Raw genomic sequence first — 143,478 nt, forward strand, 5'->3', positions numbered from 1 at the left:
GGACTGTCATTGCACATTGAAAGTGCGGTCATATGGATAGAAATCAGATAAATATCGCATTTTATTAATATCAGCAGAACTGACTTAAATGAGGCCTGCGTGTTGCGTAGTCTTGCCTTTGTATTCATGACCGTCAGTGTGAAAGAAGCTATTTGCATATATTTGCATGCATATGCAACCACACTTATGTTGCAGCCCTCAGCATGTGCTGTGAGTATCATTGTGGCCCCCGGGGCTTCCAAAGTTGAGTAGCCCTGATCTAGAGGAATCCATGTAATTGTATAGACATCAAAGAAAGAAGCTGCTTTCTAGTCCTGAACTGAACTTGTGGAAATTCCAGCTACCAGGTATCCGCCCCTTCAGTATTTAAGCTTCTGCAGCTGAAATGTGACACTTTGAGAATGTTAGAATGCAAAAGCTTTTCCACCCAACCAGCCTTTGCTTTTAATTTCCTCAATGCACCAAGCTCCATCCTTTTCATCTCTGATGTAGTCTTTACCATGAATATAGTTATGCCCCCACCTTTTTCCTTTAGATATTTGCTCATATCTTCCAATCCTTTCATATCACCAAATTCTTGTTCCATCTTTCTGTTTATTTCCTCCTAAATGTCCCCATTTCTCCCCTCTAAACATGTACACACACACACACTCACACACTCACTCCCCACCACGTTTCTCTTCTCTGAAGAGTCCTGGATCCAGAAGAGTGTTGTGGAATTAAATCATTAGAAAGCATTCAGCTATTTTCTTGAACTCTGAATCCTGGTCTAGCACTCTATACATAGGATATGGAGGCAGTCACCCTCATGTTTGAATCTTCACTGTCACAATGATTCGTGGCTCCAACAGCAATTCATTTAGGCCCCAATCCATAAAGGTACTTGGTACCAAAACCCCAGACATAGCTATAAAACAAACCAACAAACTCACCCCAAGGATCATGTAGCCTCTCCTCCTCCACCTAGAGAATGCCCTCACAAAATCCCATTTGCTGCTCCTGTTTCTATGCTTATAACAACTGGTGCCATGGGACCAATCACCACCACCTGCTTCTGGTCCTCTCCAATATTGCTCCATCTGCATCAGTGAACAAGTTACCTTGCATAATCTGCTCATGGTTCAAAATATGTCACATCAATCTGTTTAAAGATGCGTCTAATCCACAGATCTCAACACAACTCATTTGGCCAATTCCTCTAAAGAACCTCAATATCATTTCCAGATGGCATACCAAGTGTCAAAACAAGTTTCAAACACAGACAATGCCTATCTCTTGACAGATCCAACAGTCCAGTCCTTGGTTTTGATGTGCCACACTCTGTGGCCAAAGAACTGCAACAGCCACTGTAAAAAACTACAGCTGTAAGATAGAATTCACAAGCACTACTGAGAAGACAACCAGGCCCATGGATATAGTGTCTAATACTGACACAGTTAGGATGTCCCCAATCATGGAGAGTCAGCACTTTGCATATTGTATTCTAAATCATTCTTCAGGGTAAATTTTGATGTGACTATAATAACCATCATGGGTCAGACCAGTGGTTCACTAATCCCAGTATCCTGTCTTCCAACAGCAGCTGGTGCCAGGCGCTTCAGATGGAGTAGAAAGAACTGAGTAGTCATTCCGTCCCAGCTTCTGGTAGTCAGATTTAGCAATACATACAGCATGGGTTGTAAAGCTGACCACCTTCAGATGGAAATATCCTCCATGAACTTACCCAATTTTTTTAACCTAGTTATACTTTTGGCTCTTAACAACCCTGGGGAGTGTGTTGTGTGAAGTACTTCCTTAATTTTAAATCTGCTGCCTATTCATTTCATTGAGTGACCCCCAATTCCTGTATGTTATCTAAAGGGATAAAAAAACCTTTTCTTTTTCTTTCACACCATTCTGATTTTATAGACATCTGTTAGATTGCCCCTGCAATCATATTTTTTCAAAGGTGAACAGCTCCTCTTTATTACTCCTTTCAAATGTACATTATTTTGCACTTACCAATGCTGAAATTCATCTGCCATGTCGTCACCCAGTTTTGTAAGATCCCTTTAACTCTTCTCAGTCTGCTTTGGACTTCACTATCTTATTTTGTAACATCTGCAAATGTTGCCACTTCACTGTTGGCCTGTTTCTCCAAACTGTTTACGAATATGTTGGACAGCATTGGTCCCAGTACAGATCCCTGGGGGACACCACACTTTACCTCTCTGTCTGAAACCGGACCATTTATTCCTACCTTTTGTTTCCCATCCATGAGAGGACCTTCCCTCCTAGGACTCCTTACTTTGGTTAAGAGCCTTTGCTGAGGAACCTTGTAAAAGGCTTTCTGAAAGTCCAAGTACACTATATCCATTGGATCACCTTTGTCCACATATTTGTTGGCAAAGTCTTGGCTGCCATGAAAGATGTGACCAGAAGTCTTCTCTATAGCCTTTATACCTGTCCTTTCAATGGGCAGTCTTAACATGGCAAAGCCGAAACACCAGGTAAGTGCGGAGAAGACATCAGGGATGCAATTACATATATGTTGCCAGATTTGGCTAACGCCAAGTGCATTTGTCATCAACAAGTATTAGATTTTTAGAACATTCTCCCAATTTCCTCTCCCATAGGCTCCCCTTCAAAACAATTAAGACAAGCATCAGGAAATTAGATACAAACTCTGAGCTCTGCTCCCACCACTGCACAAACACTCCATTTCTGTTAGTGTTTTTAAAAGTGAAATAAGAGGGAGCTCATGAGATGGCAATGAATTAAGAGTAATTGGACCCTCTCACTGGCCAGTCTATTGGAGTCTTGGTTATCAGTGACCAAATGTATTAGCGTGAGATGGTCACCAGATTGGCCAGAGCTGGTTCACCAGCAGGCAGTTTTTATAAACCTTGGGGGAAAAAAGAATAAAAATACTTTTGGGGAATCTTATTTAAACCTCAGGAAATTTGGGAAGGAAGTATTTGATTGATTTTTTTTGATATCCTTATGTCAACAAACCCATCACGATTCAGACCAGAAGCATGGAAAAAGCTACTTTGCTTTTGACAAGGGGAAACAAAGAGGAAAAATACTGGCACACAGGCTTGACTAAAAGACAAAAATCAGGGTGTACTATTATTACTGTGGAGGCTCTTAATGACAGTTGTTCAGTTATCCTCTCCATAATTTTTTTTTAAGTCCTGGAAGGATTATATTTAATAACAAAAGCTAATATAGTGTGTAAAGCTACTAGTGATTTATAGATTTTTTTTGTGATTATACGTATGACCTTGATAAGCACCACTAATGAAAATTGCTACTTTTATTTTAATAGAAAAATCTAATTTAACCTTTTGGAGCAGCTCAGATGGGAATTCACATTGTGACAATACTGAATAGAATGTCTCTGCTTGCTGAAGGTTGCTAAGATCACACATGAAGTCAAATAATTCAGAAAACTCATCTATGATGAATTATTTTCAAGTGAAAAGACAGTAAGCAAATGATTCTAATACTCTCAAGATGCAGAAGATCATGAATGATCATTCGTACTCAGTCTTTAAAAGTCTTGAGGCAGATTTCTGAGACATAATTTTTGAAAAATATTATATTGTTCCCAATACAGATCAATAGATTTATACATTAGTAGGTTATCTGAACTCCTCTGAAGCCTTTAAAAATTAAGTAATTGTCAAATTAAAAATCCTCTTAATGGTAGAGAACATCTCTGAGTCTCTTAGTAGGTTCACAGACATGGAGATACAAACCAGCATAGATACTATTACATACAAAACCCTTTGATGTTACAATGTTACATTTGCAAAGTCAAGCCTTCCAAAGTTTGTAAATGCATGCATAAAGAATGCCCACACAACCTTAATTCAGCCTCCTGGGGCATACATGCTATAATACAATCTATAATTATATGGATTACTCCATTTAAAACAGAAATGGAAACAAAAACCAGCTCCAACATGTGGAACCACATTTACCTCCACAAGGCTGCCCCACAGCCCCTTTGGCATCTCATCCCTCAGAAGTGCAATCAAGTCACTTCCTCTTCACCACCTAGGCAGAAAGTTCACAAGGCACACAGAAAGGTCTCTGACCTCAGTTCCTGTGCCCAGCACCATAGCCCCAGATGCCATGGCTCACTATGTCTACACTACACTTCTTTTTCAGAAAAAGGTACGCAAATTGCAATATGCAATTTGCGTAGCTTTTTCCGATTGTTTTTTTCGGAAGAGGCTTTTCCGAAATTTGGCCCATTACACCGGGCCAAATATCAGAAAAGCCTCCTCTTTCGGAAAAGCCCTTCTTCCTCATGAAACAAGGTTTACAGGGCTTCTGAAAGAGCGCATCTGCTCTTCAAAAAAACGGAAAAGCAGACACATTCCCTGGATGTGTCAGAGTTTTGGTATTCCAGAAAAACTCCATAGTATAGACATAGCTTGGGAGAAGAAACTGCAGAGTCCTACAGAATCCTGGGAGAGGACTATACTCAGTCACTTTGTGGTGATGGTCTTGTGCAGCCTGATCAAATGCAGGAGCTAAGAGGATAGAGCATACCTAGTGCAGACGCAATCCTCTGAGAATACAGCTGCCAAACTGACATGCTTTTATGTGCAAAATCTGATGTTTGGAGGCTCTTAATCAAATTTGGGCAGATTTTCATGGGAACAGCAAAAGACACATCCCTGAGACACATCCCTCTGCTACATTTCAAATCCCTGCTTCAAAATATGGCTGTGCTAGATCTTCTCAATAAAACGGTTTTAAGCCTTTTATTAAAAAAATACAAGCAAAACCTCGTGCTCAGTAATGGCTAAACCATTTCTGCTAAAACTTTCAAATACATTCACTCTGGGACAGACACTTGGCGTGATACATTCAAACTGAAAAGGTTCAAAGTTAAGGAAAGTTACAAGTCAATTAAAAACAGGACCTTAATAGGAAGCATTAGGTAAGCTTTAACAAACTATAAGCTATGTTTAGATAAGTTCAGCATAATTTTAAGTCAGTTCGCTGTATAACCAGCCACTAAGTATCAGTTTCAACATAAAGTGACAGTATCCACAATGTACAATGACTGAAAAAAGATGCAATGGTTCCCTCTAATTTGTATGTCCATGTGCAGAATGAACTTTGTTATGTGCTCCAATATGAGACCCATCACTTCCATACTGGTGCAAACAACATATCTCATTCTGTACATGGACAATCTGTGGTGGGGATAGGGCTGTGGAATTCAGAATATGGGGGGAGGGCTCAGGGTTAAGGGGAATGAGGGTACTGGGTCAGGCTTAGGGATGAGTGTTTAGGGTATAGGAGGGGGCTTCCAGGTTGGGGCCAAGAGGTATGGAGTGTGGTAGCAGGCCCAGGGCAGGAGGCTGGAGCGGGGGTATGGTGTCAGGGCAGGAGTTAGGGTTCAAAATGGGGCTCAGGGATGAGGTGTGCGATCTAGGAGAGAGCTAGGGTGTGGGGTCTAGAGAGAAAGGGCTTGGGATATAGGGTGCTTATGGGGGCAACTCCCATTTGATGGTGGTGGAGAAACAGGTGGCTCGATGCTACCCCCCACAGCTCCTACTGGCCACAATTCCTGGCCAATGGAAGCTGCAGAGAGAGTTTTCCAGTGCTCAGTGACACTGCTTCAGCTGGGGAGGAAGGAATGGCAAGCACATGGAGCCTTCTCCCACTTCCCCTCACACACACTTACCATTGAGGGCTGGCCCAGAACACAGGTGTTTATGGTCTACAGCCCAGGACCTTGGCCAAATGGGCAGGGCTTAGTTCTGGGCCCTGGGCTGCAGCTCCTAAAGCTCCTTTCTTTAATCTGGTCCTGCTACGGTGGCCGGAGGAGCATGGCTCTCCTCCAGCCCAAACAGGGAGCTGCCATGGCTACGGAAGAGGCAAGCTCATCCAGCCTCAGCAGGGAGGTGCCATGGCCAGAAATAGATGTGCTCCTCCGGCCCCAGCAATGCCAGCAGGGAGCTGCCGGATCAGAGAGAGTGGTGAACAGCTCTGGCTCCAGCAAGGACAGGCAGCTGTCTGGGGAGAGGTCCTTCTCCCCAGGCCATGACAGCTCTGTGCGCATCAACCCTGAGCCCATGCAGGGTTTATTAGGAGGCCGCACAGCTTAGAGTAAACCAAGCACTTGGCTTTAACAACAGTCAAGAACTGATTTGGGACAATTTGAATTTCAGCTTGCATTTTTTAAAATTTGTTTTCCCCAAGTGATTTAGCCCGTTTTCAAAACCAGCAAATTAAACCAGGAACATCAGAGAAATAAGTGCAATTATAGGGTGAAGACATCCACAATTAACAACCTGGTAAAACTTAATGTGACAGTGTAGGATAGCTGAATAGCAAACTAATCAAAATAATTGTTTTAGCAAAGACTCCCTGTTGAGCTGAGAATAAGCAGATCTGCCACATTAAAAAAAAAGTTGTGCAATGTTACTTCTTTATTTAGTAGGGAATCAATTATATAGTAAAACTATAAGCCGCTCTAAGGTAAGTCTTCAATCCTTATTTTTTTCAAGACATAATAATCCTCATGAATATCTTTCTAAGAGCTACATTCCAACACATTAATCTTCCCTCTGACAATATGAGCTGTGAAGAAATTGGAAAAGAGTCTTCGGTTAAACCACAATATAATCCCAGACTTTTATTATTTGACTTCACCAGCTAAATTATCAAAGGCAAAACAATGGGTATGGAAAGAAAAAGGAAACTGGTGCTCATTTCCCCCTTCATTAACTATTTCTGTTTGTAGTGTCTCAAGCATAGGTAAAGGTAGCTTTCAAAATCATTCCCCAAATCCCCACCAATCTTGTAAACAAGTATGACATTAGTAATTTACAAGATTGTTTGGCCCAAACTACTTTTTAGTTTTAATAAATTTTTGGGCTTCTTTCAACAGTGTTTCAACATCTTCAGGATTTGGCTCCCAATCAGAATCTTCATCCGTAGGGTCGTACTCCTCCTCTTTCTCCTCGTCATCTAGAAAGCTGTCATTCAGGTCATATTCATTTGGTTCGCCATCATTATCACTGTCCTCCTCCAAAATACTTTTTCCTGTACAGGCCAAAATGTAGAGAGTTTAAAGTATGTGTGTCAAGTGCTGTGGAAAAATTTAAATTCGTGGGGCACTTCTTATAATGTTGTTAGCTCAAGAATTACAAATAATTTTACTTTTTTAAACCAGAAATTACAACTATTATAAAACTATGGGATTATTTAGCTGTTCTATTAACATAATAGTTTGCACTTAAGTAATGTTTATAGCACTTTTCATCCCAGGATCCCAAAACCTTTATAAATATTCAGTAAGCTTCTCATCACTATGACACATTATGCCTCACTGACATCCTGTACCCCATGTTCACCACTTTTATACAATGATATATTTTTTACCAAGTATGCCTTAGGAGGTATTTGAAACATTCTACTGAACACAACTCGCATGTTAAAACATGCAAATCAACACCGCACATGGACCTACAAGATCTTGCTATATGATTGTTTTTGAAATATGCTGTAGTTCTGGGTAATGCCTTCAGACCATTATCTCAAAGACAAAGGCACGTTTGTCAGGTCCGCTAGGTACAAAAAGACAGTTACCTGATTAACTGGAGTGTCACATGCAGGGGAGGTGCAAACAAGAAATTTACAACTCATCTGAAGGACAGCTGGTAACTCACATGGGTCATGGAACTGCCTGATCCCAAGACCCAGGAAAGACTTTTCCAGAATAAAGGGTTATGTTGTAAGAAGTGGGAAAAAATGTCTCTAGATACCTCTCCTCCCAACAGCTCTACTTGCACTTTCTAAGTGAGATTGCTTGAAAGAAAGGCAAAGGCGCATCACTGAATGGCAGAGAGTGGTTCTGGCCTGGGAGGTTTTTCCAACCAGTACAATCTACTAATGCTTTTGGGCGAGCAACTTTTTTGCTTTTAAATTTACTGCCATTAGTAAACGTTTAGGAATTAACCTGCTTGTTTATTTTTTATTTCTTGTGCAACCCTCATACCTTTACCTCTTCTGACTGTCATACCTTATCACTTATAACCTATTAAAATCTCTCTCTCCTTAATAAACTTGTTTTATTGTTTTATCTAAACCAGCATGTTTGAATGTTTGGAAAATCTCTACTCTGTTCAAGAGGGCTGGTGCATATTCGTTATCTTTTGTTGGAACGATGGGCTAATTTAAGTGTGTACGCAGTTCAGTATACTGAATGATACAACACACACATTTCTGAGTGAGGGAGGAGAAGCTTGGATTAAGAGATACGTGGATGTCACCCTGTATCTATTCATGGAAAGCTGGGCATGGCATTCATGTAGTAATCGGGGAGTGTCTTTACATGCTGGTGGCTGTAGTGAACAGAGCCTAAAGGGACTTGCTGTTCTTTAGCCAAGCAGTGTAAAAGAAATCCCAGTCTAGAGAGACGGGGACACAACACTTCAGGTTGCACTTTGAGAAGAATGTCAAATGGCCACTATAAAATATTATTTCCATTTTTCTGATAGGTGAACTGTGGCACAGAGAAATCAAAAGACTGCTGGAAGGCACACAGCAATCCGTGGAGGAGACAAGAGCACAATCTAAGAAAACCGAGTCCTGAGCCCTCAGAATCCTAACTAAGGAGTGGACAAGACAGCCTCTGGGGGCCAGATCCAGCCTGCCAAGCTGGTGGACACAGTCTGAAGCTTCCCTGCCGCTTCCCCATCCCCAGGCCAATCGAGACGTGGGGATGGGGGAGCATGTGAAGTCTCCCCCCCACCAGAGGGAGCCGTCGGCTGTTTTAAAACAGCCAGCCAGTCTCTTTAACTATTGCATACCCCTGGCAGGGTGGGGGCATAGAGCAAGCGACTTTGCACACTCTCCCCGCCCCCAGTCCCTGATTGGACTGGGGGAAGAGGGAGCTCATGAAGTCTCCTTCCACTGTGGCACCTAGAGGGAACCGCCAGCCGTTTTAAAACAGCTGGCAATTCTCTGGGGGTGGGAGCAAAGACTTCACATGGTCCCCCACCCCCAAGCCAGTCAGGGTCTGTGGGCCGGGGAGCAAAAGAAGTCTTCTTCCCCCATCCCTTCCACCCAAGGTCCTGTCTCTTCCAGGGGGCCCAGGGCCACTTCAGAAATTTATTAAGAGGCCCCTTTTTAAAAACTATTGCCCATCCCAACCTAGCATCAGTTCAAAAAAAGAACAACTAAATCATTTCTATCCAACACCACTAACTTCACTGCTGAAAATGGAATCGATTGTTACAAAAGTCACTGATGGCTTACGGAGCAGCTGATTCATTAGGGTCCACAGAGAAGTGGAAGGTGTCTTAAATACAGTACAAACAAAATCGCTACCATTTCACACAAAACAATTAGAGGAATGAAAATACAGTAAAGCTGCCAAAGGAAGGAAAAACTGGAAATAAGCAGACATGCCAGACTGAACAAAGGGGAGGATGGAGAAGAAAAATAGAGAGCTGCAGCAGAAAACTGGAAAAGAAAAAAAAAAAAATCTATTGATTCCACTGTGCCCCTCTCTTTAAAAGGGCTGAGTCGTCTCATATGAGAGTGATTTTCAGAAGCACTTGCAGTTCCAGGGATTTTTATAAGGGCTGCAGGTGTTCAAGCTTTTCTGAAAAGTCTCCCATAATTGTCCATTAACCCCCCCCCCCCCCCACATCCCTGCCCGGTTAAGAAAACTGCCTGCTTCAAGAGTGTTTGGCAAGAATGATACTGAGCCTATTATAGGTCACACTCTGCACCTCTTACACCTGTTGAATATACTCATCAAGTAGTTTCAATGAAAGATATGGTGGGATCTTTGCAGAGTAGTTTACTGCTCAGTGTGAGTAATGATGGCAGATTGATCCTTTTGGATATAAGTAACCTAGAGATTTGAAAAAAATCCCCTTCACATTCAGAGCACTACTTGTAGCACCTTTATTTTAAGTGAACTGTTGTGAGGAGCCGCTGCCTGCTTTCAGCAGCCTGTTGATAATGTGCCACTGTCCTACAAATAGTTAAAATGGTTTTAAAAAGATCATCTTGTCATTTTGCTTGGTTTTCAGACTCCAGCAGAGAACAGCGTAGGTGTTTCCCCCTCCCTAGGAAGTTTACTCAATCCCCTGGCTTTTAAGGAAGCTCATTAAGCATTCAGTCTGACACAACAGCCTCTTGTATTGGCACCACATTTATCCTGATGACCTCGAGGCTTTTTTCATTAAAGGTGTATTTACACAAAAGCAACTGCAAGAGGATGCAGCATATAAAACACTATTCTTGGGAGGTAGGTGATTTGCAAAAGTTGTTTGTAAGAATATTCCCTATAGCTGACAGCCTGAACAGATCACTCATCTGGGTAGAGGAAGAATAGACAGGCAAAAATTTGCAAAAAAAAAAAAAGAACAGAGTCAATGGCTACTTCTAGTCTTACTGATCCCCTTCTGCTCTTGTCCTTGCAGCACTACCCTTAGATATGGTTTCAAACCCTGGCCTCTTAGTCTCTAGATCAGGGCCAGGCAAAATATAGCCTGAAGGCCAAATCCAGCCTGCCAAGCGCACTGCAGGAGTCTGTCAGGCTCCCTGACCTCCCTGCTCCTGCTCCCTCAGAAAAGCCGGCTGTGGGGCCTTGTCGGAAGAGCTGTGAGCCCGGGGGAGGAAGGGAGAGGCTTTGTGAGTTATTCCTGCCCCAAGCACAATTTTGCAGCTCCCACTAGTTGTTCAGACACACATGGTCCCAAAACCAGCCCATTTGAGAGGTGTGCCAGGTCACGGAAGACAGGGAGGCTGGCAGCAGAACCTGTCAGGCTGCTGCCTGGGAGTCACAAAGGTAAGCGTCTCACAGCCAGGGCCTGCCTCTGGCACTCCAGCCCCTTCTCCCCCCCCCACCAACCCTTTGCCCCCTTCACAGACCCTGTACATCAATTCCCTACCCCAGGTCACAAACCCATCTTGCCCTAGGTTACAACCCAAACCCCTTCATCTCCTCCTGCACCCCTGTTCCCTGCCCCAGGTCACAACCCCTCTCTTCACCCAAACACTCTCCCAGATCCCACACCCTCTCCTGTACCCCAATCCCTTACCCCAACCCACAGTTCTTCCATTAATATCATAGAAGAGTACGACCACTTACCAAATTCTTAGAGTGGTCTCCATCAAAAATTATTGCCCATCCCTGCTCCAGGCTCTAAACAGTTAGCAGTCCCTTTGGTGGCAATTAGGATAATGACTGAGAACTAAAAATGTCAAATGTCATCTAATCAGTACCCGTCTCCTCTTGCTTGCTAGCGTTTAAATGTGTTTATATGGAAATGTCAGCGCTACTCTGCTTAACATTGCAGCTGTGCCACACAGCATGTATTAAAGGTTAAAGGAACCCTATCTACCAGATAGTCCTAGTAAGCTGCGTGTCCTGTGTCTCAGATGTGACCTCACTGATCCTAGCCTTTTACAAGCTTTGGGAGCAGCCACCGGAACCAGGAGAGGGGGCATTTTTAGAAGGTTAGCAAACGTGAACCATTGCGGGTTTGTAGTTATTGCAGCTGTGTTGGTCTCAGGGTATAAGACACATGAAGGAATATCTTTTATTGAACTAATGAGCAGGGCCAAGACACCAGCTTTTGAGCTTCACAGCAATACTAGGTTGATCTAATAAAATATATTCTCACCCACGTCTAGCAATGATTAACAGCATTTTAATTAAGTTACCCAAAATATCAGGAAGAAGGAGACATGAGCATAAAGACACAGAATGTGAGTTTACAAACACTGAAAGGCCTTGCCTCTAATATGCAGAACACTGAGGGACAACCTAAGCTATTGAGTGGGCCACATGAGTGACCCTCCTTCATATCAATGGGCCACAAGATTGTCAGAACCAAGAGGGTCTCCCACCATAGGGCAATTTTTGGTAACTGCACTTGTGTACTAGAATTTGCAAAGCGAGCCGATTAAACCATAGCAGTACTTCGATTGGATGCAGAGGGAGCACGTGGCTCTGACAATGCATGTGGTCAGCATGCACCTCACTTCATGTGCCCTTCATTAAAGTGTGTGTCACTTTAGTAATCACCACAGGAAAAAAAAAAAAACTACCTGGATGGAAACCAGCAGACTCATGGACTACACATAAAACACCAATGGGCCACATGTGGTCCTCAGGCTACAGCTCCTCCCCCCCCCCCCCCCCCCCCGATGTAGAATTGCTAAAATATCAGAGTTATTCCAACATTGTCTTATAGCTTTTCATGGTTAGCTAGCCATCTGCCTGGGTTCTCTCTCTCCCACCCCACTACAATGGACAAGCTACAAGTTACTGAATTGTTTTTTTTTGTAGCTGTCCATGCCATCAAAAAACCCTCAATTTTTTTTAATGCAAGAGGGACTTAAGGCATTACACAACAGGATAACACTATGCAGAATGACTCAAACAGGACTGGATCACAATGTCATGAGCTACCTGTGATACTGCAATTCCCACAATGCCACAATAAATGGTTCACAGGGAAGCAGCATTGCCACAGTGTGATGACATCAAAAATCAGCTGCTGTGGAACTAGATACTATATGCAAACATCTTCAATTAAAGCTTTTCCAAGCTACTCATGGCCTCTAAGGCAACTAGGATTTCCATCCATTCTGAAAAAGGTCCAACACTCCCACTTTAACTAGCCTGTAAACTGAGCTGTCGAAGAACCTTGCATTTGTTTTGCATTTCATGCTGTAGAGTCATCTCAGTGTCATACAGTTCATCTCATTCACACACGAGACGCATTTTATTGTGAGCCAACTCAGAACCTGCAGTCAGATGGGAAAGTTGGGCCTAATTCCTTCAGACACACATATGTACCCCTGCTAACATCGTAATAGGAATTGTATGTGCATGTCCTCCAGGCAGATTTGGCTCTAAGTAGAGCTGATTTTAGTATTTTTGTAGAGGCCAGGGAAGCAACTGTTTGCCTGATGCTTCAAACAAAATTCATGTTTACTATTGTCACAGCAGCACATACAGGACCTCTGGGATGGTGTGTGATGGGTTGGACCACAGAAGTCCCCTAGGGTATGTCTACACTACCCCCCTAGTTCGAACTAGGGGGGGAATGTATGCATACCGAACTTGCTAATGAAGCCCGGGATTTGAATTTCCCGGGCTTCATTAGCATAAAACCGGCTCCGCCATTTTTAAAAGCTGGCTTGTTCGAACCCCGTGCTGCGCAGCTACACGCGGCACGGGCTAGATAGTTCGAACTATGTAGCCATTCCGATCTATCTGTACACCTCGTTCCAGTCAGAGCTTATCTTTTCTCTGGCCTGGGTCTAACCCAGGAGTGGGGAACAAGAGGCTTGCCTAGATCTGGCCCGAGGCTCAGGGCTCCTTCTCCCGCAGTACGGAGCTGGCACTCCAGCCCTATCACCCGCAGTTACTGCCCAGACCTCACACCTGCCCTCCGCTTCTGCGCCCTACCTCCTGCCCAGCCCGCTCCTGCACTCTCCAACTCTCTCAGAACCACCAATCCCAATCCACTTCTGCACCCTACCTCCTGCCCAGACCCTACACCCCAAGCCTGCTTCCTGGCAGCACACTCCCATACATCAACCCTCATTTTTGGCTCCTCCCTGGAGCGTAGGGAGCCCCACAAAAATCTACTAACCTGGCCCCCTCCGGCTCTGGTGTGCGAGGGGAATGAGGGTTTTGTTTTGGGAGGTTTTTGCTTCTAACTTCTATGCTGCCCTTGACTGATTTTTCTGTGGGTCAGCCCAACCCCGGAACAGCTTCTCCCACTGTTAGGCTTCGGCTACACTGGCAGCTTCTTGCGCAAGAATTGTTTTGTGGAAGAGTTCTTGCGTAAAAAGTCTTCCACAAGAGCACGTCTACACTGACATGTGCTTTTGCGCAAGAGCGTCTATAGCAGCGTGGACGCTCTCTTGCACAAGAAAGCTCTGATGACCATTTTAGCCATAGTGGTTTCTTGCACAAGAAATTCGTGTTGCCTGTCTATACTGCCCTCTTGCGCGGGCTTATTCCTCATGAGGCGAGAATAACTCTTCTGGAAGAAGCCCTGTTTTCCGATGCTAGACTGTAAATTTACTTGCGCAAGAACGGGCGTGCAGTGTAGACACCCAGTAAGTTTTTGTGCAAGAACAGCTGTTCTTGTGCAAGAAGCCGCTAGTGTAGACATAGCCTTAGTGTTTTTTGTTTTCAGGTCTCTCCTCTTAGGGTAGGGAAGCAGTTTCATAAGCCAGCTGAAGACCATCCTTGTTTGCTCCCTTACATCCCTTGTTTTCTCCCTAGGGCAGGAATCCTTTCCTCAAGTCTCCACTGCTCCCACCCCAGAAAAACACCAGATTCTAGATCAGGGCAGGCAACCTATGGCTCAGTAGGGCACCAAATATGTGGAGGGAAAGAGGAGATGTGCGGGAGAGAAGGCTGGGGGGAGACTGTGGAAGCAGCCTGGCTGGGAAAGGGGGAGACAGGGGCAGAGGTTGTACAGAAGGAGATGGGGAAGATTCATTGGCAGCTTCCCCCACCCCAGGGGGAAGGAGTATGGGGCAGAGGTGACTCGTGGCACCAGCTCCTATGCCCCTGACAAAATTTCAGTTGCTAAACAGGGTGCCCCACATGCCTCCTCTGTGGATGTCCCTCCCTGTGCAGGCTCCAATCGCCCCTGAGGGAAGGGCTGCCCCACCCAGCAGATAGAGGGGATTTTTTTTAAGTGTTGTAGGTATTTGTAAACACTGATCCATTACAACATGTATTGTGTGGGTGTACAGATGCGATGTAAAAAAACCTGACCTCTTAAAATGATTTACAATCATGAATACGCAAATATGCAAATAAAATGTTACCAGTCCGCCAAAAGTTTGTGAATGGGTTTGCCAGTCCACAGTATAAAAGAAGATTGGGAACTACTGCATTATTTGAATATACCAGTAGTTCTCCAAGTGCGGTCCATGGGCCACTAGTGGTCTGTGACTATCTTGCAGTTGGGACTCTGGCTGAGGGCTCACTTGTGAGTCTGCACTGACACTCTAGCCCCATGCCTCCCCCACAACAAGGTTTAAGTGCCAGGTTCCTGCTTTGTGGGGAGCAGGGAGTCTCACAGGCCAGATCCTGCTTGCTGGGGGAGGAAGTGGTTGCATGCCCTACCAATTCCCCTCCCCCTGGCTGGGGGAATGGCAACACAGGAAACCTCTCACTTGGAGGCTTTCCCTGCTGCTCCCCTTGGAGCACAACCAATGGGAGCAGTGGGGAGAGGTGTCTGGGAGCAGCGAGGGACATAGAGCCAGGTAAGGGCTCCCCCAACCCTCTCATACCAAGATCCCTACCTCCATACTCCTTACACACATCCTTCCCAGCCAGACACCACCCACCTGGCACCATCCCTCAAATTTTGTCATCATGGATGGTTGGCTGGTGGTCTACGGACAGGCCTGCATTGAACCGAGTGGCCACAGGCCAAAAAGTTTGAGAATAACTGGAAGAGACTCTTTGCAGGAGAGGAACCTCTTGAAGCACAGGAGAACTGGACATACATGGGAGGAAGGGCGGAGGGGATGGAGGAAGGTTGGTATGACCCTCTAGTAGTGAAGAATATGGAAGAGATGTTCTTTCCACTTCTTCCTCTTTCTTTTTATTTTTAAACTCAACTCAAAGAAGTTAGAATGTCTTCTAAACACTACTGAGCTACCCGCCCCTAAAAGGGGAAACCCTAAACTGAAGCTTTTTCTTTTTTTATCCAACACAGTAATTAAACACTAAGAACAACAAAAGCACAGAAACAACTACCACTTATGCGAATGATACAGATAAGAATCAAATTGAAATCGAATAATTTCCATCTTTGATTAGTTGATAAGGGCGCTTCCACTTTGAAATGTAGGAAGAGCATGCCCAGCTGTTGCTACATTTCAAAGGCACAAGTGCCACATGATGTTCTGCGTTTGAAACTTACAAGCCCAGCAGGGGCTCTTGTGCAATTAAAAGATTGAAACATAGCATGGAGCCCGGGGCAGTGAGGGACTCCAAGTCCCTTACTGGCCCCAGGCTTCATGCAGCGCTTCTGCTTGGAAATGTACACGAGTCCCAGTAGGGACTCGTCTACATTTCAAAGGTGGAACGCCATCGCTGTGCTCCTGCCCCCTCCCACAGAGCTGGAGCTGGAGAGGGAGAACCAGCTTTTACCTGCTCCTCTTCTCCCCGCTCTACTGCCTCTTTCTGATAGAGGCAGCAAGGAGGGGCGGAAGGGACTAGTCGCTTACATCCCTAATCAATATTTCAGATACAAAATTAAACTTGAGACAAGGACATTGGCACACGTGTACATGAACACAATGCAAATTACCTTCATGTTATTTAGAACATAGCTTAATGCAAAAAGGACTACATCAGTGTTTGGGACCATCAGCCTTTGCTGGGCAAACTAAGCAGCTGTAAGTGAAATACTGATTCCTTTTATCTTATTGACTTTTACCTTGAAGAAATATTACAGGACCAATTGTTTAAGCCACTCAATGTTCATCTTTAGAGCTTAAAAAAAACTTTGCAGTTTCCAGAGAAAAACTAGGTGTGCTTATCTGAACCATATCTGTGTAGATCACCCAACTTTAAGAGATTCAATGAATATCCCATTTTTTATTGTTCATGAAAGAAAAGAATGCACTCCCCCCAACTAGAGACCTAGCCTTCAGGGTAAAGTGGTCCAATATTACACCTTTGCTGAGTGAAACTAACACATCTAACCTGCTTTGTCTTTCATGTGCATGATTTAAAAAAAAATCATAACATTAACTCAGGTTCATTTAGAAAATTAGAATATTCGAACCTCTTTTAGTAGTTTTCTGTCTGGTGGTTCTTGCTTCCGTTTCTAAATGAAAAAATGCTATAATCAGAAACAACAATCTAGCAGAACTCTTTAACTTGTCAGTAACAGAGATGGCAAAAAGTACATTCCCATATTTTAACTGAGTGCTGCGGTGACTGTATTTAGTGTGTACATTTATGTATATATGAGGTCTTTTTCAGATTTCTGGTCACTTCCCTAGATGGCAACACTTTCATAAACACCTTTTCCAGGTTTGATCCCATACTTTTTCTGTGACCACTCACCAGGCTGCTGTTTTGGGGTCCGACTTCACTGAGTCATGTGAGCTTTAAGCTTCCCGAGTCTAGGCATTGGCCATGTACCACTTCTGGCTGGGGATTTCCGAGCACATCCTCAGGTTACAGACCCTCTGTCTAAAAGTCAGCCATTCTGAGATCTAACACCCAGCAATCCAACTGCCTAGACTCCCAAGGCTAATGCCAGCTCCCCATAATTCTTCAGTTACTTAAGTACACTCTTTTCCAGGGCTACAACCCTGTGGGCACGCTGGTTTACTGTTCAGGAACATATAATAGCTAAAGTTATTACAGAAGGGGAAAGGATAGCTCAGTGGTTTGAGCATTGGCCTGCTAAACCCAGGGTTATGAGCTCAATCCTTGAGGGAGACATTTAGGGATCTGGGGCAAATCTGTCAGGGATGGTAATTGGTCCTACTGTGAGGGCAGGGGACTGGACTTGATGACCTCTCAAGGTCCCTTCCAGCTCTATGAGATGGTATCTCTCTCTCTATATATATATATATAAATAAAAAGATTTTTAAAAGTTTTAAATATAGCAATAGATTTGTATGTTTGCATTACTTTTTTACGTGATTGTGTTATTCAAAAACAGACAGGGTAGGTGAGGTAGTATCTTTTATTGGTCCAGCTTCTATTGGTCACAAGCTTTTGTGTTACGCAGAGCTATTCTTCAAGTATGGGTTATTGGAATATCTCTTGCAGAGATAACACTACCATAATTCCTAACTCGGGAAACTCTGCACAGTGGTATTACATGTGAATAATTGTATTAAATTTAAAATCTTGTATTGTTTGTGAGATTGATAGGGGGGATTTATGTTTTTTTCTTTAAAAAACATTCAAAAAGAAAATTTGATATTCTTTAAAAAGTAACGAATTGCAATATTTTTCAATGTTAAGTTTTCAATAAATATAATGATTTCAACTTGAAATAGTAGAAAAGTTACTTTTTAATGAACGCTTAGATTCAGTCCTGATTAAATTGTCCAACACCTAAAGAGGAACTAAGAAAATACAATTGGAACATAGTTCTTCAATAATATTATAATATAGTCAGAACTTTTATATACATAATATTCATTTGAATGTGTAATAAATACGGTGATAAGGTCAACAGCATAATACATAATTTGTTTCCTTTTACTGACAGTGCCCTATTTAAAAAATCCAAGTCTCTCAGATTATAGAATTATGGAAACATTAAGTTTTCAGAACAAAATCCACCAACTGATTCAAATATCTATTACTTTTTGGTGTTTCCATCTGCATCATGTACACATCACATTGTTGGCATTTGAGCCAACTAGTGATATTACTCAGATCAAATACATTGAAAATAGCAATGAGAGAAATCTTAAGTGAAGTAGAAAAGCAATCATCTTTACTGTGGACAACTGCAGGGAAGGAACTGAAGCATTAGTACAGTAAAACTCCATTGGTCCGGCATCCAATGTTCTGGCACTCCTGGTGGTCCGGCACCATCAGGAACCCGGAAGTGCTTGGGGCAGCCGGACAATTGGAGCTGCTCTGTGCCCGGCTTCCTCGATTCAGCCGCTGCTGAAACTGACCAGCAGCTGAATCGGGGAAGCTGGGGGCAGAGCAGCTGAGGTGCTGCCGGGTTGGTCCCCCAGTGCTGCCCCTCGGGGCTGCGGGACCAACCCGGCAGTACCCCAGCGGCTTTTGGGGACGCCTGGGGCAGAGCAGCTGGAGTGCGGCCGGGTTGGTCCCGCAGCGCCGAGGGGCGGCGCTACAGGACCAACCCGGCAGCACCCCAGCTGCTCTGCCCCAGGTGCCCTGATTCAGCCGCTGCTGAAACTGACCAGCGGCTGATTCTGGGAAGCCCAAGGCAGAGTAGCTCTGCCCTGGGCTTCCTGGAGTAAGCCGCTGATCTTTTTCAGCAGCGGCTGACTTGGGGATGCCTGGGGCAGAGCAGCTGGGATGGTCCTGTAACACTGCCCCTTGGCACTGCGGGACCAACCCGGCAGCACCCCAGCTGCTCTGTCCCAGGCATCCCCAAGAGCAGCTGGGGTGCTGCCGGGTGGGTCTCACAGCACTGAGGGGTGGCGCTACCAGACCAACCCAGCAGCACTCCAGCTGCTCTGCCGCAGGCATCCCCGATTCAGCCGCTGCTGGTCAGTTTCAGCAGCGGCTGAATTGGGGACGCCAGAGGCAGAGCCAGACTATCAGAAGGGGGGGGCTATGAGGGGTCTAGAGTGGCATCCGCCCCACCCCACCCCAGACCCTTCATAGCCCCCCCTTCTGATAGTCCAGCATATCTGATAATCCTGCACCCCCTGGGTACTAAAGGTGCCAGATTATCAGAAGTTTACTGTAATAACATTGCGAAGTTATATAGTAAGTTTCAAACACATACAAGTAATGCACAACAGAAGCATAAACCATTTAATATTGCCTTTTAAGTGTGTGTCACAGTTTTTATTTTTTAAAGTTTTTAACAACTTCACCTGGCGTTGCAGTGTGTTTGTATTCAAGCTTGTGCTGTGGATTCTTCCTGCAAAAAATTAAAAAACAATGCAATACGATCATTTCCTGCCTTTGCATTCCACATGTCATCATTCAAGAATTATTCATTGCACAATGGAAGTAATCATCAAACTTCTGGGAATGTGAATGAAATCAAAATGCATCACTACGTAGTTTCAAATTACTTATTTGCTGCTCTTTTAATATAATTATAAAAAGAAACAGCTCCTCCAAACCTTTTCTTTTGAAATAAACATAACTGATGATAGCTTTCTAAAATTAGTCTTGTATGTATTTATCTACAGCACATAGAACGCATCTACATAGTGGTGCTAGCTGAAAATAAACTATACAATCTGAGCTACTCAAATTGTGTAGCTTATTTCAATATCGTCTATTTTTAAATTTGGCACCTTTACAACCTTTAACTTGAAAGAAAAAGGGGCCAGACAGCTTGTATGATCCATCGAGACCCATTTCACTATCCAGGAGCAGTGTTTCACAATTTTATTTGGCCTAGGAACCCTTTTCAGTCTTTCAGAATTTCAAGGAACCATCTATAAACCTGCCCCGCCTCTCTCCTCTGGTGCTGGTCCCTCCCCTGCAGGTGTCTGCCCTTCTGCTTCATCCCCAGAATCCCCTGGCACTTGCACCTTCTCTTACTCCTGCACCCTCCTGTTGCCTCCCCCTTCCCTCACTGCCCCTACCTCCTTTGCCCTCTTTCTCTGATGCCCACCCCCTCACCACCCGTTCCCCTCATGCCCCTGTGCCCTCACATATGACTTGCTCCATCCCAGCCTTCCTTATGCCCACCCCTTCTTTCAAGCCTTCTCCCAGCACCTCCATCCTCTAGCCCTCAATGCCCTTACCCTCTCCCCCTCCCAGCATCACCCTATCCCCCCTCCCACTGACACCTCCCCTCCTGTCTTTTTCCTCATTGTCTGCATTTGGCCCCCTGGCATTTGTCTCTCCTCTACCCTGTCCCTTTGGCGCCTTCTCCTCTCTTCCCCCTCTGCACAAGCCCCTTCCTCTCCCAGCTTCCTCTTCCTTCCCCTTCCCCTACCTTCTGCCTTCCACTTTGTGGGGCTGGAGTCTGTGCTCCATCCCCAGACTCGGAACCTGCAACTCAGCTGTGCGGTGCAACGCAGCGTCCAGCAGTTTTAAAATCCCGAGCCATAACGTTACGTCACGCCCGGACGTCTCCCCGCCCACCGGTTTGAGCACGCCACACAGGGCAGCAGCAGCTGGCAAGGGGGAGCTCAGTGAAGGTTGTGCACAGCAGGGATGGGACAGGACAGGGGTTGGGGATGAGGGAGACACGCTCTGGGGCCTGGGTGGGAGGACACTCGGGGGGCCGGGGCCCGCTCCAGCTCCAAATATTGGTGGAGCATGGACACCATAAGCCCATATAACTCGCTGCCCATGCCTCTGCTGGCTAGCCAGCTCTCTCTCTCTCTCTCTCTTTCAGAAGGGGTGGGGGAGTGCCGGCTCCTCGCGGAACCCCTCATTTTGCTTCACGGAACCCCAGGGTTCCCCGGAGCACCAATTGGGAAACACTGCCCCAGAGGCTTCTTAGAGAAGGCATGAATGCCATGGGAGCAGAATAGCCCTTGTCACAATAAGCATCCTAGCAGGAGGAAAAAAGTATAAAAGAGGGGCAGTGACATCAATAGGCTTCTTTCCCACCCATCTCAACACCTGGAAAAATATCTGGAAGACAAAGACTTTGAACTGGGGAAGATTGGTCCAATCTGCATTGAGGAACTAAGACACACTGCTTGATTCAAATCTTGTTTAATCTGCTTTTGTTAGAAACAAAAATAAATTTGCAGTCTGAATTCTTAGATAAACTGCTCTCTGGGCCTGCTACTTACAGTGATTTGAAATCTATTTTACCTAAAATATCATGTTCTTGGTTGAAGTTCTTGGGAAATCTCAGTTCCGATTACAAAGAGGATTATGTCCATTTCCACACCAAGGGAGTGGTGAACCAATTACTGAATTTGCGCTGCCCGAAGGAGCAGTACAAGACAGCCTAGTTCTGGGGTTTATGGCTGGAGCTGGCAGAAAATTGACTGGAGCCTCTCCTCTATTGGTGGTTCAGGAACAGCTGGGTAATCAGTCATGTAACTCAGTTTGGTGCACCTTCAGGAAGTGCATTCAAAAATCCCCCATAAGGTGGATTTGAACTCTGAAAACTGACTCTAAAAACTATCACAGGCTTTATGTTTATGATCTGTCAGATGTCTATGTAATATGCTCCATTTACAAGTAATAATAATTTTTGTCTCAAGAATCAGCCAAGCAAGCACCCAAGATAGGTTTGTATATGTTTGTTTTTTCTAATCACCAGCAATATACCTCTTGAAGTCAATGGGACCCCTCATGTTTGTGTACTATGCTGGATCAGAGCTAGAGTACTTTGCTAATTAAGGATCATTCCTGCATGAGGCTAACAAACCCTAAGAATTATATTTTGTTCAGAATTTAATTTCACAGCAGTGCTCTCAACTTTCTCTTGAGGTTGTTTTCAAATCCCATTAACATCAATAAGAAATAATTTAGAGAGTTAATAACAGAGATCAATGAAAAGGAGGAAGAAAATGGTTCGTTAGTTCTATGTAGAAATATGGTCGTAGTTAAAAAACACCACCTGCCACTTCAAGAAAAAAAAATGAAGATTAATTTTCTTCCCTTCCATTTTAAATCTTTGGCTAACCTTAGTGGTCTTTATAGTAGCTGTGACAAAGGCCAATTATTTGCTCCACATGCACACCGAGAAACAAGAAAAATAAAGAGTGGCAATCTCATGCAATTGACTGGAATTTTTAATACAAGTTCCACAAAGCTTTTTCATAACCCATAAAAATTCTGCCACCAAAAAAACCCAAACACACGCACACAAAAAATGCAAAGAGCAGGCAGATCCTGAAAGCCTGCACCATAAATCAGAAGGGATCTTGTACTTAGACAACAGTGTTTACCTTTAATAACAAAATTAAAACAGTGTGAAGCTACGAAGTATGCAATAAATTATATCTAGCCTATAGCAAAAATGAGACACACACAACTAGCATACAGTTTAAAACAGCATATTCTCTAAGTACATTTTTGAAAACAGCAACTTTTCATTAAGTCTATTTAATACAGTACATTTGATTTACAGTCTATAATTATAGTTTCTAAAGTTCTTTCATCAGTATCCCTAAACCAACAACGTAACCCTGACCACCTCACTGAATTTATTGGCAAGAGACACTTTTCAGTGATTTTAATGGCCTTTGGATCAGGTCTATAATTCTGACAGCTAAACTGTTGACTTCCATGGTAGAGACCTCAGAACTCTCATGAGATTCAGCATGTGGGGTTTGCAGGGAATGCTTCCCGCTGGAGGAAGGGATTACAAGGACCTCCAGAACCAGAGGATTGGAAGAGCAAAAAGGTCTAAACCCCGAGATCTTGGGGTCTCCTTGAGCTTTACTCATTTGTTCTGCTCCCGCAAAACACCCTCTTATAGGAACTATATTGTACTGTCAGCCAATGCAGTGGATCCTAGTCATTAACAGAGCCTGCCTTTGGGAAAAAGACTAACGGCCTAAGGACAATAGACCATTTGTGTGAAATTATGGGAAAGGAGGGTTAATTTTGCTAACTAGAAACCTGTTAAGAGAATAAGTCGATTTTGACTTGTTTTGGCAACTTGGATTTCTATGGATAGTCTGTGAACCTATTTACAGACGACATTGCCTGGACTACATACATGCATACATTCTCCAGATAAGACAAAGTCCTGAGGCGTATGAGGGTTTTGGAGGCAGGGCTCCTGGATTGCATGATAACCATGGAAAGTGCCATGACAAAGAAACTCTGGGTGTGGGGGCTTTTCTCCCCTCCCGTTTGTTGGTGTCTGCACCTTTTCTTATTTTCTGCTTAACGCTGCAGATCCAGTGTGTGAAAAGAAGTTACTCACACTGTGCAGTAACAATGTTTCTTCAACATGTGTCCCTGTGAGTGCTCCACTGTTGGTATCGGGCTCGTACTGGTGCTGCGGGTCGGAGATTTTCCATAGTCGTAGTCAGCCAGAACGCGCCTGCATGATTAGCGTCTCGCGCCGTTTGCGCCCTTCGATCATATGCGGTCCGGCTCCCGCCAGTTCCTTTCACTGCTTGGATATCTGCAATGAAAAAAAGACAGAGCTCCGGAGCGGGGAGAAGGGCGGGACATGGAGCACCCACGGGGACACATCTCGAAAAAACATCATTACTGCATGGAGTAACTTCTTCAAGTTGTCCCTGTGGGTGCTCCACTGTTGGTGACTACACAGCAGTACTCAGATGCACTCTGGAGCTAGGTTTGACACTAACGGATAGCGCTGCTGAAGCCACCGTAGAATCTGTGGCCAAACATTGTGCAATTGCATAATGCTGCATGAATGTTGCATTGGATGACCAGGTGGCTGCTCTATAAATATCACTCAACAGGACTCCTCTGACAAATGCTGCTGAAGTAGCCACTGCTCTCGTAGAGTGGGCTTTTGGAAGAGATTGGAGAGGTCTGTTGCGGATGTTGTGACAAGTGGTAATGCATGTCACTATAAGCTGTGAGATGCACTGGCTGGAACACCCTTGGAACACCCTGAGGTTGTTATTATCAGTCATCCATTTTACGGCAGTCTCGGGTTCTATGAATATAGAAAGAGTGCTCACTGCACATCGAGTGTGTGGAGTAGAGCTTCTCGTGAGGAAGATTGAGACTTCAGGTAGAAGGAGGGAAGTACTATCGGTTCGTTGATGTGAAATTTCGAACAAACTTTAGGGGATAAAGGCCAGGTGTAGATGTAATACAATTGAGTCTCTGGTGAACGATGTAAATGGTGGTGTTGCCAACATAGCAGCCAGCTCGCTAACTCTACGTGCCGATGTGATTGCCAGGAGAAAGAGGACCTTCATCGTGATCATCCTGAAAGAAGTCATAGCTAACGGCTTAAAATGAGGATATCCAGTACAAGGTCTAGGTTCCAAGGGCGGGGGGGGAGGTCTGTGCGGGGGATTGAGGTTTGTTAACCCTTTCATGAACCTTTTTGTGATCAGGTGAGAAAAGATCGATGCACCCTCTATGGGATGATGGAATGCACTAATGGAAGCTAAATGTACTTTCAGGGATGAAAGCAAGAGTCCCGCCTGCTGGAGGTAAAGGACATATTCGAGGATTTGGTGAAGGAGCGATGTGATGGAGTCAATTCAATTGTCAGAGCACCATAGTGTAAATCGATGCCATTTCGCAAGGTAGGTAGTGCGGGTAGATTGTCTTCTGCTATGCATTAGAACATCTTTAACTTGCTGCGAGCAGAGATGTTCAGATGCCTTGAACCAGTCAGAAGCCACGTCGTTAAATGTAATCTCTCTAGTCTGGGATGGAGAAGCTGACTGTGGTTCTGAAAGAGCAGATCTGGTTGGAGGGGGAGGGGATAAGGAGGCTGCAGGGACATTAGACGAAGAAATGGGTACCAGGGTTGCCTTGCCCATGCTGGGGCTATGAAGATCACTCGTGTGGAGTCCGTGTTGATTTTCTCTAGTACTCAAGGTATGAGCACTGCCGGGGGAAACACATAAAGCAGTGGTCCTCTACAATTGATTAGGAGCATGTTCCCTATGGATCTTTCTCCAATGCCCACTCTGGAACAGAAATGACGACACTTGGTGTTGTCTTTTGTAGCGAACCAATCTATTCGGGGAGTTCCTCACTGATGGAAAATGCCTTGAAGAATGTCTGCACGCATCTCCCACTCGTGGTCATGAGGAAAGTGTCTGCTCAAGTCGTCTGCAATCTTATTGCTGGTGCCTGGTAAGTAGGATGCTACTAGGTCAATGTTGTTTCTGATGCACCAATTCCACAATCGTATCGCCTTGGCACAGAGGGATTGAGATCTTGCTCCCCCTTGCTGGTGGATATAAAACATTGTGGCGACACTGTTGGTTAGCACCCTGACATTCGAGCCTGAGATATAATTGCGGAAATGCCTGCATGCAAGGAACACTGCCCCTGAGCTTCAGAAGATTTATGTGCAACGCCCTTTCTGCAGGTGACCATCTGCCGTTCATGTGCTCGCCCCAGCCTATGAAGGATGCATCTGTGGTTAGTTGAAAAGTAGGTTGTGGACGATGAAAGGGTACCTCTGCCATCAGATTTTGCGGGTTGGTCCACCACAACAGAGAAGTGCAGATGTAAGGTGGAGGCGCTACTGTCTTTTGAATGTCGTGTTTGGTTGGAATGTAAACCAAAGCCAACCAATGCTGCAGGCATTGGAAATGGAGTCGGGCATGTTGCATCACAAACATGGTCGCAGCCATATGACCCATCAACTGCAGGCAAGTAAGCACTGATACTGTCGGGGCCTGTAACAATGTTTACAAGATCTTGTATGGCCTGAAATTGCTCTGTTGGTAAGTATGCCCATGCATTGATCGAGTAGAGTCTGGTGCCTATAAAGTTTATGATCCGAGTTGGTTCCACCGTGGATTTTTGCTCGTTGATTATGAGTCTGAGGGATTCGAAGGTTTGTTTGACCAGGTTGAGCATACAAGATGTCTCCTGTAATAACCTTCCTTTAATGAGACAGTTATCCAGGTAAGGAAATATAATGACATCTCTGTGACATAAATGTGCTGCTACCATCAATGAGAGTGTTTTGGAGAACTCCAGGGACAGATGCGAGGCCAAATGGTAGTATGCAATACTGGAAATGTGTGTTGCCAACTACGAAACGAAGGAATTGTTGGTGTGCTCGATGAATGGTGATGTGGAAGTAGGCGTCCAGTAAGTCGAGGGCTGCAAACCAGCCTCCGTTGTTGAGTGATGGTATTATAGTCATGAGTGTCACCATTTTAAAACGTTGTTTTCGAAGGTGACTGTTCAGCTTCCACAGATCTAGACTGGGCCTCCACCCCCATTTTCTTCTACATTAAGTAGTAATGGGAGTAAAAGCCCCTTCCTTTGAACTGCTGAGGGACTGTCTCCACTGCCCCTATCAATAATAAACGATGGACCTCCTGTCTCAAGAGTTCCTCATGAGATGGGTCCCTGAAGAGGGACGGGGTTGGTGCGGAGGGAAAAGGGATAGAAGAGAATGGAATCTCGTAAGCCCAAATTTCACGACTTCCAGGACCCATCGGTCCGTTGTTACCTTGGCTCAGTGCTGATAAAAGGGCCGAAGGTGATGGCGGAATAAGAGATAGGCCCAGAGGTTTGCACTGACAACGTGTTCTGTGAGCATGCCCTTGACCGATGAGTCAAACCTGCTGTTTTGGCCCTGGTTGCTTGGTCGCTCGGGATGGCTCAGGACGTCTGCGCTGTACTCGTTACTTCTGCCTAGAATGGTCATAAGGGCGGTGTTGTTGCTTCTGGTATTGAAAGTCATACCTCCTTTGATATGGGTAGTAACTTCTCCTCTTATATGGTGGAGCATACATACCCAGGGTACATAATGTTGTGCGAGAATCCTTGCCCGAATGTAAGACTTGAGCAGTTTTGTCTGCGAAGAGCTTGCACTTTTCAAAACGGAGGTCCTCTACCTTTGTCTGTAGTCCCTTAGGAACCACAGCCGAGGTGAGCCATAAAGATAGTCTCATAGCGATTGCCGTCGCTGTAAATCGGGAGGCTGTATCAGCAACATCTAGGGTAATCTGTAACCCTGCTCTCGCTGCTGTTTAACCCTCTTGTACCACAGATTTAAGTATTGTGGTTTTTGAATCAGGGAGGTGTTGAAGGAATTCTGTTAACTTTGAATTGTCGTCAAATTTGTGGTTTGACAGCAAATCCGCGTAATTTGCTATACGTTGAAGCAAGGTACCTGATGAGTACACCTTCCTTACAAAAATATCCAGCTTCTTGCGGTACTTATCCGCCGCCGTGTTTCTGTACTTGGGTGTCTTTGCTCTGTGCTGAGCTGTGTCCACCGCCAGAGAATTTGGTTGGGGATGGTTAAAGAGAAATTCAAGGCCTCTGGAAGGGACAAAATATTTCTTGTCCGCCCGTTTACTTGTTGGCACCACTGAGGCTGGGGTTTGCAAGCTTTCCTCTGCAGCCTCCACGATTGTTTCATCGATTGAAAGCACAAATTGTGACCTCTGCTGGGGATGTAAATTTTTGAGCAGACAGTAATGCTCTGTCTGTACCTTTGCTAGCTGCACCTGCTGTGAATCTGCCACGTGCCTGAACAGTTCCTGAAATTACTTCAGGTCGTCCGGGTGGACATGTCTCCTGGGAACACCGCCTCGTCAGGAGATGAGGAGGTTTGGTCTGTCGGCAATGTTTCTGGTTCAGGGTCTTCAGGTTCCGATAATTGTCCCTCCTCCGGTTCCGACTGTTGGGGCTGTGAAGCATGGCTCTGTTCAGAAGATGTCAGAGGTCGCTGAGTTGGCTGAGGTTGCACTGAAGCTTATGTTGGTACCTTGGTATGTGACAACAGCATGGGGATCGTCTGTAGGAGTATGATCTATAATAGTGACAAGACAAATAATGCAGCCAGTGGTAATACATGTAATCACAGTCAGAGCTAGCCGGTGACGAATGCCTCGAAGATATGACACTGATATGACGGTGGTAATAAGACAGATGAGGAGACCACCTTGGAGAATGAGGCAAGTGTAGGGACATCCTCGAAGAAGATCAGGATGTTCGCCTATCCCAATGCCCCAAGTACTCCCTAAATGCCTCTCTGCGTGGAGATCTTGTGGCATGCCTAGAGGATTCGGCAGTGCAATGGTGATAGCTGTGTCTCGTAGGAGAAAGCTGCACCGGCGGGGATGGAGAGGGAGTGGGGGAGAATGTCGGGGATGGTGAGATGGATATGCATCGAGTGTGCAACTTCTGTGCCGCTTTTGTCGGTACCGGTCTCTGAGCCCTTTCTGGTGTCTGCTCAGTATGCAGTTCACATCTTATGGAAGCTGATATGCACGGCACTGTGGCCAGCACCGAGGTGCACGGCACAGTGGCTGGTGCCAAGGTGTATGGCACTGCTGTCAGGGTTGGAGATTGTGACACTATGGTCGGTGCCGAAGCACAAGACACCGAAGACGGCACCGAGGCGCATGGTTCTGCTGGCAACGGTGAGTGCCCTGGTGTTAATGGTGGCGAGAGTGAAGATGGTGCCGACAACTGCAGTACCGCGGTTTCTTCGGGTTGTTCCCTCAGCACCAGTGAGGGTCTCGGTGCCGACGGTCTTGGTGCCAACGAGGTGGACCTCTTGGATTTTGACGCAATAGAGGTCTTTGCCGTCATTGGGGGAATGCCACTCATGCCGGGCTTGTCCCCTTTGCTGACCCTGCTTACAGGCACGGCAGGTAGTCATCTTGAGGGTGACACCCTGATTTTCTTCATGGCCGTAGCCCCAGAAGAAGCCCTGCGCTTCTGCACCATAACGGACTCTGAGCTGGCTGGTAGGGTGAGGTCCATGGGTGAAGGGTTTTATCAAAGAGGATCATTTTAAGGCGCATCTCTGTCCCTTCACACTCGAACAGTAAGCTTCAAGCACTGTGCACACTTCTGAGGGACGTGCGCCTCGCCCAGACAGTGAACGCAGCCCGCGTGGCCGTTGGATGAGGGCATGGCTTTGTGGCACGGCTTTGTGGCACATTGAACACTTTTTGAAACCTGGAGAACCAGGCATAGCTTTAGTTTTTAGATTGTCCTATTACAACTAAGTAACACCGAACAATAAACTATGAACTCTAAAGGTTTGGGTTTTTTTTTTTAAAAGGAAAAACAGATAACTATACTAATGACTAAAAAAAAAACTATGAACAGACTATGAACTAACTAACTATTTCTGACAAAGGCAAACCAGTTGAGACTAACTATGCTCTGACTGCAAGTGAGGACGGCTGAGAGGAACTGATGGGTGCTGGACTATGCGCAATCGAAGGGCGTGAACAGTGAGAGATGCTAATCGTGCATACGCAGTCAGGCTGACTATGGCTATAGAAAATCTCCAACCTGCGGCGCTGGGAGAAGCCCGACAACAACAATTGAGCACCCATGGGGACCATTCGAAGAACCACCAACTGATATAAGTAATATTCCATACAAGACATTACCTTTTGTTGTTAGATGTTCTCTCATGGTTTTCCATCCTCCGCCTACCCTCCTCTCCCCCAGCAGCCTTTTAATAGCTACTCCATGTTTAATCTTACTTGTGTTATTTCAAAAAGACTAATGTTCTGTTGGAGCAAGCTAATTGTTTTCAGTTTCCTTTTAACAATGTTTTTACAAGGGTTCACGGTGAAGCAGTTTACAATACAGGTTGAACCTCTCTAGTCCAGCACTCTCTGGTCTGACAATATCCAGGGCCCGGCATGAATTTAATTAGCCTGATGACCACTTATCATGGGTATGGCCAAGTTTCTCACAGTCCCATAGTTTCTTTACAGCCACCGTCCTGCCTCATTTTTCTGTGCTGTTATTTAGCTCTAATTTACCCCTAAACGTCTTCTAAGAGCCCAGTGAGCAATAGAAGTGTTGGTAATGGTGCTAGACAATAATGACCTCCAGTGATTCAGCAAATTCTCTGCTTCAGCTTCAGTTAGTTCCTGAGGGTGCCAGACTAGGCAGGTTCAATCTCTAACAGTTTATACAGTTTAATATTTCAGAACTTCACACCACATTTTAGCAGCATATGAAAATAAATTTAAGTTTAGCTATTTTCACTTGAATGTGCTTTCAATCACACATGCGGATTTGCAGAAAAACATGCATTAGTCCAATTTTATAATAAACAGTTGCTTTTAAAACACTAAAGTCTCACTTGTGTGTCATACTGAAGAATGTATTCTGCCAATTATCTTTTTTGTGATTTGTTCTACAATTTAGCATCAGAGACAGACAATATCACTATTTCTCAGGAGACAGAAAATCAGAATATTTCCAGTTGCATGTAATATTTTCCATTTTACTAAATATTTAAACAGCATTCCAATACAAAACATTTTTCAGAGCAACCTATAATGAACTGGGGCCTGATTTTCAGAGATGTCAAGCATCCACAGCTGTGGATGGCTCCCAGGAATAAAGCTGTGAAGGCTCCCAGGAATAAATAGCAAGTTGAATGCTCACATGATAATTCAAGAATACATTACAAAGAGACATTAATGCAACGAGGATGCTCAATTTTGTGGAGGCTTCAAATTTTGTATTAGATAAGTATAATGTAAATTAGGGATGTTAACTAATGTGTATTTGTATAAATGTGTAACCGCTAGATTTTTTTTTTAGCAGTTACACATTTACACGCCTGGGGAGGGAGGCGGGGGGGCAGGGGCTGGTGCACACGGGGAGCTGGCTTTTAAGCTGGCTCCCACCTGCTCCCACCCCTGATAAAGAGACAGCAGCACAAGAGGTAGGCAGCTCTGCGGGCACCAGCTCCCATCTCCCCCCACCCCTTGCTGCCTCTGATACCATTATGATTAATCAATGAGCCCAAACTTATCGGTTAATCATGTAAATGGCTACATACTAACATCTCTACTGTAAATGGGTGCAGAAAGCATTTTGGGAGTTCCAATTCATTTTATATCCATACTTCATTAGAGAAGGCAGAGATCTTCAACCTTTTTATGCCCAAGATCACTTTCTGAATTTAAGGGCAACCCAAGATCTACCCTATCCCTTCCCTGAGTCCTCACCCTTTCCCAAAAGCCCCGTACTCCTTATTCCACCCACCCACACCCCTACACCCCCATTGCTTGCTCTCCTCCATCCCCACTCACTTTTACCAGGCTGGGACAGGGGATTGGGGTTAGCAGCAATTCACTGCAAGAAAAAAAATAAATCAGCTACCAAAGTTATATCTATTTACAAATGTAAACTAATGAGCTAATGTAGCCAAGACTCATATAATATAAAGCTTAAGAGGAGGAAACATTCTGATGTATTGTAAAATCAATCACTCCAATAAGAAAAAACACTCTAGTTCCTTAAAGCATATGCATGAAACAATACCCACAAGAGTTGTTTTTACAACACCATGTATTTTTTATGGAATTAATTTTGTCCATAACCAGTGTGAGAGTGCTGGGCTACAGCAGCTGAGCAAGGACTCAGGTCACTGCAGCTCTAATTAAACACTTCACAACAGACTTTGTTAACAAGAGCTGTGCCTCACTGGTGTGTGGAGGACAGCTAGAAGGCTAATTAAGGCATTAGGCAGAGAATACAAAAGGACACAGGAATGAAGTAGGAAAGGGAAGCAGGCAGTGAGGAGGGTTCCGTAAAATTGAGGGTTCCCTAAAATTGTAGGGTAAGACTGCATAATGTTCAAGGGTACTAGAAACCAACATTATAAACAAACTGTACTGGGCATTTTACCAGCATAAAGGTCTCTGAACTCCACTCCCCATGGCCATTGTTCTACCTGGCTCCGGGAGCTAACCCTGCTGCAGCTCTGCCTTTTAAATGTAGTAAGGGCCATCCAGCTCTTACAACATTTAAAAGTCAGAGACGCTGTATCTGAGACCGGGCGTGCCTGAGCCCCTGCTGCGCTTCTGCCTCCCCTGCCCCCCACGGAGACGGTGCTGGAGGGAACCAGCTGTTAAGCCGGCTCCCCCCAGCACCAGCTGCTGTTCTACTACTCAACTAGTTGCTTATATCCCTATTTCACACCTTGAGCGACATAGCGATGCGATGTGTGTCTCTAGTGTAGAACTCTTCTCAGTCATCAGCTACCTTTCCATCATTGCAACTGCTTCTTTGGAACTTTATGAAAAGCTAATTGTTTAGTAGTCCTTGATAACCAGATGATGCCACTGACAGAATTGAATTTATGTGATTTATGTGCATGTTATTCAATGCTATCCAAGTGCTGAATATTTATATTTGTCACGATTAGGTAGATGTAAAAAGGTGTGTATAAGAAGTCAGGACACTAAAATTGTCAGCCCACAAAGAATGTGTACTTTTTTCTTGAAATCTGAGGAGCTCTGCAAGTTTGACTCTCTCACCAACAGAACTCAAACCAATAAAAGATGTCACCTCATCCAACTTTTCTAATATCCTGAGACCAACATGACTGCAATGACATGGCATTCAAAAAAGGGATATAAAGGGTAAATAGATCTTCAGCTTCATAACTTTGGAAGCATATTCAGTGACATTCCCAATGTGGATGAAAGGTTTATCCTTTTGACATTCCTGTTAGATCAGGTCACTATCAGAGGTACCTTTGCAACAATCAACATTAGTGACAAAAATACAATAGGGCTGTTCAAGCCAAGCTTCATATGGCAATAAAGCATAACCCTGTCAAAAGAATGCCACAACAGTAAGCTATAACCAAGATTTAACTTCAAGAACTACTCACTGCTATATCACCTTGCATGAATAGCTCCTAGTCAAAGTATGTCTTGCTTTACAAATACAGACAGATAATTGTATTTGATCATGTTTCTTACCTATAACAAGTAGTTCCATATGGACATTCAGGTCTGTCATCATCATCTTGGCTTACAACCTCCATATTCTGATAATCGCTGTCACCAGGGTGACTGAACTCCTGAAAATGAACTGGATTCTTCCTGTGAAATTAAAGAATATATATGTAAGTAAAAGTAAATATGACATTCAACACTCATGTGCATATTGGGATGGGGAATTTTGTGCAGCTAATTCAAACAGATTCATATTCAACAATGCATAGTTATTCATCTGTTGGAGACATAGGGTCTGTGTCTAGACTACAAGGTTTTTTCGAAAAAAGGAGCCTTTTTTCAAAAAAACTGTACCTGTCTAGACGACAGCCACGTTCTGTTGACAGTAAATCAAAAGAACACGGCGGTTTTTCCGATGGCAGTAAACCTCATTCTACAAGGAATAACACCTTTTTTCGAAAGTCATCTTTCGAAAAAAAGGCGCTACTGCATGAAAACAGGGCTTTTTTGAAAGAGAGCGTCTAGACTCTTTCGAAAAAGCAAGCCGCTTTTTCCAAAAATCTTCTTGTTCTCTAGACACTCTTTTTCGAAACAGTATCTTTTGAAAAAGCCTCTTTCAAAAGAGGCTTGAAGTCTAGACATAGCCATAGAGTTTAACCAGTCAACCAGGATTGCATGCTGCAGGGCTGCTCCGACCACGCTGGGCCTACCACACGTTGCCCCAGGTGGGGAAGCTGCTTGGGCCACGCCACCAGTTAACCCTTTACTCCCCTAGTCTGACTCAGTCCTAGCTGTCCAGAGATGTGGATGTGGATATCCAGGGCTCATTTCTACTGACACAGAAAGATAAATTTTCCATCAAAAACCCTGCAAATTTGTGGATATCCACAGATTTTCCCTGGGTGTGGATGTGGATATCTATGGGTAACTTTTGCAGATGAAAATGTAGATACAAATTCTGTATATATGCAGGGCTCTAGTGAAAGCAAATTCTATGCCACAGATAAGCCAATATTTCCCTTGTCAATGTAAGAACAACATACTAATTCTCTCCATTTTTTTTTTTTAACAACAATTAAGTTTCTACTTTTTGAAAGCACAGGAAATTCAGAAAAAAGTAAAGATACACCATATCTAATACAGTGTTGAAATGGCTGAATTCTATAATAAACTCTGGGACAGTGGGGAACGCTAATGTTCAGTTAAGAGAAAAAACATGTTGTTCTGGTCAAGTGTAATATATTACTTACAAGAATATTTTATGCATCTAAAAAGACTCACAAGCTATGGCACTTTGCAAAATAAAAGCTTTAAATTACACTTAATATAAATGAGTTACTTAGTACCTGCAGCTTTAATCATTTATAGAAAACTTTAGTTATTACAGATCCATTTGCTGCTAAACAAAACCAACACATGAACAAAAAATGACAGTTACTTTAAAAAAAGATCAATGGAATTAACCACCAACAAAAGTCTTCCTGCTGTGACAATAAGCTATTTACTACATATTTTTAAATTCCTGTGTAGCTAAAGGATCTTTAATCAAACCAGTTACAAACTGAATTTAGAGGATTTGCATCAATAGATTGGATATTCATCATAATTTATTTCCTAGAAGGCACAAGCAACAAGCTCATTTGGAATGCTTTTTTTAAAAAAAAATACGGTGACTTTGCTGCTACACAATAGCCACCAACCAAGTCCCATTAACAAAAACGTGGGCACAAGCCATTGCTACTGCAGCTATTAGAATACTGATTGAATGGTTTAAGTCTAAAATTCTGATCTACTAGAGTTAATTATAACATCTCTCAACATTATGTTTACTGGGAGAGCTCCAAGAACACATGCAAGAAATGTAACATCATCAAATGCTGGGCTAAATTTCATTTTAAAGAAAACTGAAAATACTTCATTTTCAAAAGGGAATACAATGTAAAATATTTAGAAAGATGTGTATGTGAAACCAACTGTTCCTATGGGTCCTGTTCTGCCAGATCAGACAGTATGTTCTATATCAGTCCTTCCTAAGCGAAGTCACTTTGTGATTAGTATCCCTTGCCTTACAGAGTTAATGGCTTCTGACAGAATTATTGACAAAAACAGCAATCTTATTTTAGTATCAGCAAACTGAAAAGACTAAAATACACAAGTTTCCAATGAAGAGAATATGAATTAATAGGAATTGCAACAAAATGGATTTACCAATAAAGATTTTAAAACTTGGTATTAATGATTATGGTATTAATGATTCTCTCATTTGTTAATTCAACAAAAATCATATTACAACTTTGTATCTTAACCCTCATTTTCTTATGAATGACCTCAGGGAAAACAGAAACATGGTACAGTAATAAGTTATTACTGATCATGCAAGTGGAGTCAAGATACTCCTCCACTGTTCTTTCAATGTGATCACCCACCATTCTGTAAAACCCTGTCTCAACTTCCTTGGCAATAGTTTTTCCTTACTATAGGCTATAGACAGTATGGCCAGATTGTTCTCCAAAGTCTAACCTATAACTAATATTTTAAAAGACTTCTTTACACCAGTCAACCTTATTGTCTGGCTTAGCAATACTCATGGCTTGACAAGCCTTTTGTTATTGTAAAAGTCTATGGAGGGCAAAGGGAAGTAGAGGAGAAAAAGGAACTACAGAACAATTCGTAAGGCACTGTGAGGCAGGTGGCACAGTAGATGAAGGAAAACATAGAACTCTGCATCTCAGCTGGACAAGGAGAGAAGGGGAGGCTAAAGGAAGCACTCTGTACAGCTAATAAAAGCTTCTCAGGCCATTAACAACAGGAAGCATTCCAACTTTTGCACAGATCATACACTATAAGACTGAACAAGTCTTGGAAAGATCTTGAAGTCTTCCTTGGATCAGTATTGCAAAAGAGATAAGGGGAACCCGAGGAAGTATAGAGTTTCTGAATTGCTCCATTTTATTCTCCAAGCAAGAATTAACATATAAAAAACCTTCAAATTTAAATTAAGGTAGCTACTAACAAATAGACACCAAGTTATATTATGGTAAAACAAAAGCATGTTCAAGTATGAAGAGACCTGTACAGTAACCATGGTTCTTTGAAACGTGTCTCCCTCTCCCCCCCACCTCCCATAGGTGCTTCACTAGGTATCTACTGAGCAGTTCCCTTGAGGTAGATGGGGCTTCAGAGAAGAGTACAACATGGAAAAAAGTACAGCCAAGGCAAACACGGTACCAGAAGCAGTACTAAGTTATAGTATAGTATTCAGTGAACATATGAATATACGTCCAAGTAGCAGCTTTACATAATTCAATAAAGGGCAGGTTTTTGAGAAATGCCATAGAGGTGGAAATGAATGTTATAGATTGAGTTTGTATGTCTGAAGGTGCTTGAATAGAAGACTCACAGCATGAATTAGTCCGGTCAGATATCCCCTGGAAAGTATTTGATTAGAGACCGCAAGCCCTTTTGATAGATCTGTGAGTAAGAAACAATTAGAGAGTCTTGCTCAATGGTTTAGTCCTATTCAGATAGAAGGGAAGAGCGCTCTTGACATAAAGGGTGCACAAGTGCCTCTATTTTATTTAAATGAACTTTAGGGTGGAAAAATGGCAGGTGAACAGGGTTGGTTGATACAGAACTCAGAGACTTTAGGTAAAAATACGGTGAAAGGGGTAGGGATGTTAAATATAGGTCACTTAATGCAACATTGGTAGAAAGTGATTGTTAAACCCCCTGAAGGACTTCACTGTTGAGTGGGCAAAAACAACTACTCACTATTTGAGAATGGAAAGCAATGATAGCTGCCAGGTGGACTCAAACAGAGTTTAGCAATAGCAGTGAACTTTTTAGTGTTGGGTTATATTCTAATGAGGTCATCAATGGAATATGTTTGAGGTCACAGCAATGGACAAATTTTGTCCCTTTTTCAAAAAGTGTAGTGAATAGATTATTTTCTGCTGGGTAATAGTACTTTTTTACCTTTTTTGATTAGGTTGTGTCTAATCCCATGAACCATCAACCAACCATGTTTTGAGACAAAGCACTCAGAATGAGGTGAAAGATCTTCCTATTAGAGGAGATGAAAATGGCCTGGAGAGCAATCAGTGAGCAAATGACCAGCTATATTAGGTAAGGAAACTGTTTGAGCCAGGTCAGAACCATTAGGATAACTCTGGTTTTGTTCTTTTTCCTTTTAAATAGAACATTGGCTAGCTGAGAAGTGGGTAGGAATACATACAAATAGATACAATGAAAGTGAAAGACATATTCCAGGGATCTGTGACCCAGACTGCTTCTGGAGCAGAGCACATCTCTTGCTTTCTACTGTAATAAACAAGTCTCTCTGGGAGGTGTCCCATTGCCAGACTATGTGGTGGATCTCCAATGGCCATTTTTTTTTATGCTAGGGCACGGATGAAGCTAGTAAGGATAGAACTAGAAAGGATGAAGATGGCAATTCAGACACTTGACCAGCCCATCAAAATTACTACCTGAAAGTGAAAGGGTGATAAGCCAGAGACAAAACAGTAAATGGCTTCCTTCTTGGGTGTATCTTTTCATGTGGTTCATTCAGTCAGAGATTGGGAATTGGACAGAATGGGACCTCTCAGCTGTCTGGGACGTACCAAACATTCTCTTGTATAAATCCCAAGAGAATTCAAAGTAGACCTAGAGTTCTTTATGATGCACAGAGAATCATCTGTGTTGCTTGCAGACAGTTTGGACCTATCAAAAAGAAGGTCTTCTACTGTATTGAGGATTTCTTTCTGAAATCTGGAGACCTGAAACCAAGAAGCCCTTTTCACAACTGCCACTGTAGAAATCAAAACAGGTGACAATATCAACAGAGATGCTTGTAATGTTCTCTCAAACAGCTGGCCTTACCCAATAATTGCCTGGAATTGCTTTCTATGCTCCACCAGAAAGCGGTCAACAAGAGAGAGAGTTCAGTTTGGTGTAATTTATATTATATTTCACCATTAACACCTTGTAGTTCACAACTCTAAATTGAAAGGAGGCTAAGGAAAAAGATTTTCCACCAGCTAGCCCTAAACGCTTATGATTTTTATCATGAGCAATTATTTTGTATGGTGCTGCCTTCCATGTTTGTAATCTGCGGTAACCAGTCTCAAGCATATGCACACAGAACCTCCTTTCTTCAAGGACATAGGAATCAGAACTCAGTCTTAAAAAGGTGAAGTTATCAGTAAAACAAAGACAACATATTTGGTAAAGCACACTTGGTTGCTACGTGTTACAAAGCAACTGGGAAAAAAAAGATTAAAGCACAGAGAATTGGTTCCCTGGGATCCAGTTTTAAAGTTACAGTATATGGGTGAGGGGTACAGGGGTTCAACAGAGAGGAGTTCACTAGCTAAATAGATAAAATAACCTGATCGCATCTAACTAAACATCCCCTGTTCATTTACATATCTGCTGTTCCAAGGTTTGGTCTTTCCTAGGCATGGAATGTTGCTGGAAATTCTATGCCTTGTTCCTGGCTCAGTCTCTCTCCCAGCTCTCCTCTGCTCACACAAAAACTGAAGCAGTGAGCTGCATGCTGCAATTCAAATGTCAAGCTCTCTTCCCATTGGCTCTCCTGGCTCCCTGCCAACACTTCCTGGAGATGCTCAGGGACCCTACTGTACCTGGGTTTACCCCTTACAGGCAGTTTTCTTAACTGAATGGCTGAGACACTTGAAAAGGGAGTATCTCTCCCATTCATCACAGATGCACACTGAGCTGACTACCCAAATGGACACCGCTATGAGAAATCTCTCCTCAGATGTTCAGTGTGCACAAGTGTACCTAGAGTGGAGCTCCCACAAGACATTGCCAAAAGAATTAACTGTTAGGGGAAAGCAGAACATTCACTTGCTTCTATAAAGGCATACACAAAATATTACACTTAAAAAAAAATCTTTGTTAATAAAATACACAAGAGTTTTTCCTCTCCAATCCAATTAATTTCACCTACTGATCTTGTAACTGCCTGGTGCAAACTGTTCTATTGCTTATTGAACTGTAGCTTCTAATTTGCTGAACTACTTCACCCCTGCTGAGATTGTATTGATCAGTCAGTAAAATTTCCTGAATATCGCTTTTTCTGCTTCTAAAAAGATTGCAACTCTACCTGATCTTTTCTAATCCTTTACTTTTACAATTTTTTTAAAAGGAGACTAACGATTTTACAATTATCTCCCACTTGGGAGAAGCAGTCACTTGCTAGCAGCCATTTAAATCTATCCGATTTACAATTCTGCTTTACCTGTAACAACCTGTCCCATACATACAGGGTGTCCTCTTCTGCTTCACGTATTTAGAACTCTGTAGAGCATCTGTGCTTCTGGCTGAGTTAAAATCGTCAGCTTTAGGATCCTGATTTAAATCACGCTTTTGAGTCTCAGCAAAGGAAATATTAGAGTGGGATGTCTTGTCCTGGTGAGTCTGTTGGCTTGCTGAATGGATCATCTCATCTTTCTTATCCTTTTCATCTACTTCCTTTACTTCAGTAGAGAGCTTGTTTTCTGAATCTAGCCTGTGTTCTGAATCTAACCTCTTGCTGTGGAGCGGACAATCTCTTTTCTCCACAGAACTCTCAATCCCTTGTGATGCTGATTTGTTTTCATTCTCTTCCACTTCCCTCATAGCCGTGGTAAGAGGTATTCCAGATGCATCCTGTGAAACAGAAATTAAAAGATCACAACGATCTTTAGAGTGTCTTATTGTGCAAACAGTATTACAGCTCACTCATGGATTACTGTACTTCTAACTGTAAGCAGGTTTCAGACTCGGTCATCATCAACACTCAGGACATATGTTCCTAAAGAGGAGATGATGCATTCAAGTATGATTTTTTTAAGCTGTATTTATAATAAAAATTTAAATCAGATTTGAGTAGATTGACAAATTGTTTCAGGTGGGAAATAGAGATACGAATGTTTAACCTGTTAAGATTAACTGATGGGAGTTGGAGTAGCTCCACATCTGCCGTAGGTTAGGCAGGGGGCTGCTCTAGCCCCACGCAGGGCTCACCTCAGACAGAGGCTATCTGGAGCAGCCCGTCTGCACCAGGCCTGAGCAACTCCTGTGTCTATATTATGTCTAAATAAACCACAAACATTTAATCCCAAGCACAGTAGTCTCAACAAAGAAAAGAACAATTAAAAACCATTGTCCATAACTTTTTGCTTGTTATGCTCGTGGCAATCTGGTCAGATGCATGCTTTCTGGTGGCTGACAGCAGCTAAGAGTGAATCAGAGGAAATTCTATATGTAAACCAAATAAATGATTTCTTCCCCTTAGTTAAGTATAGTAATAGAGGAATAATGTTTACAGGCTGATGCACCAGAGTTTTATGGCTCATCTGGTAATTAGCGTTTCCTTGTTTGAACGAAGCATGTTAGATACAGTGTAATTGAATAGTCATGTAACTGCATGAAACCTCAGTTACACAACTATTCGATAGTCCCCAGGGACAAGGGACTATCAGGCAGCAGCACGGAGTGGCAGGTGGAGATGGTCCACAAGGGGAGCCAGTTTAAAAATGAGGTTAAAGACCAAATTTTAAACGCAGAGCATGCAGGGGCAGAGGAGGAAGAGGAGAGGAAAGTAGGTGTTGCAGTTAACCAGGAGCGTTAACTGACAAGCAATTGTGTATTGGTTAAATGGTTAGCCAACTAGCTGCTAACATCCCTAGTGCTTACTAATATATTAAGTTACTCAAATTGCACAGCAATGGATTCAGCATGAGCAATAATGGAGAAATTTGATAGAGGAGGCAGGATGTGATCTCCGTTATGAGCTAAAGATTGTACAACACTGGTAAGGCAAGTTTTATCTGGAATAAATGTTTTATCCTGAGATAAAGAGCTGAAGAGTGTTATACATTATCTGAACCACTTGTAAAGCTCTCATGCTGATAACCACACTTCAATAATACTTGAAATAATGGGGCTCAGCAACATATAACAAAATTACCCTTGCTTCGGGGACAGTGGTTTCCTCTTCAGTAGTTTTGCTCTTCTTTACCTGATCTTGTTCCATCTCTTTGAAATCCCCTAAACACTCTTCAGAAGCTAACCGTTTTCTCCCATGCATATCTGCTCTCGACTTTGATGGTTTCATACTGCTTATTCCTCTCCCTCTGCCTTTTGTTACTCCACCACCTTAAAGAAAAGAATAATATTTATGGGATCCAACCTTGAATGCTACATTTGGCTGAGTATCCTGGCCAAGTCAGGTAGTAACATACTATCGATACCTCTGCTACAGTTTCAGCTGAATACAGTAGGTCTTTACTTGCTGTTCTCCCCGTTCAATTTAAAATATACAAAATTAACTTCTATTAAAAGATTATTTGAATAGGAGATTTCATAAGAATGATTAAGGAAGAGATTAAATGTATGGCAACACACACTGAACTCTTATTTGGCTGATGTTATAGCTTAACAACAATATAGTGGCAAAATAGTCAAGTAAATTACTTGTACAATGTGCCTTATGTAGTGTCTTACAAGAGTATCATGAAACACTGCAGGACATTCAAGTTTACCCAAGTTACTGACTCTGCTATATTGCTTTAAGTTATTTGAGAGATACTTTGAGTGTGTCTACACATCAACATTATTTTGAAATAACCAACGTTATTTCAAAACAACAAAATGCACATCTACATGGCAAGCCATTATTTTGAAATAATGACGAGATGGAGGACTTCTTACTCCAACTCCTGTAACCCTCATTTCACGAAGAGTAAGAGAAGTAAGGAAATTTGAAGGAAGAGTGACATATCTGAAGTTACATAGCTTAATTCAATTTTGGCCCTTCTGTGCAGACATGCCCTCAGTGGCCATTACACCAGGCAGCAGTGAGTGGGAAAGTGAATAGAGGACTCCCTGCTCCTCAAACAGCCTACACAAAACTGACAAAATCTGTAGTCCCACCCACCGCATGTTTACTTCTTCTGAAACATACAGTGTCCTAAAAGAAGGGAGGAAACCAGGGCTGTAGTCCCACTCCTATTTCACCAGCTCACACAGAGGGAACATAGCAGCAGGCAAAGAAAGATTGGGGGGGGAGGGAGAGAAGGGGAAGGAAGTAAATGGGAGAAAGGGAAAAATGGATAATAGGAAGGTAAATGAAACATTTCAAGTTCATTTTACATTGAATCTGCTCCTTGAAAATAATCTACATTTTTTTTCAAAAATTAACAAAAAAAATATTCAAAAAATTTCATGGAAATAAAATGGGATTTTTTTCAACTGGTTCTAGGGCAAAATCATAAAGTCTAATATTTTGGAACACACGAGATCCAGGAACAAGAGCTAGCCCCTCTTGAGTAGCTTACGATCATCTCTTACAAATGGCATAGAACTGTGGCATCAACTTGTGTAGTGCTCCAGATTATCAGGATTCACAGGTGCAATATTTGTATTTAAATCTCAATGATGCAGGACTGAATCCAGCTGGTTGCCGTGCTTCAGGGCAGCTGTTTTTTGTGATGCAGGGGAGATGGGCAGGGGAATTCTATATTTGGAGAAGAAAATTGAACATTTCTCTCATTTGCAATAAGATCTAATGATGAAGAATTAGTGAGGAAGGACAGTCAAAGATGCTTGATAAATGTGTTTGCAACAATGCTCTATAGTTTACTGCATAGCTCTGCAATTTTAGATGCATGCCTGCCTGTCATTTTATATTTATTCATATACACATCAAAACTCCCCTACATTTATCATTGTCACTTTACCTTCTAGTTGTGAAAGAGTTGCTGTTTATTTAAAGAGCATACAATCTTCACTACTGCTTGCCTAAGAAAGCTTAGTATAAACTGAACTAGATAGGGGCTCTAATATTTACCATGAGACAGAGATATTCCTTTTATTGCAACAGACATTTAAAAAAAAACTACAAACATAGGGTTCAATAGTTCATTTGAACATAGACATTTTTGTACTCGAAAAGCTCAAAATAAACCACAGGTAGGAGATAAATAATAAAAATAAATACTGAGCTGTCAACTATTTGTGCAAATCAATGCTTAAGAAGTGTATACATTGTCTTTCAGATCGAGCAAATTCCAATTTTTTTGGCAGTAGATTATCAACATTCGAGATTCAAATCACAATACGGAATTTTAATATGAAAAACAGGAAAATAAAAAACAGGTTTGCAAACTGTTTTTCAGATTAGTGTAGATGTGACATGAACTTGAATACAATTATAAGTGCATGCAGAACAACAATTTTACAGTATTAGAGCTAGAAATAGTTTTGAACCCTCTTTTCCCTAACAAAAAAATGTTTTTTCCTCTCTCCTGCCCTTCTGGGAGGCATTTAAAAACATCTGAGGAATCTCTCAGAAGGAAGGCAGGTATGGATAGTGATACAACTGCTGTTGTTACCTGCACAGCATGTGCCATGCTTGTCTTCCTCCCAGAAGAAAGGATTTCATCTGCACTAAGTGCAAGCTGATTGCCATTTTGGAAGAAAAAATTAGAGGACTTAAGGCCCAAGTATCAACCCTACGTTCCGTCAGAGAGGATGAAGACTTAGATAGAAAGTAGCATTTAATCCTGCAGGCACAGCAGGAGGAAGACCCAGTGAAAGCAGTACAGGACAAGGAAGAGAACTGGCAGTATGTAACCTCGAGAAGAAGAAGAAGGCCAACTCAAGTATCCCCCATCCCTGCAGAGGTAAGTAACTGCTTTCAGGCTCTCTCCACAGGCACTGTGGTGGAGAACGCTTTGGCAGGGACTTCTCAGGGAAGACATCAGAAGGGAACACCATCTACCAGAAGGCATGGGATATGTAGTCCTAGGGATGGGGGTTCCACGACCACTACCCACAAAGGAAGAAGATGGGTGGTGGTGGTGGGTCTGGGATTCCCTCCTAAGAGGGACTGAGTCATTCATCTGCCATCCAAACCTGGAATCTCGAGAAGTGTGCTGCTTACCAGGAGCTCACATTCAGGATGTGACCGAGAGTCTTCCAAAACTGATCAAACCTTCGGATCGCTACCCCGTCCTGCTTCTCCATGTCGGAACTAACGATATGGCCGAGAATGACCTTGAGCGGGTCAAAGCTGATTATGTAGCATTGGGAAGAAGGATAAAAGAATTTGAAGTGCAAGTGGTCCATCCCTCCCTGTTGAAGGAAAAGGTCCAGGGAGGGATCGTCAAATTGAATAAGTAAATGCGTGGCTGTGCAGGTGGTGTCGGAGAGAGGACTTTGGTTTCTTCAACCATGAGACTCTTCTGGGCACAAGGATTGTTAGGAAGAGATGGGATCCACCTAACCAAGAGAGGAAAGAGCATCGTCGCAGGCAAGCTTGCAAACCTAGTGAGGACGGCTTTAAACTAGGTTCATTGGGGGCGGTGACCAAAGCCCTGAGGTAAGTGGGGAAGTTGGATACCAGGAAGAAACACAAGGAGGAACAAGCAACAAAGGAGGACCTCTGATTCGACTAGAGAAGGTAGGGCGAACAACTGGCTATCTAAGGTGTTTGTACATGAATGCAAGAAGCCTGGGAAACAAACAGGAAGAATGAGAAGCCCTGGCACAGTCAAAGAAGTATGATTTGATTGGAATAATGGAAACTTGGTGGGAAGAATCGCATGACTGGAGCACTGTCCTGGAAGGGTATAAACGGTTCAGGAAGAACAGGCTGGGGAAGAAAAGGCTCTTCATTCTATGTAAGAGAGCAGTATGATTTCAGAGATCCAGTATATAGAGGGAGAAAAGCCTGTTGAGAATCCATGGGTTAAGTTTATAGGTGGAAGCAATAGGGGTGATGTTGCAGTTGGTGTCTGCTATAGACCACCGGATCAAGTGGATGAGGTAGCTGAGGCTTTCTTCAGACAACTGAGAGAAGCTTCCAGATCGCAGGCCCTGGTTCTCATGGGGGACTTCAATCACCCTGACATCTGTTGGGAGACCAATACAGAAGTACACTGATAATCCAGGAAGTTTTTGGAGACTGTTGGGGATAACTTCTTGGTATAGTGCTGAAGGAACCGACCAGGGACCACACGCAGCTTGACCTGCTGCTCACAAACAGGGAGGAACTAGCAGGGGAAGCAGAGGTGGGTGACAACATGGGAAGCAGTGATCATGAGATGGTAGATTTCAGGATCCTGACCAAAGGAAAAAAGAAGAGAAGCAAAATACACATCCTGGACTTCAGAAAAGCAGACTTTGACTCCCTCAGAGAACTGATGGGCAGGATTCCCTGGGATGCTTACATGAAGTGGAAAGGAATCCATGAGAGCTGGCAATATTTTAAAGAAGCAGGAAGAAACCATCCCGAGGCACAGCAAGAAAAGCAAACATGGTAGGCGACCAGATTGGCTTACCAGGGAAATCCTTGGTGAGCTTAAACACAAAAAGGAAGCTTACAAGAAGTGGAAACTTGGACAGATGACTACGCAGGAGTATAAATATATTGCTCGAGAATGCAGGGGAGTTATCAGGAAGGCGAAAGCGCAATTGGAATTGCAGCTAGAAAGGGATGTGAAGGATAACAAGAAAGGTTTCTACAGTCATGTTAGCAATAAGAGGGTGATCAGAGAGGGTGTGGGGCCCTTACTGGGTGAGGAAGGTAACCTAGTGATAGATGATGTGGGAAAAGTTTTCTTTACCTCTGTCTTCACGGACAAAGGTCAGCTCCCAGACGAATGCACTACACAACACAGTATGGAAAGGAGGCGGACAGCCCTTGGTAGGGAAAGAACAAGTTAGGAACTATTTAGAAAAGCTAAACATACACAAATCCATGGGTCTGGATTTAATGCATCTGAAGGTCCTGAGGGACTTAGAAAATGTCATTGCGGAGCCTTTGGCCATTATCTTTGAAAACTCGTGGAGATAGGGGAAGATCCCAGATGATTGAAAAAAGGCAAATGTAGCGCCCATTTTAAAAAAAAAGAAACAATCCAGGGAAATACTACCTCAGTCTCTGGAAAAATTATGAAGGGTATGCTCAAGGAATCCATTTTGAAGCATTTGAAAGAGGGGAAAGTGATCAGGATTAGTCAACATTGATTCACAAAGGGAAAGTCGTGCCTGACCAATCTGATTAGCTTCTATGATGAAGTAACTGGCTCTATGGATATGGGAAAGTCAGTGGATGTGATATAGCTTGACTTTAGCAAAGCTTTTGATAGTCTCCCACAATATTCTCATCAGCAAGTTAAGGGAGTATGGATTGGATACATGGACTGCAAGATGGACAGCAAGCTGGCTAGACTGTCGCGCCCAATGGGGAGTGATCAACGGCTCGACGTCAGGTTGGCGGTCAGTTTCTAGCGGAGTGCCTAAGGATCCATTTTAGGAACGGTTTTGTTCAACATCTTTATTAATGGCCTGGATGAGGGGATGGATTGCACCCTCAACAAGTATGCAGATGACACTAAGCTAGGGGGAAGAGGTAGACACGCTGGAGGGCAGGGATAAGGTCCAGAGTGAGCTAGACAGATTGGGCCAAAAGAAAATCTGATGAGGTTCAACAAGGACAAATATAGAGTCCTGCACTTGGGACGGAAGAATCCCAAACATTGTTACAGGCTGGGGACCAACTAGCTAAGTAGTAGTTCTGCAGAAAAGGATTTGGGGATTACAATGGATGAGAAGCTGGGTATGAGTCAACAGTGCGTCCTTGTAGCCAAGAAGGCTATTAGCATATTAGATTGCATTAGGAAGAGCATTGCCAGCAGATCTAGAGAAGTGATTATTCCCCTTTATTCGGCTCTGGTGAGGCCACATCTGGAGTAGTGTGTCCAATTCTGGGTCCCCCACTATAGAAAGGATGTGGACGCATTGGAGAGGCTCTGGCAGAGGGTGACCAAAATGATTAGGGGGCTGGAGCGCATGACCTATGAGGAGAGACTGAGGGATTTGGGTTTGTTTAGTCTGCAGAAGAGAAAAGTGAGGGGGGATTTGACAGCAGCCTTCAACTTCCTGAAGGGAGGTTCCAAAGAGGATGGAGAGAGGCTGTTCACAGTAGTGATGGATGGCAGAACAAGGAGCAATCATCTCAAGTTACAGAGGAAGATGTCTAGGTTGGATATTAGAAAAAACTATTTCCCTCGGAGGGTGGTGAAGCACTGAAATGGGTTACCTACAGAGGTGGTGGAATCTCCATCCCTAGAGGATTTTAAGTCTCAGCTTCACAAAGCCCTGGCTGGGTTGATTTAGTTGGGATTGGTGCTGCTTTGGGCAGGAGGCTGAACTTGATGACCTCCTGTGGTCTCTTCCATCTCTATGATTCTATGAGGAGGAAGGCTCTGCGAGGGAGTTTGGGTGTGGGACAGAGTTCCTGACTGTGGCAGAGCATTGGGGTGAAGAATGAGTGAAAACTCTGGGAGGGAGTTTGCTGCAGCATGGAGCACCCTCCTGCATCCAATCTCGCTTCCCGAGCCCACGCCCCTCCCTCCTGCCTGCATTCCAATAGTTTGGGAAGGAGTTCAGGTGCAGTAGGAGGCTCCAGGCTGAGAATCCATTGGGTACAGGACTCTGGGCCTGGGAGAAATACATTCAGATTGCTGCAGCAAATAAAAGTGGGAGTGGTAACACAACGTCTCAGCTGACACATCAACACCAAAGTTTAGATACTGTTGGCTGTGATGGTGATTGTAGAGCAGCTGGTTTCCCTTTTTGTCAGTGTCAGGGCTATTTCCCACTCTAGCACTGAGTGCAGAAGGTGGTGGGGCCCACAAAAGACCTTAAATACCTTGCCTCTATAGGCTCTGCTTATTAAAAAAAAACTCCCCAGAGTCAGAGATGCACTGGCTCTGGAAGATAGGCTGCCACCATCAAGTGATTTTAAAGAACCATGAAATATCAGGACGGAACACTTGGGGCACGCCTAGATTGCCTGCGGCTTTCGGAAGATATGCAAATTTGCACCAAATTTGCATATCTTTTCGAAAGCCATGGGCATAGACATGCCCTTCAATTCCTTCCCTGGGGGTACCCCAAGCTCTTTCACCACAAGAGAGCTTGAAAAAAGAAAGAACACACACAAAACAAACTGCGTCTGTGATAGCTGACCTCTCAAGCTAGGCAGACACACACACACAGACCTTCCTGTAACCTCCCAGGACACACAAAAAAAATATCAAATGATCACCTTCAAAACGTGATTTTATTAACAAAACAAAAAGATATATTTGATAAAGCATACTTAATTGTTAGGTGTTACAGAGCAACTAAGAAAAGAACAGATCAAAACACAAAGAACCGTAGCCCTTTGGCTGTAGCTTGAATAATGTGGGTGGGGGGAGGGAAGGCATAGATTCACACACAAAAAGTGTAACTAGACAGCAAATAAAGAAAATATACATTTTCCCTCTACTCACGATGCATACTGATCCGTACCTCAAGGTCCAGATCAGAATCATGCCAATATTTTTTGGGCATGGTAATTCTGATTGATTATTTCATCCTGTTCCTACAGCTGCTAACTTAGAATCAACACACAAAGAGTGCAGGCAAGGTATCTATATACAATTCAAATTTCAACAGTCTTCCCATTGGCTTTCCACCAACACCCCTTTTGCTATCTGAGTTTAACACTTTAGTCACCATCTGCTGGCCAGCACTCCTCCTATCCATCACAGCCATTTTTCATCATTTTGCCTTTGGGGTGCATAATGTCTTTGGGGTGGAGGAAATTGAACAGGCAGAATCTCTGGCCATCTAAGACTTATTGCATCTCCTTATTTGTGAAGATGAGTAAATTCCCAGGGAACACAACATTCTTCCAGAATTTTAACATGTGATATTTGTTAGTTCTCCCTGCAAATACTCTGGTTCCCTCGAATGGAAGGTCTTCTGCTGTGGGGTTGTACCTGCTTTGACAAGAGAAAGGTGAAGCCAGGCAGCTCTCCGCGTAGCCTTTGTTGCTGAGATAGAGCAAGAAGCAGCTGTATAAGCAGGGTCTAGAAAGGCCTTCAACTACGTATTCATGAGGAACTGACCCTTTGCAAGGATTTCTCAAAACTGTTCTCTGATCAGCTGGGAGATGTTTGATGAAGGCATTTAACCTATAGTAGTCGGTGTAATTGTATTTTGCCATAAGGGCGTGGTAATTAGCAATCCTAAATTGCAGTGTCACTGATGAATATGACTTTTGCCCAAATAAACGCAGTTGTTTCCATCCCTTGTCAAATGGTGTCAATTTAGCAAGGTGCTGTCTTCACATTTATTTATAAGGTAGACAAAAACAGGATTCAGGAATGGGTGAGAAAATAAAAAGTCAATGTCCTTAAAGGGAACATAATATGCTCTCTTGCATGTAGGAGATGTTGTGGCTGGTGTCTCCCATATAGTCTTTCCTTGGTCAAGCAGGGCCTTGTTGACAAGGAAGGCAATGCAATCTGATGAAGTATGGAAGATGTCTAGTAGCTTGTGTTTTGACTCCATCACTTCAAGCAGTATTTGTAGCACATCCACTACTCTCTTTGTTACAGATGTTAAAAATGTTCATAATTAAGTAACTGTGTAACAGCTGAAAAATTTCAGCAGTTACACGCAGGGCAGGAGTTGGTTCTCCAGGAGTGGGTGCACATAGGGATATGTAACAACTCCTGCATGGCCTCCCACACTGCTGCCTCAGAGTGAGAGGCAGCAGCATGGGGCAGCACACAGCTCCATGGGAGCCAATGCACACGGGAAACCTACATGTACCCCTGAATATTAACCAATAAGCCCAGGCTCATCAGTTAACGGTTTACTCAGGGCTACTCAACTCTGGAAGCCCTGGAGGCCAGTGATACTCACAGCACATGCAGAGGGCTGCAACTTAAGTGTGGTTGCTATGACAGAGCAGGTTAAAGGACTTGGGGGAAGGGGAGAGAGGCTGCTCTAGCAGAGGAAAGAGCAGCAATCCTGGCTAATTAGGGGCAGCTGAGAAAGGACAGCTGCAAATCAATTAAGGGCCAGGTGAAGCTGATTGGGGCTACCATGAGGCCTCTTTAAAAACCCTCCCTGAGGGAGAGGAGGGAGAGAGAGGAGGAGCGTGGAGACAGGAAAACAACCCAGTGTTAAGGAGACTCAGAATGGAGGAGCAGGAGGAACCACCAGCCCTGCTAAAGGCTACAGGGGGAAGTGAGTTGAGCAGGAGGTGTTGGAGGGCCCCCTCCCCCCCTCCCCGCTTCGGGGCAAGAAGAGGACTTTCTGGTCAGCCGTGACTGGCCCAGGGCTTCAGCCCAATATAACATCCTTTATGCTAAGGGCCAGGAAGGCCCAGGGACAAAAACTCTGCAGGTGAAGGTTCTGCTGCAGCCCTGAAAGTGTAGGAAAGTGGACAGAACAGTGGTCAGGGTCTCAGGAGGGAGACTGACCCTGCCACATTGCATATACATGCAAATATATATGAAAATAGCTTATTTCATACTGATGTGAATAAAATGCACTTCCCAGAATGCCCCAGTGCTCCCAGCACCTTCTCCCTGGGGCCTAGAAACACCAACACCTTGTACCCATCCGCTCCAGCCAGCCTGTCCGCTTGCATCTTCCAGTGCTCACTCAGCCTGGGAGACACCTCGCCATTGTGGAGTGTGTTCCCAGTGGAGGCCATGTTCAAAGGATCACACCAGCGGGCCACATGTTGAGTTCCATATAAACCCACATCGCACCATGGGCCGCAAACAAATGGGCCACATCTTAAGTAGCCCTGGCTTACACGCTTACACTTTCCCATCTCTACTGTTAATAAGATCTTGAAACTGAAGCTGTCTGCCAGAATTGGTGGGGGAGGCATAACAGCTTCATCAAGAGAGGATGAGGAGTTGTTGGTCATCATGAGTAGCCTCCTTGTCTAGTCTCTCTTCCTGTTCCTCAAATAACTCCTCTTGAGAATCAAAGGATCCAGATAACTAAGCTAAGGTAGACTTTGGTCCTCTATCCTTTTGGGCGACACTGTAGGTCTTTGAGATTTAGTGACTACAGGTTGCCCGTATGTCCCAGTACTGTCACTGAGCTGGTGCAAGGTTGTCCACACCAAGCGGGTGGACTATGTCTCTCATGATGGTAAACTGGAGCCGTAACTGTTTCAAGGTAACAGTTCTGTGATATTGTAATGAGAAGTCTTCCACAGACACAACGTAAATCATGATCTGCTTTCTCTTCATCACCGTTTGTTCAGTCATGTATGCATCATTATCTTCAATCAAGGCAATCTCCGCCAGTGTCCTTGACTGCTCCACCTTTGTCAATCTGCTTGAACTGATTAGTGAACTCATTTTTGTACCATTCTAATGCTAGTTTTACTACGCTGGTAAATTGCAGAGTTGTAGTAATCATGTTGGTCCCAGGATATTAGGAAGACAATGTGTGTAGCCCTGAAATTGGTTCAATCAAAGATTACTTCACACACCTTGTCTTTCTTTACTAGAGAAGGATAAAAGTAGTTAAACTAAAGGGTAATGTAGAAGATGCGCTAAATACACTGAAACCTAACTCCATAGTCTTGAACAAATTGCAAAAAGATTGCTGTAGCATTGCTGATGCTGTTGAAATTTGGAATAAAAACTTCGAGACACTTTTCTTGGAATTAAAGGCACTAGAAAACTGACAAGTGTTGTTACATAAGTAAACTCATCAAGGCATAATCAAGGGGAAAAAAAGTGAAAAAACTGAACATGTAAAGGAAAAACTGTCTACAAGTTTTTAGGATGACAAGCGGGCGGTCTTCGTCAGGCGTGCAGGTCAGAATAAAAGTGCTAAAACATCCTGTAATTGTCAGCACAGCCTCTCTTTGGATGCATGCTGCAAATTCCAGACCATAATGTGTGAAACAAAGGCGGCAATAGAAGCAAATATGTTCAGTCACCTGACAAACTATAAAGAGGAGATGTACAGAGGATTTCATGGACGGAAAAGTAATTAGTTTATATGCCAACTTTATAATACTGATGTCAGAAGAGATCAAAATAGAGAATATGTATATTGACATAAAGAAAGTAACATACCTTTATTAGTGACTGGAGTTGAAAGACTTTTTACCATGAGTTCTCCTTGCAACATCCAAGATGGAAGTATCCTTTTCCTCCATTCAGGCTCTCTCTCCTCACTTTCATTATAATTAGCAGAAAAAAGCTGAAATAATGTTAATTGATTAGTAGCACAATACTTTTTTCTAGAATTAGGATACAGAAACTAGAAAATTAAATAGTCTGTTCAAAAGACATTATAAGCAACTTTAGCTCTGAGAATAACCTGGATGGATTTTCTTAACTGAAACAAAAGTCAGTCATCATGCTGAATATTTTGACACCTCCTACTCTCTCAGGGTATGTCTACCCTTGCACCCTCTTTCGAGAGAGGGATGCAAATGCAGCTGAGCAAAATTGCAAATGAAGCACACATCTGAATTTCCCGCGCTTCATTTGCATATTCTCATTATGCGCTATTTCAAAATAGCGCTATTTTGAAATAATAAACGCTGTTAAGATGTGATATTTCGAGAGAAAACCCTTCTCTTGAAATAACTGATAAACCTCATTGTATGAGGAATAAGGGTTATTTCGATAGAAGGGTTTTCTCTCTAAATAACTGCGTCTTAACAGCATCTGTTATTTTGAAATAGCGCTATTTTGAAGTAGCGCCATCAGGCAAATATGCAAATGAAGCACGGGATATTTAAATCCCCGCTTCATTTGCAATTTCGAATGTCTTCATTTGCATCCCTCTCTCGAAAGAGGGTGCAAGTATAGACATACCCCCAGCCAACCAGTATTTAAAGAAACCTATCTTTACTCCCACTTATAACCAACTCTAACTTTCAAAAGAAAGCTAAAGTTCATTTACAGATCAAAAGGTTCATAAAAATCTCACGGAAAATTGAAGCTACATGGCTTGTGTCCACTGAAACATCAGAAAGGCTGGAGGCAATGAGTAAGGAATACTGAATTACTAGGTAGAATGGGAAATGCAAAGAAAAAAAAGTTCATTTTTCAAGTGGACCTCTCACTCCCTGTTAAGTTATTCTCAGAAAATAATCAGAGAATCAGATGGGGCTAGAGAAACAGGAAAAAAAATACAAACCCTGATTAGGACATGATGATCATTAACTGGCTCTGGAATATATATTTTGGAATTCTTGTTAGCATGACGAAGGCTAACATTTCAACTGCACTTATAAAGAAAAATATTAGCTATAGTATGTTTTCAAAGAGCAGTTACTATACATGTTTGCCTTTGCATAATATTAGTTGATCTACCAATGGAAAAACAATAGCAAAACAAAGTACAATAAAATTGGCCTCACAATAGCATTTACACTATCTGAAAGCCATTTTACTTAACCTCAGTAAGACAAAACATCAGCTTTTTGAAAATTCTGTTCTGTTTGCAAATTCTGATCCAAGTCTAACACCTACATAAGAAAAAGTTAACGTTACAAAAGTAGAGTAATATAAGCCTTTTTTCTGTATTCTGGCTGACCCTGAATACACAACTCAAAAGTTATAACCAAATGGAGGAAGCTGTGTGAACAGTACATGTAGGTTTTACTCCATGGCCTAACCCCATAACAGCATGTCCAGTTTAGCTTCAGAGTACATGAGGGGTGTGAACTTTAATGGCTTTTCAGCTAGGTACAAGCACTGGGTTGTGTCATACCTTCCCCTAGGGCAAGGGTTTTCAAACTTGGGTCACAGACCTGCCAGAGAAATCCCCTGGCGGGACCACAACACTGTTTACTCTCACGCTCTGCAGCCACGGAGCCTTGCAGCTCCTATTGGCTACAGTTTGCCATTTCAAGCCAAGGGGAGCTGCTGGAAGTGGCACAAACCCCTGCCCTAGGGGCAGGTTGCTGTTCTAAACTTAGTTTTTTCCCTTTGTGTACCCTGCTGCTTTGGAACCCCACAGAACCTAAAAGGACATAAGCAGAAATTCATGTTTGTTCCTCCCACAAAATACAAATTTTATTTCTACTCTCACTCACTAACAAAGCCATTCTTAGTTCTGGAGAAATCTTTTACAGCATTGCATATACTTATAGTGCTGCAAATATAAAGAAAAGCTCAGTCATGTAAGCTTAAGGCATTTGAGCTAATTTTTTGGAAATATTATATATAGTAAATGAAATAAAGATATATATTCCCAAGCAACCTCTTGATCTACCAGAGCCTACTCCCTCATAAACAGCTTTAAATAGATGTAGAGACAAAAACTATTTTTATTTTACCCAGTTTTCAGCCCACTTTTCAAAAAATACAGACATGTTGCAATATTTCATCAAATATTAACACCTACCGAACTTTTGGATGAGGTCTTTTTTGGAGTTTCTGCTGTCCTTTCCAAAAGAGAATGCACTTTCACATTATTATTGGAACATGATGTTGATTGTACTGAAGATGGATCACAAGACATCTTGGTAAGGTGGCTCACTGAAGCGGATTTATTTGCTGTTTCATCTACAATTTTGCTATTTTTCCTAAAGTATATTAAAAATGCATCTTTTAGTGGAGAAAAAAATCTCAAGATCTTTCTTTATCTATTTGAACTAAACTCAAGTTTATGTGCACTTTAAATGCGTATTTTCACGCAAATGCCATAGTGTAGAAGCAAGTCTCAGAGTTTAAGATATTAAGAGACCAAAAGAAAAAAAGACCCCTCCTTCTGCAGTACATATACTTACACATATTAGTGGTGCTAGAATAGCTCTTACATCTGTTGGCAATTTTTTTTTTTACCATGATGTATCTAGGGAACAAACTACATGGCTGCCTAAAAGTAACCAAAATCATCAGTCAGGATGGCTGAAAAATCAAAGATTAAGGGTATGAACATAAAAAACACTAGTAATGACAAGGTCAAATTAGATTATTATTACTGGCCATAAAGTATCTTGTGCCTTCCTTTAACTGTAGGAACTACAAACTTACAATACTATTACTGTGTTATTGAAAAAGATCATCTTTACTATAAAATGAATACTGTTTTTGAAATGTGTTATTCAAATTCTGTAAGATACAGATATTATGGTAATGATCAGCAGCATGAAATCCTAATTTAGAACAGGCAGAAAAGCAAGCTTTCATTCCCAGCTCTCATATCTCAAACATACATTTATTTACCATTTCCTGTAGCAGCAGCTCATTTTTCATTCGGTGGTATACACTAGCTTACTTCCAAGTAAAGTGTACAGATTGTTATTTACTATACATTTGAGAGAGTTTGTCTGTCTGCACATCTGTCTGTTCAAGGACTCCTCCTAAACAGTAAGAGCTAGGACCACCAAACTGGGTATACAGCTTCCTCTTGTAACTCAAAGCAAGGTAAGGGTTTGGTTGTGCCAGGAAAATGGGATGTATCTGGATGGAATTACTTCTCATAAAACCATACCAAGAAGAGACAGAATCACCAAGTAGGTGAAAGGGGCTGGCTGTTTTTCATCAAGGAGTGAGGGGAAAGTGCACAGTTTGCTGAATTCCCTCACTCTGGCTGGGAAGTGCAAGTCAAAGATGAACCTAGACCTGCCCCAGCTGGAACCCACTCTTCCCCACATACCCCTCCCCCAGCTGTGCCCACTGAATCTGCAATGGCCATGGAGAGGCACTTCTCAGCTGGCCCCAAGCTGCTGCAGTGAGAAATGAATTGAGTTAAGGACCCAAGCAATGCCGCGAAAATCATCTACTTGCTTTATAAATTAGAAATAGTTCATATACAAATAAAATAGATGAAATGCACATCTTTATTTAGAACCTAGTTCAGCAGAGTTCTTGAGCAAAGATCTAACTTCTCCTGCCACAGTTGTATAATTCAATATACAGTACAAGGATTCCCCCCCCCCCCAAAATAGCAGGTAATGGATAAACGTTACGCTGGATTGAAATTTGACACGTTTATTTATGTTTTTCAAACCTTACATAGGATTTTGCTTTTTTTTTTTTTTTTTTAAATTACAAATCTTGTTGACTATTCCTGTGAGGCTTGTGGATAACCATAGTACCCCTGGGAAAAGTAGGAGTCAGTGCACTTATAAGCTTCAGAATTTTTTTTTTCCTAGGAGTTAAAAATATGATTCAGGATCTTCAACTGCACTTTAACATTTGCCCATCCACTAACTCTCTCCTCTCCACCACTTACAAAATGTGTAGCATCAAAGAAAATACACAAATTAAAAGTGTAAAGTATGCATTATTTTTGGTTAGTATAGGAACCATTTGAATTGCAATGCCTACTGGTAGAGCCCTGCACAAATACAAAATTAGTATCCACATCTGCAAGAGTGATTCGTGGATATCGGCATCCACAACCACAGATACCCTTGGATATCAAGTAGATATCCACAGGTTTGCAGGGCTCTATCTATTAGCAATGTTAATGTTTCAGTCTTTCAAAACAATTCTCCCAAGAATGGTGTTCATGGTCATTTTTCTGTTCCTCCAACAATAAATATTTTGGTAACTCACCAGAAAAAAAAATTAGACCTAATGGATTACATGTAAATAGTTTTAAAAATAAGATTCTTGCTTATAGATCAGCATGTGTGGAAGTAGAATCCTTTTATTGGTTGTTAACTAAAGCTTCCTTTTTAAACAAAAAGGCATTAAATGTCGCACAATCTATTGAAGAGAAAGCAACGTTCAGTTTTCCCACAATTTCTAAAACGTGTTTTCAGTGGCATTTGGGAGACATGCCTTTGAAAATCTCTCCCATGAGATACAAAATTACTTTTGAGTCTATTTAGTAAAACGCTGACAGATAAGAATGATAAAGCACTTACAAATTTATCATTCCCCTCTCCTTCTCTGCCAGATGCTACAATAATCCACTCACTGGGCTTCAGAATTGGGAGTGCAGAGTATATCAGAATGCACTGATCTAGTTACTTCATACTGTCCCTCTTCTCAATCTTCTTAGTAAAAAGTGACAACCATTTAAACTTGACTTTAAGCAGATGTTTATTTGGATTTTTTCCAGTCAGGATCACGTTATTACAAATAACATTAAAAATGTTTTTCCAAACTGGTGTTATTACCTTAATGTGTTTTCCACATCTGAGTGAGTAGAGATGATCTTGAAAGTGTACTTATCTATTAAAAGGGAAAAGCTGTCACCTGGGCTCAAAGAATGCCATTCATCTGTTTCCAATGGTAATAGACAGTTGTTCTCAGGTGATTGATAAAAACAAGGATTTACGTGAATCTGTCAATTTAAAAAAAGAACATTGGTACACACCACATGCTATATTATAGAAATCACAATGGCTTACATTCCACAGTGAAGCATTAACTCAGTTACTAACACAATTTCACATATTGATGCGACCTATGAATAGATGTTACTATGTTAAACACAAATAAAGTACAGTACTAGAAAAAATTCTCATTTAAAGATAACCTGTTTGTATTGATAGTATGCATGTATTGGTAGCTGCTCAATAGGATTTATAAGGCTGAGTTGGTATATCCACATTGTTTGTTTCATGAAGTTCAAATAATTCCTGTACAACTTTACATCAAAGGTCTAAGTAAGATTTAATTCTGAGGAAAATGTTGAAAAAAACAACCCACAAATAAGCATTCTACCCTTTTTTAAGTAACGCGTTTGACAAATTAGACCTTATAGACAAGACCAGAGCAACACATAGGCAAACTAGGCATGTGCCTAACAGGACTTCAATTCGGGGCAGAATGACAAACATTTTGTTTTGGCCAATGCAGAATTGTGCGTGAACTGAAAGAATTTCACTTACTTGAGAGGCATTGTGAGCCTTTGTGCTAGGTTAATGACAATTTATTAACCTCAAGTTTTTCAGTTTACCCACAAGCCTGCACCAGTGATTGACTGGTAAAAGATAGTCCTCACACTTCCACCATACAACGTAAGGATGTTAAGTAACAGTTAATTTACTACTCAAGTAGTGGATGGAATGTCCATTGACTACTCAACTAGTCAATGTACACTTCAAAGGAGGAATGCATTTCAAAGGAGGAAGAGCCAGCTGGGGCTCTTGTACATTTCAAAGGAGGATGCAGAACCCTAGGTGCAGCCCGGGGCCAGCGGGAAGTCCCACTGACTCTGGGCTACATGCGGGGTACCAGCTTTGAAATGTACAAGAAAGGTACTCAGAGTCCCCCGCTGACCGCAGGCTCCAAGCTGCGCTGCCAATTTGAAATGCCACGTGGAGCCAGGGTCAGCCGGGGTGGAAATGCCCACTGGAGCCTGGGATCAGCTGGGGAGTCTCCAGCTGTCCCCGGGCTCCACACTCAGTATCCCCTTTGCTGCCTCTAATAGAGGCAGCGGGGGGGGGGGGGGGGGGGGGAAATCGACTAGTCGACTGCCTAGCTGATAAGCATTTGCTTATCAGTCGACTAGACCTTAACATCCTTAATGCAATGGAGACTCACTTTTCAATCCTGAACATAACCAAAGAAAGAAGGATGGCAGTAAAGAGTGGCTTCCTACTCCAACAATAAGTATGCAGGCTAGGATGAGAACATCACTGAAGTATATTCTACCCTTCCTTCCATCTCTATGCTTGCATTTCTCCTTGTTTTATGACTACAGGCAGTCCCCGGGTTACGTACAAGATAGGGACTGTAGGTTTGTTCTTAAGTTGAATCTGTATGTAAGTCGGAACTGGCGTCCAGATTCAGACACTGCTGAAACTGACCGCCAGTTCTGACTTACATACAGAATCAACTTAAGAACCCCAAGTCAGCTGCTGCTGAAACTGATCAGCAGCTGATTCCAGGAAGCCCGGGGCAGAGCAACTCTGCCTGGGGCTTCCTGTAGTCAGCGCTGGTCAGTTTCAGCAGAAGCTGACTTGGGGACGCCTGGGGCAGAGCAGCTGGGGTGCTACTGGACCAACCCAGCAGCACCCCATCTGCTCTGCCCCAGACGTCCTGATTCAGCCGCTGCTGAAACTGACCAGCAGCGGCTGAATCAGGACCTGGGGCAGAGCAGCTGGGGTGCTGCCGGGTTGGTCCAGTAGTGCCCACGGGCGCTGCAGGACCAATCGGCAGCGCCCCAGCTGCTCTGCCCCAGAGTCCAAAACAAAAGCCTGGTCTGCTGGGGAGGGGAGCACACTAGCTGCGCCCCCCCCCCCAAGCAGACCAGGGACACGGGGAGCAGAGCCGCAGCGGCAGCGGGGTGCCGCGCCTCTGAGGCTTTGCTCTGGCAAAGCCTCAGAGGCGAGGGACCCCGCCACGGCTGCGGCTTCAGTCTGGGTGCCTGTGGTCTGCTGGGGACCGTCCCCAGCAGACCACAGGCACCGGGTCTCAAGGGGCAGCAGCAGCGGTTCCCGCGCTTCTGAGGCTTTGCTCTGGCAAAGCCTCAGAAGCGCGGGAACCCGCCCGGTGCCCCTGGTCTGCTGGAGACGGTCTCCAGCAGACCAGGGGCACCGGAGCAGCTTACGAACGGGGCTTTCTCGCCCCGACTTCCGGGGCGAGAAAGCTCCGTTCGTAAGTGCGGATCCCACGTAAGTCGGATCCGCGTAAGTCGGGGACTGCCTGTATTATACTTAACAGTGCCTCCTTTGGGAGAAGCAAAGATTTTTTTTTTTAAAAGAAGAACCAGAGACTGTTACACAGATTGGAAGGCAGAATCCAAAAAAGGCTGGTTTCCCTAGGACCCAGGGACGGGTTAATCTAGTTCTGCTTGTAGACTAACTTTTAATTGAGCTCTTTAGTCTCCACATTCAATCTTCAAAACTACCCACCTTTGTGGCTATTTAATAAATTTCAGGCACAGGATATAGTAGATCTACTATATATTTGAGAGAGTTTATCAATTTGTTAAAGAACTCTTCAAATGGTAAGAGCTAGGATCACCAAATTCAGTACAGGCAGTCCCTGGGTTACATACAAGATAGGGACTGTAGGTTTGTTCTTAAGTTGAATCTGTATGTAAGTTGGAACTGGCGTCCAGATTCAGCCGCTGCTGAAACTGACCAGCGGCTGACTACAGGAAGCCCGGGGCAAAGCACTCTGCCTCGGGCTTCCTGTAGTCAGCGCTGGTCAGTTTCAGCAGCGGCTGACTTGGGGACGCCTGGGGCAGAGCAGCTGGGGTGCTGCCGGGTTGGTCCAGTAGCACCCAGAGCGGCGCTGCAGGACCAACCGGCAGCGCCCCAGCTGCTCTACCACAGGCGTCCAGAGAAAAGCCTGGTCTGCTGGGGGGAAGGGGGGGGGAAATTAGTTGCGCCCCCACCAGCAGACCAGGGAGACGCGGGCGACGGACCAAGATGCACCGCAGTCCCGCCGCCCAGGTCCTCCGCGGCTTTGCTCCACGTCTCCCTGGTCTGCTAGAGACCAGCAGACCAGGGAGACGGGGAGCAAAGCCGCGGAGCACACGGGCAGCGGGACAGCCCAGACGCGCCTCGGCTGTCCCTCTGCCCGCGTGCTCTGTGGCTTTGCGCAGCATCTCCCTGGTCCTGGTCTGCTGGGGGGGGGCTCCCCCCCCCCAGCAGACCAGGGAGACGCGGAGCAGCTTTTCTCGCCCTGGAGGACGCGGGCGGTGCATCTGGGTGTCCCGCCGCTCCCGTCCTCCGGGGCGAGAAAAACCCTGTTCGTAACTGCGGATCCGACGTAACTTGGGGACTGCCTGTATACAGCTTCCTCTTATAACTTAAAGCAAGATAAGAGTTTAGTTGTGCCAGGAAAACGGGATTGCTTCTCATAAAAACCATATAGAAAAAAGACAGACAGACAGGTGAAAGGGGCTGGCTGGGAGCAAGCCTCCCTCCCTGCCCCAGACCCGAGCTTCCCACCCTCCAGGCACCCTTTAGGGAAGCAGGCGGGGGGTGGAGGGCAAGCTCCTTTTCCCTAGATTCGTATGGGGACATGGCTGACCATTCCCCTTCATCACAGTCATCAGCCAATGCCGACTCCGGCGCCGGCTTGTCTTATGGGAGCCGCTTGCGGTGCCGCTAGAGTTTGCGGCTGCGCAGACGGTAGCGGCTCAAGCACCTGTGGCGGTGCCGATTGCTCCCGGTGAGCCAGGCTCTTAGCGGGGTGCAGAGCCCGTGCCAATGACGAGCGGCTCGGAGGTGCAGGCATTACCAGCCGCGCCTGGTGTGTTCTTTCTGGTTGTCCCGCCGTCCCGGACGTACCAGGTTTGTGTCCCTGACTGACACGGGACAGTGAAGTAGATGGAAGAGAGCGCGTAGGAGAGGCTCTCTTCCTCTTTGACACCATTACCGCGGGCGATTGTGATCTCCTTTTCTGCCCTGCGGGAGGCTCTGAGACCTGGTCCTCGGAAGGCTGTAAAGCCTTATCACACAGGAGTAGCTTTAACCGCATGTCTCTCTCTCTGCGTGCCCTTGGTGTCAATTTTGCACAATGGGCGCATTTTTGTGGCACATGCGATTCCCTTAGGCATCTGACGCAAGCTTTGTGCCCGTCAGATGCAGGCATGGCCTCTTTACAGTGAGCACACCATTTAAACCCGGGTGACCTGGGCATAATGCTCGCTCAGCGTAATTATGCAAGTAATCCACTGAAACTAAAATTATTAACTATAGAATTTTTTTTGTTTAAGAATTCAACCTTAACTACTACCTAACTATATTAACCAAAGTTAACTATCTATAATTCTTTTTTTTTTTATATATATATATATATATATATATATATATATATATATAAAAGAAACGGCTTCTCTCTGAGGAGATAAACGGCGCTCCGCCAGCAACCACAGGTGGTTGAGAGGAACTGACGGGGGGGGGGGGGGGGGGGGGGCCTGGACCATTGCAAAGGCGCGAACGCCGCGTGCTGTGCTCGCACATGCACGGTCTGGCCCAGCTACGGCTCTGGAAATCTCCGACTAGCGGCGCCGGGTCGGGACCCGACACCTTGAGTGGAGCACCCACGGGGACCACTCGAAGAAGAACTTTACCTTTTGTGGTTAATGAATTTCTTGTTTATTTCAAAACCTAGTTTGTGCAATTAATATTTGGGGGTGAAGGAACAAAAAGCTGTCCCTATCTCTTTCCACACAGAGGGAGAATTTTATGAGCTGGTACTATACAGATCTTTCTGTACAGTGCAAAACAATATTATTTGAGGTTCATACTTCAAATGGTGAGTGCACCAGAGAGCTGAGTAAACCCCAGATCTGACTTCAATCTGTCTATAACTGGGTATGAGCTTGCCTGGGTATGTTCTGGGAGGGGGCTGACACAGCAATCCAGTGCAAGGGAATACCAGCCTGCTAGGGTCGGAGTGCTTAGTGGGACCCCAGCACATCTGGCAGCATCCCAAAAGGAGAGTTCAACCAGTCACAGGTACCTCTGAGAACCTGTCTACTATTGATTATTCAATAATTATTAAATATTGTTAGAAGTAACACTCTCATGTTTCATCAACACCATTTTTTTCTGAATGAGCTCTTATTTTTTGTTTTCTCTCTGTGGTTATGCGGACACTGAATGTGAAAGCGGCAAGAAAGGAGGACTGTTAATAAAATTCTTACTTCATGCATAAATAAACAATCCACACATTAATTTGTTTCCTAGATCTTTGCACATAATAAAGAGCACCATGGTAAGACCTTCATTAAAATAATTTTAGACCTACATGTATGCTTTCTACTGAATTTCCAAATAGGGTTTCTAGCAAATTAAAGCCTTTGGTGATAACTCCTGTTGCAACAGACTGTGACATTTTCTGCTTAATACTTCAGAAGTATAAAAAAAAATTACATTTTCAGTCTATTTGTAGAATACTTTTGTTTAAAAATTTAACAATGTACTATATTGCAAATTAAATTGAAGTATATACATAATTAGTATTTAATGTGTGTTTCTACAAAACTGCTTGTTTTGTTCTTGCTGCAGGTCTGAAAAACCTTGTTTCTCAACCTTAATAACAGCTTACATGTATTTTCTAAGCCCACAGGGCCATTATTTTCTTTATCCTGCTTGTCCACAAGTTGCCATCTCTTGTTGTCCATGCCATTTATTTTTCAAGTGGTTATATTTATTTTTTTTAATCATAATTTATGCTTTGTTCAAACAATCTAATAAACCAAGCTAATTCCCTGCCATAAAACTCCAAATCATTATAGTATTTGGGGAAACCTCCTTCTCCCTTAATCCTATATGAAACTGAAGAATCTCATTCCGCACTGACTGATGTCCTACAGGACACTTTTTTTTTAAGTCACTGGAAAGGGTGCTTGTATTCCTCTGTAATCTTCTTCTACATCTCCCATCTTACGACTCTCCTCTGGTTCCATACTCTTTACTGTCCTGCCAAGTGCTATGCATTTAGTATGATATCAACACATTTGGCATCACTGTCAATCCAGCCCATACCTCAGGCAAAGTGTCACATTGTGAAGGAGATCCTGCACCACTAACCACCACATAGCTCAGAGAAAGAAAGGTACACTGCATGAAGAGACAGGAACATGGATCATCCTCTCATTTCTTCAGCTGTTAGTATTGCTGCACACAATCCTAATCACTAACCAAAGCCTCATGAACACTTCTATAGTAGAAGGGAAAAGAACTAGCATTCCCTGTTCCAGATTGGCCTTAAGGTTTCCCAGTGCTGCAAACTTTCCCAAATATTTGAAACTTCATTCATCAGGGCTGTCACACCACTGCCTCTCACTTGCATTGAAATGACTTTTTTTCTAAACTGAAGTTTAGTTATTTTCAAATATACAAATCAGCCTATTAAAATTGCATTAAGAGTGTGACACACTGTACCCTCTGTTCACCCCTTCTACACAACAATGATAAATTTCAGGCAAAGTATGCCTGGTGAGGTATTTGAAAACTCAAAACTTACTGATCATTGTTGCCCTGGTAAACTATATGACAACATTGTATATAAAGTTATAGGATTTTACTGTATGATATTACTAAAGGCATGTTCTGAGTCTGGGAAGAGTCACAAACCAGTTCCCTAAAGGTGATCTAACACCAGCTGTGAATAAAATTAAATGGATTACCATCTGTTTATTCTTTGGCAGGAAAGAGGATGTGGGCAAAAATCTATATCTTGACAAAAACAGATGGTGGTTCCTACTTATACAATCTTAATACCTCCTGAACCTCAGCTGGAGATCATTTTCAAAGAAGAACAAGTTCTATAAAAGGAGAAAAGCCCAAATTATTCCTCCTTTCTTTTTACCCAAGGCATCCATAACACCTGAAGAAGAAAGGAAACATCTTTGGATGGGGAGAGGGATCCTGACTGAAAGATTCAACCAGTAAGCATGCAAAAACCTGCTGAGAGGGACTTTTGCTTTGCGTTCACTCTAGCTTATTAAAGTCAGGTATTAGCTGAGATTCCCTCTTATTTTTGGAAACAGTTCTGATTTTGTTTCATTACTTGCAATCACGTAAAAAATTGTCTTCTGTAGTTAATAAAAACTTATTTTATTGTTTTAGCTCAACTACTGTGCTCGGGAAACTCCATTTGGGATAACAGGATTTGCTATCAAAGTGATGGACCTTGTATGAGCTTGTACAGGAAACCCTCACCATTTGCAAATACAGCTCCCAGCTACAGCTGAGTTCCCCAAGGGGAACAGGTAACTGCCAGGAACCCACTGCAGCTCCTGACACATGCCCCCCCAAGCCACAGGAGACCCACGAATATGCAGACTCATGAATAGGGATCCTGCAGATCATGAGGGTCTCCTATGTTGTCCAGGAGAAAGCTGGCATTGCTGAGGGAAAGTCTGGGACTAAGGATGTGCTGGTGTTGCTCTTCAGTGTAAATTCAAGGATGCTTGAGCAGGGGTGAGCAAAATTAGGCCCACGGGCTGGATCCAACCCACCAAACATTTCTCTCCGTCCACTTTTCCCCGTTCCGGAGCGGACAAGCAGAATGTGCATACTTACAGCTGCCAGCGTGTGTTCAGCTGTCCCTCCCCACACCTTGCTCCATCTAGCCACTGAGTTGCTTCAGGGTTCTCCTGCTAGCTGTGCAGTGTGTGGGGATGGAGGGACGAGGGGGTGAATGGGAGAGCAGAAGCAGGGTGACCCCCTGCCCTTGTACTCCATCTCTGCAGAGCAGTGGTTAGGGAAAGGGAGACAAACAGCAGAGCTGCTCCAATCTGTAACATGGACTGTAAATGACTCAGAGGAGTGCCTGGCTTAAGAGACAGCGCAGTGTTTCTAACATTTCAGCATGTGCGCACGTGCACACACACACACACACACACACACACACGCACACACCCGACAGAGTAGGACTGCTTTCCCTGTCTTAAAGAGGCAGCACATGGCTTCTCTGAAAAGCCTACCCAAGAGCAACACAGTCAATGTCACACACAAACTGCCATATGCTCTCCTGGTCTGTGTCACACACAATCTGTGTCAGAAAGTCTCTCTGTCTTTCACACTCACATTTTCTCTCCCTGTAGCTCCCAGCCTCCTCCATCTCCGCTCCCCCGCCCCCCCCTCCCCCTCCACACCCTTCCACGGAGCCTGGAGTCAGCCTGTGACCACACACCAAAGTTCATGAAGTGGCCCTTCTGTAAAACTTATTGCCCACCCCTGTACTAGAGGCTGAGAGAGCAGAACAGGAGACGTAGCTCTCACAGCAAAGCAGTGTAAAAGGCATTTCCCAAAGTGGAAGAACTAATACAGATGTTCATTGATCCAGACTGTATTCTGGAAAACATCATTCATATGGAGCTGCATAAAATTTGATAGTTATGTCTCTAGGGGTATGTCTAGTCTACATGGATCCATCAACGGAGCCATGTAGATTGCGTTTCTAGACATAGGGAAATAAAGTGGTGATTTAAATAATCGCCACTTCATTTAGATCAAAATGGCTGCCGTGCTGTGCCGATCAGCTGTTTAGCAGCACAGCGCGGTAGTCTGGACGCTCCGGGGTTGACAAGGGAAGCCCTTGTCGACCGCCCCGTTACGCCTTGTGGCATGAGGTTTACCGGGATGGTCGACAAGGGCTTCTCTTGTCAACCGTGGAGCGTCCAGACTACCGCGCTGTGCCGCCAAACAACTGATCGGCGCAACGTGGCAGCCATTTTGATGTAAATGAAGTGGCGATTATTTAAATCACCGCTTCATTTTCCTATGTCTAGTTAGCTAACCTACATGGCTCTGTCGACGGAGCCATGTAGTCTAGACATACCCTAGGTTATGACTTCACATGAATGGTAGGGAATAAGAGACGCCAAACCTTCCCTGGGACCACAACTCATCAACAAATAGTCTTGCATTCTGTTCACAGTCTGAGTCTACTTTCATTTTAACAAGTGCTTTAACCTGTCCACCTTCATATGATTACTTTCCTGGGAATAACTGGGAAAGATTATTATGCATTCTGGTCTTTTAAATTTTTAAATAAAGCTATTAACCAAAATATCCTGACGTCTCAGTCGTTTGTTTACTGCTAGAAAGTCTGCACACCAGATTTCAGTCACTTACGTTACTCATCAGCAAAACAGGCTAGAAATAAAAACAGTTTCGTGGTATCATGCTGCTTTGAAATTATATACTAGCTGAACAAAATAATATGCAGTTAAGGAGACAACATTTTCTCTCAGGTCAAAAGCTATTTCATATTGTTAAATGCAAAGCTGTGGAGAGGTGGGCACTTAAAACTAAGTGGAATCTGTGCTGTTTCAGCACACAACAAAAGCGTAAAATGTTTCTTTGAAAACTTCCTAATTGTTTCGACAGCATTCAGTGAAAAAAAAAAAAAAGTATTTAATCCCATGTATAGCAACACCACAGTATGTTCTTCTTGAAAAAGCTTTCAGTCAATCACATTTAGAATAATGCACTGGCTACCTTGACAGTGGTTATGCTGCCCTCTAGGGGTATGTCTACACTGCATTCCTCTTTTGAGAGAGGAATGCAAATACAGCTGAGTGAAATTACAAATGAAGTGTGGATTTGAATTTCCAGTGCTTCATTTGCATGATCGCGTCCGGGCGCTATTTCGAAATACCCTATTTTGAAAAAAGAAACTCTATCTAGACACGGTTATTTCAAAAGAAAACCCTTCTTTCAAAATTACCCTTATTCCTTATAAAATGAGGTTTAAGGGTAATTTCAAAAGAAGGGTTTTCTTTCAAAGTAACTGCGTATAAACAGCATTTCTTTTTTCAAAATAGGGTATTTCGAAACGGCGCCCAGACGTGATTATGTAAATGAAGTGCGGGAAATTCAAATCCGCACTTCATTTGCAATTTCGCTCAGCTGCATTTGCATTCCTCTCTCAAAAAAGGAATGCAGTGTAGACATACCCTCAGAGAAGAAAAATTTCCCTAAAATGGCAATACAAATAGCATTGGTTAGCGGTACAGTACAATGCAGAGATTTCCAGGACAAGCCTTTGCTACTTGTTCAGATGGTACATTTAAATAGAGTATCTTCATCTGAAAAGAAAACTATGAGGTGTTATTTAGTTTCCCTCACTCCCTAAATTTGAGTTTAAGAGTCAAATTCAGGATCTACCTCTATCATTTTTAGCATTAGATTTCAGTTTTAATGGTAGGTTTAAAGTCTGATTACCTTAGTTAAAAAAGGATGAGCATTAAGTGCGACAGCAGCTGTTCTCACTATGGAAAAATGTAGTAGTCTCCAACACTTTACCACTGCATGAACAGAGGCCATATTGGATTTTGAGAGTACATGGATTTTGAGAGTACATGGATTTTGCTAATGAGTCTCCTCTGTTATGCATAGGAATACAAAGAATGCTGCATACACTCTCACAGGTGACTTATGGAAAACAAAGATCTTCTATTTAGAAAATATTCTGTTAATATCTTTTCTTTTTTCCTTCTCATTTATTGGTATAACCAAGACAGCTCCCTGAAAGACATACCCATCCCATCCGTAAGATAGTTCAGTGCAGCTGCTGCCAACCCCTTGTTTTGGAAGCCCCATGCCGGCTGCCTCAACTGTCCTATGGATGGGGCCCAGAGGATTAGCCTTGGGGCCTGGTGCAGGGCAGCAGCAGGGGTTGACCACACACCCCCATTCACTGCGGAGGTGGGAGGCTGGAGTGACTATAGTCTGCTCCACTCTACTTTGCCCTGCCACCCTCTCCCAGCCCACTGAGTTCTGCTTCACTGTGGTGTCAGGAAGAGGAGTGGCCTCAAGCCAGGGAACTCTGGTTCCTGCTGCCGTGGTGAAGCAGAGTGCAGCAGGCATAAGAACATAAGAATGGCCATAATGGGTCAGACCAAAGGTCCATCTAGCCCAGTATCCTGTCTACCGACAGTGGCCAATACCAGATGCCCCAGAGAGAGCGCCGGGGAAAGGGGGGCAAGGCGGAGCAGGTTGCAGAGTCACTCCAGCTCCTGCATCTGCGGTGAGTGCGGGGAGTGGAGGCTGATCCCAGCTGAAGCTCTGCACCATATCCCCAGGTAATGTCCTGACTTACTTTGCCCAGGGGATGGACTTTGTGCGGGGAGAGGGGGAGATGCGGCTTGGGGAAAGAGGTGGAACAGAAACAGGGGGTTGCCACAGGCCCTGTGCCCTCTCCCCCCATCCACCTCCATTCCCCAGAAAAGGGCCCTGCTAAAAAGTATTGTAGAAATACTTTATAAAATGAAGTATATTCTAATATTTGTCAAGAAATCTGGCCCAGACTTTCAGAGAAGGCCCCCTGAAGTCCATTTGAGAGTCTTCCTTGAGTACATGGATTGCTAGGTCAGGATATCTGGAGTTCAATCAGTGCTGTGTGGATATCATGCAATACATGTTAGCGGCTCATAGCTGCTTGTTATTATTGAGTTTCATTGCTTTGGTTTAAGAAACTCCCAAGTAATTTGAGACAGTAGTTACTACAGGCTTGAACCTCTCTAGTCCAGTCCTCTGGTCCAGCAACATCCATGGTCCTGCATGATTTTAGTTAGCCGGGTGTTCACTTAACATGGGTGTGGCCAAGTTTCAGTGGTCCCATAAAGTTTGTCTACAGCCATGAGTCCTGTAATTTAATTGCTCTAATTTACCCCTAAATGTCTTCTAAGAGTTCAGTAACTAGTGGAAGCACTGGTAACGTTGCTAGACAATATTGCCCTCCCACGATTCGACAAATTCTTTGGTTTGACACCAGTCCAGAAGGTGCCAGACTAGAGAGGTTCAACCTATAAGAACTTCTGCTTAAAACTTCATCTGCTCCTGCTCACTCCTCATATGAAGTCTTGAAGAACGTAGGACTATAGACTGCCCATGTCCTATCATCATTCTTATAGCTAAGCTTGCCTGTTCATGAAGTATTTGGAAAAGGTGAGATAAGATGCCAGTCATATCAATGGGGCAGTTTTAAACAGTGCTATGCAGCTGCTACCAAGGGAAAGAAGGGAGAATAATACCTGAGATAGCCATCAGCCTCTAAAGGTCCCCATTCTGCTATAATTTGGGTCTACAAGACTTTATCCAGTGATCTGTTTATCAACCTGAAAGAACTGAAGCTTGAAGCTTTACCTGAAATATAAATTATGTTTCAGCATAGGTAACATAAGAAGTCTCTTGAAAATAAAGTGGCTGGAGCACTTTATTATATAATGCTAATAGTAGCAAGTAAGTAATGTATTAGACATCCTCCAGAGAATTGCAGAGGCAGAAAAATATTCATTAAAACTTGCTCTACCATTCGCTTATTTTCTTTTTGACATGAAAAGATGCTCTTGGGAAACACCATGAGCACAGCAATTCATTCTTCCATTTTGACTTATTACCACTCAGCAAAAAAAGATCTGTAAGTCTGCCTAGTAACTAAAAAATCCAATTGAACTTCCACACAAAGATAGCTATAATAAGTGTTCTGTAAATTAGAGACAATTTATAGTAATTCAATAAGAAGTCTATACTTATGTTATATGAAACTTAACTGAAAACACACATGCCTGTTTCATTTTTAAAGGGGATTTAGTAAAATTGTCATTCCAAAACTAAATAGAAGTATTCAGAGCATGTTTCAGTTGTACAGAGAAAAATTAAATAGTGTATGTAAAACCAGCAAGCTAATGGTAATGAAGATAAAAAGTAATTACATCTTATTTTAAGAACTAGGATGAATTAGGTGGAGTCTCATTTATACTCACAAACAAAAAACATTAGATTAAGATTAAGACTATTATTAATTTAAGGGTAGAAACATTACAAGGATGGTGTAATTATGCTAAAGCCACACATTAAAAACCTAGAATAAGGTTAAACTAATCCAAACATATTAAAGGTTAGAAATAGTTATGGTACTCAACCAACCTTAATTCTGCACTATCACAACACAATGTAACAATAACAGAATTATGACACCATTTTAGTTTGTGGTCTCAGATTAGACTGATTTTTAAAGAGATAAAAAAATGGAATTTCTCCATCAACCCATTGTAGGGCAGAATTACAGTTACTACTTCAATAATATACACTTTTCTTTGAAATGTAACCTTCACATAACACACGAACCAGGGATCAGCCAATAAAATAAATGGGCAGCAGGTTTAACACAAATGTAAGGAAGTATTTCCTATGACAATACAGAGCCATCCTGTGGAACCTGTTGCCAGGGGATACAGTGAAGAACAGAAGTATAACTGGATTCAAAAAAAGAATTAGGTAACTTCACAGAGGATATTTCCTTAAATGACTACGTAGTGAGGTGGGTTGGCCCTATTCTGACCCAGAAAGAGAAGGTCACTTTAATATACAGGCAGTCCCCGAGTTACGTGGATCCGACTTACGTAGGATCCCTACATACGAACGGGGTTTTTCTCGCTGCGGATGACGGGGGCGGCGGGACCACCCAGATGCGCTACGGTCCCACCGCCCGCGTCCTCCACGGCGAGAAAAGCTGCTCCGCGTCTCCCTGGTCTGCTGGGGGAAGGGGGCGCAGCTAGTGTGCGCCCCCCCCCCCCCCCAGCAGACCAGGCTTTTCTCACCGCGGAGGATGCAGGTGGTCCTGCCGCCCGCATCCTCCGCAGCGAGAAAAGCCGCTCCGCATCTCCCTGGTCTGCTGGGGTGGCCCCTCTATGAGATAAGAGATCTTTCGGAAAAGGCTTTATTTTCCCGCAAGATCAGCGTCTAGACTGGTGCTTTTTTCCGGCAAAGCTCCGTGCCGAAAAAAAGCGGCAGCCATTTTTATGCTAATGAAGCGGAGATTTAAATCCCCACTTCATTAGCAATTAGCGATACTTCTAATTTGCATCCCTTTTACGAAAAAGGGATGCAGTCCAGACGTAGCCAGTATGTGCTGTACATTTAGGGAGAATACACCGTTTCATACAAAAGAGGATGAATTCCCACTTTAAGTGCAAACCTGAACTATGGCGTCACAATCAATACTTTCTTAATCAATATATTTCTTACAACAATGTAGCACTGGAAATATGTAACAGAAAAATAAATGGAAGTTATAGGAAATCATTGGTGTCAGAACAGATATGCCAGTGAGAAAATGGATGGTCTGTACAGAATGTGGATTCCAGAGAACTGGTGCCTATTCATTACTCTATCATCTTTTCCTTTTCTTCCTGCGAACTAAAGCAACTCAGTCTCCAAAAAATGGGGATAACACCAGACAGATATAATGAACAAGTAAATGTTTGTAAAGCATGTTCCCATACTTGTAGAATGCCAGTTTCATTCCACAATCATCTTTTAGAAAAAAGTGTTGATTCTGTGGGTCACCACATTTAATTAGTTAGCTTTATTCTCTGACATTCCTGACCAATTTCTACTTTTTACATAAATTTTACTAGGAATCAACAATATCCATTTGTATTGAATATCAAAGTAAGTCTTTTCTGGGGTAGCTAGACAGTTGCAGAAGCAACAAAAAAGTTAAATTACCGGTTTGATGCGAAGCTGGTCACCCACCACTTCCAATATGGCATGTTTTCTGGATACTCTCTTATCGGTAATCTGAAGAAAAGAAAAGTCACTTGAGATAACAGCAAATTATGGCACTCATCTCTCTGGAATCATTACAGCAAACAAAAATTAAACTTTTCCGTTAAAAGTATTTCTGCAAAATCATGCCAGTCTAGAAGCAACCATAGGCTTAAAAAACTAAGGGAGAAAAAAAATCTTATGCAAGTTTTTAGTTCCTAAGGACTTGCATTACAGGAACATTTTGTGAGGAACACACAACTGTAAAAAATTGAGGTAATCTTTAATCTAATGTAACCAGTGCTAATTCTTCTGTTTTTTTTCTTCATTTGGCGCTCTAATTAAATTTTGCCACAGTCATTTGTTTTAATGGTATTATTTATCACGGCAAGAGAGCTTGCTCTTCTGTATATGCAGCAAAACTAATATTAATGGATTAAACTAGAAACTGCTATTTGCAAGTTTCTCCTGTTCATGTATTTCCTTTAAATTTGGTATTTAAAGACAAGAAGATCCAATTACATCTTTGTAGGAAACTATAATGCATCTTCCCCCCATGTTATTGTGTTTAAAGATGCTTATTCAAATTCAAACTACCAGAATTACACGTGTATGTTGTGACCTCTAGTGAGGAACTGTGTTACTTCACCTAACCAAATAAGTTCATAAGAGAAAACAGTTGCTGTATATAAGACTATTACATAAGAAAAGATTACTGAAAGCAACATTTGACCAGGATACATTCAATTGCGAAAAATTAAAAGTTTCTTTCATTGTAGGCACTAATTACAAACATTACATACTGAAAATTAAATAAGTATTACAAGAGCAAAGGTAGGAAAGAAACAAAACTTGTACAGGATAAGCATCCATGTACTTCTTCAGGCAAGGGTCCTAATATATCATATTGAAAAGGAAAATGGAACAGCACAGAGCCACTGAATCACATCCTTCGTGGCATAAGCAGTATAAACAAAGAGGTGGTATGTTGTGTGAAATGTTCCAGGCCAGAGTTCAATAAAGATGTTAAAATATAGTTACTTTCCTAATCGACTAGTCAAAAAAAAATCATCAACTACTCAATTACTTGATAAAGGTAGGCACACCACTGAGTCTGGCTTGAACCGGGGCCAAGCATAATCTCCTCTGCTGCCACTTTGCATTGTAAAGGACAGGGGAGCCAGCATACAAAGATGCTGGTTCAGTATCTGATCCCAGGTCTCGCGTCAGCCTGCATAACCTCCCCTGCTACCGCTAAGCATTGGAAGGGCCACAGCAGCAGCAGGGGGGTTAAGTAGGCTGACTAATAACCCACAGGAGCAGAGACGGAGTCAGCATCTTTGTGCACTGGCTCCCCCATCCATTAAAACAGAGAGCAGCAGCAAGGAAGGTTTTGAAGGCTGATGAGAGACCCGGGACCAGGGACTGAGCCAGTGTCTGCACGTGCTGGCTGCCCAGTCACTTAATATTGCAGAGCCACAGTGGGGGAAGAGGTGAGATGTGACTAGTCACTAGCACTAACTGATAAGCTCCTGCTTATTGGTTAGTCAACTAGTCACTTACATCCCTGAGATGAAATACTGTAAACATGTGTATAGAATACATAGCAGAGTTGCAAGAAAGAAGTTGCTGTGTGACGAGGACCAAGGCAATAGAAATCCCATGGCAATAAGAATGAACATTGTTGTTGGCCATGAACATAGTTCACTATCCTTGTGAGGAATCAGAGTCCAATTCAGAAGATAACTAATTAGTAAAATAATCCACCAAGCTGCTACTGTGGCAAGCACCCATGATACCACAGAATCCTATGTAACAGCTAATGGCCATTGCCCTTTGTATGCACAATAACCTCAAAGTCACTGCTTTGAAGATGTGCAGTAGCATTTGAGTGTCCATGATACTGCCAGACAGCCATGCATTCTACATGTCCACATGAGGTAAGAAAACAAGACCCAACACGAACAAAGATAATGTAGTCTAGTACCATCATTGTCATTATCGCCAGAGGTTGTATGTCGTGACATGGTGCCAGTGTATATGCTCAGCTTCCTCACTGACACATGACCATGGGATTTGCATAGTTATTTGGGATAAATGTGAGGCAGTTTCCCTTTCCAGTTCTGTCTGTTAGTGGATATTCTCTGATATCCACTTCTGTTGGCAGGAGAAACAAGATTTCAGGCTTCATAGAGCTGTTAATCTGCAAACAACTAACAGAAGTTTCATTTTCACTGCTGTTTGAGAAAGCTATGATGGAAGCATAAGGATAAAAACAGAAGCGTAGGGAGAATAACTGAGATACACTTCCATCTATAGATCCTGACCAGCACCACTCCGATTGCAGACATGAGACAGCAACAAAGACACACAAGTTAGCATGGGTCTGCAACAATCAGGAGATTTTGATGGGAAGAGGGAACAAGCTGAGAGTGTTTTTCTTGTCATCAGAGGCTGCTGGTATGATTTTATTTTCCAAAACCCACTAGGCAGAAACCAATACAAAAATTGGTGAAGAATTCCATAGATAAGAATCCCAATGTCAGCCCCTCAAACAAAGAGTGGATATGACGGCTGGAATTTTCAAAATGTTGCTGTTGAACTTCTCAAACTCCCCCATCATTTCTCATCTTTCCTATTGGTCTCTGACTAAATGCATAGAGTCGACAGAGTGGTTTTTTTACCCACAAAAGCTTACGCCCAAATAAATCTGTTAGGCTGTGTAAGTGCTGGCGTGTTCTTGCACGAAAACATGCCATCTGTCTACACTGACTGTGCGTTCTTGCACAAGTAAACTGACGTTGTACTGTAGAAAATCAGGGCTTCTTGCACAAGAACTCTGACACTCTCTCTCAGGAAGAAGCCCTCTTGCACAAGAGCTCTTCCAGAAAAGGCCAGTGTAGACACGCAACATGAATTTATTGCGCAAGAAGCCCCTATGGTTAAAATTGCCGTCAGAGCTTTCTTGTGGAAGAAGCTGTCAGTGTAGACGTAGCCTTCGTCTTTATTATGCCACAGGATTCCTTTTTGCGGATACAGAGTTAAAAGGCTGCACCTCTGAGACATGCTAATTATGCTGACTATGAATAAGACACTATGCTAAAGTATACCTGTTCTCTTCAGAGGAAGACTGGTCAAAAGGGAAAAATGTGAAGCACAGTCAAAGAGACAAATACAAAATGATGGTTCAGTGAAAAAACTCTAAGCAATTAAGGAAGTCTAAAAGTGAAAGGCCCAATTTCAATGCAACCAGAATAATTTCTTTTAAAAGTACTGGCTCCCTCATCTAACTATACCTTTCCTACCACCACAAATAGCAGATGGATTATTTAAACAGAATAAATGGAATATATCCATCCAGAAAAATAATATAGGCTACATCTACACTGCAGGCATCTTGCGCAAGAACTGTTTTGCACAAGAGTTCTTGTGCAAAAGGTCCACAAGCGTGCATCCACACTGCCATGGATGCTCTTGCACAAATGCACATCTCTTGCGCAAGAGCGTCCATGGCAGTATGGATGCTCTCTTGTGCAAGAAAGCTCTGATGGCCATTTTAGCCATAGGGGTTTCTTGCGCAAGAAAATCATGTTGCCTGTCTACACTGCCTTCTTGTGGAAGAGCTCTTGTGCAAGAGGACTTATTCCTCGTGGAGAGAGGAATAACTCTTCCGGAAGAAGCCCTATTTTCTGACACTGTACTGTAAATTTACTTGCGCAAGAACACGCATGCAGTGTAGACACCCAGCAAGTTTCTGCGCAAGAAGAGCTGTTCTTCCGCAAAAAGCCTGCAGTGTAGACGTAGCCATAGTGTTTAGCCCTCTGAATTGGAATTATGGCGATGTGCACCCCTCTCAGAGAGGGAACATTAAGTAATTTAGTGTATTAAGATGTACAGAACAGTGAAATAGTATTTACTTTCCACTGTTCACACATTTTCCTTTTTTTCATTCTACATCAAGTATAAGGAATCCACACTGATCAGTTTCACAACTTTTTCTAGTCAATTTCACTGTTCTCATACACTAGCACTACAGAAGTGTAAATTAGACATAGAAAGCAGCTGATCAAATTGTGCCCCTATTTATAACCTGCACAAACAAGTGGATTTAACTGAAGGACCCTTGAACTCTCTTCCAAATCTAAAACCAGTTAACAAAATACGTATAAAAGCTTTTGGTGAATTCAACACTATTTGCTAACTAAAGAAAGATACCATTGTGATTAAGCACTAAGTGCTAATATGGATAAGTGAAGCTGAGTAGAAGCCCTGGTCTAACACTTTACATTTAGACTGACATAACTACCTCACTCAGGGGTGTAAAATTCACTCCTTCAACTCCATATTTCAGGCAACACTAAGAACTCCAACTTAAGAATTCTTCTACTGACCTAGCTACTGCCACTCAGTGAGATGGAATACCTGCAATGATAGAAACACCCCTCCACAGATGAAGGAAACATCTATACTACAGTGTTAAAGCAGTACAGTTGCACCACTGCAGCCATACTTCTAAACTAAATGTGTGAAAGGTTAACCAGTAAGCATCAGCTTAAATGGGTAATGCTTACCGATTCCACTTACTAGTAACCGGTGGGGGCTGCAGTAGCTTCCCACCTGCTGCAGGTGACCACTGTGGACAGGGGCTGCTCTCGTCCCAGCCCCCGCGAGGGAGGGACCCCTTCAGGCGCCCAGCCCTACTTCCAGCAGGGGGAGGGGCGCGGAAGGGAGGGGCAGGGACCAGCAGCCATGTGGGCTGCTCAAGCCAAGCTGTAGCAGTCCTCAGCTCAGATCATGCTTAGTCATTAACCAGTTAAACATTAGGTCAACCTAACTTAACATTTAACTTGTTAACTGATTAACTGGAATTTTACATCCCTACTCCAAATTACAAATCCCTACTTCAATAATTACAAAATTAAGATTGTTTAAAGATACCTATGAAGGGACAATGCCAAATTAAGTCGCATCTAAAATACTATTACCAGCTCATGGTTACAGGTATACTTCGAAGTATACTATTGAGAACATTGTTTCACTTTAAATGTGCACTCAATGCTTCAGAAATAGTGATTTTTCTGGAGAATGCCCTCATGTGTTCTAAAGCACTGTTTCTCAATGATGGGTTGTAGGCCCAATACTGAGAAGCCACAGGTGGGCTTGAAAAGTGAGTGTATCCTGCTCTCACTTGCAGAAGCAGCTCCTGCCCCAACAGGCTGAGCCTGATTCCACATTCAAGCGTTGTGAGCTGACATGCAGGAGGCATCCCAATTTCACCCACACATCAGAACAGCTAGATAGCCAGGAATCCAGCATGCCAGGTCAACAACACGCAGGGCCTTGCCCAGTGAAACTAGAACCACTGCGGAAGCATGCATGTGAGGCAGGGTTGCTCACTAACTGCCTCTAGGGCAGGGCCTCCCCTCCGCATTAGGCTGGGATTAAGGATGAAATATCAGGGCAGCATCAGGTACTACCACAGGTAGTCAGTGCCCTGACAGCATGGCAGTTGATGATGGCACCAGCCTATGATTTTACTCCCATTGCAGATGGCTGATCCTGGCCAAACAGTGAGAGCTGCAATCATCAGTATCTGCAGCCATGTAGGCAAATATAGTGGTGGGAGCCCACCAGGAGCTAAACCTGGTAGACTGATATTTGCAGACCCCTCACCTAGAGGATTCCTGGAAGGGCTATAAAACCTCATTTAATATGTTAATCCATTTAGCTATATGTTTAACTGGTTATCCAGTCCACCATGTTGCACCACTGCCAGGCTTAAGCACCCCTTTCCCGTGGTGTGCTGTGGATGGGGTGGAGGGCTGCTCTAGCCAAGCACCAGTCAGCCAGTTACCCCTTTATATCCCTAGTTCCTGGCACCTGTAATATCCAGGACATTCTGAGGGAAAGAGATAGTGGCATGCAAGCAACCCTATACAAGCCTGGACTGAGGCATCCGGCTGTTTCTCCCTCTGGATCCCTGACCTCGAACTACGGGGGAACAGGGAGGAGGATGTAAATATCTGGGAAGGGGCTGTGGGTGTCTGGGAAACAACTGGGAAAGGGGGCAGAGAAACCCCTATGAAACAATTCATGATTGAATACTTGACACCTGGGGGAAGGAAAAGATAGTGTATGTATTGTTACAATCAGACATATTTGCTGGCATAGGCATCTGATGCCTGAGAGGGGAAGGGGTGCAGAAAGGAAGCACCCCATTTAACCATCAAAATTTTGGCAGAGGTATGGGGAGCAGGGCAGTGAACCTCTTGGGTGTTACCACAACTTTCCTATGCTTGGTGACAAATATTTTGAAATTAAAAAAAATACAAAAAATAATCAAAACTGGCATGATTATGTAGTGTTTTGACAAATACAATTTGCAAAATTTTATAGAACTTTAAAATATTTTGCTCTGAAATGTTCCCCGCCCCCACGCGCACAGAATTTAATTTCTTGGCACAGAATGTCCCCAGGAGTAGTTAGACCCCACATTTCATCTCATTTGGAGCAGAACCCAGACAAAGGTGTTGCTACAGAACGGGGCAATGCAAAACAGCACTGCCAACCCGTGCGAGGGATCAGTCTCCTCATGTTTCGAGTGTCTCTTAACGCCCAGCTCCCGGAGTCACGTTAAAAGGGAATCTCAGTTACAGCGGGGATAGGCTTGCAAAGAGGAGGGGGGCTGTGATTCCGCCTTCCCAGTCCGAGGACCCAATGGTCCCTTCCGGCCCCAGAAGCCCCCCCCGGGGCCAGAGCTGCCCCTGGGATAATGTGAGGGGGATAATCGCTCCCTCACGGGAGAGTCACACCAGGACCGAAGCCACTTTGCCCGGTGGGCTGCCCAGCGCCCGGCCCAGCCCGAGACGGCTCCCCGGCCGGAGACGGGGGGAGAGGGGAGGTGCAGCGGGAGCAGGGACAGGGAGCCCCCCCGAGGAGCCAGACTTACTCCCAACAGGGGGCCTCTTCCCAGCACGGTCTGGCCGGGCGGCAGCGCCAGCGGGCAGCCCCCGTCCGCGGGCGCGAGCTCGAAGCCCGGCATGGGCCCCGCGGGCGGGACAGGGCGCGGCCCCCGCTGCCCCTTTGCACTTTTCTTGAGCCAGGTCGGGAGGCTTCTCGCCCTTCCGCTTCCCTCTGGGGCGGCCAGCTAGCAGGCGCGTCTGGCTACCGCCCTGTGCGTTCAGATCGCCGCCCCGCCCGGAAACGGTAGTTCCCAACTCTCCCCCGCGCCGCCCGGCCGCGCTTCAGCGTCCCCGCAGGCAAACTACAAGTCCCGGCGTGCCCCGCTGCGGCGCATGCGCGGGGTCCTGTTTACCTTGGGAAGGGTGGAAACAAGCCCGTTCGAATGGGGGAGACGTTAAAACCGGCAACGGCGGGCAACGGCGCGGGGCCAGGTAGGGGGCGGACTGCTCCACGCGCCTGGGCCGGGGGCTGCTGCGGGGAGCGCTGGCTCCAGCCACGCCCTGGGCTGGGGAGTTCCGCAGCAGGGCCCAGGCTGGCAGCGGACGCAGGGCACCGTCTAACCCGGGCGGGAGCCACCGGCCCACAGAAAAGCCGCCAGGGCCACCCACACGTGAGCAGCCAATAAAACGAGCCCCTCGCATCACACTCGGCCCCTGGGGGCGGGGGGCTTCCCCCAGCAGCTGCGTGATCGCCCCCCCCCCCCATTCCCCACCCGCGTCTACTCCTCGCCCAGCTCATGGGGGCGGGGGCAGCCTAGCCTGGGCACAGGGCATCGCCCACGGCTCGAGTGATTGCCATGGGGCTGCCCATAGGCACCAGTGTTCAAATCCCCACCTCACCCAGCATCCCAGCAGTGGTCGTCTCCAGCTCTCCTCCATCCCCCCCCTGCTGGCTTCAGTGTCGCCAGATGGAAGCTACAAGTCCCAGAGTGCCCACAGGTGTGGTGCCTATTTTCTTTAGCAAGCCACTGCCCAATAGGCTGTGAACAAGCCCATTCGGGTCGCACCTAGGGGTAGCAACACAGGGCCAGGTAGGGTGCACAAGGCACTCTGTACTTGCTCCACACGCTCCACATATTTCCCTATGTGCAGGGGCGGCCTATCCATATAGGCAAATCGCCTAGGGTGCCAAGTTAAATGGGGTACCAAATGGTGACACAATATCGTTGAGGGGTTTGGAGGTGGGGGCACCGATTTGCAAGGTTCGCCTAGGCCGCTCCTGCCTATGTAGAATATGGGACACCGGGGAGGGGGCTGCCAGTGCTCAGAGTTTCAGCCTCACGGTGTGGGTGCAGCCACCAACACTCAGTGCTTCAGCCCTGCAGCGGAGTGGGAAGGGGGGCTGCTGGCACTCAGAACTGCAACCTTGTAGGAGGGGGAGGGGAGGACCACCACCAGCATGCAGAGCTTCAGCCTTGTAGTGGGCGGGGGAGGGAGGATCAACCACTTGCACTAGGGGCTTCAGCCCCATAGCTGGGGGAAGCCACTGGCACTCAAGGCATCAGTGTTGCAGGGGTGGGACAGAAGCCACCAGTGCTCAGGATTCCAGCAGCCAAAGCTCTGACTGCTGGTGGCTCCCCATCCACCCTGCCCCACTGCAGCGATGAAGTTCACCCCCACAACATGCAGAATGGGGAAGGAAGGGGAAGATACCAGGCCCTGAGTGCTGTCAGTTCCTTCTCCCACCCCCTGCAAGGGAAATTTGGGATAATGTGCCCACTTTTTTTTTTCCTACAAAGTCAGGACTGAAGGAGGCGGCCTTAAATAAGGGACTGTCCCAGTAAAAACAGGACAGATTGTCACCCTATGCTTGCAGCACTTGAACATATATCCTTAAGCATTAGAGTTATCTTGATAAAAGTTAACTGCATGTATAATATAAGTGACCCCTGCACTTCTTCACCCCTAGGATTACTCATGGTGGATGTGTGGAGACCATAAATTATGCAGAAAACCTCAAAGAAGAACAAACAGGAAGGTACTTCATGTAAAGAACGGACCATCCTTCCATCATCCAAAAAGAAAGAAGAAAGTCAGGAGGACTTTGTGGAGCTGCTGCCTCCAGAAGTCACCTTGAAAATTTTCAATGAACTGGACGTTCAGAGCTTATGCAAAGCTGCAATGACTTGCAAGAGCTGGAATCGCACAATTGAGAACAGTGACCATTTGTGGAAACATCACTGTTTAACTGTAAGAGCTGTCTGTCAGCGAGAGATAGACTTTGATCGAGGAAATGGATATTCATGGAAGGTAAATTAAAGGCCATGGACTGTCTAGCTTTGGGAACCTGGATAGCTTTGGGAATCAGTATTAAGATGTAAGGTTCTCTCCTTATCAGTATTTCTGATCCATCCACAGTGAAGAGAAAAATTAAAGTTATCTAATACCTGAAGCTTGTGAGCTCTCAGGGCTTGTCTACATTACAAAATTAAGTTGACTTAAGTCAGTGTACAAGCCACCAGTGGTTCACATGCACACTTGCTCCTTTCGTTGGTGGTGCATATCCCCACCAGGAGTGCTTCACCAACTGAAGTGGTACATAATAGGACACAGCTGAAGCCCACCAGCCTATGGTAACACTGGCATGGCACTCATTGCTGGCCCACTGTCAGCAGGGTACAATGGCCTCAGCTACAAGCCAGCATCTACAGCTGACAAGTGTAGCTATCATCACCAGAAAAGAGGACTACAACTAACAGCTCCCACTGGGGTTGATGGCCAACCAGCTGTGTCAGTTAATCAGTGTCTTAACTGCATTAACAAAAGAACTATACCCCTCATGGAGTTAGAGTTATGTTGGCATAGAAAGTGACTTATTTTGGCAGAAGCAGTATTCTAATGTAGACATTGACATAATTAGGTGAATGCAAGTCATCTTGCATCAACCTAAGTACCTAACCTTGTAATATTGACCAGGCCTTAGTGATAGTGTCACAACAACCATCACAAATGGCAGTCTCTGAAGCTCTGAAGAGATGGCAAAACAGTACCATAAAGAAAAATTAATTATCCTCTGTTCCCTGATAATAGATCAACCAGTTCTTGGATGGAACATATTGAGAAAGGAGGGCAGTTTTACACACCTGGTTAGAGCCTTGCAAGTCTGAGAATATCCACTTTATATATGCAGGTATCAGCAACCATGGATCTGGATGCGGATATCCACAGCTCATTTTTGCAGATGCTGTTGTGGATTCAAATTTTGTATTTAGAAAACCCTGCAAGTTTGTATCTGTATCCATGGAAAATGGATGCCAGGGATGTAAAAGGTTAACCAGTTACCTGGTAAGCATTAGGCTTACTGAGTAACCGATTAACTGGACTGCCAACCCCTGCAGCACAGCAACAGGCTGGCCCCAGCCACGCTGCTAAATCTGTTGAGTGAAATCCTATCAAGAAAAACAGTAGCAAATTCTCACAAGTGAGCTGTTAAATATAGGAAGGCTGAAATATAGAAAAGCTGAAAGATTGAAACACAGCTATCCAAAGATTCTGAGTAACAGCAAAAACATTTAAATACATCAAAAGCAGGAAGCCTGCTAAACAACCAATGGAGCCACTGGATATTCAAAATGCTAAAGGAGAGTTCAAAAATGATAAGGCCATTGCAGAAAAGCTAAATGAATTCTTTGCATAGGTCTTCACAGCTGATAAGTCACCAGGAGCATATGATATTCAGCCAACAGTTCAGAAGGAACTTAATTATGGAATAACAGAATTACTGTATTATGTAACCTAGGTTTTGTCTCCATTGCCAGCTTTGCTGGCAGAGGGTATGCAAATGAAGCACTGATTAGCCTTTTGTTGTGCTTCATTTGCATAATCTATTCAAGCTGTTTTTGTGCAAAAAAAAAAAACCCAGTGTGGACGTTTCCTTTTTGCGCAAATACACCTTTTTGCACAAGATCCTTATGCCCTTCTGGGAGAGAGAGAAAAAGATATCCCCAAAGGATCTGAACTGAGTCCAATACTGTTTGACGTATTTATAAATGATCTGGAGAAAGGGTGACCAAATTTGCTGACAATACAAAACTACTCAAGATACATCCAAAACAGACTGCAGAGAGCAACAATGGGATCTCACAAAATTGTGTGACTGGACAACAAAATGGCAGATTAATTCAATCGTAGAATCCTAGAACTGGAAAGTACCTCAAGAGGTCATCGAGTCCAGTCTCCTTGGTCACAGCAGGACCAAGCAGTGTCTAGATCATCCCTGATAGATGTCTATCCAACCTGCTCTTAAATATCTCCAGTGATGAAGATTCCACAAGCTCCCTAGGCAATTTATTCCAGTGTTTAACCACCCGACAGGATGTTTTTCCTAATGTCCAACCTAAACTAGGATGTGAAGGACTAGTCAACTATTATCGGATAGTCAACAGGATAGTCGATTAGTCGCTCTCTCCCCTCTCCCCCCCCTTTATCTGATAGTGGCAGCAAGGGGGAGGAAGAAAAAGGGGTTCTTCAAAGCAGCAGCGCCACGTGGAGTCCTGAATCAGCTGGGGACTCCCCTACTGACTCTGGGCTCTGTACGGTGCTGCTGCTTTGAAATGTTATGAAGAGCCTGGTGCCAGGTTTCTTATGGCATTTCAAAGCAGCAGCACTGTGTGGATCCTGGGGTCAGCAAACCCAGGGCTCCACATACCGCTTTTGCCTTTGAAGTGTAACAGCAGCCCTAGGGTTGTTGCTACTCTTAAAAAGCGGAAGTGCACTATCAACTAATTTAATAGTTGATGCAAAAATGCATTGTCTATTCAATTAGTCACCTGATACTTACCATCCTTAACCTAAACCTCCCTTGCTGCAATTTAAGTCCATTGCTTCTTGTCCCATCATCAGACGCCAAGGAGAATAATTTCTCCCTCTTCCTTGTAACACTTTTTTAGATACTTAAACTGCTATCATGTCCCCCCTCCATCTTATTTCTGAACTAAACAAGCCCAAGTCTTTCAATCTTCCCTCATAGGTCACGTTTTCTAGACCTTTAATCATTTTTGTTGCTCTTCTCTGAACCTTCTCCAATTTCTCCACATCTTTCCTGAAACTTGGTGACCAGTTCTATTCACAGTAATCCAGTTGGGGCCTAATCAGTGCAGAGTAGAGTGGAAGAATGACTTGTTCACAACACTCCTGTTAAGGCATCCCAGAATCATATTTGCTTTTTTTGCAACCATGTCACACTGTTGTCATGTTTAACTTATGGTCCACTATGACCCCTAGATCCCTTTTTGCAGTACTCCTTCCTAGACAGTCACTTCCCATTCTGTACATGTGAAACTGATTGTTTTTCATCTAGCCCAGGGGTGAGCAAAGGGCCTCCGCAGGCTGGATCCTGCCCCGGAGGCCCTGCCACTGTCCCGCCCCCAAGCCAATTAGGGCCTGGGGACCATGCAAAATTTCCTCCATGCTGCCAGGAGCATACAGCACTTTGACATGCCACACGCTCCTGGCAGGATGGAAGGAGGCGTTGTGTGCTCCCCTGCCCCCAGGCTAATCAGAGCCTGTGAGGAACATGCAGCACTTAGAAGTGCCATGCATTCCTGGTAGGGTGGGAGAAGGCTTCAGGGCCTGGGGGAGAACACGAAGTCTCCTCCTGCCCTCCCAGGAGCATGTGACACTTTTAAGCCCTGTGCAGGGTGGGAACAGAGCAGAGAAACTTGGCACACACACCCAGTTCTGATTGGCCTGGGGGTAGGGGAACATGAGAAGTCTCCTCCCAACCAGGAGCATGGGTGTGCAGGGGAAAGGGGGGAGGCAGGTACGCAGGCAGGCAAGCAAAGGTGCTCCCCCCTCCCCAGACCAATCTTGGTCTGTGGGTGGAGAACCTGGAAGTATCCCAGCCCCCTTCGCCCCCCCCCCCCCTTGAGGCCAGGGGCCACTTCAGAAATGTTTGAAGTGGCCCTTGGCAAAAAGTTATTGCACATCCCTGCTCTAGCCCGTGCTTCAGGAGCAAATTGCAGTCTGTAATGGCCACTCATCATTGGGTGTGGACCTGCTGCCTTTTCCTATCCTGGCTGCCGCCCCCCCTCCCCCCACTTTCATACTCTCAGGCCTTGCCTCAGGTCCTGCAGCCTGGGAGTGAAGTCAGGCCAGAGCTCCTCAGCTCTGCCTGCCTTTCCCAGCACTGATATCTCCAAGAAGCCTTCTGCTTCCCAGGCAGCCAGGTCCCTCCTGCTCTGCAGCCAGAGCTATAGTAAGTCCTCTGTCCCTCAAGGAGCCCTTTCTATAGCCCCAGCTGAGCCCTAATTAGCAATAACTGCCTCAGCCTGGACTTTGCTCTCAGCCCCCACTAAGGGCTGGGTTTTTGTCCTTAATGGGCCAGTACAGGGCAGACGCCCTGTGACACCATTCTTAAGTACTTATGACTGCTATAGCTTCATACTTAGCAGATCAGAGAAAGAATGATTCAGACATTGCAAGTACAACCCTGAACCAGCACAGGTTTGAAAGTAAGGAGGTTACAGCCACCTCATTTGGGGCCGTAGGTCTACCTCCATAGATCACTGAAACAGAAGCAAGCCATTTCGGATTTACTTCCTCTCAGAGGAAGGAGTGTTATAGAAGTTCACTATGAGGCAAGAACTCACAAGGAGGCAGGCAGGCATGTGAGCAGATGGAGAGGTCTGAAGAGTGGACACACTGAAATCCAAATATTTCACACCTTTGTGACACCTGACTTCATTAAGCAAACATCACAAATCCTAGTCCAGGCAGTCTCTAGTTATATGGCTATTTCCAAGTCTTCCCAGATTACTCTCTTAGGGCATGTCTACACAGAGGTCTAAACCCAAAATAAGCTACACTATTGGAGCTATGTCAATTGCGTGGCTTAAGTCAAAATAGCTTATTTCGGCTTTTGGCGCTGTCTACACAGCAGGAAGTAGAAAGAGCACTCTTCCTCTGATTTGCCTTACTTCTCATACAATGCAGGTTACAGGAGTTGGAGTAAGATGTCCTCCAGCTCAACATTATTCCAACATTATGTCGAAATAACTGCTTGCTGTGTAGACACAGACTATGTTATTTCAGAATAACTGATGTTAGTTATTAACGAAATAACACTGCTGTGTAGACTTCCATTTATCCAGGGTTGAGGTCACAAGCTACAGGTGTCAAAAACTCAACACCTTAGTATCTCCCTACATGAGCTGGAACTCAGCCACCCTGTTACAAGGGTACCTGACAGTTATTTTGGTGCTCTCAGGATAAAGAAAAAAATAGCAAGATTTTAAAAGTTTTCCTTTAAGGTGGGTATTTAGCCTGAGAATGGGGATGAGAGGCAGAAGATTTGAGAAGTAAGAATAGTCCTCATGTTACACTGAAAAATGTGAAAACGAAGCTCTGGGCCACACTGAAAAATGTGAAAACGAAGCTCTGGGCCACTAGAGGGCATTTGTACACCTGTATACTGCACTGAGGTCCCAGACACCCAAGTGTGTTGTAATATACAGGCAGTCCCCGGGTTACGTACAAGATAGGGACTGTAGGTTTGTTCTTAAGTTGAATTTGTATGTAAGTCGGAACTGGTACATATTGTAGGGGATACTCTAGCCAAACATTTCTCCAGAGCTCAGTTTTATTCTCCCACACCTCACTTCCCTCAGTCCTTTATTCTCAAGCTGAGGTGTCTGCTGTGAAAAGCCGCTCTGCGTCTCCCTGGCCTGCTGGGGGAGGGGGCGCTAGCTTCGCGTCTCCCTGGTCTGCTGGGGGGAAGCAGCTAGTGCGGGGTTGCCTCAACCCGTTTGTAAGTAGGGATCCGATGTAAGTCGGATCCATGTAACCCGGGGACTGCCTGTAGATGCTTTTTTGGGTGTAAGACTTCAGTTCTCTCAACTTCTAATGTTTGCTCTGACTTCTGCTTAGTTTATTTAGGTTTTTCCAATGCTATTTAATTTTTTATTCTGCATCAGGTCACTCTACTGAGAAACTACTGGAAAAGCAAAGTGAAGCATGAATGGCTCAGTGGAAAATATAGCAACATTCATTCACGCTGTGGCTTACCAGAAAAAAGCATGTATCCTATGGATGCTGATACATGGGGAGAAATACTGGAAGCAGAACTGGAGAGATGAGAAACCAGACATGAATCTTAAATAGCAAGAAATGGCACAGAAATGACTGTTCTACTGTAAATATTTAGCCATTTACACCAGTGACACTTGCAAATATCTAGTAGAAATGTCACTGAAAAAAAAGGTATAAATATGGAGATTTTTGTTTTGCACTTTATCAGAGCAGCTTGTTGTAAAAACCCTAAATAAGATAAACTATACAATGTAATCATTTTTAAAGATCTACTGTAATGTTAAACCCATGTTAAGTCTTGGAGTGATTTTCTCAATATGCACTTTTTTAAAAAAAATTGAAAGACTACAAGCGGTTTTGTTTTTCATTTTTGTTTTACTCACAATTCATTTGAAGAAGATCCATGAGACTGAAGGATCCACTAGATTGAAGAATCACCACAAGGATGAGAAAGGAAGGAGGTTGTACAGTACAAACATCAAAGCCATGGGATATGAAATACTTCAGTGACCGTTCCCATCAAGTTCTACTTGAAGTACAGTTATGGCCAAAATAATAGTGCTACCTTCTTAGAGTGCATCTACACAGCATCCTAAACTTGAAATAAGGTATGCAATTTGCTCTATGCAAATTGCATCTTATTTTGATTCTATTTCGAAATAGAATATTTTGAAAATTTGGTGCGTCTACACAGTGCCAAATTTCGAAATATAGGATGTTAGCAATGAAGCTATGAAATGCATAAAGGTCAGAATTAGACTGCAGTACTGAGAACATTGTTCAATGATTTAGGGGATTATACAGTTTTAGCATTTTCTGGAGTTTAAAAAGTATGTTTTTACTGCATTTATGTCACATATCTTATAAATCCTGTTCTACATACATGACATTTTTCTGCCTGGGGCATAAGACAGTCACTATCATTAGTAAAAATTAAAGAACCAAGATAATTAATTTGATAGAACAGAGCAGCATAGAGTCCAGTTTCTAAAATTTAACATGAATATTTTTCGCAAGCATGAACTTTGGAAATCTATGCCCTCCTATACCTTGCACCAAAGACTCCTGGAGAACCAGAAACTTGGTATCTTGATTCATTTTTATTGCATCTGCTACTCCATAGCATTGTCAGCATAATTCAAAGGCCCTTGGAGTTAAATAATTTTGTGGTATTAAATATATTTCATGTTTTGTGATATTTGTGTTTGAGTGGCTAGTTCAAACTCATGTTTGTGGGGAGGAGATTCCAAATTAGGGTGCATCTACACACCACACTTATTTTGAAATATAGTAGCCCAGTGTCTAAGAGTCTGTAACACTGAAATGCTGGCTGTTCCCTCTGGGTGGCATTGTTGCCTGAAATGCTGGCTGTTCCCTCTGAGCGGCCCGTGCTGCCTGGGGAGTGTGGGGCCCAAACGGCTGCTTGCTCCTCCACGGCGGCCCAGCTGAACAGCGCAAAATTCAGCCGAGCGCCACGGCGGGAGGCAAAGGGGGGTCAGGGCAGTGACGTGCGGCATAACAGCAGCTCCAGGCCCCGTCCCCAGGCCGTGAATGTCACCGCCCCACCCCCTTTCGCCTCCCACTGTGGCGCTCGGCTGTCTTCTGCACTGCTCAGCCTGGCCGCTGCGTGGGAGCAAGTGGCGTAAGCAACCGTTTGGGCTTCACACCCCCCCCATGCAGCACGGGGAGTGCGACGCCCAAATGGCCATTTGGGCTCCACGGTCCCACGAGTGAGAGGCAGGACGGGGAGGAGGTGGAGGAGAGCTGAGGGGGGGAGGAGGCAGGAGGAGGAGGAGGAGCGAGAGACCGGAGGCTCAGGAGAGAAGACCAATGTGGAGGAGAGACCAGAAAATCCCGTCTTATGATGGGCTAATTGGCAAGTTTTGAAATAACTGATGTTATTTTGAAATAATGTGAGCGTCTACACATCAGTTCCATTATTTTGAAAGAAATTCACAACAACAGATGGTTTATTCTGACTTCTGTAAACCTCATTCCATGAGGAATAATGCCTATTCTGAAATAGCTATTTTGAAATAGCTGTAGCGTGAACCCTCCACTGCTGCTATTTCGAAATAGCTCCTCCCCAGGGCCTTTCAAACTAATTACTCCCCACTGCCTCCTGAGACTCTAAATCGAGGTAGCACATCCCCATTAGGGAAGCCTGCCTTGGACTAATTTTGACGCTTTCCTGTAGTGTAGATGTGCTATTTCAAAATAAGCTATTTCGGAGTATTTATTCCGGAATAGCTTCTTTCTAAATAAGCGTGCAGTGTAAACATACCTTTAGTTGCCTAGAGGAATATGAATGTCTTGTGCAGAGAGTAATTTGAAGGTGAACAGAAGTGTCATAACATCCTATGAGGGCTCTGGTTCTGGTGTGAACCTCCTGATGGGTCCTCATGTTATGTCCTCAATGTCAAAGAAAACTGTGTGACTGACTTCTGTGGATAGTAGATTAGGCTCCCAATCACCCACCATTGAGAAGTTTTGCTCGGGTAATAGATGCTATGACTTTTAAGCAATGCGGCAGACTACTGGGTATGCTCAGAAAAGTGTTTTAGACCATATTTAGCATTTTCCAATAATGGTGTTCGCCATACCATGTGGTGTAACATGAATATTTAAAAAATTTAAATCACACAAACATTGATTGGAACTAGGTTTTCCTTTCCCCCTGCTTAGATACTCTGACTTTATGCTCCAGTGTTACTCACACAAGCTACTGACATCAACCAGGCAAGGAATGCCACAAAATAGTGAGTAAAATGGAAACATTTCCTGGGCCTCAAAATATAAAGGGCTTCGTTTTGCTGTAATTCCAGCGTTCTGGCCTTCATCATCCAGCAGTTTCTATTAAGATTTTTTTTTAATTGATTTACCTGTGGGAAGTTTTTTTTCCTAAATAAACTTCCAGTAAAATACTGGAGAAAAGAGGCAAAACACTATTAATCCTACTAAATAAAAATTCTGAAGACATCTGAAAACCTGGGGTACATCTACCCTACACATTAGTTTTGAAGCAATCTATCCTGGAATGGTTATTTCAAAATAGCTTATTTTGAAATAGCACATCTACATTAGGGAAGCCTGCCTCAGACTAATTTTGAGGCTTCCCTGAAATGTAGATGTGTTCTCTTGATTTAGAGCCCCAGAAGGCACTGGGGAGGAATATCTTAGAATGGCCCTGGTGAGAGGCTATTTCGAAATAGCTATTTCAGAATAGGCATTATTCTTTGTAGAATGAGGTTTACAGATTTTAGAATAAGCCATCCGTTATTTATTTAAAAATAACGGAATGGCTGTGTTAGACGTTCACATAGTTATTTCAGAATAACGGCCATTTAGCTATTCTGAAGTAACTCTGCTGTGTAGATATACCCTTAGAAATTAGCTGAACCTTGAAACCACTTATTCTGCTGCCTTAATTCTGCAAAGACCTGAGTGATCTCTCATGCATCTGACGAAGTGGATCTTTGCCTATGACAGCTTATGCTCCTACACTTCAGTTTGTCTATAAGGTGCCACAGGACTCCTCGTCACTCCCAGTGGTGTGGCTCATGATGTTGGCAACCCTGTCAACATCAGAAGTATCTGCAGCCACTGAGATTGCTCTACTGTACCTTCCTACATGTTCAACCACACCCAGGAGAGTGGCCTTCTGGCATCTCCACCCAAAAGAGCAGCAAACAAAATTGTTGAGGGGGGTGGCAATAGAAACAGCTCTGATACCTAGAGATGATGGCTCCACCATCAGGCATTGCTACACAACCTTCCCAAGGCAGCATAAGCCTTACAAACTGCCATGATCTCAGGCACCCCCAAGCTTCCCTTGGAACCTTTCGTCACCTCCTAGGCAACCCTTATACCTCTCCTCATTGAATGCTTCTTCCCTAGGATCTTCTCCCACCCGCTCTAAAGATCTCACCACCTAACTTCCCTAGATCTCTCACAATCAATCATTCAGCCTACCACCCCTCAGCAGCTGCCCCAGAAAACACATCCCACCACCCCTCCACTATCTTCCCTTCTCACCTACTCTAGGGAAGGGTCTACCTGGGGGAGCATGGGGAGGACTTCTTCCCCTCTCTTTCTGAAGATGGCAGGGAAAATAAGCTCTCTCACATACACAGCATGAAGTCACTGAGTTTCCTATCCTCTGAGAAGTGTCACATATTGCTGCTAAGAGGGTGGTGAATATCTGATGAATGTATCAAAGTCTTTGCCCTAATTTCCACATTTCAAGCTGATGTGTGGTGGGCCTCTACCAATGACTCCTCTATCTTAGCAGTCATTTCCAAAGGTGGAGCTGCTAGTATGGGGTGTATTCTGCATCACAGAAAAATAAAGTCTGAAGTCATTGGGTTCTACTTGCCACAGAGGAACAGTACATAGAAGTGACAAGTACATGACATTAGGGATATGAGAATAAGTAGCAAGTTTCTGTGTTAGTCAGATTCCCTGAAAGAAACATAGAAGAAGCAAGGTTTTGTTAAGAGATAAAGGAATAGATTTTACACTGAAGTCGTGATTCAGTGGATGCTATCTTATGCGCTACCTTGGATCTAGGCCAGCCGTACAACTTCCTCAGATCAAGAGAAGATCCAACTGGGCTGTTTAGTCAGGAGCATTTTTAATCCATTGCATACCAAATGTGGATTCCTCAACCCTGACACTGATTAAAATTAAGCTGTTTCAAGGTACAAAGAATATTACACACCTCAGGTCGAATAAGAGACTGAAGAAGCTTCTCCATGACAAATCACATCTTTCAGCATATATCCCCATATAGACCCGGGGGGAGGGGAGGGAGGTATACTGTATGCTTTTGGAACCACTCTCAGCATTAAAATACATGAAATCACAAGGCAGTTATAATACTGCTCCCAAATGTTACATCCAATTTAAAGGGAAATTGCATTCACGCATCTCAGAGTAGCACTGAAATTTCAATAATCACATCTCAATGAAAATTTCCCAGTAAAACAAGACAGTGATATTTGGTGCCATCTTTTGGCATGTCAAATACTGGAATACTCCAGATGGGTACAGTTTTCTAGAGATATGTAATACCTTTGACTCAAGTCCACCCATACTTAGCCTTGGTTAAAAGTTTCAGAGGAGTAGCTGTGTTAATCATTTTTGCAGGTAGACTAGGAGTCCTGTTAACACCTTAGAGGCTAACAAAAATATATAGTAGCATGTACTTAATGATACTATAATTGTATCCATGAAAGCTGATACAATATATTTGTGAGTCTAAAGTGCCACAGGACTTACTCGGTCTTTTTAGATTAGAGCATAAGCTTTTTTTTTTTTCATCAGAATTGAGTGGCATTTACAGAGGCATGAGGGGGTGTGTGTGTGTGTGTGTGTGTGTGTGTGTATAGACAACAAAAGAAAGATGGTACTTGTATAAATTAGATTAATCAAGTCAGCATGGAAGTGGCTCATTCACAGCAGTTGATGTGAAAATATGGATATCAAGAGAGGGGAAATTGCCTTGGTAATGTATTAACCAGTTAAAATCCTTATTTAACCCTAAGTGAATAGTACTGAATTTGCAAATTAACTGTAGTTCAGCTGTCTCCCTTTGTCATCGGGTTTTGAAATTCTTTTGTAGAAGGATGGCTACTTTTAATCCATTACTGAATGGCCAGGGAGGGTTAAATTGACCCCTTACAGGTTTATGTGTCTTACCATTTCTGATGTCTGATTTGAGTCCCTTTCATTCTTTAACTCTGACATGTATGCAACTGACAACAAAATACTGCTCTCCCTATTGCTTCCTTTTAGGAGCCAAACTACTTGGTGACAAACTGTTAACACGTGCTGAGTGGAATGAGACTGGAGGAAAGGAGGATGAAGCAAGATTTATATTTAACAATCTTGAGCCATTAACATTGAGTTTAAGTTTAAGAAATCCGGAAAGGCAAGATAGAGTCCACACAACTGCTTTAACTTACATTTCACAATCTGCATATGGTGCAAGAGTCTACTCACACATTTGCCTGAGAAGAATGTATTTGTATTCTAGCAGGTGAATAAAGTATTACCAATTTTTTCCATTAAACTAAAATAGTGAGTAGCTTTTATGCCTGGGTCTGGAAAAGTACATGATTATTGTAATTGCAACACTATTAAAGTTACACATTTAACAGCCTACCCAATAATAAAAAAACTACACTTCATCGAATGTGGTTGACCAAAATGTTAGTAGCTTAAATGTTAATGTGAGAAGTGTAATGCTTACATTTCCTGACTGTTTCAGTTTTTAAATCAGACTTAATATGCCGCATTCATACAGACTATTAGAATTTAATTAAAATAGCCTACATTATGTGTTGAAGGTATATTAATGCATTTAGAGGAAGTTGCAAGAAAGATTATATTAAAGATCAGAGCTAATTATACTTTAGACTGAAAGATTCTGACAGGTTCTCATCAATCTAAGAGGAAGCTTTTTTTGTTTATTTGCAAAATTTGAGCTCAGAACAGACAAATTAGTTCTCAGGGGAATAAAGTGAAGATTTATGTAACTGAAAAATAAGACTTGGATTATTTTTAATATTTCCAGGTTAGCGGTAATTGCTAAAACCTTTTCTTTTAGGTTCAGATAGTCCCTACACTGCATATGTGATTGTCTGTGCTCTGGTGAAAATGGTTAGTTATTCTAATATCTAGAGTGCATGCATGTTACATTTCATAGGGTTCTGTTATCTCTGGTTCTGCCTGGGTGTAGCACCTTAGGAAAAATTCATACAACTGTGACATCTACCAGGATACAATCTGGACTGCTAAAATTCACTGTCCCTTTACTTTCCAGGCCAGGGTGGCTTTTACACTGCTTTGCTATTGATAAGCAACTTCACCAGCCTCTGCTCGCACAGAGTTCTAGCACAAAGTCACTCCTAACAAAGTTAAATTAATGCTCTCTCAGCCACTCACTAACTAACTAACTAAGAGGCAACACCCGCAAATTGTTAGGCCCAGCCTTGCACCCCAAGAAATGTGCATTTTGTTCAGTTCAACAAGCTACTGAATAATACATGCTCATAAATTAGTCATACCATCATATGGTAATGAATGTGCTTTAGCCCCATTGAACTAAGTAGATATTTCCCAAACACAGTGGTTAAGATAATAAACTTGGACTTGCTACTTTAACTAAGATTGATTATGTGATTATTGTAAGTCACAAAAGTCAAGTAATTAGTAAAAAAGGAATAAGCAATTAACATGGTATTTCCTAAACTTTACCAAGCTAAATAAGATTCGAAAGTAATAGAAATTCTCACCCAAAACTTTCAGCAGTGGATAAAACTAGAAAGCCTTCCAAGTAGGATCGCTCCCACCAGCGTAATGATGCTCCTCTCATCTTTCAAGCAAACTCGCTTCCATGAGGTATGGGGGAAGAGGTCAGATTGTCAGAGACCTTTTTTCTCCCCCTTCTTAGATCCTGAGAAATGTTAGAGAAAAGTCCTTGCTGTGTCATGGGATCAAAGTTCCACTGCATGCATACCCAGCCAGCTGCCTTCCAGGTGAACTATAAATATTTTGTTTGTAACTCCCTTGTTAATCAATTTCCAATTAAATAGCTAATGGCCTCCTGGCACCAAGCTGGTGTGCCATTGTCTCTATTTTGTTACATGTTAAAGTAAAATCATTGTTATACAGCAGAATCTCATAACTCTACATACAAAGTTGCCACATTTTACCAGGCTAATAATGTTCAGTAGATTATTAGTTTTCAAATGATATTTCACAAGACATACTTTGTATACAATAAATTAATCATAAAAGTGGTGAATATGGGGCACCGGCTGTCAGATGGAATACAGGTCATCACAATGAGTGAATGTACATGGGGAATAAATGAGACAGGATGCTAAACAAACCCTACTTCCCAAATAGTAGGCCAGATTGAACATGGAAGGTGGTACTCCACCTCTAGGTGGAAGGATTTGGAGGCCATTCTTTTTCCATATTGTATAGGAAAGTTTGCATAGGGCTCCTTCAAAGTGCTGCAGTCTAGAAATAGACTATGGGGAAATTTCATTTACCATATTTTTAAAAGAAATGAATGGATAAATTCTTAGCATACCATTTAATTCACATTTTCTTCTTTATATTTAGAGAGAGCATGGTTTAAAATATAGAGCTGGTTGAAATTTATTTGGCCTTCAACATTTTCCCATTAACAAATGTGATTAACTGAAATCAAGAAAGCATTGACTGATTAAATTCATTTTTATGATGTTCTTTTATAATCAACCTTTAAAAATGACACTCAAATTTGTTTATTTTTGGATACTAACTTTTTTTTATTTTCCATTTTTGGTTTCTGGATTTCCTGAGTGTCCCTTTTCCCCCGCTTCCACACACACACACACACACACACACACACACACACACACACACACACACTCACACACACACTCACACACACACACTCACACCTTCGCCCCTCCCTTTTTCCCCGCAGTGCAAGGAAAATAGAAATACGTGAACATGGGGGAGCAGCCACTTCTCACATTTTTATTGTTTTTGTTGTTTCAGAGAAGTATGAAAGTGCAAGAAGTGGGTTTGTCTCCACTTTCACCTGTTCCTCTTTTTTCCAGCGGAAAAAAGGAAGGAGAAAAGAAAGAAAATAAATCCAAGTGTCGAAGCAAAATTTATTTTCTAAAAGATCTGCAGAAACCCAGAGTACACCAGTCAAAAGTTTTGAAATAAGATTTTTTTTTTAAGTTTTCATTTTCTGAAATCTTGTCTCATTTTCAAGTCTGAGAAAAGAATGAAGCAGCACTAAGTGGCAAATTGGCCTGGGGCTCAGAGCATTTCAGACTTATGCACTGCAAGTGTTGCATGGTCATTAAGCTACCGTTCACAACTTCCTCTTTCAAATTCCAATGGTAACTAACATCAGTGAAAACACTCCCAGTGACTTCAATAGGCAGTGGATCAGGACTTCACTCTAGAAGTTATATAGTACTAGAAAGCCAATTCATTATCTGAAGTGCCATAGTAGCCATATTTGTCCCAGGATATTAGAGAGACGGTGGGCAAGGCAATATTTTTTACTGGACTAATTTCTGCTAGTCAAACAAAAGATTTTGAGCTACCCAGGCCTTCTTCATGAATTGTCAGTCAGATCTGTATTCTAATGTTAGAAACATTACATATACATAAAAGGTGGGTTTTCTTTTTGTATTTGTTTGTGATGATTTTCTCAGTGAAACGTGAAGTGTTCTGTTTGTAAGTCAAAAAACTAGCTCGTCTGCTCCAAAATTCGTTGCCTATACAAATATCATGGTAAAGCAAAAGCCAAGAGGGAGCAATTAGCTTGTAATTGTAATCAATCAGCTCTATGTGTTCACTCCCCAAAAAACAAATACAAATCAATGGCCACAAAAACAAACCAGTAAGAATAGCTGTGAGAGAACTAGATGAATCTCTAGTGGGAATGAACAGAAAAAAGTGTGTTGAGAATCAAGCACATGAACATTTTAGCAGGCTGAGCAAAAATATATTAAATTAGGTAAATTATTGTGAATTATGCATGCTATTGCTTTAATTAGGGAGTTTAAAATGAAATATAAAGACAAATTAAACTAGATAATCGACGAGAAGAAAATAGAACATACATACATATCAGAGACCACATTTTTAAGAGCCATCCTCTTCTGAAAGAAGGTAATTGGAACATTTACTTTTCTTATCTGTTTTTGCATGTATATGTAATTCATAGATGATAATAGCACTGTCCCAAAGTATACAATAAACCAGTGGTCACCAACCAGTAGATTGGGATCTACTGGTAGATCTTGGAGCCTTTGACAGGTGATCCTGACTGGTTTAGCCAGGAGACTGTCAAGTGCCGGCACTTCATCCTCCCTTCTAAGCACTGCCGTGTTGCTCCTGCCTTGAAGCTGCTTCTCCCACCCCCAGGAGCCTCTTGTTTGCTGTGCAGGGCACAAAAAGAGAGGGGGGGGGCTGATATCAAGATGCGCCTCCCTACACCTTGTACCCCATCTCCACAGAGCAGAGTGGCGGTAGAATGGAGAGAGTTTGCTGGCCGCTTTTGGGAGTGGTGCAGGGGCAGAGTAGGGCTAAGCCCACCTTAGCTCCCTACACCACCACCCAGAAGCCACCTGTGGTAAGTGATGCCCAGCTGGAGCCTGCATTCCAAATCCTGGCCCCAGTCCTGAACCCCTCATGCATCCCAAACCCCTTCTCTAGCCCTGAGTCCCCCTGCACCAAAACTCCTTCCCAGAGCCTGCACCCTAAATCCCCTCCCGCATCTCAACTCCATGCCACAGAGCCCCTCCCACACTCCAAGTCCTTTAGCTCAAGATCAGAGACTGAACCCCAGCCCTCTGCCCTCAGCCTGATAAAAGTGAGTGAGGTTGGGGGAGGGAGGGAGGATGGATGGAGTGAGCAGGGGTGGGACCTTGGAGAAGGGGTGGGAAGGAGGCAGGGCAATGGTGTTTAGGTTTGAGGTGGATCCTGGATTGCATTTAAATTCAAAAAGTGATCTTGTGCTTAAAAAGGTTGGAGACCCCTGCAATAAAGTTAAAAAGACAGTGTTTGAGATTAAATCACAGTGGGTCTCACTGCTGAGAACAGCATGTAGGCTAGGTCTAGACTACACTCCTCTTTCAAAAGAGGAATATATATTAGGCGAATCAAAAGTGCAAATAAAGCATGGATTTAAATATCCCACACTTCATTTGCATATTTGCATCTGAGCGCTTTTTTGAAAAAGGGTTTTTCAAAAGTGAACACACAGTCTAGATGTAGTTCTTTAAGGGGGGAAAACCCCTTTTTCAAAAGAAGCCTTACTCCTGAAAAAATGAGGCGTACTGGTTCTTTCAAAAAGGTTTTTTTTTTGTTTTGTTTGTTTTTTGAAAGAACCGCATCTAGACTGCGCTTTCACTTTTGAAAAACCCTTTTTCAAAAAAGCGCTCAGACGCAAATATGCAAATGAATTACGGGATATTTAAATCTGCACTTCATTTGTACTTTTGATTCCTCTTTCGAAAGAGGAATGTAGTTTAGACGTGCCCGTAGTGAACAAGGAAGGATCCCCTGGAAAAGCAGGAATATTCTTGTGATTAAGGTGTCAAGATAGGACTCCGGAGATCGGGATTCTGTTCTGCCTCTACTACATTCCATAGTCAGATATCTAGTCTTCAGTTGCACCTCAGTAAAACTGGGACAATCACTCTCAAACTTGACAGGGGTTGCATTGTGCTGAGCATTTACCCTCCTAAGGAGCCTGGAAAGAAATGCCTTGTTCAGCTCAGACTTTGGACCATGTACAGTAGATAGAGCATAGTGCCACACTGAAAAAGAGGATACAGAGAAACACTCAACAGCTGCTGTGTTCACTGAGCACCATCTATCCTGTGCACTGAATGAAGCAGGAAAAATGTGATCATCTAATAAAGGACCATTTGTAAAGCATACACACAATGAGATATCAAAGGTGTCCAGATGGCTCTTATTTTACTATTTCCTGACTGAGCGTGTCACTTTGCATTTTCTATACCAAAATAATCCATTAGAGCATTAAAATGGCACACAGTTTCAATGTAACACCAGGTAAAATAAAAACTAAGTTTGTATTAAAATGAGTGATATATTTACTTGAAAAAGCAAAGCAGATGCACTTTAATACACTGTAGAATACGGTTTTCATTTCATGGCACATAAGCTTCTTATACACCAATATTTGTGTGCAGTGGCAAAATAATTACATCCAGCCTTCTGATACCATTGTCAATGAGCAGAGTACTCGTACAAGTCTGAGGACTATCAATAACCAGAAGCAGTCTCATGTTGTCTTTAGTTCACTTATTTAAAAAGTTAGACCTTTGTTATGAAACAGAAAGTATTGTATGAACTTAATAATAACTCTATAGGTCTAAATTAATATTAATGGTTCTGGACTAAGTCTTTAATCAACTTAGACAGCAGATGCTGTTTCAACGTTTTCCCTGGGTCAAATAGCTATAACAGCTAACCAACTAAGCTTAACCACAAACACTTACTAAGCTGTGACTTGCTAAGTTGTGAAATCACTTCCTTTAAAAAAAAACTCCATCTTTTTTTCTTCTATTGTATGTGCTTAACACCTATAGATCTGTACTAAATACACAGTAGATCAAGATGTACTGTTTTATATAGCATAGAGTATATTGTTATTAAACAAATCTAAAAGATTTAATAAACTATGCACCAAATTTTCATAATATCCAAAGGCACTCTAACAAATCCCTTAACTTGATGAAACTCCACTGTCTTGGTAACTCGATCATAAAATATTAAAACAGTTTGGACCATGCCAGCTATTTCAATAAGAAATATACGGATATACAATATAAAATTCTTCGTTATTTTGTATGTTAATATAAAACAAAAGTATAAATATAAGAGGCTATATTTTCAAATGTTCACATTGAGAAGCCAATGTGAAGTATACATCTTTAAGGCAAATCAATCAAAAAGTTTGCAGGCCTGACCAGTTCTCCGACTGGTAGTTGAAGGGAGAGTATCAGATTAGGTAGCAGGATTGCTTATCACAGAAGCATAGGGAATATGCAGTACTGGTGCAGACTTGTGTCCACCTATTTTGTAGTATTTCACTTCAGGTTGAACCTCTCTACTATCTGGTGTGGGATGATTTTAGTTAGCCAGATGTCCACTTATCATAGGTGTGGCCAAGTTTCCTGTGGTCCAAAAAAGTTTGTTTATAGCCACCCATCCTGGCTCTCTGTGTTCTGTGCTATTATTGTGCTCTAATTTACCCCCAAGAACCCAGTAAGCAGTGGAAGTGTTGGTAATGTTGCTAGACAATACTGGCTTCCTGCAATTCAGCAAATTCTCTGGTTTGGCACTGGTCAGATCCCAAGGTTGGAGGTGAACTAAAGAGGTTCACCTGTAATTGTTATATCCTAATGGACATGTACCAAGAAAATCAGTCAATGACTTGATATTGTAGCATGATGAATTACATGCAGTCCCTGGGTTACGTACAAGATAGGAACTGTAGGTTTGTTCTTAAGTTGAATTTGTATGTAAGTCGGAACTGGTACATATTGTAGGGGAAACTCTAGCCAAACATTTCTCCAGAGCTCAGTTTTATTCTCCCACACCTCGCTTTCCTCAGTCCTTTATTCTCAAGCTGAGGTGTCTGCTGAGAAAAGCCACTCCGCGTCTCCCTGGTCTGCTGGGGGGGAGGGCGCGCTAGCTTCCCGTCTCCCTGGTCTGCTGGGGGGAAGCAGCTAGTGCGGGGTTGCCTCACCCTGTTTGTAAGTAGGGATCCGATGTAAGTCGGATCCATGTAACCCGGGGACTGCCTGTACTAAACAAAGAGAACTATTCAGAAGTTTGAACAGACTTCACAAAACGAGGAAAAAAGCACAGCATTGGGAAAAAGCTCGCCAAAGGATCATATTGTAAAGCAACGGTGGGGAACCTATTTGGGTTGGGGCCACTGGCCCACAGGAAAGAAACCAAAACAGTCAGGGGCTGCACACAAGTGAGAAGCAAAAAAACACATGACCCCTGACTGAGAAGCAGAAAGACTCTGCCTGTATTCCCCTCATACACCAAAGCCTAGGGGGACCAGGCCAGTAGACTTTATGTACTGGAGCACCATTGTGGGCTCCCCAATACGGGAGGGAGCCCCAAGCCTCAGGGGCTGGATCCAGGCAAGCTGGGGGCTGCATCCAGTCCCCGGGGCCACGGTTGTAAAGGGAACCATGGACAGTAATTCGCAAAAGGGTTACTAACTGGAGGTAAGCTAGTTTAAGTTCAAGGTATGGTCCAAATAGTAGATGATACAGTTTCATCTGGAAATTTCTAAGAAAGAGGCAGTGTCATTGGATGACGAAAAGGGACACCATTTCTATTCTGGTTGGACATTTCAAATCTTTGCCAAAAACAAGGTCACTTTCTGACTGGCCCACGTCAGAAGAACCAACAAGTTGCACCACCCAGCAAAACATGTAGACTCCTATCAGGATTAGAAAGATGGAGTGGGACCATTGTTGCCTGTCCAGTCAGATCACCTCCTACTTGGTAACAACTGAAACCTTATCACTGACAAGCACCCTATTAGCAGTATTAAAAAGTCCTATGTTCAAGACAACGGCACAGTCTAGAAGTGGAAGTACAGCTGCTAACACCTTGAGTGAAGCACCTCAGTGAAATCTCTCACAAAACCAGCCACTGTAACTATGGAACTGTTAGAGAATCCACTTCTGTGCTTATTCCAACTTATAGAAAAATGACTTTGTATGTATTGTCTACTCAAAAGCATATACCCAAGTTAAAACCCTCCAATACATCTGAAGTGTACACATCTGTCACCAATAAGCTTAGTTCTAGTTGTCTAGAAATTATGCTAAATCAATAAATAACTGAGAGTGTTGAGACTGGAGAAACTCACTAATTTAACCAGGCCTAGCATAGTCTGTTAGAGAAAATTATGCTTCCTGGCTGGACCTCACGGTAAAGCTAGTTAAAAGATCTGGAGCCTATCAAAGAGTTCAGCATATGAAAAAACGCATTATTGTGGTCAGGAGAACTGACCACTCTTTATACAAAAAGAGAAAGAATCTTTCTATTGGCTTGTAAGCCAACGTTTGTATTTAAACCTTTGGTTAGCATGGCAGCTGCCTAAGAACACAGCACTGATGAAACCCCAGATTTTTATTTTGACTGTATGCTAATTTTCTGCTTGTTAGGTTTTAGATGTAATGAGCAATAGCCAAGATTTGCTACTTATACATGCACAGACTATGAGCATTATCTAGATAATGTAATTTGAACTGAATTGACTTCATCTCAGTACAGTAACTTGTCTACATTTCTTAATTCTACTGTAGAATTGGTTTATTGAACCAGACACACTCATAAGATTTTTCATAATTCCATTGGCACAAGTTTGACAGGAAATAAACAACAATCTCTGTTTAAGGATCAATAGTTCCATGTAGATTCCAAAAATCACCAGTCCAGACTAGTATAGATCTAGGGTAAAAAATTGGCATTTGTAACAAGATCGTGATAAGATCTTGAATTATGCAAACTGATCTATGATCTCTTAAAATACACAAACAGCCTAGAAAGAGTTCAGTTGTTGCCATTGTGAACACTATGCTCTAGCCACCTTTGTTTTACCTTTTGTAATTTTTTTTTTTTTGCATTCAGAGCTATTTTGGCTAATAAAATACATTATAATGGGTCTCCACTCTATACTTTAGGTAGGAAATACAGAACCAAAGTCATGTAAGAAACCTGGTAGAGATTAATTACTTTATTTAACAATGTATGTTTTCTAACTTCCATCTACACACATATATAGGCCTGTGCCAAAAATGAAGGCAGGTCCAAACAACTCCAAGCTGTGGAAATACTCTGGTAAAGATCACCTGCTTTTCTGAAATTTCAGGGGAAGCATTATGCAGTAGTGCCCAGCCAAAATAGCAAATAAAACTTGGGAAAGGGGTGTTCATCAGGATAGATTCCACCCATGCTTTGGGATTCTTTACATAAGAACATAAGAACGGCCGTACTGGGTCAGACCAAAGGTCCATCTAGCCCAGTATCCTGGCTGCTGACAGTGGCCAGCACCAGGTGCCCCAGAGAGGGTGGACCGAAGACAATGATCGAGCGATTTGTCTCCTGCCATCCCTCTCCAGCCTCTGACAAACAGAGGCCAAGGACACCATTTTATCCCCTGGCTAATAGCCTTTTATGGACCTAACCTCCATGAAATTATCTAGCTTCTCATTAAACTCTATTATAGTCCTAGTCTTCACAGCCTCCTCTGGCAAGGAGTTCCACAGGTTGACTACACGCTGTGTGAAGAAGAACTTTATTTTATTAGTTTTAAACCTGCTCCCCATTAATTTCATTTGGTGTTCTCTAGTTCTTCTATTATGGGAACTAATAAATAATATTTCTTTATCCGCCCTCTCCACACCACTCATGATTTTATAGACCTCTATCATATCCCCCTTTAGTCTCCTCTTTTCTAAACTGAAAAGTCCCAGTCGCTTTAACCGCTCTTCATATGGGACCTGCCCCATAAACCCCTAAACGTTTTAGTTGCCCTTTTCTGAACCCTTTCCAAGGCCAAAATATCTTTTTTGAGGTGTTCAATGATGTGGGCATAACATAGTTTTATACAGTGGCAGTAAGATATTCTGGGTCTTATTTTCTATCCCTTTCTTAATAATTCCTAGCATCCTATTTGCCTTTTTGACTGCCACTTTCATACCCAAAACTCAAGTTTGAAACAGAAACAGATGTGCACAGACTCCTGTGCACTAAATCCAGTCCATTTCATAGGACTGAAATAATTAATAAGGTACTTTTAAAGTCCTCTGGGGACAAGGGCTATATGTAAATAGGAGACAACAGCATTATTATTTTGGTATTTTGTTTAAAATCATCTCAACCAAATAGCAGTAGGATCTTTATGTTGAAAGATTTTTTAACAACAGCATAGGCAAAAACAGGTAGCATGAAAACCTGGGCATGATATAGAAAGTTTCCTTAACAAAATATATCAAGCCAAACCCTAAACTCCCTAGTCAGTTTGTTTTCTGTGCTGAGTCAAACTCACATGAACTTCAGGGGGATTTTCCTGCAGAAGAAACAAACATGGAGATCCTTTTCCCTAATCAAATTCACATTGAACTTCATCTGAGTTTATCTGACTAAGAACTGAAAACAAATTAAGTTGCTCAGGAATTAGCCCATTAAAAATAAGCTGCAACCTTACTAGCTCTTAAAAAATTTCTTAGAAACTGTTGTAATTGTAAAAACCACAATTATAAAAGAAACATTCAAAGGAAAAGTACAAGATACATAATAAAATAGCACTGACCTAATTTTGTTCCGTGGGTTGCAGTATAGTCTAAAGGAAAAGAGCTGGCTTTTACTTGGTAGAAGAACACTAGTAACTAATTTTCATTAAACCAGAGTTTGCCTCACCTGGGAAGCTTTATAGGGGATTAGAGATGCTCTCAGCTGGGGTTAACACCGTACTGTGGAAGAAAGAAAGATTTTTTTCACTTTGTGTGATTTTGTTTTTTAATTCATGGAAGATGAAGCTCCCCTTTATGTATATGTGTGAATTGTTGGGGGGTATGGTTAATACATTTGCCTTAAAACTGGACTGTGTGCTAGGCATTCAGTCAGCCCTTTTAGGTCAGGTGAAAGGTTGGAGAGCAATGCTGACCACTATAAAACTTCTCTGAACATACCTGGGGGTAGAAAATCAGAATGGCATGAAAGGTGATTACTGGAGAGATGTTCTTGCATAACTGTTGGAATGAGTAGAGAATATAAATTTGCCTTTAATTTTGAATAACACAATTATGTTGTATTTAAACTGAGATGTTAGGGTAACTAGTGACAGTAATGTAATTTGTGGTGATCTAACATTCAGTGAGTGAGCACAATTAATGCAGCCGTGAGGAAGTGGAATGGGGGAAAGAACTATTCAGGATTATATAAATAAAAACAGGTATTCTGCTACTTTGACTGCAGCTTTTCTTGCTACACCTTCTCTCACTCTGCTATTTAGTATACAAACTGCTTTTCTTTTGAATGCTACTATAGGTTAGCTTTGTTCTACCACTGAATGGGTTCTTGGGTATGGTGCTATGGATGAATTTATCCCACTATATTTGTTGTACCTTCAAGCATTCTCTAGCAGAGCTTTATGATTTACACATTAATGGCAATAGAATCCTATTCCTCTTACTGTCCCTTGAGTACATTAAGTAGGAATGGTGACAGAACAGAGTCCTGCAGAACCTGGCAGAAAGAGCAATAGGGACTAGTATGTGATTATGCAGCTCCTCCAGCTGAAAGGAGAGAAGAAAACCATGTGTTTGGCTGCCAACTCACAGCAACTTCAAGGGGGCCAGATTTTCATGCACCGAAAGATGCAGATTGGTGTTTAGTGGGACTTGGAAAAGCACATAAGCAGGTTAGGCACCTAAGTCTCCTTTTACCTAAATACATTTGAAAATCTGGACCTTGGAGAACTCTGGACACTCAAGTGGATCCATCCGTGGTAGAGTACCTATCCGCAAAAGAAGTCCACGCTCCCCTATGTTCTTGAGGGTAGGGGAGGCCTGACCTCAACGAGTGCCATTATCCATGGCAAGGATATATTTCTTGCTCTCTCCAATCTCATACCGAAAGGGGGTCCAGGTCCTTCTCATCTGTAAGTGTTGAGCTAGCTACCACCTTGGGGTGGGCAAACATTTTTGCAGGGGTGCTATGTCACGAATTGTGGATAGTGGTTGTGGGCTGGCTCCACCCTTTGAAAGGGTGGGGCCTGAGGCAGGACCTTGGGCAGAAGGGGCCCTTTTAGGAGCCATGTGCCCCTGGAAGAGGAAGGAGTTTTCATGTGCTTCCCCTGTTAGCAGACTAATCAGGACCTGGGATTAGGGGAACATGTGAAGTCTCTGGCCCCCCACTCCTGCCCTACAGGGGGCACACAGCACCTAGGGGGAACCACCAACATTTTGAACAGGTGTTGTGTGCCCCTGGAGGAAGGAGGAGACTTTGCATGCTTTCCCAGGTCTCGATGGGCCAGGGGGCACAGCAGGATGGCTATGGGCTGCATCCAGCCTGTGGGACATATCTTGCCCACCCTTGGCTTATCCCATGGTTGTCATGGAGGCCATGAGATCCTGTATTAAACTATGGCTACGTCTACACTGGCGTGATTTTCCAGAAATGCTTTTAACGGAAAAGTTTTCTGTTAAAAGCATTTTTGGAAAAATCGCGTGTAGATTGGCAGGATGCTTTTCTGCAAAAGCACTTTTTTCGCCATTTTCGCCATCGGGGCTTTTTTGTGGAAAACAGTACTATGCTGTCTACACTGGCCCTTTTGCGCAAAAGTCTTTTGGAAAAAGACTTTTGCCCGGACGGGAGCAGCATAGTATTTCCAGAAAAGCACTGATGATTTGACAAGAGCTCGTCAGTGCTTTTCCGGAAATTCAAGCAGCCAGTGTAGACAGCTGGCAAGTTTTTCCGCAAAATCACATGATTTTGCGGAAAAACTTGCCAGTCGAGACACAGCCTTCGGGTATCGAAGTCACTTGTGGAGCCCACATGTTAGCCAAAAGGGGAAATCTGGGGTACCGTGGTACAGCACATACACTATTGCCATCATTGCAACTCCTGCTAGGACAAACACACACTAGGGAGAGATGCTTGGAAGAATCACACTTAGAGCAGGAAACTTCTTGCATGTGAGGCCACATATCAATTGCATGGCCTCCCTATGCTTATGCTGAAATGTATCCATCACCAGAGACAGTAGCACTGCAAGATGGGCCGCAGAATCAACCAGTGCCATTCAGGCAATACAAACTATGGCAGACGCCAGCCCCTAGGTTTCCATAGCAGCACTGACTTTATTGAGAGTTACCACTTCACGCAGTAATACGGGGTGAAACTGTATTCTATGGTTTTGCCGTTCTACAAAATATTTTTGAACATGTGAGCTTAGGAGCTATAATAAGGCAGCAGCCACAAAACCATTATCAAGACAGTCTGGCTGAGTGAGCAAACTGTATCTTCATTTTCAGGCTTCCCTTTAGCAGCAGCCTGGGTCAAATGTCAGCCATCCTGTCAGTGCTGGTAACTTACAGAAAGGGCTTGTGGCAAGCTCATTTCCTGTGCAGCGTTTTACAGGGAGCTGAACTGACACATCTATCCATCCATCCTTGCCTGCCTGCTGCTGTTTTTCTGGGTTATTCTGGAGATGGAAGACAATAGTCAAAGAACAAAAAGCTGACCTCCTGGGGGCAGTTCACAGAGGTAATGGAAAGTTGGGATACATTACTTGTATATAAACACAGATGCATTCTGTGTGTACAGGAATTGGGGGAATTTCCCAAGCAGGGGGTCATATTTTGATTGTGATAACTAAAAACCTGTCAGGGCAAAAGGCAAGTGTGTTTACAGGCCATCATCCTCAGTGTTGGGATCATGAATATTTCTCTCTGGTCCCACACCATCCTGGGTTTGGAATGATTTTAGTTAACCAGGTATGCACTGATCATGGGTGTTGCCAAGTTTCCTGCAGTCCCATAAAGTTTGTTTACAGTAACGAGTCGTAGCTCTCAGCATTCTGTGCTGTTATTTAGCTCTGATTTACCCGTAAATGTCTTCTAAGAGCCCAGTAAGCAGTGGAAGTGTTGGTAATACTGCTAGACAAAATTGATCTCCCATGGTTCAGCAAATTCTCTGGTTCAGCACCGGTTAGGTCCCAAGGGTGCCAGACTAGAGGGCTATATCTACACTACAAGCCTCTAGTGGAAGAGCAAATGCAAATGAGTGCTCATTTGCATATGTCACACTCTCATTTGCATTTCCTCTTCCCTTCCCTTTTGCGCAAGAGGTTTTTGTGCAAAAAAAGTGCGATGTAGGAAGAACGGCTCCTGCACAAAAGGGAGGCTTTGCGCAAAAAGGCGCTGTCTACACGGAGTTTTTTTGCACAAAAACCTCTTGCGCAAAAGAGAAAGAGGAAATGCAAATGAGAGTGCGACATATACAAATGAGTGCTCCATTTGCATTTGCTCTTCCGCAAGAGCCTCGTTGTGTAGATGTAGCCAAGAGGTGCAACCTCTATTTTAAAATGTAGGCCAAATTGTGCCTACTGTCTGCGCAGAAGGGACAAAAACGTTGTGATTGCAGGTGAAGAGGAAACAGAGTGAAAGAAGGAAGTGCTGTCACCACACTGTCATCCTTTCACCTTCCAACCTAGCACAAAAGTCTTTTACACCCACACCCTATGACTCCACACTTGCAGATCTCTGCACCCTTTGGAGTCTCACTGCAGACAGTGGGGTTCTGCATGGTGCAGGGGTTCATCCATGTGCCATTTCATGCAGGATCAGGGCCAAAGTAAAATTGCAGGGATGCATCTCCAAAGCAGTCACTGAGGAGTCCCTGCCAGAGACCATGCTGCCCAGAAGCTAAGGGCAGCTGGCCAGCAGTATTGAGGCACATGGCTCTCAAGCAGATGACTGGTCTCTTGCAGATCTCCACTGACATTCTTTCATGTGAACTGCTTGGCCATTCTTTGGCATGGACGTAGGGCAAACTTCTATTCTTCTGGAAGAATGAAAAAGACTCACAGAACTGATGCTCCCTTGTGGGGCACGGATCCACAATGGGGGTGATCTGCCCTGTGTCTAGCCAGGCATGAGCCCTCAGAAAAACCTAAATGGTGCCACCTCCTCAGCCCTAGCAACAGCATAGTACAGCTAACTGTCATTCAGCCCCTTGGGTGGAAAGTCACCCTGCCTTCACATGGATGAAGTCAGTGGTAAGCAGGGGCAATGCATGAAGGGAGGACACGAAGGGTCACATGCCCACCAAACAACATGCGGGGAAGGGGCCAACAGCCAGCGGGCAGACTCCTGCTTTGGCCCCTATGTTTTGGGGTGAACCAGAGAGGAGACATGTCAGGGGGTGGCCATGTGGCTGGTGCCCCTTGTGCGTTTCTCCCCAGCAGTCACCATTGCTGGTAAATTTTTGCATTGGATAAAATTGGGGGATTTGTCAGAAATTACAGAAACCACCAAATGGTGGGTGTTATCCGCCGTACCTAGGTAATGTGAAGGTGACAAGGAATGCTGGAATCTTTTCCCTTAGCTTCCTAATTTCATATTTTCAGGGTTTAAATGCTGTCCCTGAACAGGGATAGATTTAAGCATCTGCTTTAGGGCTTTCTCAAATTGCCACTAGCATCAGGATAGGAGATCAGGCCCATAAGTCCTTTCACAGGAAGATGAGGCTCTGGGGCATCATTCTCCAATCTTTGGTCATATAGAAAGTCCCATTCACTTCAGAGTGACTATGTACATCAGTGTTGCAGGATCTGTCCTACATACAGCAGGGCTGGTAAAGCAGCTCAAATAAAACAAGGACTGCCTTTCAGAGCATTGAAGGAGCTCTCAAAAATGTAAAGTGCATGCTTATGTCTCAGAAGCTACCCAAATCTTGGCCCAGAACACTAACCAATTTTTAAATATTCACTTTACCCCATGCCCTCCCTTTTCTATGTCTTCACTTCCTCATCTCGTCTGGCTCAGAAGTGGAAAGCATTGAATATGGAGAGCAATTTTCCCTGTAAACTGAGTGTGAAGGTGGCCACCCAGGAGAAATTCAGTTGATCAGCCAAGCAGCCACAGTGGACAGCATGTGTTTCTACTGGTGGTACCTTGGTGCTTATAACAAAATTCATTCTGCACATGGAGGACAAAACAGTTAGAGGGAACCGTGATGGAGAGGCTGTTCTCCCAGCTAATTTCTTGGCCAAAGGGGTTTGGATAAGGAGCTTAGTTTTTGGTTGCTCACTGTAACCAAAATAAGCGTGGAGCTTCTCCTGCATATAAGAAAATGGTAACCTAAAGCAGAGCTACACACAGAATCTGAGAGAGCGCTAGCTTTAACCCTTGTCCAAGTCAGCCTTTTATGGGCATATTCAGATAAACAGAACCACACCAATGCTAGTATTTATTCTGGTTATATTTATTCAGGCGCAACATTTCTGCCATAAATAAATACTGTGGAGCTTGTCTCCACTGACCCACAATTCAGACTCCAGGGGTCTGAACAGCAATGCGCACTGAAATGCTGCCCTGTAGCTCCCCTGGTATGTATGCTGCAGGCACGAATGAAAAGGTTTCTCGTTTGGATTAACATTGTTCTCTTCCAGCAGACTACATTAATCGAAAGTAGGAATCTTTTAGTTCATGCCCACAGCAACCACTCTTGCCTGTGACAGTGCAGCATTTGGATGCACGCTGCTTTTCACACCCTGTAGTCCATGTCTTGGTGCCGCATAGATGTAACTTATTTGAAGACATTGATGTATGAAGTATGAGACTCTCTTATGGATAGAAACGGGACAGTCTCTATGACCAAGGACACACATCAGATATTAATGGACACACATTAGATATTCAAAATGCTAACACAGAGAAACCTGTTGGGGAACATTTTAACTTGCCCAGGCACTCACTAATGGATCTAAAAGTGACTATACCCTTACAAAGCAATTTTAAAAAAACCAGCCGGAAAGAGAGGCTGTGGAACTTGCCTCCATTTGCAAATTTGACACCTTTAATCAAGATCTAAACCAGGAGTCTCCAACCTTTTTAAGCACAAGATCACTTTTTGAATTTAAGGTGCAATCCGAGATCTATCTCAAACCCAAATACCTTTTCCCTGCCTCCTTTGTGCCCCTTCTCTGAGGCCCTACCCCTGCTCACTCCATCCTCCTTCTCTCCCCCATCCTCCCTCACTTTCATCAAGCAGGGGCAGTGGGTTGGGGTGCAGGCTCTGGTCTTGGATTAAGGGATCTGGAGTGAGAGGGGCTCTGAGCTGAGCTTGGGACAGGCAGTCAGGGTGCAGGAGGGGGTTCTAGATGCAGATGCTGGGAGGGTGTTTGGATGCTGGGGTGCTCGGGGCTGAGGCAGAGGCTTGGGTGCAGGAGAGGGTTCATGACTGGGGAGGGTTTCAGGATGTGGGCTCTGACTGGGCTTACTTCTGGTGGCTCCTGGTTGGTGGTGCAGTGGGGTTAAGACAGGCTCACCCTGCCCTGGCCCTGCACCACTCCCAGAAGCAGCCAGCAAACTCCATCCCAAGTCCTGTTGTGCCCCACCCTCTGCTCTGTGGGGATAGGATAAAGGGTGGGCGGGGGCACCTTGACATCAGTGTCCCTCTTCTCCCTCCCCTGCCCTGCACAGCAAACAGGAGGTTCCCGGGGCTGGCAGGAGTCAGCTCCAAGGCAGAGGGCAAGAGATGCACAGCAGTAGGGGAGGGGCAGATGAAGCACCAGCGCTTGATAGCCTCTTGGCCAAACCTGTCAGGATCACCTGTCAGAGGCTCCATGATCTACCCCTAGATCCTGATCTACTGGTTCATAACCACTGATCTAAACAAAGATATGAACTGGATGGGCCACTACATTCAACACCCTCATGACATCAAGAGCTAAATATCAGTTAATTACACCGCCACTGTATTAGCCTCATTTAGCAAAGATACTCTAATTAATTGACAAGGTTTTTTTTCCTTTTCTTTCCCTCCCCATCCTCTTTTTCTACTATTTATTTGTACCTGTGGTCCCCTTGCTCCAGTCATCTGAAGAAGTGGGCTGTGCCCATGAAAGCTCATGATGCCATCTACATTTTTCGTTACTCTCTAAGGTGCTGCAGGACCATTCATTGTTTTTTTAAGTTTTTTTTTATGGATACAAATATGCATAACTCAAAGATGCTTTGAACAAAATATCTTGTGTGACCTATCAATTTTAGTGTTTCTTTCTGCTGGATCTGTATATCTTATTTTGGTGTAGGTATCATTCTTGTATGTAAAGTTAGAAATATGGGGAATGGAATGATTTATAGTTTTAAATATGCAAAGAAAAGCCATCAAGGGTTTTTCCAGTGCTTGGACACCTTAATCACTGTGTGATCAATTTAATGACTTGAGAACAGCCTTCTTTGTCCTTAAGCATAAGCAGTGATTGATCTTAGGAAGACATGTGACCACCCCAACAGGTACGTTCTGATCAGGCAAATTTTCATAGAAGAGGGGTGTAGAAACAAAGAATTCCCACCCGAAAGGAAGCCTGTTTAAACTAGAAAGCTTTCAGTCTCTTGGTCTATGGCTGGCATGACACACCCAAGAGAACAGCTGGAGACCCCAGGGGAAAAAAGATCTTTCCTGGCTTGGAGGTTTGTCCGAAATAAGAACAGTTTTAGGGTAAGTTTTCAATAAGCTTCAGTGTGTTAGAATTAGCTCATCTCAAGGTCATCTCATCTGATGAAGTGGTTTTTGCCCACAAAAGCTCATGATTATATATAGTTAGTCTCTAAGCATATGTCTACACTACAGAAAAGTTGGAAGCTGCCGCTGTCGATCTTCCAGGGATTGAATTAGCTGGTCTAGTTAAGACAGCTAATTCGAACTGAGCGGGGCACTCTGGTCAATGCTGGTAGTCCTGCTTCCATGAGGAATAAGTGAAGTTTAAGGGAGAGTGTGCTCCCTTTGATTTTCTGCATGTGGATGGCACCAAAAGTTCAGTTAAGGTACTTCGACTTCAGCTACGCAATTAATGTAGCTGAAATTATGAATCTTAATTCGACTTTATCCCATAGTATAGATATACCCTAAGATGCCACAGGACTACTTGTTGTTTTTAAAGAACTAACTATGCATTTTCTTTTATTTTAAATTTGTAATTTTACTTTCCTCAGTCTGTTTTCACTGGCAACCACTTAAATCTTACAGCTTGTACTTAATAAAATGACTTTTATTTACTATCAAGCCCAGTGTAAATAATTGCTACCTGGGGGAGCAATCAGTGTGTACATTCCCCCTTTCATTGTTAAGGGGGGTGTGACGGGGCAGGCACATTGTCCGCGCCGCCCCTCACTGAGACGGGGAACCCGGGAGCAGCATCCACGGCCAGGACGGCCGTCGGCCTGCTGGTTCACCCGGCGCCTGCCGATGACGTCACGGGAGGCGACGGGGAGGACGCTGGGAGGGGCGGGGCCTGGAGTCACGGGACCACGCCGGCCCCGGCGTCAGTAGGGGAGCGGGCCATTCAAAAGGAGACCAGCCGTGGGCACAAAGGGGGAAGCACCTGGGATGGGAGGAAGGACCCTGGCTCACCGGGAGGCCCACGGGAGACACGTGAACCTCGGCGGCAGACGCCCCACCGGGGGAAGGGACTCCGGGTGAGTCTGTCTCCTCGCTGGGGAACGTGACGGGGATCTGGCCGGGAAGAAGCGACCCAGGGCGGGGCCGTGTACCCCGCCAGTGGAGGGTTTGGGGGAACTTAGCCCCCTCCACTGACTAGGGACTAGCGTCCCCATCTTAGGGCCCTGGGTCGGGGCTCGGAGTGAGGGAGGGCCCGAGCCCCCTTCCCGGCGCCCGCGGGCCAGCACAGGCTCCGGCACCCCCACACGGTCGGCCGGAATCCGCGATCGGGCGGAAGGCCAGGAGGCCGGTCCTCTGTTCAGGACGTGGGGCCACCCAAACTCGGGGTGGCCACAAGGGCAACGGGTTACAGGGGGCTTACCTGAATGGGCTTTCAATTTTTTAAAATCTCACAGATTTATTTGGAGTTTTGAGCCCATGTGGAGGCCGGTTTCCTAAAGGCTGTGCCCAGAACCGCACTCTCATGAGAGCTGACCTAATTCAATGTCTGCATTGTTCTTGGGGAGGTAGTCTCACCTCTGTGCCTTGTCTGGGGGAAACCAGAAAATTTGGCCCAGCAGGACAGGGTCGGGAGAAGCCCCAGAGAGCAAGAAGGTGAGTGTCAGTGGCTTTGTCAGCACACTGGGAAGCAGCCCAAGGGGTCTTCTGTGACCGCCCCGTCACAACTAGAATGTAGCTGAGTAACAAAAGAATGCTGAAAGCTGACAGTTTTAGTTCACTTTATTTACATCTGTGGCAGGATCCTGGCCCCAACCACAGTAATGGTAAAACTGTCACTATCATCAATGAGTCCAAAAAAAAAAAAAAAACAGCACAAGTTGTCACCTTCACATGAGATGCTAATAATAAAAAAGATGCACCAATTAGTAAGACATATTTAAGACATACTTTAAATGAGTAAAATCTCTCAGCTACAATTGTGGGGAGTTTGTTAGTTTGTTAGTAGCCATTGCAGACATTAAACTGCCCACCAGCCTCAGGAAAAGGAGACAATGGATGGAATCATTTCCCAGGGCTCCAGGTTAAAATTCCCTTTTGCTAGGAGTGCTCAGTTTGGTTTTCCGCTGGAGTCTGGTCTTTATTTCCCAGTCCTAGAAACAACTTGAATCGCTTTGATCCACGCTGTACGTTCCACGGGTGTCGCTGCTTGCAAAAAATAGTGGATTTCACTTGCTGTGATGATTTCAAACAGGTTGGTGTCAACATCATGCTTCTTAGCTAAAAGAAGTTGGGGGTGGGGGAGAAAGCAGCAAATTACAGAAGTGAATAGAGCATTTTTAGCCCAGGTTTACTGTGTTTCTGCTTCTAAGACCATATGGGGATTTCCTTCCTTTCTTCCAGTATCACAGCTCCTCCCCTGCCAAACATCACAACTGAATAGAAGCCTCCCCCGAGTGGAAATCCTGAACAGGAACCATCAACACTAAAGAACAAGAGTGACACATTTATCAAGTTCTAAGAGCCACATCCAACCCTCCCACAGTCTGTGGGCTGGACTGAATGTCGCCTCCAAAATCAGCTGAGCACAGCTCTCTGCAACGAGAGGAAGCTCAGACCTCCCCCGATCATGATGCCTCCACGTTTCCTTCCCCTGTGGCAACAGAGCCCCCTCTGAAGTCAAGTGGCCCATAGCCAGCCTTGCTGTGTGTCATACTATCCATCCCTGCATGGAGGGGAGACCGTACGAAATGGCTGCTAATATTATTTCTTGCAAAATTACCCACAGTATGTCCCCATGAGCATTTTCCATGCTTTCAGGAGAGAGTATGACATGTAGGTTGTCTGCTCCTTGGCCTAACCTTCTTACTCCAACACCTCCCCTCCAGAGTCATGGGCTGCAGCAGCCGCAAAATTACCTCTGCATGGAAGCCAGATATAATGTTGTTAGTAGTAGTCTAAGCAAATAGTAAAATCAGGATAGCTGTGGAGCCCTAGTTTTGGATCACTTGGTAATTACCTGTTCTGTTCACTCCCTCTGGGTATGTCTACACTACCACCCTAGTTCGAACTAGGGTGGTAATGTAGGCAATCGGAGTTGCAAATGAAGCCCGGGATTTGAATTTCCCGGGCTTCATTTGCATGTTGCCGGGCGCCGCCATTTTTAAATGTCCGCTAGTTCGGACTCCGTGCCTGCGGCTACACGCGGCACGGACTAGGTAGTTCGGATTAGGCTTCCTATTCCGAACTACCTGTACTTCTCGTAGATAGGAAGCCTAATCCGAACTACCTAGTTCGTGCCGCGTGTAGCCGCGGGCACAGAGTCCGAACTAGTGGACATTTAAAAATGGCGGCGCCTAGCAACATGCAAATGAAGCCTGGGAATTTCAAATCCCGGGCTTCATTTGCAACTCCGGTTGCCTACATTACCACCCTAGTTCGAACTATGGTGGTAGTGTAGACATACCCTCTGGGACATAAGGCATTGGCCACTGTCGGAAGACAGGATACTGGGCTAGATGGATCTTAGGTCTGACTCAGTATGGCCGTTCTTATGCTTAACGCTGCTTACCTGATCCATTGATGATAAATTGCAAATGGCTTATTTTTGAGGCAGGCTTGTTGTATGACTGCATCGAGGTGTGTACTGCAAACACTACACTGCTATTTGTGCGTGTTTCCTTACCATCTGGTGTGTCTTCAACAGCTGTCACCACGCAACCCCTCAAGTGAATCGCTCCAAGTGGATCTTCTCCCTGGCAGGAATTCCAAACAAAACATTCATTGGCCTGGTTTCAAATCCAGCCCATCTGCTTCAAAAGATGTCCAGCTATATCTGACTAGAGCTCTTCACTGGAAGCAGAAATGTCTGATGAAAAACATGGGCACCATGGGGCAGGGCAAATTACATGTGGATGGGTGAGCCCCTTTGGAATACAGGCTGTGCTAAATATTTTGTAGGAACCTTTGTGAGCTCAATGTGCAAAAAGAATGTAGAAAATAAATTTGTACAGTGCCGGATCTGGATTGGCTGGTCCCACACTTCAGGGAAGAGAAGCAACATCTCTGCACATTCACCCAGCAGATACAATTCCACGAAGGATGGCAAATCTTAGCATTGTTTGATAAAGGGGGCTAAGCCAGATTCTTGTTTACACACCACTCCAGGACTGTAGCTGTGAGCAGCCAGGAGAGAAATTCTCCTTGTAGAGAGAAAAATTCTGCTGTCACAAACCTAAAAGAAGCAGCTATTCTCCCCCCCCCCCCCCAACACATGCCCATTCCAGCAAAGGGTTTGTGCTAGGGGTTGGAAGGGCAAATTGGGAGTGGGCTGAGGCTGTAGCAGAGCAAAACTCCTCGATGCTGACTTTCCACTGGCTAGGGCTTGACCAGCTTAGGATCAAATAGACGTAACTGGCATGTTACTGGACTGTTAGGGTACATCTACACAGCAGCGTTATTTAAGAATATTATTAAAGACTGTTTTCCTGCCCTTCCAGAAGAACTATTGAGACTAAATAGGCCATTTCAGGAACAAAGCTTTGCTGATTGCCCCAACCACCCATGAAGAATTTACATGCAGGAGCATTTGTCCTATCAGTTTGAACTTTTGGAGACAGGCATATAAAGATGTTCACAAGAAGGAATGATCAGTAACTTGCTGCTTGGACTTTCACAAGGGCTGGAGCTAAGGTCTTGTCTACACTATAAGCTGCATCTAGATTGGCATGATTTTCCGGAAATGCTTTTAACGGAAAAGTTTTCCGTTAAAAGCATTTTCGGAACAGAGCGTCTAGATTGGCACGGGTGCTTTTCTGCAAAAGCACTTTTTCGTGATCGGGGCTTTTTTGCGGAAAACAAATCTGAGCTGTCTACACTGGCCCTTTTGCGCAAACACTTTGCGCAAAAGGGACTTTTGCCTGAATGGGAGCAGAATAGTATTTCCACAAGAAGCTCTGATTTCTTACAGTAGGAATTCAGTGCTTTTGTGGAAATTCAAGCGGCCAGTGTAGACAGCTGGCAAGTTTTTCCGGAAAAGTGGCTGATTTTCCGGAAAAACTGGCCAGTCTAGACACAGCCTATGTGGTAGACCAAATGCTATAGTGATCTATCCACTGGCCATTGATATATTTCATTTGCTAGATGCGATAAATCAGTCTCCAAGTGTGCTCCCGTTGATGCTGGTACACCACCAAGATGAGAAAAGTAGCCAATGTCGACAGGAGAACAACTCCTGTTGACCGTACTGGACACAAGATGCCACAGAATGTTTTGACTTCAGCTATGCTATTTGCATAGCTGAAGTCGATTGACATGCTGGTAAGTGTAGAAAAGGCCTAAGAAACAAAAGCAGACATCCCCAGGATTAACTTGAGTTACCCCTAAATGATATTCAAATTATGACATCTCTATCATCTTTTTGAATCTAAGATTATAACTCATTTGTACTTAATGTTTTCTGCTTCAACTTGTAAAGAATACATTTCTTTCTCATAGGTAATAAACCCTTTACTACAGAACAAGGGTAGGCAAATACCAGGCCACAGGCCACATGCAGTTCACCAGGTTTAGCCCCTGGCGGCCCAACACTACTATATTTACCTGCACCTCCACAAGTACAGGCGACTGCAGCTCCTGGTGGCTGCGGACCACCGTTCTCAGCCAATGGGAGCTGTGGGAAGTGCCTGGTCTCTTGGCACTGGGAGCAACCTTAATATTTTGTGATCTTTGTTGTAAATGTCCAGTTATCACTAAGTCCAGTTTGCCGGGGAGCAAGAGAGACAGGAGTAGCCAAGGGGACTGTCTGTCACTCTATGGTGAGACTGTTACTGTGATCCAGAAATACACATTTCTGGGTAGGTGAGATCTAATCGTAGAACACCCTGCCTGGTTGCGATGGCTGTCCTACTTTTTGACAGTTTGCTCTGAGACTGGCACTGACGGCCATGAACCACTCCAGACAGCATGACAGTCTTCTTAATGTAATTAATAGGTCAAAGGACTGAGCAGAGGCATGACTGGTGCTCATGACCTCTCCTTTCCCATGCCCATGAACTTTCCCTCAGCTATGCCCATCCAGCACATTTAGAGACTGACATTCTTTGCTTATCTAGAGAACAGCTACAGTTAATCAAAAGCAGCACAAGCATCCCCCCATACACACGCATTGCCCCAACAAACACTCCAAAGGAACGGTCAGTTCACCAGGTCAGCTGGCGGTGATGTCTTCAGAGCTGCCAAAAGGTTGAGGGTGGAAAGATTTAAAAGGGATTCCAGTCCTTTTAAATCCCTATGTGGTGTGGTCCGGGCAGTACTGAGGGCTGGCTGTGGGAGGCACGATATGGTCTGGGTGGCTCTGAGGGTTGGCTGTTCCTAGCCCTAGCCCTTAAACCTAAGTCCCCACCTCTTCTGGATGGACCGGAAGCCAAGCCCCCCCCCCCCCCCTTCCCCCTCCCACACACATATTCCAGGGCCTAGCAAATTTATTGTCGTCTCTGCATGTCTTTAGAAGTTCTTGAATGATGCTGGTAAAAATAATATGGACAATAATACGCTCTCTCTCTCACCCCAGCAGGATCATAGTAGTGAAGATATGCAGGGTCCTCTCTTAGAACAAACTTCCTCACTTTCCAGTTTTTCCTCCGATGCCCCTAAGTAAATTTGCAAAAGGTCATTTAATATTCTACTTCGTTGAAAAGAAATCACACACACAAGAATAGGAAAATATAGCTGAAAAACTAATGCTTTGGCCTTGATATATAGGTGCCTTTAATGAAGGAATTTACAATAGATAATGTTTTCAAAAGTTAACCAAACTTAACTTAACTTAAGCTCATAAATCCCTTTATTTCTAGATTTCATTTAGGCGCTTTTTAAAATCTTTCCCAGTATCTAATTTGGTAGCTAGTTTTCTGGCCTGAACAATAAGTCACACAGTCAGATACTATAGTCCACTTAAAACAAATCAGCATTTTTACCAGACATAACTTTAATTTTGAAAAATAGACATTGAAGGCAGAAAAGCAGCAACACCCAAACTGTGGCCTCTCAATGGATGATAAAAACCAGAATAATATTGGTCAAAAGAAGCTGTCAGGCATCATTTCCTCCTGCTATTTCAAAAATATTTCAGTTTTTCAAGTAACTGTTGCTGTTCACTAGGAAGTTCTTTACTCACTAGATATGAGCCACCAACTGTGGGTACAGGAAAGTGACTAATATGGTGAAGAGCAGAAATATGGTGAAGAGTCACATCCTATGAAGTACTTGATACAGTTTAATAAGAAGAGTACAAATGACATGGCCAATAAGTAGGACTGTTCGTCACAGATGATTTATGGCACCATTCACAGGCACTCATCACACCTTCAAGTAGTGTTTCTATGTGATCTATGCATCCATCATCATGACTCCTATCATCATGTGATCTAAACACCAAAGAGAATTAGGGAGCAGAAAAGGTGACAATAAAAGGGGCATTTCTGTCACAGTCGCTCCAGAGAGGGGACAAGGGACTGTTCCTAGACAAAGAAGAGTTATTATACCACCTACCAATTTTATCCAACTACTTATCTTTTTGTTTTCTACAGAGTCCGCCACTCTGGTATGTAAAACTTGATACTGCAGTGAGCCCTGTCTGGGCGGAATAGTGCACCTGCACAAAGCCTCAGTGGAGTTCTGGGTGGGGGTGCTGTGGTCTGCCCCCATAGGGTTCATTGCAACTTTGGGGCCTCAGTGTCCCAACAGATATTTCTGCGAATGACTTTGCAGCCATTAAACCTGCATCCCTAGAAGGAGTGGATGATGTAACAGATCTATGCAACTCTAACAATCCAGGACTTCTGCTAATCCGAAGCCACTCCTAGGAGCACTGGTTACTTGCTCTAACCACAGCCCCACCAAACCCTTCTCCTTGGTGACCCTTCTCTCAGACCAAATCACATTATCTCGTGGAGAGATGCTTCCTTCGAGATGGGCATGGGTTTTTGTATATGTATGGAGCATGTCACATTGCTCCAGCATAGGGCATCATATTTTAAATTTTGGCCAAACTAAGATTTTGGGTTTCAGACAATTAGCAGGAGATGACCAATACCTCATATCTTACTCTCACCCTGGTGTTTTTGTCACATTGTGCTACTGGACAGTGTCAATGTCACAGAAGAACCTTGATCTTGCCCGATTGTTCTGCTAATATTCTCATTGTTACAATAATAAAAGCTATTGTGATGAGGTGGTACATTGTACAGAAAGGAAAGCATCCTGAAGAGTTACTGTTTCCTTTTCACAGAGCAGCCTTGAGTTGTGGCTTGTCTGGGACACACAGGAAGACTCTAGCAGAGCTGGGCTATAACCCCAATCCCTGGTTTGTGGGGCAGTGTGGTCTAGCTGGTGGGGTACTATGCAAGCTGACCAGAGACCTGGGTTCTAGTCCCATGTCTTCCATGAAGCTGCTGTGTCTCCCCTTTGTGCAGTTCATTTCTCTTGTCCCTCTAGATTATAAACTTTTGGGGGAGGGTTTGTCTCTCACTGTGTATATTTATAGCATCTTGCATGGTAGGTCCCCAATTTTGATTGGGCCTATAGGCACTACTGTCCCATAAATAACAATAAGTCTTATGAACACTGATAAAAGTACTGATAAAAGCAGAAGGCACTTTGTACAAAACGAGGAGGTTCCAGAACATTCTGAGAAAGATCCTAGCTGCTAAGCACTCATGAAATAGCCAGCACCGTGGCCAATACACTGAGGATAGAACCTGAGTCCTCCCCAGCTTAAAGCACAAACAGCTACAACCTGAGCTGAAGCACTGTTGCCAGAGGACAGCCTAACTCCTATTCTCTGTGGATTGACACAGAGAGGAGCCTGTAAGGCACACTCGCAATGTGTTACACTCGGATGACCCAGCTGAGCTCCAAGGTCTTGAGAAACTTCTGGGTATATTTTATTTGTGTGGTTTGTTGTCTTCACTCCTGTTGTAAAACAGTGGAATGAGCGAAACACTGACCTGCTTCAGTAAACAGCCCTGCTTGACCACTGTGCCTCTGAACTCTTCCTTCAAGACCACGTCATCATCACTAGAATTCCCTTCATAGAAGAACCCACTGTCTGCCTGTAGGGACACAAAGAAGAGGACATCCTTCGGAAACCATGCGGCTGCAGAGATTCATTCTCCTACCTGAAAGGAGGTCAGTTTGTGCTTGGCTTATTATTTGATGGCCAGGAGGCCAAACCACCTTCCTCTGGAAAATCTGCCAGAAAAGCCAAGAAGCTCTGAATTTCAGCCAGCAGAACGTCCATAGAGTCTTCTGTTGAATGTTGGGGCCAAATGGGCATAGGACCAGGTTCTCTGTGGGATTCCCCCATGGATCTCAGGACATGTGGAAAAAGCTGCAGTATTGGTCTGCATTTCAGTGCCCATACAGTACTCCCTGTTGGTCCCTTTCTCTCTCCAGTAATAAGGCTCCCATTATCCTATAGGGTCCTAACCAGTGACTGCTCCAGTGACCTTCAGTGGGCAGAGTGGAACCCATGTAAGGTGGGGGTGAAACAAAATATTAAAGAAAGACACTTTCTTGCCTACTAAAAGTGGAGTGGAACCTGCTCCTTGTGTTGACTGAGTCATATCTGGTGACTTTACCGGCTTCCACTCCCAACCTGGGCTCGGGTGCCAGGGGCCAGCAATCCCATGTCCCTATCCCCCCAACACATTTCTGGCTCGATCAGCCCCAGTCCCTGGCAACTGAGCCAGGGTAGGGAGCAAAAGCCCCCTCCCCAGCAGGCTCTCTCAGGCAGCTGCTGGGCGGCAGAACAGTGATTGGGTGGCTCCTTTCTGTTCCGCGCCCAGGCTCCCTCCCTCCAGAATGGGCAGAGGCAGTAGGAGGACAGAGTGCCCCCCAGCAGATAATGGGGTGTGGTGGCTCTGGGCTGGGTGGAGCAAGGAAGACACCTGACCTCCCCTTTAGATCATTCCCCCCAATATAGGGAGGACCAGTTATCTGTGGGGCATCGTCGGGGGTGGGGCAGAACTGGGAGGGAAAAAACAGCAGGGGGGAGAACAGCGTGGGGGGGGAGGCAGGAGGAGCAGGCTGGGGTCTTAGGGGATGGGGTGGAGTGACTGAGGACAGCAATAAGCCTAGCTTCAAACTTTGGAAGATGGAAGAACATGCTGTGAGACTTACAAAGTAGTAATAGGCATCAGCTAGATCAAGGAAGGGGGTGTCGGACAATCCTTCGGCAGCATTCTTGGAAGTGTCCCCAGCTGGCTGCAGGTAGCCTTCATTTAGCAGGGAAGAGGCTACCATGAGACCCTCCTTGCGATTTCGGATTGCGTTGCTCGACACTAGCCAGTCAATCACACTGCTGCCTAGTCACAAGCGAATAAAACGAGGTGTATTAACAGCCATAACCCCAGAAAATAACCATTGCAAAACCTGTGTTTGGGAATCGGATATTTTAAATGGCAAAGGTGACAGGCCAATCTGAATATGTGGCAGCGTACTCTTACTGACCAGATTGGTGGTGCTGACCTGCTAATTCATGATGGCAAGGGTAAGATCATTAACTGCACCCCAGACAAGAAGACAGTGGGAATAGTCAAGAGAGAAAGGGTGGAGTGGAGAATTCTTAAGTTATGAATTGTAGGGGTGGCCAACCCCAGGGAAAGAGATTCTTGGAGTTACTCCATTAATAAAGCAGTACCTCAGGAAGGGGGTGAGTTTGGACCCTTTCCAGCACTCCATGGACTTTGTCTTGGGGAAGGACGGGAATGTTGCCTACACACAAGGTAGTTTTGCTAATTGGAGCCAATACCGCACAGTACCCCTTTAAGAATATTGCAGTTGGCATTAAGGGTTTTGTGGCACTGTGGATGAAAAGAGCTCCTTCTCTGATCACATTTTAGAACAAGGCACAATCTGTCTCTTACATAACCACTCCCTGCCTGGCCTACAGCAGATGCTTCTGAACATGCTACAGAAACGTTCACAGCAACCAGCTTTCTATTGATGGACAAAGCTTCCACCAGTTTTTCCCATGTGGCATTTTATAGGGCTCTGCCTAGGCCCTGCAAAGCTGAGATTTTCTGCTGTGCACCTGCAATGTCATGACATGAGCCCTGCTGTTGCTTTCATTGCCCAGAGTAGTTTCAATGGCAAATGGGGAATAAGAGCTTGCTACCTGTAAAGCAGTGATTGAACACTTTCTTGTCTTTTTCCAGCTTCAGTTCTTTTATTCCTTTGTCAGCATCCTTCATTGAGAGATACAAGGCACTAGGTGCAAAAAGGAACCATGGAAATTGTTAGGAAGTGGGCAGCTGTAACCATTCGGCACAATAATGTCCTCATTACTCTCTTGGCACCGCTGCATCTCCAGCACAACAGCCCAAGGAAGGCAAATAACTGGATGGAGCCTAGTATTTTTGGAGGCCTTCCAGGCTTACAGTCAGATTCTTTTGCTGTCCTCAGCAGCAGGCCTGGACAGGAAAGTCCACAAGCCTAATATTCCCTGGGGCCACAGAACGGGATGGGGAATCAGTAGTGTGAGCAAAGACACAAAACACTCCAACCACCCAGGCAGGGGTTGCCAATGGCAGGGCAAAAGGAGAAGTTGCCCCAGGGCCTGGTAATTTAAAAGGGCCCCAAGTACTGGTCCACTGCTACCACTACCGGGGCAACAGCAGCAGCTGGAAGCTGAGCACTTTAAATCATGGCTGGAGCCCTAGGCAGCATGGTCCAGGTGGCACTGAGGGCTGGCTGTCCCAAGCTCCGCCCTTTCCACCTGAGGCCCCGCCCCTTCCAAAGCCCAGCCCTTCACAATAGCAGAACTTCACAGAATGGCTTCCTCCCTGGAGGTCCCTCTTTGTATTAAGTTCCTCCTGCAACCTCTCCCTGTCCTCTCTGGGAACTGGAGGACCAAGTTTTCTAAGAGTTTGACTTCTTGACAGTAACTTCACACTTCAGGAGGCCTCATCGTAACTTCAGCAATTCATGGTCTGTTTTCCCTCCTCCAGAGCACCTTTTGCAAACCCCAGATAGCGCCATTGCTTAGGGCCCCTGAGTTGTTGAGCCAGCCCTCTAGCAGTTTCTCTGGACCAAGTCCTGAGATTCTTGTTCTGTTGTTATTCAGTCATTTGTCAAACTAATCTCCCCCTGAAGCCACCTGAAGTTAGCCTAAATTCAGGATTAGGCCGTGTGCAACTTTGTCTCCCACCAGAGTATCCTCAGTACAGCAGACAGCAACTTGTATTTATTTGTCTAGAAGAGCATATTCGGAGACAAAACAAGCTTCCCTTAGTTTTCTAAACATTCACCTTCACCTATCTTTTACTTTTCACTAGATTCAGGTTCTTTGAGAGGCCACTCAGTCTGGAAAGTATTGCTAAGAAAGCAGCCTGGAGAATGTCCCGCATGGAACAAAAATGTTTGAACATCTTTGCAAAATGGAAAGCTGGTCCAGCACCCTCGGGACCTGCCAGGTCCCGGATGAGGGATTTTGCTGAAGCGGGATGCTCATTTCTGCCCACTCTTCCCCCCGGTGTCCCTTCCAACCCTGGCCCGACCACTGCCCTCCCCACTGGCTCCCCACTCTTGCTGGCTCTGCTGCCCTATCAGCCCCCACTGTCCCTGCTCCTCGGGCTCCCACTGCCGCATCAGGCAGCCCCATCACATGCACATGCACCAGGCTTCTGCTGCAGCACCCATCAGCCCCACTGTCTTTGTGTACCAGGCTCTCAGTGTGGTCTGCGCTAGGTTCCCACTGCAGAGCCCGGCTCCTGCTGCCGCTCCTGCCAGCCCCGCAGCCTCTGTGCCAGGCTCCTGCTGCCGCATGTGGGGCTCCCACTGCCCTGCTGGGAAGCCCCAGCGCTCTGCCAGCTTGCAGGGCTCCCAGGCGCTAGCCCTCCACTGGGACTCTCTGGTCCTGGAACATCCATGGTCCTCCAGTCCTTATCCTGCAGTCCCTATGTCTGAGCTACATTCAATGGAATGTGAGTTTTGCCTCAGTTACAGTGGAACTGGCCAGAGGAATATCTAATCACCATTTCCTCTCTAGTCCCAGTGCTTTATTCCTGCTACTCCAGCTGTCTTTGAACCTCTGCTGCTTCTGGCTTTCTGCTTTGCTGGAAGAGGCTCCACCTTCCCCCCCAATACAGAGCACCTCCTTCTTCCTTGTCCCCTGCCACAGCAAATTCCTATGCAGATATAACTTATCACCAGCCAAGTGCCATCCTCACAGTTCGGTGCCATGTAGGCTACTGCAGTACATTGTGGTGCACTCCTTGGCAGAGTTTGAAAAGGCCCATTATGCAACGTACACGTATAAATGAACTCTGCAGGCAGAGGGCACCTCACTGCAGCTCAGATCAGTGGCAGTCTGGCTAAGCCAGTGGATTCATTTAAGCCGAGGTTTGTTAGAGTGACTAGTAGTGAAACACTTGGAAAGATGCCTGATTTTCAGCTGGCACTTGCTGAAAACTGGGTACCTTCAAAGTGTCTCTAAGCTGGACTTCCAAAAAACAAGGCACATATAAACCACTGGTTGCTTTTAAAAATATGAGCCAAAAGGTAATGAATAGTAAATAAGTCTGAGTTCACCCTTTAATAATAATTATTTTTATGGTCATTATCCCATCTTCCCCAGCCCGCTGCACCTCCCGCCTGCTACATCTTGTCTTTTAGGGAGCATTGACATCAATGGGCGTTTTGCTACTGACTTCAAAAGGGCCCAAATTTCACCCTTTCATCTGTAAGGGTATGTCTACAGTACCCCGCTAGTTCGAACTACGGGGTAATGTAGGCATACCGCAATTGCAAATGAAGCCCGGGATTTGAATTTCCCAGGCTTCATTTGCATAAGTGGGGTGCCGCCATTTTTAAATCTCCACTCGTTCGAACCCCGTGCCGCGCGGCTACACGCGGCATGAACTAGGTAGTTCGAACTAGGCTTTACTTCGAACTACCGTTACTCTTCATTCCTCATTCCACTCACTCCTCGTGGAATGAGGAGTAACGGTAGTTTGAACTAGGAAGCCTAGTTCGAACTACCTAGTTCGTGCCGCGTGTAGCTGCGCGGTACGGGGTTCGAACGAGCGGAGATTTAAAAATGGCGGCGCCCCGCTTATGCAAATGAACCTGGGAAATTCAAATCCCGGGCTTCATTTGCAATTGCGGTATGCCTACATTATCCCGCTAGTTCGAACTAGCGGGGTAGTGTAGACATACCCTAAGTTCTTTAGGGCAGGAACTGTGTGCTGTGTGTTACAGAGCCTTGCTCAGTGGGCTTCTGACCTGATTCTTGGTGACGGGTGCTAGACAATATAAATAATATTAATAAGTGATTTCCAAAGTTATGAGCGATTTTAATAATGGAAAAAAGCCTACTGCTATGAAGGACCATTACATTCAATCTCCTAGACTCCTTTTCTAGAGTAGCTGAGCTGGTGCCTAGAGCTGTAAAGTAGGCAACACTGTTAATTCTGTTAATTCTGGGTCTGTTAATTCTATTGTTACTTGAGTGTTCAGTCAAGTATAATTTATTTAATCTGAAATCAGCTTTGGCTCTCACATAGCAGCATTCAAAAGAGAGTTGTTTGCTGGTCTCTGGAAAGGTTTTACCGTTGCTTTGGGATGCCACATGTGCACATGACTTATGTTTCGATGGCTATTGTACTTGTGTTTTAGTCTCATGATTTAGAAAGGACCCTCGAGTGAGCCTTATGACCTAGGAAGGCCTAGCCCATTACTGCTGCTGGTCAAGGGACAGAAGACCAGCCTCGCCTACCCGGTAGCAAATTCCTTTCTCATGCAAAAGAACAGGTTGATGTTATGTTACCAGTAGGGCCTCAACCAAGGTACAGCCATGAAAAACATATTACAGACTGCTGAAATCTAGTTTGTCCCCATGAAACCTGGTTTTTAGTGTGTTTTTACCCTATTGACACTGATTTCCTGGGGAAGACCAGTGTCTATCAAATTGGGGGGTCTTAACTCAAAAGGGAGCTGTGGGGAGGGGTGTCACAAGGTTATTTTAAGGTGATATATTGTCACCCTTACTCCTGTGCTACCTTCAGAGCTGGGCTGCTGGAGAGCAGCAGCTGTTTGCTAGGCACCAACTCTGAAGATAGCACCCTGCCAGCAGCAGCGCCGAATAAAAGAGGCAATGCCATACCAGGCCATCCTTGCTTTTGTGTTGTAACTGGCAGTGGTTCTGCCTTCATATCTAGGCTCCCAGCCAGCAGCTGCCATCTCCAGATGCCTAGCTCTGAGGGCAACGCTGCCACCACCAGCAGCACAGAACTAAGGCTAGTAGTATCACAACCTCCCCTAAGAGAACCTTGCAATCCCCCTCCCTCCAACTCCTGTTTGAATCAGGACCACTATATTTACACATCATGAAATTTCAGATTTAAGTAACTGAGATAATGAAATTTATTATTTTTAAAATGTTATGACCATGAAATTAACCAAAATGGATCATAAACTTGGTAGGGCCTTAGTCATCTGGCTCTACTCTCTAGTGGTCACCAGCCAGTAGATCGGAATCTATGGGTAGATCGTGGAACCCTTGACAGACGATCCTGAGAGGTTTGGCTGGGAGGCTATCCAGTGCTGGCACTTCATCTGCACTTCTCCTTTGGAAGTGCCCCTCACCCCTGGGAGCCTCTTGCTTGCTGTGCAGAGCACAGGAAGAAGAGGAATTGGGGCCCCTCCCTCCTACCCCATCTCCACAGAGCAAAGGGAGGCAGGGATGGAGACAGGGACAGGGCTGTGGTGAGCCTGCTTTAGCTTCCCGCACCACCACTCAGAAGCCACCTGTGGTAAGCGGTGCCCAGCTGAAGCCCGCATTGCAAACACAGGCCCTAGTCCTGAACCCACCTGCATCCCAACCCCCAGCTCCCAGACTGATAAAAGTGAATGAGGATAGGGTAGGCAGGATGGAGTGAGCAGGGGCCGGGCCTTGGAGAAGGGGCAGGAAGGAGGCAGGGTAAGAATGTTTGGGTTTGAGGCAGATCCTAGATTGCTCTTACATTCAAAAAGTGATCTTAAGGTTGGAGACCACTGATCTACTCCCTGCTGAGGGAAGGAAGTGGGGGAAGAGAGATATTATACCAGACCTTAGATTGATTGTTTCAGGCAGCCTGATGGACTTTCTGGTGGATTTTCTGGCAAACTTTTGGCCTCCCTCGATGCACTGAATAGCCTTCTTGATATCCCGCACCCAGGCATCTCTCTCCTCAAGGTAGGCGGCTTGGAAAAAATGGTCCTGTTGTTTGGCTGTGGTGAATTTGAAGACAAACTATAACGAGAAATAACAAGAAAAGGATTTTTAAACATGGCTTTATGTAACCAGTGGGCTACGATAAGACCAGCATCAATATGCTGTACATCTTGCCTTAGCAGGAACTAAGTATAGGATCCAGAATGCATGATTAAAGCAAAGAAGATCTGAAGAGATAGCTACACAGACTGTGCAAGTAATCCTGCTCCTCGTAGTGATATAGACAGTGCATTCCTGACATTCTTACCAGAGCTAGGCTAGGTAGCTCTAAAATAACTAGTCAGGGGCTAATGCTAGTTCTGTTTGGCAAGTTCAGTGGTGCCCAAGGGATTTAAGCACCAAACTCCTATTGAGTTACAATGGTTGTTGGGAATGCCTTCCAACTCCACTGAAAATCCCAGCCTTAGCATTTAGACAGGTAGTCAGCCTTAAGGGGAAAAGCCTTCCTGGTACAGTAAAACTCCAATAGTCCGGCATCCAATAGTCCGGCACTCCTGATAGTCCGGCATCAAAATGGCAAGAGCCTAGTGAGTGAGCTTCAGCAAAATATGAGTCACAAAGTAACAGCGGCAGCAACTGAACTGAGCAAAAAGGGTAAAAAAGGCTTAAAAAAACTAAAACATTACAGTATACTGTATACAGTATGTACAATAAAAAGGGTTAAGAACACTTTACATACAGTATATAAAGTATACAGTATATATATAACCAGTTTATAGTACCTCCTGATAGTCCGGCATATCTGATAATCCGGCACCACCTAGGTCCCATAGGCTCCGGATTATCGGAAGTCTACTGTACACAGAAATCCTTCCCCACTACCATGTGCACCTATGAAGTAGCTGGAGAAGATTCCAGACGAACACTCCAAGTAAGAGATGGAGAGGTTGTCTAGCATGCCCACCAACACACCATAGTTCCAAGAGACACAGGGCCTTATCTCACGCATACAGACCTCATTGGGAAAACTCCCATTTGCATCAGTGTGCTATGGATCAGGCCCACATCTTGCTGACATAAGGAATTAGTAGACCTTATACTGTGTGCTATTGTGTAGAAATATTGTGTGCTATTGGCAGGGACTATTAGAAGTAGAACTAGGGTGCCTATTGAAAGGAGCAGAAAGACTCCCCTGAGCCTGTGCAGGCAGGATTGCTGAGGGACTTTCTCCACAGCCAGCCTCATTTCACACATTCTGCCCTGAATAGCTCAGTAACCACAAGAGCAGCTTTTGCACTAGGGTTTTCTCAACCTTTAGAAATGTGTAGGGCTAATTTTTTTAATGCACATCTGAATGCCCCCTCTGAGCCACCTGCCCCACACAGACCCCTCTCAATCCACACCTGAATCCTGCCTCCCCTCCCCACTAAGCTCCTCTATACTTGGATCCTGCCATGCTGAGCCTACCAGCCTACACCTGCTGCACCTTGCAGGGAGGGGCAGGGGACTGGAGTGTTTCTGGTGCAGACCCAGTCCTTGCGCTATGTTAGGGTTGGGCACAACCTCACCACTGAGTCCATGTCTCAGGGGAGAGAGGGAGCTGCACAGTGATCACTCACCTCTGTGCAGTCAATGGCTTGTGCTCCCCACTGCCGTGCAGAATTTTGCACAATTTTAAAATATTGCATGCCGAATTTTTTACATTTTTGGCACAGGTGTAGATAGTGCCAGAAAGGAATAGCTGTTCAATCAATACCACAACTGAGAGTTCGAAACTGAGGTATTTTCTGCCTCAGAGTGTAAAATATGAAGGATGGTGAGAAAATTATTTCTCAGCTTGTCAGTAGTGGTATGACTATTCATGAGAAAGCAATGGAGAAAAAAATGACATAGATCTGGAAGGAGAAAAACAGCAGAAATACAAGAAACAACCTGCCAACACATCAGAATTGTTAAAAGTGGCCATGAGTGCAGGGAACTGGATTAGGTTCTACTAACCCTACAATTTTGTGATATAAAATCACAAAGCACATGGAAAAACCCCATTCAGGGCAGATTTTTCCTTTCACATATTGGCAAATGCCAACAAAGAAACAATAAACAAACAAACAAAATAAGTGTGTTACTGAGCTAGTGAAGCGAATCAGTGGATTTCATCTAGGCCCTGATTGGGGAAAGCATCAGAGGGGTAGCCAAGTTAGTCTGTAAGTGGATAACCTTAAAAAACAATAAATAGTCTTGCAGCACCTTAAAGACTAACAAAACATGTAGATGGTATCATGAGCTTTCATGGGCACAGCCCTCTTCTTCAGATGTCCATTCAGGCCAGCCTGAATAGAATCCATGGAACTTAAACCCCTGAAAACACTTAACAACAAGCTTATGTGCTGTCCTGTATTGGGCCTTACTGAACTTGACTCAAAGTTAATATAAGCTGGGAATCAGAATAAACACATTCTATTGCCAACAGTAGGTTGAGTGCCCCTGAATCCCCCAAAGTACAAATCCCCCCAAAGCACAAATCCACCTAACATATCAGCTATATCAGGCATGTCCAAAGTCCGGCCCGCGGGCCAATTGCGGCCCGCGGTCGGATTTAATACGGCCCCCGCTTCTCCCGGCTCCCCGGTGCTCCTTTTAACTGGCGCGCGCAGCGCAGCACGCCGCTTCGGGCCGCGCTGCCGCCGCAGTCCTAGACCCTGCCCTGTAGGGCACGTCCGCAGCCCCGCTCCCCCGCTTGGCTGCGGGTTCGCCCTGCCCCCAGGTCGCTGTGAGGCCAGCGTGCCCTGCACTCTCTGACCCCGCGGGCCCTCCGCTTTTTGGCTGAGAGTGCGAGGACAGTCCCCGCTTCCTCCCCCTCTCCTGGCTACCCGGCGCTCCTCTGAACTGGCGCGCACAGCGCGCCGCCGCCGTCCATGGCGGCCGCTGCGGTCCTAAAGCCTGCCATGTAGGACACGTCCGCAGCCCCGCTCCCCCGCTTGGCTGCGGGTTCGCCTGCCCCCGTGCCGCCGTGAGGCCAGCGTGCCCTGCGCTCTCCTGTGCTGCAGTCCAGATCTCAGTTTCACCCTTCACATTAGTGTAGGCAAGTTTTTTTTTTCAATTGAGATGAATACATTGTAAAATCTCAGTTAATGTCAGTTGGTCTAAATCAGTTATAAATATATTTGGACACAACATGTATAGTTGGTGTTATGTTCCTGTTCATATTTTTTGAACTTAAAAGTTGATAATATGTAATGTACTTTACAATGTTCCTGACATATATTTCAGCTTCCTGGATTTTTTTTTCATCTGGCCTTCAGATATGAAAGGCAGAGTGATTTAACACCTGTTTAGATTTGTCATCCATGTGACGAAATGAAAAGTATGCCGTTTGCAATAAACTTTGCATAAAATAGTTAATTTGCATTTAATTTTAATGGTTCAAAGAATGTCAGGCAAAATGGTCGGCCCTCACGCATGTTCACTTCTTCAAATCTGGCCCTCTTTGAAAAAAGTTTGGACACCCCTGAGCTATATGAAGTGTGTGGATGCGAGCAAAGTCATCAGCCGCAGTGCACCACACTGGTTCACGCAGAAAATATGAATGTGGGCAGCCTATTGGAATTAGGCAAAGGATGAAATCCTGGAGGAGACACTCTGGGCTATTCCAATTTTTTGTATGGTTAACAAAGCTACAAAAATGTACATTTTCCAAAATGCTGCATTTGAAGAGCTTATAACCAGGTGATTACCTTTGGATTTTATTGGTGCGCCCCTACTTGTACGACTAGTCCTCTGGAGATTCAATGGGACTGCTCAAGTGAGTAAAGGGTTGCAATCCAGCCCTTTTTGGTTTACTTAGCTATTTGAGTAGTGTCAGTTTTCACTGTGGGATGCCCTGGCCTGAGACGCTCTACAAAGTTACCACAGGATCTGGGTCAAGACCTGATCTACAAGCCAACGAAGAATCCATCTCCAGGCTTCAGATTAGATATGGGCTCTCTCACTAATCTCCCCAATTTTTGTGCATTTCTTGCCAGCAGGGGTGGAGTTTGGGAAATCCAGCCCTCAGCACTGTCCATAGTGTGCCACGCTGCACACCGCCTTGTCCTCACAGCTGCCCTTTTGAATGCTGGGCTCTGGGACAAATGCGCGCTTTCCCCCTCCCATCAGCAGGTCTGGGTCCTGACCAGGACAGTGTGTGTGCAATGGTCCAAATCTTCACTGATTTTTCTTCCATTCTCCCTCAGGCAAACCCTCAGGCTGTGTCCAGACTCAGGGGTTTTTTCGGGAAAAGTAGCCTTTTTCCGAAAAAACTTCACCTGCGTCTAGACTGCAGCCGCGTTCTTTCGAAATTAAATCGAAAGAACGCGGCTTTTCTTTCGACGGCGGTAAACCTCATTGCACGAGGAAGAACGCCTTCTTTCGAAAGTGTTCTTTCGAAAGAAGGCGTTCTTGAATGTAAATAGGGCTTCTTCGAAAGAGAGGATCCAGACTCACTGGGTGCTTTCTTTCGAAAAAGCGGCTTGCTCTTTCGAAAGTTCCGCGTGCAGTCTAGACGTTCTCTTTCGAAAGAGGCTTGCAGTCTAGACATAGCCTCAGTGACTAGACTAGGGCTTTGCCTGAGGAAGGACTGATAAACAAATGCAGTATAAAAAAAAACTTAGGGGCCATCGGTGCAATGGCAGGAATCATGCTTCCTGGAGATAGCAGATGAAATCCAGGCCACTTGCTTACAGTAGATGAGGGCCTGGTACAAAGCCCATGAACCTCAATGGAAATATTGCCATTGACTTTAGTGGCCTTTGGATCTGGCCCTGAACACACTATTCGGTGCATTATCCAGCAGGGTGAACTGAAGGGCGGGGTAGGGAAGACTGTTACAAATTGTTGTGATCTAACTGCCCCTTCTAGATGCTGTTAGCACAAATTAAAAGGTGCCTGTTTCACAGTGACATAATCCTCTTTCAAACAGAATTATATTAACACAAATGAGGTACCTTTTAGTTCACACCAGTAGCATACTCACAAGACCGATCACAACACTTTGCCATGCTCTGCAATTCACATCCTATAATCTGCAGCACTGTATAGTGCGGGCAAGTCTTTAGTCATAACTGCTAATTCTTTCTGTCATTTCTGTATGTTTTGTAAAGAACACATCTGTTGTTCCTGTGATTAGCCTCTATCTACAGTAGCTTCACATTTCCAAGCAAAACGTCTACAGAGTAGGGGCTTGTCTACTAAATATTTAGAAATGTGCATCTGTCTGTCCATCTGTCTTATGCAGCTTCCTCTTATCAAAACTGAAAGCAAGGTAATAGTTTGGTTGTGCTAGGACAAAGGGATATGCCTGGAATTTGATTGTTTCTCATGAAATGGAAAGGGAGTGGCAGTTATATTGCAGAGTGACCACAGGGAGCAGCAAGGAGTCAGAGAAGGGGACAAGGACATTTATAACCCCACTGGGCCAGTAGGAGGCAAGGATGGAGAAAGGGACAGCTATCTACTATATATGGGTATGTCTACACTACCCCTCTAGTTCGAACTAGGGGGGGTAATGTAGTCATACGGAGTTGCAAATGAAGCCCGGGATTTGAATTTCCCTGGCTTCATTTGCATAAAGCCGGCCGGCGCCATTTTTAAATGCCGGCTAGGTCGGACCCCGTGCCGCGCGGCTACACACAGCACGGGGTCCGACCTAGCCGGCATTTAAAAATGGCGCCGGCTGGCTTTATGCAAATGAAGCCCGGGAAATTCAAATCCCGGGCTTCATTTGCAACTCCGTATGACTACATTACCCCCCCTAGTTCGAACTAGAGGGGTAGTGTAGACATACCCTATTTCAGAGAGTTTGTCTGTTTATGTGTCTATTTGTCTGTGTGTCTATCTGACCTCAAGCTGGGGGACATGCACCCCTCTCCCAGCCGTGCCCGCTGGAGCTACAGCAGCCATGGACAGGTGCTTCTCACTTGGCCCCAAGCTGCTGCAGTGAGAGAGGCCTGAGATTATCCTCTCTCCCTGGGGAAACCTACATACTGAACCCCTCATCTCCACCCTCACCCCAGAACAATTATTTAAATGAAGAAAACAAAACTTATTTGAAGTTAAGGACCCGAGCAATGCCAGGTAAATCTAGTTCATTTCTATTTGGGTGATGATCACAGATTGACACTGATTTGATCTGACTTTCAAGTAGCACTGTGGTGTTTATTTTACCTGTGGTGTTTAATTGCCTGAACTGCAATTGAGTGCCTCATAAATAAAATGCAATTTCTAGCATGGCATGATAGCATCTGCACTGGGCATGAACCCAGTGTCCCTTGTGTGCTATAACTCAGTCAGGTTGGGCTTTGACTGCATGTTACGCTCTGCTTGCTATCAGATGGCAGTACACGATACTACAGAGTCTGGCACCCTGGAGACCTGACCAGTGCTGAACCAGAGAATTTGCCAGACCACTGGAGTTCAACATTGTCTAGCAGCATTACCAACACTTGTACTGCTTACTGGACTCTTAAAAGACATTTATGAGTAAATTAAAGCTAAATACCAGCACAGAACACTGAGAGCCAGGACTGGTGGCTGTAAACAAACTTTATGGGACTGCAGGAAACTTGGCCACACTCATAAGTGGACACTCAGTTAATTAAAATCATGCTGAACTACGGATGTTGCCTAACCAGTGAGAGACTGACTAGAGAGGTTCAGCCTGTACCTGCATCTGTCTTCACTGCTTTGTGGGTTAGCACAGACATGTGTAAGGCTAAGGGAGACCCTGACAAAAATCCAGAGTAGAGCCCCAAAGGCAGACAGTCAACAGTAAGGTTTAATAAACTGTCTTCCAGAAACTCCTGCAATTGTGCTGGCTCCAGATGTAGAGTCTTTGCCTTTCCCCTGGAGTTTGCTTGCACAGTCGAGAGGGAGAGTGTGGTCCCAGGAAAGCTACGCTTTCCGTATTTTCTCTGCCTAGGCATTTGCAGAGAGTACTCCGTTTATGTCACAAACGGAGAGGGCACTCCATCTCGTTGCTCACCCCAGCAAGAAAACAATATGGTAAGTTGCAGTTCACCAGCTCATCAAAAAGCTGCAATAACCAAACATCTGTAAAGTCAAATGGGGCCACATGACTCACTATTTCAGCACCTCAAGACAGAGGACATGGAGTTGTGCCAACAGACATGTTAGTAGCTAATCCAAAATTCAGATTCACACTGACCATTAAAAAAAAAAAACATGCAAGGATCCATTCTTTTCTTTTCTCTCTGATGTTTATTAATTCACTTGGGGTTTAAGTCTCGGCTTGACAAAGCCCTGGCCGGGTTGATTTAGTTGGAATTGGTCCTGCCTAGAGCAGGGTGCTGGACTTGATGACCTTCTGAGGTCTCTTCCTATGATTCTATGATTCTATGAGATCTTTTCTAACACTCCTATCCTGTTCTCTCATCATCTGTTCAATCAATTATTACATTTTCAGACTGTTTGGCTTTCTGCATTATTTGGAAAAAACTGATGCCAATTAAAAATTCAATCTGTCACGAACCCAAACTGCATGAATGGCAAACCTTTGGGGACAAGCGGTTAGCAGAAAAGATGCCTTCTTAAGCAATTATATTGGAAGGTGTAGAGTTCACAATCACTGCTTCTCATAAACACCCAAATCACACCTACCTACAAGGAAAAAACCCTTTCTCTCCCTTCTGTTTCAGGTAGCTGCTGTGTCAGCCATATTTCTTTAGCAATAATTAATATATAACACCCCTGCTCTTTAAAAAGTCCCCCGGGTTATTTTATAGTTACTGGAGCCTTGTGTCACACTCAGTCAGAGAGGAGACACATTCCCAGAATGCCCCCATCACCACAAGGCTAGATCTACATTACAAGGTAGGGGATGAGTTGTCTGCTCATGCGCAGCTAGTTATCACCAGTGTATATAGCAGTGTTGCCATGGTAGCATGGGTAGCGACAGCAGACACACAACTGGCACCAGTTTCAAGTGGGCTTGTATGTGTACAGGAGCAGGGGAATCACACTTCTCACTCACAGCGTAGATGCAGCACCACTTCAGAGCACTGAATCACCAGCATTACTTCATACAGCATCTTGAGTTTTCCTCAGAGGTCTCCCATTCAACTACTGAGTAGGCCCCAGTTAACCCTGCTTACGTGGTTTGTGAGAAGCGACAAAATCATAACCAAACTAACTTTGTCTTGTAACATATTATTGCCCAATGCACTGTCATTCAATATTTGGTCAGCAAGGTCTTAGCATTCAGGGGAGGAAGGAGGCCCAAGTGGGTAGAACACTAGCCAAGGCCTTGATAGATCTGGGTTCAAGTCCTGCAGAGACTTCCTGGGTGACCTTAGCTTAGTCATTTTGACTGTCTCTGTGTCAGCTCCCCATCTGTACAATGGGGATAAGACTCACAGCAGGATTGTGAAGCTACAAGTGCTCTGAGATCTACTGATGAAAGTGCCATGCATGTATAATTATTATTCAGTGGCTGTAAAAAATACTTACCATCCGTTTGCCAAAATCCTGACATGGGCTATTGATAGAGCTTCCTTTCAGGGGGATCATTCCTTTGGGACTGCTGTCAATCTTCTTCTTATAGAATTCAATTCCATCATCTAGGAGCACTACCCACATCGGCTTCCAGGTATTAAACATACTGCCCTGCATTAGATCAGATAAGCTGGTTACATTACATTTTCTTCATTAAATATTTTACCTTCTAGAAAAAGACACTTTTAAATGTCCTTCCAACCCCCATCTCACTCTCCATTTTAAATCAGTGAATTGTTCTCTTTCTACAGCCCTTATTTCCTCCTCTCTGTAATCCCACTAACATGCTTCTCCACGGTTGCATCAGACAAGCCGTCCTGCATTTTCTTCATATATCAGCAGCACTCAAGCTTTCTTCATATTCTGGTTTTTGCAATGCTTGAGCAACATTCAAAATTTCCACACATGGCTGGTTTACAGGTTAGGCACTGAAAGGAAGGCTTGATGCTACAAGACTGTAAGCACCTCCCGGCTCTTTTAGTTCTGTGTTTTTACAGCACAGATGGGGCCCTGGTCTATGATGAGTTGCTACAATAAGACAGCTAATAATTAATAATTATCATCATAATTAATCATACAATTTGTTGAGGCCTCTCAGTCCCTACTGAAGACAGTGAGAGGTAAGGGGACGCAGCACCTTGCAGGATCAAGCCCTCTGTGGATGGATTTTCAGTGATTCTGAGTGCCCAGAATACCCAGAAATACCGGTGGAATTTGCAGCTGCTAAGCATCTCTGAAAACATCATATGCCTAAACATAGGTTTAGGTGCTAGACTTAAGCACCCAACTTTGAAAAGTGTGGCTTACACAGAAACAGACACAAATTATTCAGCTAGCCAGGTCCCACCCATATTGATTCACCTTCAGCAATATTTTGTCACTTTTATTATACCCAATCACCGGAAGAGGAAATTTCATCTTACCATATTAAAAAAGGAGGAATATTTGGCTCCAGGGTTTTATTTCAGCTTTCAAAGCTCTTCTTCCCATTACTAACACACGAAGATGATTTTGTAACTAGCAGTTCGGATGTTTATTGAGGGCCTGATCCTATGTCCATTGAAATCAATAGCAAAACTCTCATTGACTCCCATGGGGCAGGATCAGTACACTGTGGCCTTAAAAATCAATCCAGGAATTGTATAGGCCACTATCATTGTTGCAGGGTATGTTGTCTGGAAGAGATGGCTAGCCACATTTTCAAAAGCGACCACTGAGTAGAGATGCCGGAGTCTTTGGACTCAATTTGAGGGATCCAGGATCTGATTTTCAGATGAATTGAGTACCTGTACTTCCACCGTCCCGTCCCCCCCCACTCCGGGAGAGCTAAAGGTGAAAACCCAAAAATTAAGTGCATGAACTTGCAGGATTTAGCCCCCTTGAAGAGGAGAATACAACTTCTTATGTGTTGTCTGGCCTGAGGCAGAGTTAGGGTACGTCTAGACTACATGCCTCTGTCGCCAGAGGCATGTAGATTAGGCTACCAGACATAGGAAAATGAAGCGGCGATTTAAATAATCGCCGCTTCATTTAAATTTACATGGCTGCGGTGCTGAGCCGACAAACAGCTGATCAGCTGTTTGTCAGCTCAGCGCGATAGTCTGGATGCGCGGGTGTCGACATCAAAGGTATTTGTCAGCCATCCAGGTATGCGTCCTGGGATGAGGTATACCTGGGTAGTCGACAAATACCTTTGATGTCGCCACCCACGCGTCCAGACTATCGCGCTGAGCCGACAAACAGCTGATCAGCTGTTTGTCAGCTCAGCGCATTAGCCATGTAAATTTAAATGAAGCGGCGATTATTTAAATCGCCGCTTCATTTTCCTATGTCTGGTAGCCTAATCTACATGCCTCTGGCGACAGAGGCATGTAGTCTAGACGTACCCTGAGATTCACAGTGACCTGCAGACCCTATGATACAGATCACAGTCTAGGGGAACACTCAGGGAAGGCTTCTACTTCCTGTGTGCAGTGCAGCAGCATGAGGCAAAGTCTCCACCCTGCTGCGTGAAGAATGCATTTTGGATTCCTTAGATCAGAGCTGCCTGTCGTGCTGTCTCATTTAAATGTTGTGTGTCTGTGACAGCGGATTGGACAAGAATTTCTTTTAAAACAAAGCATGCAGACATCACACCTTCCACCTCCCACGCTTGCTGTATTGTGAAACAGACATGAAGTTCCACAATGCACGGAGAGCTGATTATCATGGGACTTTTGGTGCACACTGGCAAAGGAACTTTCTTCCACATCCAGTACTCTGCTGCGGAAGCCATATGGTCCTGAAATAGCTCAAATAATAGGCCTTGTGTGGACTCTCCTCAGTCCAGGGTCCCCACAGATCTACAGAAAGAGTATGAAACAGGCCACCACATTCTGGCTAATATAAATAAATGGGGAGAATTCAGTGATTGCACAACGAGCCATTTTGACCTGTGGCTGATTTTTTGGAATGGGGAATAAATCAGAGTTAATTTAGGGTGCAGAGTTCAGATCCAAAAGGGAGCCTGTTGTCCACTGTCATATCTTCGCTCAAGGTGGTGCCAACCCCACTGCTCTTACTTATAAGCAAATGACCAGAGTGCTTAGTAAAGAGCAAAATCTGCCTCCCAGGCTATTTACACAGCAAGTCTTTAGTGCGACTAAGAATAGTAGATTCAGCAAACACTGACAAGACAAATTCTCCTTGCCTGGAACTACTCAGGAGAGACAAGCAAGCAGGATTTCTCCCACAGTCTCTTGAAACTAAAGCAAATTATTGCAGACACCCAACGATCATGACTAAGATGGTTGTTTCCCAAATATCCCTGCCAAAAGAATAGCAGTTTGAAAAGTAGTTAGGAGGAAGTTGCAGGAGACTGCTACACTAATAGAACTTCTCCTTTCTTTGACATGTGTAGTACGGAATAGCTAGAAAATATTTTTTCCCCTTCTGGCATGGTAGAACCCACAAAATTTCACAACTCCTACCCTACCAAACCTAAATATACCAGGGTAGATCCATGGCTGGGGTAAACAGGCACTGAAGTCAATGGGGCCATGCAAGGTGAGGATCTGGTCCACAAGAGTATTCATAGCTGATAGCAAGGAGGGAGGGGAGAAGCCTAAGGGAGGCCTCACCTGATCAAACCCTCCATTTTGTTGTGGATGTGAATGGTGCACCTGTACCTTTGGGAGCACAGACATTTGCCTTCCCCTTTTAGGAAACCATTACTGGAAAGCCTCAACAGAAAAGGACCAGAGAGAGGAGTCAGAGATTAAATAGACAGCTGGTGCTTGCTGTCCCAAAGTTAAATCAGGAGTAAACCAGTGCTACGATTCCCTTTACTGAAGGTGCTCTGTCATGAGATGCCCTGGGAAAAAGCTCATCCTGTTGATTTCAGCTGTCTTCTCCTTTATGGTCATCTCCACCTCTCCAACACAACAGTATTACCTACTACCAGGATGAAGTTCCTTTACATAGGAGGGAGAGCATCCACAGAGGCTGTTCCAGCATAGTAACTCATTCCCCACTATCTCAGGGTATGTCTAGACTACATTGTTTTTTCAAAAAAACCTGCCCTTTTTTCCAAAAAAACTTCTCCTGCGTTCACACTGCAATCACGTTCTTTTGAAATTAAATAGAAAGAACGCGGGAGGTGAGGGGTTGACATTGACAAATCTCAAATTATGAGGAAGAACACCTTTTTCAAAAGAGCTCTTTTAAAAAAAGGCACGTGTGGATGCAGAACAGGGACATTTTTCAAAAGAAGAGGCAGTTGAAAAAAGCACAGATATCCTGATGGCCATTCTGTGCATAGCAAGCAGGGCTTTCTTTTGAGAGAGCGTCCATGCAGTATGGACGCTCTCTTTCAAAAAACCAGATCGCTTTTTCAATCTGGTTTTGAGGTGTGGATGCTCTCTTTTGAAAGAAACTTGTAGTCTAGACGTAGCCGCAGACTCTTCTGTTTTTCTGCAGAAGTTACGATAGTAGAACCTTAGCATTACAAACACAGAATTATGAATTAACCAATCCATCACATGCCTCATTTGGAACCAGAAGTACATGATAAAACATCAGAATCCCCTATCCAAAAAAGCAAATATTGTACAGTATAGTACCATGTTCAACTACTAAAAGAATAAACCGGTAAGGGTTTTTTCCTAAGATTTGACAAGGCAAGGAAACTGTTTCTGTGCTTATTTTATTTAAATTAAGATGATTAAAGGCATTGTTCTTCTTCTTCATAGTAAAGTTTCAAAGTTATATTAAGTCAATGTTCATTTGTAAACTTTTGAAAGAACAACCATAACATCTTGTTCAGAGTTATAAACATTTCAAGTGATAAACGGTCTCCATTCCCAAGGTGTTTGTAACTCTGAGGTTCTATTGTATGGTGACTACCAGTGATATACCATGGAGACTGACCCACTAGAATGATTTCCTTGCCTTGAGTCACCCATCAAGATGCAAGGGAGTGCTCTTTGCACCCTGCTGTACTCCCAGGAGCAGCTATACTTAGGCAGACATGCACACCTATTACATGGCAAGTCAAAGCATCACTGCTGTCTTCTGCTAGGAAGTGCAGCTAAACTCCCCATTGGTGGAGACTATTTGGGAGTTCTATGGAAATAGAAGATTTCTTGGGTGCCCTGCCCAGCTCCCACCCATTTCCCAGCTGGCCCCACACACTTGGGCTACGTCTACATTGGCACCCTTTTCCGGAAATGCTTAAAACGGAACAGTTTTCCGTTATAAGTATTTCCGGAAAAACGCGTCTACATTGACAGGATGCTTTTCCGGAAAAGCACTTTTCTCGGAAAAGCGTCCGTGGCCAATGTAGACGCGCTTTTCCGCAAAAAAGCCCCGATCGTCATTTTCGCGATTGGGGCTTTTTTGCGGAAAAGACTACTGTGCTGTCTACACTGGCCCTTTTCCGGAACAGTTTTTCCGGAAAAGGACTTTTGCCCGAATGGGAGCAGCATAGTTTTTCCGGAAAAACACTGACAATTTTACAGTAGATCGTCATTGCTTTTCCGGAAAAGCAAGCGGCCAGTGTAGACAGCTGGCAAGTTATTCCGGAAAAGCCATCTGCTTTTCTGGAATAAGTGGCTCAGTGTAGACACAGCCTTGGTGTGTTGCATTGGTCAAATCTAGTTATCTGCTGGAGTGTGAATTATGGCCAGCTTGCTCAACCCTTTGTGGCACAGGAACGGCAAATTGGTTCTTCCAGCACTGAACTTGATCCCCTGCCACCTTAGGATTTTAACTGTGCCACTTCAAGCTTCCTTTAGGTATTGACTTTCTTACATTTACAGCAGAAATTATAGAAGCAGAGTGGGAGGTGGAGAAGCAACATCCTGACAGCTCAGTTCCCCGGTAGCAGATCTCTGGTCCTACACAGAGTAAGGGCTCTACCAGACCCAAGTTATTCTTTTGGGATGAAGACCTGTAGAGATGCCCCTTGCGACAGAGATCCTCTGGTCAGAGGTTTCCATGGGTTTATCATTGAGCAACCAAATCGCTTTAAGCTAGACTGATCTTGTGAGGGTGCTTTAAACTAAGGTACGCCCGCATGGTGTGAAGCCCCCTCACTAAGAATCCCTGCTCAGAGGTGCAGCAGCTTCTATTCCAAGTCTGAAACCCTCCACTCTGCCTGCAGGTTGGGATGTGCTGTGGGTCCTAGCTCACCGGCTCCCTACAAAGTTTTCCACATGAAACCCATTTATTTGGCCTCTGTGGAGCACGAACATAACACAGGAGTCCACCTTCCCTAAAAATCTTCTAATTTCAAGGTGCTCCTGGAGTGAAACCCAATGAAACAGCACGGTCACAGAGTAAAAAACATGGAAAGTTGTTTGTCAGAGCCTTTTGTCCTACACTAACCAATGGCATGGTATGTTGTCTAGTTCATTGTTGTAATCCAGAGATAGAGCTGGGCATGAGCATGCAGCCAAATGGTTTTGCATCTATGTTTAGAACACTCCTTTAATATATAAAAATATACATTATATATAGAAAATGTGTTTGTCTTATTTTACCATAGACTAAGAAGATACTTGCAACTAAGTACACTGAATAGCAATTGTAAGTAAAACTGAATTAATTGTCATGCCCCCTTGAGAAATTGGCTGATCACCTGTTGGCATTTTTCATGAAAAATAATACAGAATTGAATTTTTAAAGCAAAATTAAGCTTCCCAGTCTGCTTGATTGGTGTCAGCCCAACATTCACCCATTGCCCGTTTAGAATTGCCCCCCTACCTTCTTAACCAAGTAGCCTTCTCTTATTCGCTTTGGTTCTTGCTCCATGTTCACGCCAATTTCTTTTTCAGTACTGACAGCTCTGGCCGTTACAATGTGTTTGACAATCAAGGGCTGTGTGGGTTGCCTTTTCGACAGCTGTGTCACTTTTCGTAAGTTCCTCTGCTTGTTGATCACATGAAAACAAGTCTATTTCCTCTTATGGGTCAAGAGATTAGAACAGGGAAATGCAGACTGTGTTTATTTATAGGTTTTCTTTGCCGTGCTGTAGAAAGCAGATCTATCAAAAACCCAGCTGTAGTAAAATGCTATCAGACGGAAAGTCTTACAAAATTCATGAAGCATTCTAAACACAGGCCCAAAGAATTTGAAATGTGGCTGTATGCTCGTGCCCAATTTGAGGGCATACGAACAACAACAAATTAGACAATGGACCACGTCTAATGTAGGATGCAAGGATCATGTGAGCAGCTTTCCGTGTTTTTAGCTCTGTTATAATGCTGATTCACTGGGTTTTTACAAAGGCTAACTTACAGTAAGTTTTCACAGTTGGCAATAAGCACAACTTATCTAGTTTAATAAGAAAGCGCCCTCTCCTGATGTCAGAAGCAATCTGTTTTTTAAAATAAGTGGTTGTTATTGTTGGTAGAAGAATGCTATAGTTTGCAATTATGGTTGGTTATCACATACATTTTTAAAGGCACACAGTTAAAAAAAACACCACATGTATTATCTGAAACATAATTAGCAACTGTTACAAGTACACCATTCAGATGACTACATCTGAATAAGATTGGAAGAAAACATCATCTTCCTGTTTGCCTCATGCCTTTGACATGACCAGATTTATAGACACTTTCCCAATTTCCCATACAGAGTCAATCAGATTCTGCCGTTGTTTGTGTTGTCTTTCACTCATTCACAGGAGAGAGAAAAACATGCAGAAAAGGGATTGTTAAGGC

General features: G+C 44.1%; 3 protein-coding genes across 5 annotated transcripts; 1 reads left to right on the top strand and 2 right to left on the bottom strand.

Annotated features, from left to right (window-relative positions):
• Positions 1-3,568: 3,568 nt before the first annotated feature.
• On the bottom strand, positions 3,569-78,989 carry APLF (aprataxin and PNKP like factor). 2 transcript variants are annotated; one of them, XM_006114108.5, is made up of 11 exons: positions 78,750-78,989; positions 71,762-71,833; positions 57,002-57,168; positions 54,271-54,451; positions 51,984-52,110; positions 40,991-41,178; positions 39,278-39,687; positions 33,037-33,159; positions 19,576-19,622; positions 16,812-16,853; positions 3,569-7,056 (listed from the first exon to the last, which is right to left on the bottom strand). In XM_006114108.5, the coding sequence occupies exons 1-11, from the start codon at positions 78,840-78,842 to the stop codon at positions 6,860-6,862; spliced, it is 1,647 nt and encodes a 548-aa protein (XP_006114170.2). In that variant the 5' UTR covers positions 78,843-78,989; the 3' UTR covers positions 3,569-6,859. The 2 variants fall into 2 exon arrangements, with proteins under 2 accessions (XP_006114170.2, XP_075781674.2); XM_075925559.2 differs by lacking the exons at positions 16,812-16,853; positions 19,576-19,622 and having other exon boundaries at positions 6,890-7,056.
• A 57-nt stretch (positions 78,990-79,046) lies between these two features.
• On the top strand, positions 79,047-87,986 carry FBXO48 (F-box protein 48). Of its 2 annotated transcripts, none has more exons than XM_006114107.5 (3): positions 79,047-79,194; positions 80,672-81,012; positions 86,676-87,986. In XM_006114107.5, the coding sequence occupies exons 2-3, from the start codon at positions 80,707-80,709 to the stop codon at positions 86,835-86,837; spliced, it is 468 nt and encodes a 155-aa protein (XP_006114169.1). In that variant the 5' UTR covers positions 79,047-79,194; positions 80,672-80,706; the 3' UTR covers positions 86,838-87,986. The 2 variants fall into 2 exon arrangements, with proteins under 2 accessions (XP_006114169.1, XP_006114167.1); XM_006114105.4 differs by lacking the exon at positions 79,047-79,194 and adding an exon at positions 79,201-79,373.
• A 25,291-nt stretch (positions 87,987-113,277) lies between these two features.
• Positions 113,278-142,674, bottom strand: PLEK (pleckstrin). The gene is made up of 9 exons (XM_006114102.5): positions 142,517-142,674; positions 136,229-136,384; positions 127,623-127,804; positions 122,690-122,781; positions 121,693-121,877; positions 120,519-120,623; positions 118,077-118,160; positions 115,196-115,265; positions 113,278-113,790 (listed from the first exon to the last, which is right to left on the bottom strand). The coding sequence occupies exons 1-9, from the start codon at positions 142,562-142,564 to the stop codon at positions 113,651-113,653; spliced, it is 1,062 nt and encodes a 353-aa protein (XP_006114164.1). The 5' UTR covers positions 142,565-142,674; the 3' UTR covers positions 113,278-113,650.
• Positions 142,675-143,478: the final 804 nt, after the last annotated feature.

This window comes from Pelodiscus sinensis, chromosome 3, assembly GCF_052426305.1.
Source record: "Pelodiscus sinensis isolate ZL-2025 chromosome 3, ASM5242630v1, whole genome shotgun sequence".
NCBI lineage: Eukaryota > Metazoa > Chordata > Testudines > Trionychidae > Pelodiscus > Pelodiscus sinensis.

Excerpts from the sequence above, each read along its gene's own strand:
- APLF (XM_006114108.5), bottom strand. The coding sequence starts at position 78,842 with ATGCCGGGCTTCGAGCTCGCGCCCGCGGACGGGGGCTGCCCGCTGGCG. Across the intron at positions 41,179-51,983 it reads AACTCCAGTCACTAATAAAG|GTGGTGGAGTAACAAAAGGC; the intron begins GTATGTTACTTT and ends CTTTTCTTTAAG. Across the intron at positions 33,160-39,277 it reads TATGGGACAGGTTGTTACAG|GAAGAATCCAGTTCATTTTC; the intron begins GTAAAGCAGAAT and ends TTAATTTCACAG.
- PLEK (XM_006114102.5), bottom strand. The coding sequence starts at position 142,564 with ATGGAGCAAGAACCAAAGCGAATAAGAGAAGGCTACTTGGTTAAGAAG. Across the intron at positions 127,805-136,228 it reads AGGATTTTGGCAAACGGATG|TTTGTCTTCAAATTCACCAC; the intron begins GTAAGTATTTTT and ends TTCTCGTTATAG. Across the intron at positions 113,791-115,195 it reads TGTTGAAGACACACCAGATG|CTAAGAAGCATGATGTTGAC; the intron begins GTAAGGAAACAC and ends AACTTCTTTTAG.
- FBXO48 (XM_006114107.5), top strand. The coding sequence starts at position 80,707 with ATGCAGAAAACCTCAAAGAAGAACAAACAGGAAGGTACTTCATGTAAA. Across the intron at positions 81,013-86,675 it reads GAAATGGATATTCATGGAAG|GTCACTCTACTGAGAAACTA; the intron begins GTAAATTAAAGG and ends ATTCTGCATCAG.